Raw genomic sequence first — 127,872 nt, forward strand, 5'->3', positions numbered from 1 at the left:
TCATTATAGAATCATAGCCACCGGAAGGGCGCTGGAGGTGCTGCATCACCTCTGATGAATTGAAATACATTTGTCAAAGTTATAGAATCACTGCTGTCTGTTCAGAATGAAATGAAATATACTGAACAAAAATCTAAGCATGGCAATTGCACGCTCCCTTGAAACTTGAGACATCTGTGGCATCATGTTGTGTGACAAAACTGCACATTTTAGAGTGGCCTTTCCTTGTCCCCGGCACAAGGTGCACCTGTGTAATGATCATGCTGTGTAATCAGCTTCTTGATATGTCATACCTGTCAGGTGGATTATCTTGGCAAAGGAGAAAAGCTCACTAACAGGAATGTATGGGACCAGGACTTCACATCTTGCGTTTATATTTTTGTTCAGTACAATTCCGAATACTACACCAGGAGAAGGCCTATAATTTAGAGGATCAATAGCTTTTAACAAAAATAGCATATAGTTATGAACGCACTGCAAATCTGTCAGCAAACAGCATGTAGCCAAAACAGGCCTTTTGCTATATTTCAAATACAATCACGAGAAAACACAGGTTGGAAAACAAATAAACCCTGCTGACAATAGAAGACCAATCTGCCTATAGGCTAACAAGTTAATTAACTTCCAAATAGGCCTATTGACCGAACAGCATTGTTTTACAAGAGAGATAAGCTTTTGACACGAGCGCATCGGCCATCGCCAGTGAGTGAGTTGCTCGTCCTTGTCGGAGTCAGCGAAACTCATATTGTACAAAATGTGTCTCCACACACCTAGGCCTAAGCAATTGACCGATTCAACACAAGGCCATTTTCTGTTGATCTCAAGATTCTCAGTTTGTCAAAGTAGCCTATCATTTCCATAATTTATGAAATATCAAAACAACGACTCTGCTGAAGTCTCCAGTCATCTAAAATGATGTATAATTGTATGAAATGGGTTTATAAAGGCCACATTCTTCCCAGAAGATAGACTACAAAAATAATTATCCCTCGTGTGTAACGTCAACAAGTGCCTCTACTCTACTGCTCTACGCCAGAATGCAAAAGCGACGATAATGCACACAATGCTTTATTCTAAAGTTCCGGTATCTCAAGAGCCCCTCAGGTCACCCCTCTATCAGGCTCACTTTTTGTTCCGGCACCTCCCATTTACAAAGTAAGCACTGCACACACACCGACCAACTTCCATTAGCACAGCCTGTGGAGCTATTTGAAGTCTAAAGAGCCTCTCCCAGGAACTACAGTGGGAACAAATCTCAGCAGGATCCCATAGAGAATAGTCCATCCAGTCTTCACTTCCATGGTCTCAATGGGGTTCACACTTCAATAGCTTTCACAGCAGATAGAGAATTACCATAACTGTGGGCTAAGGGCTGGAGACTGGCAGCAAAAGTACAGTAATCCTCAGAGGCTCCATCCACTTATTATATAAGTAGATACGTAACGTAATTGGGCCAGAAGGAGCCATAATAGGTATATCAGTGGGCAATTCCAGTGTAAGAAATGGTGATGATGGGAGTTATTATATGAAATGGTACAGTTAGTCTTTTTGGGGTTCTAATCGATCTATATTATCAGCAGAGGAGTTTAGTCTGGAATATAATGGAGAAAAGTTGAGTGTGTATGTGCCTGCATATGTGTGTGTGTGCTCACCACTCCGGGTCAACCGGCGTAATGTCAATGCGGGGTGGGATGCAGAAGGGGAGGGAGGTGGGCCGGACCACCCAGTCATTGTCAGGGGTTCGCGACCTCTCGGACTGTCGCCACGACAACGGGGGCAGCTGCAGGTTGCCGGAGAAACGCCTGCATCCCCGGCGTAGGTCGACGCCCAGCGTGCAGGAATACTCACTGAAAACACAGTCTGTGGGCTTTTTATTGTCCTACAGAGAGAGAGGGGGGGGTAGAGGAGTGGAGAGAGGAATATGAGAGAAAGAAGGGGAGAAAGAGAGACGAGGTAGAGAGAAAGATGAAGGAGAGAGAGAAATAAATAAATAGCTGGATTATAAGAAAAACTAATACTTTTGATAAATACAAGATGAGCATGGAATGCCATCATATTGATGATACTGTCTGTCCTGCACACTCAGAGCATCTTTCAACCTGACTACTTTGGCCACTAAGTGGCACCAAAGTCGTTGTTTTCAATGGCAGCTGATTTCAGCTTAAACAACAGAGAGATGCAGCCTGATGTTATTGGACAGAATTACTCTCTTCTTTTTGAGTTCATGATGGATCAGACCACAGCAGCACCCCCCCCCTCATCACTTCACTTGCTCCAAGACAACATATTCTCCATCTGGCATGTACCACTGAGTGTGTCTAATGTAGAGATTCCACTGAGTCCCTTAGTCCCTCCAAGCAAATGGCCTTACAGTTTTTCTCAATTGGCTTGGCAAAATATGGGAAACAACGTTCCATACTCTCAAAACCATTAACACATCTGATAAGATACATAGCTCAAATCAACATTTATATAGTGTTAGGTACTGAAAATATGAAATATACTTATTCATGTCACTGAGGGAGAGAGGGGAATGTTAAACATTTACATTCTGTCTGGATATATTACTGTTAGCCATCAGGGATCCTATGGGAGGGAAAAAGACACAGTCTGGTATGAGTCAACATGACAGCCGTGAGTTGGGGAGGAGTGAACACTTTGGGGTGGAGGTCAGGTCAGATGAAGTGAGGAAGAACTTGGTTGGAGCTTTCATAGTGTCCGTCAATTTCTTACTCTGATATTTAGAACCTAACGCCGGGACCAGAAACAAGTTCCTACACATGTTATCCCTCATTCTGACATCTTGGGTAGATGAGTCATAGGCTGAACCAATAATAGGATACAGACCTAGAAAGCCTGAGCTTATTCAGTAGTCCCATTGTCTTACGACCGGTCATAGCTTTAAAGAGGGTAAGTCCCGAGCAGGATAGTTCCTGTGGAGGGTAAGTCTCGTAGCTTTAAAGAGGGTAAGTCCCGAGCAGGATAGTTCCTGTGGAGGGTAAGTCTCGTAGATTTAAAGAGGGTAAGTCCCGAGCAGGATAGTTCCTGTGGAGGGTAAGTCTCGTAGCTTTAAAGAGGGTAAGTCCCGAGCAGGATAGTTCCTGTGGAGGGTAAGTCTCGTAGATTTAAAGAGGGTAAGTCCCGAGCAGGATAGTTCCTGTGGAGGGTAAGTCTCGTAGCTTTAAAGAGGGTAAGTCCCGAGCAGGATAGTTCCTGTGGAGGGTAAGTCTTGGAGGTAAAGGGTAAGTCCCAAGCAGGATAGTTCCAGTTGGAGGGTAAATCTCTTAGAGAGAGGGTAAATCCTGAACAGGGTGGTCCTGTGGAGGGTAAATCCCTAGCGTATTGGTTTATCAGCCAGACTTGTAAGGAGGGTGAAAGTCTCAGCTGCATTGGCCATGAGGCAGCATAGTGTGTGTGTGGATGGATAAAGTGTCATGCTTGTGCACTAGGATAAATGGGTGCCTATAAATTCTGAAGGAGAGCCATATTCAGGGTTAAAAGAAAATCAATAAGATATTTGAACGCTGTTGGATTTGGGTGTATTAGCAGTAGCAATAAAGAGAGGTTGGTTTTATACCCTGTTGGGGCGGGGAACCATGACAGATTATGTGGAAATAGGAAAACAAGTGTGAATCATTTTGGTAATGTGTGTTATCAACAACTGTGATATTTCGAAGCATAACACTGGAATAAGACATTAGGTCCGTATTCTCCAGTAATACATTTGCAGACGCTATAATATTGGTTCTAAAACAAGGTATTAAGTGCCGTGACCAATTTAATAGGCACAAATACCACAAAACTATTCTCCGGGGAAGCGTGTAGCGCTCCCTTTAGGAAATAGTTCATAAAAGCTGTGTATTAGAGCCGGGAGTGAAGAAGATCTAAACACCCTGGACACCGACGGGAGAGGTTTCAGAATCATAACTATTGAAATGGCGACAGAAGGCCCAGATTCTCCCTGTAAAGCGGGGCTAGAGGAAGAGAAGATGAATAAAGCAATGGAGGCGCTGAAAGAGGCGCGCGCACAAGCGTTCTACCAATTCAGCTCGGAAATGGGAAAAATTGAGCAAACTGGATCAAATAGCGCAGCATTTCCCTGCTGACGGATAATTCCCATCAAATAAAGAACTCCGAGATGCTGTTGTGGTCTGGCACCATGACATCAATGAGAAATGGCAAGCTCAACATACACGCGTTTTGATGTCGGCAGTTTATCAACAGAAAAGTATAACCGACAAAAAAATGAAATGAGTAGATGTACTCAGCTGCAAAAAGACTGGGTATGTGAGCACATTGATAGAAGGTGTTGATGCGGTTAACACGGCCACAGTGAAAGTCACTAACAGTGGTTTCAATGGCCAAGGTAAGACAAAGAAATGTAGCAGGAAAAAACGTCAAAGAGTAGGGCGACCCCTGTTTAAGATGTGGGGCCGTTGGTCATTGGAAGAATGAGTGTAGGGTGGGAGCCTGCTGCATTCGGAGGAAATGCTACCATGCAAGCGATTGCAAGTTTTTCAGAAGAGCAGCAACAAAATCCTCTTGAATGCAGCGGGGCAGGAAAATGTTACATAGCAGTGTCTGGCCTTGGTCCGATCGTTAGTGGTTCATAGAGATTACAGTGTTTATGTGAAGTGAGACGTAGGAGCACACGTCTCAAACAACTTTTTAATACAGTAGATGACAGGGATCAAATATCGCAGGTTCCTTATGATGAGAGAGTGGCTGAATTTGCCACAGGAAAAAGTATTTTGGGTGGAAGAATCTAAGTGAAATGCCAGGGGGATGGATTCTAAATTGGTAAGAAATTAAAAATGATATGGCCATACATTCTTGGCAAACTCAGAAAGCCTTGGGGGGTTTTAATCTCGTGAGACATTTGATGTCGTGTTATTATGATATAGATTTATAGAATGGACAAAAGGGAGGAGGGGTCACGAGAAATTAGCATTAGGGGTTACCTAATGAACATAAAGGGAATTGGGAATTGTGGTGTGGTGGTTATGGAGAATCATGGGGAAAAGAGACCAGTGAATCGTTAGACTCGGTGGCGAGATAATGTTGCTGTGTCTAAGGGTAGTACATGCCAAATAAAGGACACATAAACGATGGTGTGGATTAAAACAAACGGTTAATGATTGGAGTGAGGACAGTGGATTTACCATTATCATGTTTGGTTTATAATTAAATCTTTTGGATTGCTGATTAAGATGTAGCATAGTTCATGCTAACGAAATGTATACTTTCTTTTCCAGAAGAGGAAGAGTTTCATTAACTCCCTTTAGAATGTTTCCCAAGACTGTGGTTTTGGGGAGAGCAGTTAGTGATAGGGTTGCAAAGGGTTGGAAACTTCCTGAATTTTTCCCAAAAGTTTCCATTGGATGTTAAGCCCGGGAATTTGGGGATTTTTACTTAAATTCATCAAAAACGTTAGCTTATAACAGTGAACCTTTTTTTGTGGGATACACTTAAGGCAATTCTAGGTCTTGTGGCATATTTTGGTTAAACTATCCCAAATTCAATGTAATTGCAACCCTCTGCATGCACAGTGCATTCTTCCATCACATGTACAGCTGATTCTCAAGATCTTGCACACTAATGCGATGCTATTGAGCCCACACTACAACACGGTCTGAGCCAAGGACTACAAGCTTTCTGGTAAGTTTTGATTACAATACGGAGTGGGGTGAATATATTCTATATGACATACATTATTTTTTTGTTAACTTGTTGAATCTTGCTGCCATTGTTTTGGGGGGGGGAATAACGTTCCCAAAGTAAACGGGCTATTTTTCAGGACCAGAAAATAGAATATGCATATAATTGACAGCTTAGGATAGAAAACACTCTAAAGTTTCCAAAACTGTAAAGATATTGTCTTTGACTATAACAGAACTGATATTGGAGGCAAAAGAATGAGAAAAATCCAATCAGGAACGCAGCAGTTTCTAAATAAGAGTCCCTTCCTATGCTTCCCTATTGAGCAGTGAATGGGATATCAACGAGATTCCTTTTTCTATGGCTTCCTTAATGTGTCTAGTATCACAAGACATAGTTTCAGGCTTTTATTTTGAAAAATGAGCGTGTACAACAACATTGCGTCAGTGTCCACCTGATGGCTCTTTGTTTATTTCTCGTGCAAAAGACAGAGGTAGCCATTTTTCCACCTGGTCTTACTTAAAAAAGCTCTGTCACGGTTGATATATTATCGAATAGATATTTGAAAAACACCTTGAGGATTGATTATAAACAACGTTTGCCATGTTTCTGTCGATATTATGGAGCTAATTTGGTATATTTTTAGGCGTTGTCGTGAAGAACTAACAGAGCTATTTTGGGCTACAAAAATACTTTTTCTGGAAAAAAGGAACATTTGCTATCTAACTGGGAGTCTCGTGAGTGAAAACATCCGAAGCTCATTAAAGGTAAACAATTTAAGTTGATTGCTTTTCTGATTTTCGTGACCAGATTGCCTGCTGCTAGCTAGGCATAATGCTATGCTAGGCTATCGATAAACTTACACAAATGCTGTGTTTGAATATATTTCACTTGTGATTTCATGAATATGAATACTTTCTAGTAAGATTTTTTGTCAGTTGCGTTATGCTACTTAGTGTCTTAGTGATGAATATTATCCCGGATCCGGGATGGGAATATCCAAGAGGTTTAACTAGTAAATAGTAGCCTAAAGCAAAGTGTGTTTAAATCATTTCTAACTTATGAAAAATTTCTACTAGTTAGTTTTTGCTACCATGTGGGTTATAGCTTGCTTGACCCTGCTAACTGAGGAGTGTTAATTCACCTGTTTCCATACATGTTTAATTTTAAAACATGTATCTTACAAAGGAGTTGTTAAATCTAACTGCTTAACTATTCATCTGTACATGGAATTGTATTTGTTGCTTTAAAAAAAAAAAATCCTCATCTTTACAGGAAAATGCCACGGGCCCTATCTGATGTGTGGAGACATTTCACTGCAGCTAATGTAGAAGGAAAAGCAGTGTACATTTGCAAATACTGTACCAAATCATATGTGAAGAATGCAACAAAGATGCAGAATTATCTGGCCAAGTGCATAAAGTTCCCTCAGCGCTCACAACAAGCAACCTCTGACAAAAATCCCTCTACTTATATTCAAGGTGAAAATTATGAATAAGACACTTTATCAATAGCAACAGCTCATGGTCCTCCTGGAATCAGATTTTTTTTGACTCAGTAGAGGAATGTAGTCAGAGAAATACTGATGAATGTCTTGCTTGAGCTGTGTATGCAACTTGTTCACCTCCGATGCTCACAGGCAATGTGTATTGGAAGAGATTTCTGAATGTTTTTCTCCCAGCATACACCCCTCCAACCAGACACGCTGTATCTACTAATTTGCTGGATGCAGAGTTAAACAGAGTTCAAGTGAAGTTCAAGCAAATCATAGAGAAAGCAGAATATTTCAATAATCTCTGATGGGTGGTCGAATGTTTGTGGGAAAGGAATAATTAACTACATAATCTCCACCCCTCAACCAGTAGTCTACAAGAGCACAGACACAAGGGACAACAGACACACCGGTCTCTACATTGCAGATGAGCTGAAGGCAGTCATCAATGACCTTGGACCACAGAAGGTATTTGCACTGGTGACAGACAATGCTGTGAAAATGAAGGCTGCTTGGTCTAAAGTGGAGGAGTCCTACCCTCACACCACACCCCTTGGCTGTGCTGCTCATGCATTGAATCTACTCCTCAAGGACATCATGGCACTGATGGGTCATCCAGGCAAATTTGAGGCTTTTTGAGCCTGACAACAAGCCATACTCAGCAAGGTTGGAAAGTGACAGTGAAAATGAGGCCTCAGAGTCTGATGTTCAAGAGGTGGACATTGAGGAAGTCTAGGGAGAAGACAACCAAAGCTTTAGTTTCTAGAATATCATTTTACAGATGTATGTTGAAAACATTTTTGGGAGATGCAATGGATCATTGGGGATCATTCAATATTCCCTTTCTTTTGTGGTTCAGTGTAATCATCCCATGTGAAGAGTCTTAAAACGTCTTCAGGATAGGGTCTATTTTTATCAATTTCCGCCTGCACAAAGTAAACTGCTGATTATGGATATGCATATAATGGGTACCATTGGAAAGAAAACACCCTGAAGTTTGTAGAACTGTTAAAGTAATGTAGGAGACTATAACACCATAGATATGGTACAAGGAAATCCAAAGAAAAAACAACCGGAATTGTTTTTTGAGAGAGCCCATGCTCGTACAATGGAACGTATAGGTAAAAAATTCAATCTAGCTCCCAGTATGCAATTCCTATGGCTTCCACTGGATGTCAGTAGTCTTTGTTCAAGGTTTAAGGCTTGTTTCCTCCCAAAAGAGGTAGAATAATGAGTTTTGATACAGGGACACAGACTTAGAAATCAGTGTAAGTGCGCAATGAAGAGGACACGCACCTGCTAATATCGTTTTCCTATTGAACATACTTCTTTCCGTATGAAATATTATAGTTTAATTTCATTTTAGGGTACCTGAGGATGGAATAAAAACATATTTTGACTTGTTTTAACAAAGTTTAGCGGTAGCTTTTTGGAATCCTTTCCTTGCATGTTGAACGAGTGGATTACTCAAATCGATGGCGCCAACTAAACTGACTTTTGGGGATATAAAGAAGGATTTTATCTAACAAAATGACACTACATGTTGTAGCTGGGACCCTTTGGATGACATATCAGAGGTAGATTTTTAAAAGTAAGTCAATACTTTGGGACATTATCAAGGGCTATCAAATGTGACAGGCAAGGGTTACATATGTGCCGTTGGGAAGATGAACTGTAACGCTATCTGAAGAAGAACCAATGAAGGCACGCTAGAAGGATAAGTGCCAGGATCAGGGGGGGGGGGTTGTCAGGTTTATTGACGAGGTTTGCACACTGAGAAATGTATAGTACTTAGACTAAGAATGCATTGAGATACCGATCTGTCACTACCATGCCACTCGCGACAGGAAAACAGGGACAAATGGGGGTTGTAATGATGAAGAGTTATTACCGGTAATACCTGGTACCGTTTATAAATGTACATTCTAACTATGAGGGGCTTAAATTGGAGTGATAGACTCAAAGTAAAGCGCAAAGAACCGTCCTTCTAAATTTGGGTAAGATCATTTATAAAAATGTTTTAATTATGATTTGGATAAAGCGAGAGAGAGCGCTACTCTCAAACTGTGAGGGTGGGTGCACTGTTCCAATTTATTGGGTCTAGGGAGAGTTTTTCTCCCATGAAACCTTATCTTGAAGTGTCCTCCGAGAGGGAGGTTATTAGAGAACTCACTAGATGATAGCTTGAGTCAACCATGAAGGTTTTTTTTTTGTGTTACCATGTCATCAGGATTTGTATGTTAAATCGCATCACTACATATAGATTGCTGGATTACACGGTACACTTAATTGCATTCAAGGCTCATAGTCTGTGACTTGCGTTAACACCCAAGGATGAAAATTAAGGAGACGGGCATGGAGACTAGCATCACATGGGCATAGAACGGAACGGATGGACTGTTCTTCCCCCAGTCTTAGTCGCATCAAGGGTGGTGTGAAATTATTAAACATGGTTTCTTTCTTCTCTTCCCTGTTCAAGTCAATCTGTTTTTAGGTGTAGTGGAACATAAGGGTGATCATTGTTCCAGAGGAGAGATTGATGTATATTGACTAATTGATTTGAATATGTTTTAGTAGGTTTATAACTGTAGAAGTGCATTAGGAGTAGTGACTATTGTGTTATGGGTTAGATGGAATGAAATATGTGTAAATGTATTTGTCGCAGGAGGCGAGGTTCCACACAAGGCCTGTGTTTGAGACAGAATGTTTACATAAGGGTGTAAGCAGAAGGCAATATGAATTGGGGGAGATCTGTGGGGCTCATAAATTAAGGTCGGGGTGATAGTCTCTGGGGATTATACCACTCTTTGTATATTGTGCACAGTTAGATGGCCTCCCTCTCCTATGAGCTAACTGTGCACAATATAGAGACTATTATGAAGTAAAACTGAACGTTACAAATACCCAGATCGTGGTGAGAGTAGCAGAGACAGTGTTAGCATTTCAGACACTATTGTCAAATTTCAAGGAACCCTTAACTCAGAGTTTTGTTAGGTTGGATATTTTTCCAACACCATTAATCTCTTCCCCATTTCTAACAGCCAGCAAACACTTGAAATGATTCCATGCAGTAGTTATTCTCACAGCAGTTGCTGTAGGGACAGTAACTGGAGGCTATAGTAACAGCATGGAATTGGACTACGGTGCAAATGGGGGATTTTGAGGTATGCGTCATGGGCAGTGTCAATAGTAGCAGGGGTTACTTTAGGACAGTGGTTCCCAAACGTTTTATTTTCCCGTAACCCTTCAAACATGGTCATCTTACGTTTCTAAAATGTCTGCGCAAGAGTGAAGGTTTCCGCGAGAGAGTAACGGTTAATGTGATTGGATGTTAATTACTTGACTAGGCTACCTGTATTTGACATTGTGTTGTTATTTCGCTGAACACTAGATGGTTTAATTTGATTTTTGGCAGTGAAATGAGGCTACTCAGGTGAGAGAGAAAAATCTCACCCAAAAGTATAGCCCCGTTGGAAAATATAAATGAACTGTTTGAAAATGTGAAGAATATTTATTTAATTTTTAAAAATGTGAATCACATTTTTATTTGGCATACCCCCAACGGCATTGCGCGTATGTACCCCAGTTTGGGAATACCTGCTTTAGTAGCATTGTTGGGATATCATTTTATGAGGACTCATGCCCCATGAAGTGGTGAGACTGATGGGAGTATCGGGTGCTGTTATTCACAGGTCACAAATGAGTGATCTGGCCATAATGGGAGAGTCTATGTTGTCCTGTTGTCAGGAAAGGACCCATGCGTTGCAGTGTGTATATTCCCAGGTGAAATGAGCAGAAGATAACCAAAAGCACAGGGTGAATCCTGGAGATTGAGTGTACATCAAGATACACCAGGCTCGGGTGTTGCGACAGCGTTGGTCTGGTCCACACACAGTACTCCTTGCAGCACCTGCAGTGGTAAAGGTCATGTCTCTCCTCGGTAGGTTCACAACTCTCACGTGAAGTGAGATCCAGCTGCACAATGGGTGAGCTTGAAGATGCCATGACAGAGGAAACGGAGCTAAAGAGAGAGAGAAAGACTAGATTCCACTGTAGACATGCAGATGGTTTGGGTCTGGGAGCTACTTTAGATGTCATAGTTGGATTGGGTTAGTTCCTTTATTGGTTAATGCATCATATAAAAGGATAGATGTTGGGGTAATTGCACTGTAGACTGGACAACATTCTGAAGGCATTGATGTGAAACGTGCATACAGTGCTGAGTTACCTCGAAGAGGATGTAGCGTTGATTAGGGCTACGCACTTGCCTATCAGGTGACGTGCCTATCAGGTGACGTGCCTATCAGGTGACGTGCCTATCAGGTGGCAATGGAAGAAGAAGGAGACGGGGAACAAAGTGAAAATGACATGGCTTGGGAATACCTCTTATAACCTGTGGCCTGATGGGGAACACAGGGTTAAAGCACGAGGAGGATTTCTAGGGCCTTCATTTTTGTGGAATCCAGTAGAAAAATATTCTGAAGGCATAGAGTCAGGCGAAGAGAGAGTGGGAATTGTCATGGTATCAAACGTTGGGTTTTCTTTGCATATATAATTGTGCATAGCTTACCACATTGTTAATACTGTTATGTTTTGTGTTTCTCGTTGCTTTTCAAGTCTTGTGCTATCACTCTCTTAGAAACCCGAAGGAGAAAGCTGAAAGGAAGAAGTCAACAGCTCCAGTGGACACGTTATCATCAGTGTTCTAGGAGAAATGGAAATAAGAGTGTGCATGGTGTGACTATAGAACAGAGGCCATAGGTCTCTGAGTTTGCAAACTTCACGGCGAATGTTAATCCTGTTTTATTTTTTGTTCATGTTTTGTTGTCATTGTTTGTTAATTGATAAGTAATTTCCAAGTTTATGTAAGTTGAACAGCAGGAAGCTAATGTTCAAGAGGAGGGACTGTTGGGTTCTGAAAATATGAAATATACTTCTTCATGTCACTGAGGGAGAGAGGGGAATGTATAACATTTACATTATGTCAGGATATGTTATTGTTAGCCATCAGGGATCCTGTGGGACGGAAAAAGACAGTCTGGTCCGAGTCAACATGACAGTCGTGAGTTGGGGAGGAGTGAGCACTTTGGGGTAGAGGTCAGGTCAGATGACGCGAGGAAGAACAGATATCACTAAGGTTCTGTCTAGCAACAGAGATGCATTGGCTGTTCAGATGTGTAGGAGGAGACTCAGCATAGGAGAAAGGGTTAAATATCAGTGCTTGTGCGAATATGTATTTTGTCTGTTCAGCTGTTAGATCTTTTGGGCGAATAAACTTGGTTGGAGCTTCCATAGTGACCGTCAATTTCTTACTGTAAAATTTAGAACCTAATAATAGATACAATGCCCTGATAGACATTAAAGGATCAATGACAATGTAAACGGTTACTAAACATTTGTTTGGTATTGATTTTTTGTGTATACTAGTTAAGTGATATATGTAAATCAACAGAGAAAAAAAAGATTCACGAACTTTACACATGTAAATGGACTTACTATACGCATAACATCAGCTATGATGTAGCATTAAGATTTCCTTTCACTGGAACTAAGGGGCCTAGCCCGAACCATTAAAAATAGCCCCAGACCATTATTCTTCCTACACCAAACTTTACAGTTGGCACTATGCACTGGGGCAGGTAGCGTTCTCCTGGCACCCAAATTAATCTGTTGGACTGACATATGGTAAAGTGTGATTCATGGCAGCCTTCTTCAGTGTGAAGGAATGAATTTGGTGGAGGAGGAATAATGGTACGGGGCTGTCGGGTGAGACGCATAAAGTTCAGACTATTTTAGTAAATATCTTCTTGGAAAAGATGGTGGTGGAACAATATTTTCAGCACCTGCTGACTTCTCTCTCCTGTCCAAACTGTCCCGTTGTGTTTCACCACCTCTGAACCCGCTTACCCAAATAGATTTGCCCCTGATAATTGATCTAGGATTGTCCCCAATCCCAATTTTAACTCCATCAAACCTGGTTGAGTATTTGCCATGTCCTTGGTCTTTTTTTGCCCAGTAGTCACTTCAAGTTTGGAAGCCTTTGAAGTGCAAGTGATATTAAAGACCAATGGTGTAAAGTACTTAAGTAAAAATACTTTAAAGTACTACTTAAGTAGTTTTGGGGGGATATTTGTACTTTACTATTTATATTTTTGGCCAACTTTTACTTTTACTCCCCTGCATTCCTAAAATAAATATGTAGTCTTTACTTCCATACATTTTCCCTGATACTCAAAAGTCCCCTGCATTCCTAAAATAAATATGTAGTCTTTACTTCCATACATTTTCCCTGATACTCAAAAGTTACATTTCAAATTACATTATGAATGCTCAGACAGGACAACAATAGGGTCCAATTCACGCACATAACAATATAACGCGTTGTCATCCCTACTGCCTCTGATCTGGCGGACTAACTAAACAAAAATACTGCATTTTTAAATTATTGCTGAGCGTGCCCCTGGCTGTTGATACATTTTTTTTATAATAAAAATGTGCCATCTGGTTTGCTTAATATAAATAATTGAATGTATAGCATTTACTTTTACTTTTTACATTCAAATGGAGCTCTTTGCCCATGCTAGGGTTGAATCTGAGTTTCCCGCCCAAACCCACATCCATTTCCCAGAATAAATAACTGCGAGAAACCGGTAAATAATAACAAATTAATGACAAATTAATAAAATGGAACAATTAAATGACATGCAATGTCTAAAGAGAGAGAGAGAGAGAGAGAGAGAGAGAGAGAGAGAGAGAGAGAGAGAGAGAGAGAGAGAGAGAGAGAGAGAGAGAAAGAACAGATTTTCTCTAGTTTTATCTCAGTAGATGTGAGGCTTATGCAGTGGCAGCAGGTAGGAGGGAGGGAAAGAAGCCACAGTACTGTATGTGGGCAGCTGTGCTCGTTCACCCACTCTGCCCATCACTCTGTCTACAGCAACCACAGGAAGCTGCTGAACGGCTCATAATAATGGCCGGAACATAGAAAATGGAATGGCATCAAACACATACAAACCATGTGTTTGATGTATTTGATACCATTCCACCTATTCCACTCCAGTAAAAAACGCACTCATTAAGATCAGCTGCACACACCTGCACACACTTAACAAGATAGAGGATGAGAGAGGCTGCATTCCAAACTCTTAAAAGACGCACTCTCTCCCCTTTGCTGTCAAAGTAAGTGGACACTTCAAATGACGTATCATGATGTCCGATGAGTTGACACTTGCAGGGCAAGGGAAGAATTAATACATTTGAAATGGACCGCTCATGGATGGAAATTTGTCACGCGTTCATCCCACGATTGTGTTTTCACTCATCATGGAATTGTTGTGTGTGAGCCTTATATGCGCTACAGTCAATTATGATTACATTTCATATCTTGGCTAGAAGACAACGCTAACAACGCTAGAGTGGCAAACAGATCTTCAGCGTTTGGTAGTGGATATTCCTCTGGTAGTATGCAGCGATTTACTGTGACCTTGTAGGCTCCGCACATTCTGACGGTCTTGTCTGTCTTTAGCACTATAATGATCTGAGTGCCCCAGTCGCTCCTCGCTACTTTTGTGATGTTATTCTTCTGTAGGCGGTCCAGTTCCTTCTCTACTGCTTCCTTAAGAGCAAGGTTTGTGAAAGATAGGCTTCTTGCACTCTGACTTTTGTTGTGAAGGCTACGGCGAAATACAAGACATCTTAGAAAAGTTATTTGTGCTTCTTCAGCATGTTAGTGTAGCCTGACTCACTGGTTTGTAATTTCTGACTGACGATTTCTCCCCAGTTCAACTACATTTTTTGTAGCCAGTTTCTTCCTAGCAAGGCTGATTTTTCTACTTTAACAATGACAAGCGGTAGCGTCCACTCCTTCCCCCTCATACCGGACTGGTAGCTGGATCTGCCCTAACACAGGAATAGTGTCACCAGTGTATGAAGAGAGGCGGATGGACGCTGGCTGAAGAGGGCACTCTTTCAGTTTTTCTTTGTAGAGTCTTTATGGAACAAGTGATACAGACGCTCCGTTGTCAGCTGCATTTTCACTCATTTTCCCGCTAACTCCATGCTGAGAGATTCCATCTTTTTGTTGTTGAGCTGTGTACACTGTGAACAGTTCCAATACTGTTTGAGTTGTACCTTCCTCTTCTTGTGCTGCGTCTGACACTTTGTGCACTCTTGCCGTGCGTTCTGGAGCTTTACACACTCTCTGTAGATGTCCAAACTTTCCACAATTGTGGCACTTTTAATTTCCGAATTGATATTCAACGTGCTGATTATCTCCCCCACATATGTAGCAACTTGTCTTAGACCTTTGATGTGAGCTGCTATATTCTTGTGTAACCTTGAGGACGGGACTGAGAAAAGTGTGACTTTTGAGCATTTTTCACCACGTGCATCACTGACCTTGTGATCACCTTTCTGACGTTCTGCATGTCCCGATAGCTCATTAGTATCTCTGTGGGCTCGAGTCCAAGTGCGATATCACAGGCTTTCATAAAGGTCAGGTCTTTCAATGACAGAAGCCTTCTGTTATCTGCTTCACCTGTGAGACCACATACAAACTTGTCTCGAAGAGCATCATCACAAAATCGTGCAAACTCACGTGTACTTGCCAGCCCTTTCAAAGCAAGGATGTAGTCAGCCACAGTTTCCCCTTGACTCTGATGTTGGTAAAATCTGAAACGTTCAGCTGTGAGTTGGCTTGGGCTTGAAATGCCTTGAAAGAGTTTCAGTTTCTGCATAGGTTAACTCCACTGCTTTTATTGGTTCAATGAGACCTTTCAGCAATCCATACTCAGTGGGCTTGCTACTTGGTAGCTCCTGAACACTGTACCTGCTAGCCATGCTTAGCCTTTTCTACTGGCAAAACTGACGATTTACATAACTATTTTGAGTTTCATTACTCACACAACATTCTTCCCTTCAAGCAATGTCCGTTTAAGAAGCTTAATCACCTCGTCACTACTAATATTTGTGTTGTGGAGAAATGACCAGGCAGGAGACTGGAGTACAGTTAGTTTCGTTTAGTTCAAACCTCTCGTGCTCTATAGCCCCCAGCACAATAGTGCGCATGTGCACTTCCTATTAGGTATAGTGCCGTAATACATTACTGCTTAGTAACAGCATGGTAACTAATATAAACAGATGTAGATCACAGATACTACATGAACAATTTCAGAACATGACTAAATAGAACCATAAGGAAACCTGTCGGTAACGTTATGCTGAAGTACTAAAACTCCCACAGAACAACGTTGTTTCTTAAAGTTCTCGGAACAATGTGAGAACATTCCTAATGTCAAAGCAGTTGGAGTTCCTAGAAATGTGCCTTTTAAATGTGGGTATGTTAGTAGGTTCCAGGTGCACCTGTATGAGTGTGGCAAGAACTGCAATGCTGCTGGGCTTTCGACACCTTTTAGAGTCCATGCCCCAACGAATTGAGGCTGTTCTGAATGTGAAAGGGGGTGCACCTCAATATTAGGAAGGTGTTCCTAATGTTTTATACAGTCGGTGTATAACAAAGGACTGGACAGGCACATGATAATAACCCTAAAGGCAATATGACCTACCCTTATGTATGTCAGACACACTGCACTCAAGGAAATTGACTTCCAGTTCATTTATATTTTTTACATATTAGGTGTAATTGTAAACGGCCATATCAGTACATCCAATTGGCAAAAACCACTGGTTCACTGCAGCTCAAGGACTCAATTCTTTACAAGGTCTGTCTAGGGACTGTGATTCTTAGTAAGGCTCTGCTAAACTTGTCTATAACAGGAGCAAGGGCAAACTAGCCTGTGAATCAACATGAAATTAAGCTCTTATTATTAATTAAATAATGACAGTTTGGCGTGAAAGGCAAAGTCCACCAAGCTGTGGGCCTTTATCTCCGCTTGAAAAGGGTAAATGAATGAGACTGAAGACTAAGTCATTGCAAAGTAGCTCAAAGTTGATGACTCATCAGGAAATGGAGTTCATTGGGTTCATTTTTTTGGTTTAATATAAACATTCAGCATTAATATATAGTTTTAAGGTTATCCCAAATCTAGGAAGGTCTTGCACCTGACTTCTAAGATGACACTAGTTTTAGTAAGATAACCTTTTAAAGTGTCTGTTTCCAAATGTCTATGAAATATAACTTCAATTACAATATGAGTGAAATAGTTTTCCTTCCCAAAAATTGAAATGAAGTGTTTAAAAAGCAGCTTTGTGTTGAATGGTGTGGGCATATAGTCAACAACATTTGGGTATGAGTTAACAGAATGTTAACTTCGAAAAGTGTGATTTTTCACTGGACAGTTATTTTAACCTTAAATTACTCTCTTTCTCTCTTGCGGGAGGAGAGCCATGTCAATACATGTCCTGTCTCCCTTCTCTCCTCCCTCCTGTCTCTGGCCTTAGATGACCAGAGGTCTCCCCAGCACAGTAGAGTCAATTAGTCTTTGTCCTCCAGAGAAAGAGAGCTTTGACAATGTAAACATATGTCTCCCATGCAAATAAAGAATTGAAATTGAGAGAGCGAGAGAGGAATGGTACTGAGACAGAGGGAAGAGCAGACCTACTGAGACACTCATTAGTCACACACACTGTCAGTCTGCACACAGCTGCTCTACCCTGCCAACACTCATCTGTCTTGGTAATTAACACACCAGTGGAGGCTGCGGAGGGGAGGACGGCTCATAATAATGGCTTGAATAGAGCAAATGAAATGGCATCAAACGCATGGAAACCATGTATTTGACACCATTCCTCCGATCCAGCACTTACAAATATCACAAAAACAAGCAACACCCAAACATGACAGAGTAAACAAGGAGAACCAAATCTCCAAAAAGAAAGCGTGACTCCTCGACGGACACAGACGACTTAAGCTTTTCACCACCGGGAATGGTATGAGTGGAAACCGAGCTGTTAAAATAGATGAATGACACACTGAGCATACTTGAATTAGTCCGTAAAGATTATAAAGGAGCTCAAGGCGAGTGATGGAAAAAGCTGCAACCAATAGAGAAACAAGCTAAAAGGGACAGTCAATAAGATTGAAACGGACGTTAATGAACTTAAAAAGGAGAACATCTTTCTGAGAGAAGCCTTGACATTCAGACTAGATCTATGAGAGAATCTGGTACTTCCTGGTTTCCAAGAAAGAAAGTTCCTGAAGGTTCCTCCTTACAGCGCGAAGCTGCCACCCAAATCCTACTCGAACGTGTACACCGTTTCCAACAGAGATGAGCGCACAATTGTTGCCAAATTTGCTTTCTTTAAAGATAAAATAATGGTTAAAAGCCTGGGTAAAAGACTACTCCATGGCTATTCTAAATATTAGTTACCATAGAGGAATCGAGTAATGGAACACCCAATACTAGCCATGGTAGGGATTGTAGTTTATTTCTTTAACAATTGTATTGTATTGCTTTTCAATTTTTTTTACTACACTATACCATTCTAGATTGGGAAAATCTGTTGGAAAATAATTGGTATTAGACTTTCCATTTATAGTATTAGAAGAGAGGATAATTGGCTAAATAATACATCAAATATAAGGAACTGGAACACACTCAAGTACTCAATCAACATGGTAGAGATAAAACACAGAACATAGAAAGCACAGTATGTGCAGATATATTGTGATGGCAGGTGGGGTATGTTTTTTGTGTTTGGAAAAGTGGGGATTTAAGTGAGTGAAAAACGATTAACGTTCTAAATTCCAGAGCCTGTTTGTGTTTAGGGGTTTTGAGAGCTTTCAATTTTGTGCAGATATTGGATATCATTTAAAGTAAATGATTTATTGTCCAATCATGATGGAATGGTCCCTAAACGTTAGACACTAAACTGAGCAACCCATACACTAAGGAGAAGTCCTTATCTGTTTTATGGGTCTACTGTAAGTAGCCTATATGCAGCCAAATCAGAAAGATGAATGTGGTCAGAGACCTACTAAAGCAGCACCGCCCACTCAAGATTCAAAGCCTGCCTGGCAGGGTTGGTCCTACACAGATAAAGCCCCTTGACAGAGGATAATAAACAAGGACATTCTCAAAGCTGCTAATGAGGACTTTGACGACCTTGTACCTAGCTGGTGGGGATGCCGGTGGGGTGCCCCCACCCAGGTAGTGGCAGTGCTGGCAACACTAGCTGCAGTAACCCATTGTGAGGGTCACACACCGACATTCAGCGAGGGGGCATATTATTGTGACCCTGGTGGCTCAAAATAATCAAAGGTGTGACTGCACGGAGATGCTTGGGAAAAATGGTAACAACGGGACTTGTGTGTGTATTTCAGGGGAAGGGGGTATATCTGAACTCCATCGCCTAGGACTTGACAATGGTTAATCAAAGCTCCATATTTTTGACAATTTTTGTGGATGAAAGGGGTTGAGTTTGTGTATGCATCCCACAACTGTTGCTAGGGAGCAAAGATATTAGGGACAATATAGGCTGAATAACAATTGTTAGCTAAAACAATTGCTTGCCAAAAATGTCATTTTGTAATGGTAATCCTGGTTAGAGGTATCAATCCTTTGCATGATCTGCCTACATCATTATGAATATTGTTTGTTAATTATGGAAATTAAGATAAGCAGGATTTTATTTAAATATATTTTTAATAGCTATATACAGTGCCTTGCGAAAGTATTCGGCCCCCTTGAACTTTGCGACCTTCTGCCACATTTCAGGCTTCAAACATAAAGATATAAAACTGTATTTTTTTGTGAAGAATCAACAACAAGTGGGACAAAATCATGAAGTGGAACGACATTTATTGGATATTTCAAACTTTTTTAACAAATCAAAAACTGAAAAATTGGGCGTGCAAAATTATTCAGCCCCTTTACTTTCAGTGCAGCAAACTCTCTCCAGAAGTTCAGTGAGGATCTCTGAATGATCCAATGTTGACCTAAATGACTAATGATGATAAATACAATCCACCTGTGTGTAATCAAGTCTCCGTATAAATGCACCTGCACTGTGATAGTCTCAGAGGTCCGTTAAAAGCGCAGAGAGCATCATGAAGAACAAGGAACACACCAGGCAGGTCCGAGATACTGTTGTGAAGAAGTTTAAAGCCGGATTTGGATACAAAAAGATTTCCCAAGCTTTAAACATCCCAAGGAGCACTGTGCAAGCCATAATATTGAAATGGAAGGAGTATCAGACCACTGCAAATCTACCAAGACCTGGCCGTCCCTCTAAACTTTCAGCTCATACAAGGAGAAGACTGATCAGAGATGCAGCCAAGAGGCCCATGATCACTCTGGATGAACTGCAGAGATCTACAGCTGAGGTGGGAGACTCTGTCCATAGGACAACAATCAGTCGTATATTGCACAAATCTGGCCTTTATGGAAGAGTGGCAAGAAGAAAGCCATTTCTTAAAGATATCCATAAAAAGTGTTGTTTAAAGTTTGCCACAAGCCACCTGGGAGACACACCAAACATGTGGAAGAAGGTGCTCTGGTCAGATGAATCCAAAATTGAACTTTTTGGCAACAATGCAAAACGTTATGTTTGGCGTAAAAGCAACACAGCTCATCACCCTGAATACACCATCCCCACTGTCAAACATGGTGGTGGCAGCATCATGGTTTGGGCTTGCTTTTCTCCAGCAGGGACAGGGAAGATGGTTAAAATTGATGGGAAGATGGATGTAGCCAAATAAGGGACCATTCTGGAAGAAAACCTGATGGAGTCTGCAAAAGACCTGAGACTGGGATGGAGATTTGTCTTCCAACAAGACAATGATCCAAAACATAAAGCAAAATCTACAATGGAATGGTTCAAAAATAAACATATCCAGGTGTTAGAATGGCCAAGTCAAAGTCCAGACCTGAATCCAATCGAGAATCTGTGGAAAGAACTGAAAACTGCTGTTCACAAATGCTCTCCATCCAACCTCACTGAGCTCGAGCTGTTTTGCAAGGAGGAATGGGAAAAATTTTCAGTCTCTCGATGTGCAAAACTGATAGAGACATACCCCAAGCGACTTACAGCTGTAATCGCAGCAAAAGGTGGCACTACAAAGTATTAACTTAAGGGGGCTGAATAATTTTGCACGCCCAATTTTTCAGTTTTTGATTTGTTAAAAAAGTTTGAAATATCCAATAAATTTCGTTCCACTTCATGATTGTGTCCCACTTGTTGTTGATTCTTCACGAAAAAAATACAGTTTTATATCTTTATGTTTGAAGCCTGAAATGTGGCAAAAGGTCGCAAAGTTCAAATACTTTCGCAAGGCACTGTATACAGTATATAAATGCAAATCGAGGTGAGGGCTTTGGAAATGCTTTTGGCGGTTGATCTGCTTCTGTTCTGCGGGTGGCACAGTGCTATTTTCGAAGGACGAGTCCCGGGCCATGGGAGGGATGGGGGTGGTCTGCCAGTCACTGGGATGACAACCCAACTTGGGATGGGGAGGGGTTTTAGGAGGTGGAATAGTGGGGAACAAATGGCAATTGCAAATATCATGGTACAGCTATATGGACACTCAATCACTATATTACTTTTAAATGGTGAGTTTACAAACGAATATTAAGACAAATAGATTTGAAACTTGTATCTCATTATGGTGAAATAAGTATAGCCAGTTATATTTAATGGCTTAGCAGAAAATAAGACAATCATATTACTCTTTTTAAAGAATTTCCATGTGCGCAAGGATATTGGAAATGTAATCAAAGACTATTGGATGATAACTTGTTTTTAACTAGGACAGAAGCATTTTACATTACATAACATGGGTAGAGCAGATGCCCGTTATTGTATAGGACAGTTTTAAATGTGCCTTTTAGAGGCCATGCAATTCAGCACCCATCTCTAAAACAAAAGCAATTTAGGTCAAACGAGTTCATATGGAAGGACTAACAGTACAGACAGCAATAACTGTGCCATAGAGGCTCAGAATAAGTCAGAGAAAAAATAAATGGGGGTACTGATTTAATGGAAGATCAAGTGTAATATGCAGTTGAAGTCGGAAGTTTACAAACTTTAGCCAAATACATTTTCACTCAGTTTTTCACAATTCCTGACATTTATTCCTAGTAAAAATTCCCTGTCTTAGGTCAGTTAGGATCACCACTTTATTTTAAGAATGTGAAATATCAGAATAATAGTAGTAGATTTACTTCAGCTTTTATTTATTTCATCACATTTCCAGTGGGTTAGTTTACAAACTCAATTAGTATTTGGTAGCATAGCCTTTAAAATGTTTAACTTGGGTAAAACATTTCAGGTAGCCTTCCACAAGCTTCCCACAAGTTGGGTGAATTTTGGCCCATTCCTCCTGACAGAGCTGGTGTAACTGAGTCAGGTTTGTAGGCCTCCTTGCTCGCACACGCCTTTTCAGTTCTGCCCACAAATTTCTATAGGTTTGAGGTCAAGGCTTTGTGATGGCCACTCCAATACCGTGACTTTGTTGTCCTTAAGCCATTTTGACACAAGTTTAGAGGTATGCTTGGGGTCATTGTCCATTTGGAAGACCCATTTGCCACCAAGCTTCAACTTCCTGACTGATGTCTTGAGATGTTGCTTCAATATATCCACATTCCTTTCCTCCATGATGCCATCTATTTTGTGAAGTGCACCAGTCCCTCCTGCAGCAAAGCACCCCCACCATATGGTCCTGTCACCCCCGTGATTTACGGTTGGGATGGTGTTCTTCGGCTTGCAAGCTTCCCCCTTTTTCCTCCAAACATAACGATGGTCATTATGGCCAAACCAGTTCTATTTTTGTTTCATCAGACCAGAGGACATTTCTCCAAAAATTTGAATTTGTCCCTATGTGCAGTTGCAAACCGTAGTCTGGCTTTTTTATGGCGGTCTTGGAGCAGTGTCTTCATTCTTGCTGAGCGGCCTTTCAGATTGTCAAAATAGGGTAGAGGAAGGACAGGAGTAAAAACAAAATATATTTAAAGTCTGTGTGTATACACAGTGCATTTGGAAATATTCAGACCACTTGACTTTTTCCACATTTTTGTTACTTTAAAGCCTTATTCTAAAATGGTTTAAATAGTTTTTTCCCCTCATCAGTCTACACACAATACGCCATAATGACAAAACAAACTGGTTTTTAGACAGTTTTGCAGGTGTGTGTGTGTGTATATATATATATATATATATATATACATATATATATATATATATATATATATAAGAATGACATATCACATTAACATAAGCCTTTAGACCCTTAACTCAGTACTGCGTTAACATCTTTGGCAGCGATAACAGCCTAGAGTCTTCTTCGGTATAACAGCCTAAAGCTTGTTTTTGAAGAGATTCTCCCATTGTTCTCTGCAGATCCTCTCAAGCTCTGTCATGTTGAATGGGGAGCGTCGCTGGACAGCTATTTTCAGGTCTATCCAGAGATATTCGATAGGGTTAAAGTCCGGGCTCTGGCTGGGCCACTCAAGGACATTGAGACTTGTCCCGAAGCCACTCCTGAGTGTTCTTGGCTGTGTGCTTAGGGTCATTGTTCTGTTGGAAGGTGAACCTTTGCCCAAGTATGAGGTCCAGAGCGCTCTTCATCAAAGATCTCTGTGTACTTTTCTACGTTCATCTTTCCCTCGATCTTGACATGTCTCCCAGTCTCTGCAGCTGAAAAACATCCCCACAGCATGATGCTGCCACCCCATACTTTACCTTAGGGATGGTGCCAGGTTTCCTCCAGATGTGACGCTTGGCTTTCAGGCGACGAGTTCAATCTTGGTTTCATCAGACCAGAGAATCTTGTATGTCATAGTTCTGAGTTTTTATGTGCCTTTTGGCAATCTCCAAGCAGGCTGCCATGTGCCTTTTTAACTGAGGACTGGCTTCCTTCTGCACACTCTACCATAAAGGCCTGATTGGTGGAGTGCTGCAGAGATGGTTGTCCTTCTGGACGTTTCTCCCATCTCCACAGAGGAACTCTGGAGCTCTGTCAGAGTGAGCAGTGGGTTCTTGGTCACCTCCCTGACCAAGGCCCTTCTCCCCAGATTGCTCAGTTTGGCCGGTCGGCCAGCTCTAAGAAGAGTCTTGTTGGTTCCAAACTTCTTCCATTTAAGAATGATGGAGGCCCCTGTGTTCTTGGGGACCTTCAATGCTGCTGAAATGTTTTGGTACCCTTCCCCAGATCTGTGCCTCGATACAATCCTGTCTCGGAGCTCTACTGGCAATTCCCTTGACCTCATGGTTTGGTTTTTGCTCCGACAATACACCGTCAACTGTGGAACCTTACATGGACAGGTGGACAGTCAAAAGTTTGGATTTACCTTCTCATTCCAGGGTTTCTTTATTTTTACTATTTTCTATATTATAGAATAATAGTGACGACAACACTATGAAATAACAACACATGGAATCATGTATTAACCAAAAAAAAGTGTTAAACAAATCATTGTATTTTAGATTCTTCAAAGTAGCCACATTTGCCTCGACAGATTTGCACACTCCTGCCATTCTCTCAGACAGGTTCACCTGGAATGCTTTTCCAACAGTCTTGAAAGAGTTCCCACATATGCTGAGCACTTTTTGGCTGCTTTTTCTTCACTCTGCGGTCCAACTCATCCCAAAACAACTCAATTGGGTTGAGGTCGGGTTATTGTGGAGGCCAGGTCATCTGATGCAGCACTCCATCACTTTCCATCTTGGTCAAATAACCCTTGTTGGGTCATTGTCCTGTTGAAAAACAAATGATATTTCATGCAGTCTCCTCTGAACAGTTGCTGTTAAGATGTGTCTGCTACTTATCCTCTGCAGCAGAGGTAACTGTGGGTCTTTCTTTCCTCTGGTGGTCCTCATGAGAGCCAGTTTCTTCAGCAGTGCTCGATAGTTCTTAATGTTCCGGATTGACTGACTGTCTTAAAGTAATGATGGACTTCTCTTTTGCTTTTTTGAGCTGTTCTTGCCATAATATGGACTTGGTCTTTTACCAAATAGGGCTATCTTCTGTTTACCAGCCATACCTTGTCACAACACAACTGATTAGCTCAAACACATTAAGAAGGAAATCAATTCCATAAATTTACTTTTTAACAAAGCACACCTGTTAATTGAAATGTATTCCGGGTGACTACCTCATGAAGCTGGTTGAGAATGCCAAGAGTGTGCAAAGCTTTGATCAGGGCAAAGGGTGGCTACTTTGAAGAATCTCAAATATAAAATATTTTTACTACATAATTCCATGTGTTATTTCATAGTTTTGATGTCTTCACTATTATTCTACAATGTAGAAAATAGTAAAAACAAAAACCCTGGAATGAGTAGGTGTGTCCAAACGTTTAACTGTGTGAACACACTGAGCTTCAGGGTCATTACTAAACACCGCATGATATCAGAGGGCATTGTTCTCAGCTGGCACCCTGCCCACCCTACCCCGTCCCTAACCCCCTGCTACTGTGTCTATGCCAACCACACCAGCAGAGGAAATTATGACCTGAGCTCTCCTCTCACCATAGAGGGAGTGATGGGCCAGAAGGAGGCAGAGAAAGAAATTGAGACTGATTAGGGCATTTCAATTGGGAGGCCAATACTTTATTTCAAAACGAATTCTATTATGCTGTTGTAGTTTTCAACTAGCCTATATACTATGTCAATATGAGAGTTAAGGAATCGCATACTGATATACATTGGTTTCTTATTTTACAGTCAATGTTAGTAATTATCTTATGTGCATAGACTAACGGTACAGTTAACATTGAGTTCCACAACAATCCTGTTAATGTGTTATGTATCTGTTTTGTTCTTCTAAATAGGCTAGTTGTCATTTTCCTTAAGACAAATATACAGCTTTAATTTGAAGGCGTACATTGATTGCAAGGAACAACACATTTACTGGGAACAAGCCCACTCAAGTTTAAAAACACCACACAGAGGCCTCCAATTCTTTTCAATACAGCTTTATTCTCCTGTTTATTCTTGCTGTGTCTTTTGGCAAACACATCCACAAAATCAAGATTTATGGCCCTAGCCCTTGACTCTACACTTAACACCCACAAATTGCTCAATCGCTCAATGTATTTCTCAAGACAGTCTTAACTTTAGCACAGAAACTGCGCTCACATGCTGCAGTGCTCACAGGTAATGCAAAGTGCAATTTTGCACATTTTAAACATCTCGTGGAACACCTCCCTATATGGCTCAAGGAAGACTGTGAGCTCTATTAAACTGGTTGGTGTTTCCAAGCCACTAGTTTGTTTCCTATCAAGAATTCGCTTCAGCTGATGGCTCTCATACTCTAGATCCTCAGCGCTGCAGTTGTATTGTGAGGCAAGATGGAAACACTACATTTTTCTCAAACTGTGGGACTGCAGGGTTTCAAGGCTTGTATCCTTTGCATTATGCCACACTTTTCTTTTAGAAAATCTTCTCTTCACCTCAGAAGCACATCAACAATTGGAATGAATAAATAAACCTGCCTGAAATGACTCCTTAGCTGTGTTGACCTGTCTTTGAACTATTGGGAGTGGAAATGTAATACCCTTCAAAGCCTAGAGCTTGGTGTGACCTGACGGCCTGGAGGTGCAACACCGATGTTGCATTGCTCAGCAAGGGTCACAGTATTGTCCCAAATATCATTAAAGAGAGCCCTCTCTAACTGTTGAATACATGAACGGTAACAGTCATGCCCAAATTGAGTTGTGGGGACTGTAAAATATCTGACCGAGGCCAACGAACTTTAGATCTATTTGGGCTAATAGACCTCTTGCCTCTACAGCTCTGTCACCATTTCTCTCTTCAGATATTTCTTTCAGTAGACATAGGATTTCCTGGCAGTCTGTCCCTCACTGTCTTGCAAGCATTGTACCTACATGCCCACCGTGTCTGTCAGCCTTTGTAACTCTCTCGGGGGCCCCTGAACCATCTCCCTCTGTACCTCTAGCCACCTTTGGTGCACATATGACCCTGACACAAAGACGTACAGTTTCTGCAAAAGCTAAAAGAAACAATGGGCTTCAGGGATGCATTTCATACTGTCAACTAATACTAAATGTAAGCAATGTGCATTGCAGTGAACATAAAAAGCTAATGGGGCATTTAATGCATGCTTGCACACCTGTGTTCTTTCCACTCATGAAAGAGGCACCATTTCTTGCCCTATACTACAGTGCCTTGCGAAAGTATTGAATAATTTTGCACGGCCAATTTTTCAGTTGTTGATTTGTTAAAAAAGTTTGAAATATCCAATAAATGTCGTTCCACTTCATGATTGTGTCCCACTTGTTGATTCTTCACAAAAAAATACAGTTTTATATCCTTATGTTTGAAGCCTGAAATGTGGCAAAAGGTCGCAAAGTTCAAGGGGGCCGAATACTTTCGCAAGGCACTGTAGGTGGTTTCTGTAGTCAAGGCCATACTTCGGCAATATTTGTACACTTGTCTGTGAAAGTGCTGCAGCATCCAGGCATATTGACCCATTGTGATAGTATCAAATTACAAAGGACATCTGTTCCTTCTCGCTAATGTCTTTTGTCTCGTAGACCATAAATGCTGGAAGCCTCACTTTGTGCAACTTCACTAATTATTGAGGTGCGGACCATTTCAGCCAGGCAATCAATCATTTTGTTTTGTGTACTATGCCCATGCATTTCTTTGACTTCTGACTGCTTGGCTAGCAGTTCCATAATAGAGAATTTCCTTTTATTCTGACCTTCCATTTCTTTGTGCTCTCTGTTGCAATGTTTTGCGTAGTTGTGAGGAGCAGGGTTTCTCCAACAGTTTTAAATGTACTCTCTATTTCCTCTCTCAAATATTTATATTCTGCATTTTAAGGAGGCTGAGAGGGAGCATTTCCGTGGAGAAGTGACAGTGGAGAACAAGGATATGACATGGAAAATGTATGACTTTTCCACCTTCAAGGAAAGTCACTTTGAATATGTCATAAGATAATATTTATCTTCTGCAATGTCTATAGCTCATTTCATTATGTTGTGGTTGGACTTTTTAAATGATCACATTACCCAAGTAAATCTTGTGGCCTGGCAGTTAAATCCCAAAATTTAGCTAATTGTTATTATCAACACTCATTATCACACTGAAATATGTTGGTAATGACGATTTCCAGGTTGTTACCATCAAAGTAGTGACCGTTGTATAACTTTTGCATAAAAGTAGCAAACCCCTGTTCAATACTGCTTATCAAATGATATTTTAATGTTTTTATAGCAATCAATGATATTGTAATTATCCCATTCTACCCACTTATTTTTAACAGCCAATGCAATTTACCATAAACCTGTCATCACCACCAAACCGTCATTACCACCATTACCATTACCATTCTTAAACATTTTTTACACATTAAATATCACACTTCGTCTTCAAGTGTAAAAGACCTGTGTCCAACCACTAATTTCAACAAGAAATTGCATTGTTGACGGTAGGCTCCATGCAGGTATACAAGGACAGCCAGTGCAGGCTCATATTTATTGAATTAAGGAATTCAAATAAAGATTGTTAAATGTGGTGGCACCAATCCTATAGACGGAGAAACCAAATAATCCAAAACCCCATTTTGTTTGTCATTCAGCTTTTTTTTATAGTTGAATGTTTAATATGATGGTGATGACATTGGAAGAAGGTGTTTTAGGAAAACTGAGTAAACTGGTATTGACTGACCGTACAGTATATTGGTCACAGTCAGTACCCGTTTATGGTTCCTGACAAAATTAGACTTTCTGTTACATTTTTTGTTATTGTAAAGAAACATACTTTTTTTTTTTTTTTAAGAAACACCCATTAAGTAAACATTTGTGATCAAATACTCAGAACAATGGTTTTATATTTATTATACTGTATATTGATCTTCACTCCACCACCATTCAAAGCAGGCTATGAGGGAATATAATACAGTTAAGGTAGATGTAACGGCTGGTTTAGGTGTAAAGTGGCTACTGTAGACATTCTGGAGTGGATAGCAGAATTTCATTACCTTCAGGCTGGGATCCATTCAATTATGCTTCACATTTGTGATTGAATTCCATTTTACCTTCCTGAAAGCGTTCTGAGCTCGCAATTTGTATAAATGGGAGAGGAGGTTGGCACTGAGGTGCGAGAACTAGATGTGAGAGCTAGATGTGTTTGTCTGTCTTTTATGCCTGTCTGCTAGCAAGAACTAGATCTACATGTCTGTCACTGTTAGCCCAGCCACAATCGATTATGGAGTGTCTTGATTTTTCACCATGCATGAATGTTTTCGAGAGCCAATGGGAGGAGACTGGCAGCAAAATATACTATGAAGTCACACTTGAGACTGTGATGACATGATACAGTCCTTTTTTTTAAAGAGTTGAACCGCAGTCACCAAGGTCTAAAACCAGACTAGATATCACAGATTGAAATATTTATTTGAAGACGTTACACACTCACTCACAGGATGCAGGTGGTCAGAGGGGAAATCAGGCTTCTCCAAATTTAAACTCATTTGATATCAGATTTAATGTGATCAAAGGAGAACTACTCCTGTAGCATATCCTGTTTTAAAGATCACTACACTATCCTCCTGTTATCCCATAACACCTCTGATGAATGCTAAGGATGAGAGGAGCCAGTCTGTAGTGCTACAGCAGGGCCTGAAGAGCTAGTATGTAATACTACAGCAGAGCCTAAAGAGCTGGGGCTGAATTCACAAAACCTTAAGACCGATCCTGTAGAGTTTAAGAAGAGATTTCTTAACTGCCATTTCTTTCCCTTAACTATAGACTTATGAAGAAAGTTAAGCAAAGTTGCTATTCCTCAAAGTTATTGGAAATGTTCTTAATTTAATTATGTTCTTAATTTCCCTATGTTTCGTCCAAAGAAAAATGGTAAGAAATGGGATTCTTGAAAAGTATGTGTTAAGTACATTTCCAAGAAGAAATCCTAACTTTAGGACAGCTAAACCCTTGTCTTGAGACGAACGAATACTTTTGTAACCATTAACGTTTTCTTGCGCCCCAGACACAGTTGGCTACCGACTATTTAAATGCAGGAAGAAAACAAATTAAACATGCATTATCTAGCTAGCTAGTATTTAACAATATTATAGAAGTGTTAAATAGCTAGTGATATCTCGTTAATTTGCAAAGAAGAACTTGGTTAACGTCTAGCTATGTTTGCTATAATGTCGTTACGCGTTAGCTAGCTAACGTAGCTACCTAACTTACCGGCCGCGCAGTCCCTCTACCACCGTCTCTCCTATCATGGACGACACCTTCTCCTTCAGCTGGTCCACATAAATGGTCTCTCAGCTCCCTAAGCAGCCAATTTATTTTTTATGGTGTCACTGTCCATTGTCATACCCCGACGGCAGAGACAGACTTGGCCATTCTCACCCATCCTCTCTTTTTGGTCTGCAGTGACCCTGCAGTAATCAAGTCTCCTCAATATTAACCTTTTCCTGGCTGCTATTTCCTCCATCACTTCAAGCTGTTCGCTGAAGTTTTTATTGCGCTTTCCTTGGTTATCCATGTTTGGTTTTGATATAGCTAGTCTGATGGCTATAATGTGTGAAAAATAACAAAATCCTATCATCCCAGTTACAGGCATTACTTATTGGTTTCAAGCACATCACTAATGTCAAGATTTACAAAGTTCTTAAAGAAGTTCTTAAAGATATTTATGAAGTTACTAAGAACATTTTGAGGAATTGTGAACTATCTTATGAACTTCATTTTTTTTTTCCTTAAGCAGTTTAAGTTTATTCGTAAGTAATGTTTTGTAAATCCGGCCCCTGGTCTGTAATACTACAGCAGAGCCTGACGAGCTGGTCTGTAATACTACAGCAGTGTCTGACAAGAGGAGAGGTGTTGTCAGGGAACAGTCATAATCCCCCTGTAATGGAACCCAAAGATGGAGCTGTTGGCTTTGATGCCAAGTCAAATGAAAAAGAGCAGAGCTGTAAATTGCCCTCGCTAGAAGCATGTGTTTCAGACATAAGGAAGTGGATGGCTGCAAACTTTCTACTATTAAACTCGGACAAAACAGAGATGCTTGTTCTAGGTCCCAAGAAACAAAGAGATCTTCTGTTGAATCTGACAATTAATCTTAATGGTTGTACAGTCGTCTCAAATAAAACTGTGAAGGACCTCGGCGTTACTCTGGACCCTGATCTCTCTTTTGAAGAACATATCAAGACCATTTCGAGGACAGCTTTTTTCCATCTACGTAACATTGCAAAAATCAGAAACTTTCTGTCCAAAAATGATGCAGAAAAATTTATCCATGCTTTTGTCACTTCTAGGTTAGACTACTGCAATGCTCTATTTTCCGGCTACCCGGATAAAGCACTAAATAAACTTCAGTTAGTGCTAAATACGGCTGCTAGAATCCTGACTAGAACCAAAAAAATTGATCATATTACTCCAGTGCTAGCCTCTCTACACTGGCTTCCTGTCAAAGCAAGGGCTGATTTCAAGGTTTTACTGCTAACCTACAAAGCATTACATGGGCTTGCTCCTACCTATCTCTCTGATTTGGTCCTGCCGTACATACCTACACGTACGCTACGGTCACAAGACGCAGGCCTCCTAATTGTCCCTAGAATTTCTAAGCAAACAGCTGGAGGCAGGGCTTTCTCCTATAGAGCTCCATTTTTATGGAACGGTCTGCCTACCCATGTCAGAGACGCAAACTCGGTCTCAACCTTTAAGTCTTTACTGAAGACTCATCTCTTCAGTGGGTCATATGATTGAGTGTAGTCTGGCCCAGGAGTGGGAGGGTGAACGGAAAGGCTCTGGAGCAACGAACCGCCCTTGCTGTCTCTGCCTGGCCGGTTCCCCTCTTTCCACTGGGATTCTCTGCCTCTAACCCTATTACAGGGGCTGAGTCACTGGCTTGCTGGGGCTCTCTCATGCCGTCCCTGGAGGGGGTGCGTCACCTGAGTGGGTTGATTCACTGTTGTGGTCATCCTGTCTGGGTTGGCGCCCCCCCCTTGGGTTGTGCCGTGGCGGAGATCTTTGTGGGCTATACTCAGCCTTGTCTCAGGATGGTAAGTTGGTGGTTGAAGATATCCCTCTAGTGGTGTGGGGGCTGTGCTTTGGCAAAGTGGGTGGGGTTATATCCTTCCTGTTTGGCCCTGTCCGGGGGTGTCCTCGGATGGGGCCACAGTGTCTCCTGACCCCTCCTGTCTCAGCCTCCAGTATTTATGCTGCAGTAGTTTATGTGTCGGGGGGCTGGGGTCAGTTTGTTATATCTGGAGTACTTCTCCTGTCCTATTCTGTGTCCTGTGTGAATCTAAGTGTGCGTTCTCTAATTCTCTCCTTCTCTCTTTCTTTCTCTCTCTCGGAGGACCTGAGCCCTAGGACCATGCCCCAGGACTACCTGACATGATGACTCCTTGCTGTCCCCAGTCCACCTGGCCATGCTGCTGTTCCAGTTTCAACTGACCTGAGCCCTAGGACCATGCCCCAGGACTACCTGACATGATGACTCCTTGCTGTCCCCAGTCCACCTGGCCATGCTGCTGCTCCAGTTTCAACTTCCACCTGACTGTGCTGCTGCTCCAGTTTCAACTGTTCTGCCTTCTTATTATTCGACCATGCTGGTCATTTATGAACATTTGAACATCTTGGCCATGTTCTGTTATAATCTCCACCCGGCACAGCCAGAAGAGGACTGGCCACCCCACATAGCCTGGTTCCTCTCTAGGTTTCTTCCTAGGTATTGGCCTTTCTAGGGAGTTTTTCCTAGCCACCGTGCTTCTACACCTGCATTGCTTGCTGTTTGGGGTTTTAGGCTGGGTTTCTGTACAGCACTTTGAGATATCAGCTGATGTACGAAGGGCTATATAAATAAATTTGATTTGATTTAACAGGGAATACAATTTAATAATGTCAAATGGCAGTCTCAAAAGCATGCAGTATGTGTTTCCATCATACCTCCAGACCAGGAACATTGCTGTCCAATATGATGGATATAGTTACAAGGTAACAGCAAGGAGTGAACCACTACATATCAGTTCAATTTAATACAGGACACCTGTTGCAATACCCTACAAAACATATCACATCCCCTATGTGATAAATGTCATGCTGCGCAGGGTACACTACTCCACTGCTTTGCACTATGCTCTAACTTGTATGGTTATTGGTGTGTAATTTTTATGTGTGACGTGACATCGTCCCTCCTTCTGTTTACTTGTTCTGTGTGTCTTAATTTGTATTATTTACTTTCTACCTAGAACTCTGGGTATTTTTGTTTCTGCCTGTTTTATGTTTAGATAAGAATTGCATACTTGTCTTTTCTACAAAATACCTATACACCATTATTGTGTGTGTGTGTGTGTGTGTGTGTGTGTGTGTGTGTGTGTGTGTGTGTGTGTGTGTGTGTGTGTGTGTGTGTGTGTGTGTGTGTGTGTGTGTGTGTGTGTGTGTGTGTGTGTGTGTGTGTATTCAATAAATGTATTTGAACAGAAAGAAAAGAAAAACCTATCCCAACATTGATCAGCACAGCACAAATGTTGGGGTTGCTATAGCAACGGACATCAGATCACATCCTCTGACCCTTTTACAGTGCATTCGAAAAGTATTCAGACCTCTTGACTTTTTCCACATTTTGTTACGTTACAGCTAGGGCTGTGGTGGTCACGAAATTTTGTCAGCTGGTGGTTGTCAAGCAAATAACTGTCTCACGGTACTTAACACATTTAGCATCTCTTGGCTTCCACACAGCCTACAAGCCACTGATGCAGACCTTTGGAACATCTACATTGTAAGGCTGCATGATGCGTCTCCAATGACTTGAAAAAAAAATAGCTTGAAAGGCATGAGCTCTGCTTTGTTTTTTTTGCGCAGGCAGTACACACTTCATCAGTCTTGCATTCACAATTTGACAAGCACTTAATAATGCCTTCATGGGATCCTAATGCACCCTAAAAAATCCAGGCCTTTTGTGGCCATTGTGCCCTTGAATAAGGTTGTAACATAACGCCCTGTGATGGCTGGCTGGTCTGGCACTGGGGAGTTTCTTTCTCTCTCGGCTTCCAAATCTGCTAATTGGAGATTGAACATCTGTGTTTGACCTGCTGCTCTAACAGACTACAGTTATATGGGTTATACAGCTGGGTGATGGGAGGGTGGAGGGACCTACAGAGACTTAAAACAGAAGCAGTAGCACACTTACTGCAAACTATAACCAGATAGCACCGGATAGGACAATAGGACATCCTTATTTCTCAAACAGGCTAGGGAGTCATTCAAGGACAGCGAGAGGCAGAGTGTATCTGGCTACAGAGAGCGTGATATTGCAACAATTGCGTATGCCTGGTCGGAATAGATGAGGTAGGTTAGTGCAGCTTGAAGGCTGTGTGCAGTGACCCACCTCACTGTTTTCCATCCTGACTATTAGATTGAAATGGATAGTGTTCCTTCCCAGTGACGCCTCTGACACACACAGAGCAATCTAAGCCCACTTCCACAACCATCGTCAGGCACACTCATGCCGACACACCCACACACATTACGCATGCAATCACTATATACTCACTTACATTGAAACACAGACACACTACTAAGCCCTGAGCTCACTGGCTGATGGGTCATCAGTGGGCCTGGCTGTAACAGTTTGTTATTTAATCAGGCCATCTCTCGCTAGCCTGCAGCTGTGGTTCTGCACTTCCATTCAATTCAAAGAGGCTTTATTTGGCATGGGAAACATGTCTACAGTGCCAAAGTAAGTGAAATAAACAAACAAAAGTGAGAAGACACAAAACATCAACAAAAACCTATTCGAATTTAAGAGTGAATATTGCACTCCGAGGACTCGTCTCTAGGTTCATCTCTCTGTAAGTGAGGGCTTCGTGGTGGAATTTGTGGGCATCACATCCTCGTGCCAAATTGAGTCCAGCTTTTTTTGAAATCAACAAAACAGGTTTTCTTTGTCAATACAGGTGTGCAGGGTGTATATGTGGTCTGTCATTCGGTATTTTGGTAGAAGCCAGTTTGATGTTTGCTCAGGACATTGTTTTCACTGCGGAAATGGAGTCTACTGTTGCTGCCACAACAAATGTCAGTTCTGCTTCCAGCTCCAAAGCAACTTTGCAGTATTTTAAAAATATATATACAGTGGGGAGAACAAGTATTTGATACACTGCCGATTTTGCAGGTTTTCCTACTTACAAAGCATGTAGAGGTCTGTCATTTTTATCATAGGTACACTTCAACTGTGAGATGGAATCTAAAACAAAAATCCAGAAAATCACATTGTATGATTTAAGTAATTAATTAGCATTTTATTGCATGACATAAGTATTTGGTCACCTACCAACCAGCAAGAATTCCGGCTCTCACAGACCTGTTAGTTTTTCTTTAAGAAGCCCTCCTGTTCTCCACTCGTTACCTGTATTAACTGCACCTGTTTGAACCTGTTACCTGTATAAAAGACCTGTCCACACACTCAATCAAACAGACTCCAACCTCTCCACAATGGCCAAGACCAGAGAGCTGTGTAAGGACATCAGGGATAAAATTGTAGACCTCCACAAGGCTGGGATGGGCTACAGGACAATAGGCAAGCAGCTTGGTGAGAAGGCAACAACTGTTGGCGCAATTATTTGAAAATGGAAGAAGTTCAAGATGATGGTCAATCACCCTCGGTCTGGGGCTCCATGCAAGATCTCACCTTGTGGGGCATCAATGATGAGGAAGGTGAGGGCTCAGCCCAGAACTACACGGCAGGACCTGGTCAATGACCTGAAGAGAGCTGGGACCACAGTCTCAAAGAGAACCATTAGTAACGCACTACGCCGTCATGGATTAAAATCCTGCAGCTCATTCTTTGGGGATGCTTTTCTGCAAAGGGGACAGGACGACTGCACCGCATTGAGGGGAGGATGGATGGGGCCATGTATCGCGAGATCTTGACCAACAACCTCCTTCCCTCAGTAAGAGCATTGAAGATGGGTCGTGGCTGGGTTTTCCAGCATGACAATGACCCGAAACACACAGCCAGGGCAACTAAGGAGTGACTCTGTAAGAAGCATCTCAAGGTCCTGGAGTGGCCTAGCCAGTCTCCAGACCTGAACCCAATAGAACATCTTTGGAGGGAGCTGAAAGTCCATATTGCCCAGAGACAGCCCTGAAACCTGAAGGATCTGGAGAAGGTCTGTATGGAGGAGTGGGCCAAAATCCCCGCTGCAGTGTGTGCAAACCTGGTCAAGAACTACAGGAAACGTATGATCTCTGTAATTGCAAACAAAGGTTTGCACACACAGTTATGCTTTTCTGATGTATAAAATACTTAAGTCATGCAATAAAATGCAAATTAATTACTTAAATCATACAATGTGATTTTCTGGATTTTTGTTTTAGATTCCGTCTCTCACAGTTGAAGTGTATCTATGATAAAAAATTACAGACCTCTACATGCATTGTAAGCAGGAAAACCTGCTAAATCGGCAGTGTATCAAATACTTGTTCTCACCACTGTATATATTTTACATTATTAGGTCAGAATTTTTGGGTGTTATTACATACAGCCGGAAATACCTTTGGGATATCAGGGCAGGGGTTACTGACCAATCACAAATTGGATCCTTTGTTCGTACCCCCCAGGGAATTGAACTTATTCCAGAGGCTGCTGCTAAACACAGCCGGTGGAGAACAGGAAATTCGGAGAGGACTTCTAATCCAACATGAGGCGTGCACACCATCCACTGCTTCTGAGTATATTACTCGCTAATGTTCAGTCTCTAGACAATAAAGTAGATGAGTTCAGGGTGAGGATCTCCTTCCAGAGAGACATACTCTGTTTCACGGAAACATGACTCTCGGGATATACTGTCCCCGTTCATACAGCCGGTTGGGTTCTCAGTACATCGCGCAGACAGGAATAAAGAACTCTCCGGGAAGAAGAAAGGTAGGGGTGTATGTTTCATGATTAACTACTCATGGTGTGATTATGATAACATGCAGAAACTCGTCCTTTTGTTCCCCTGACCTAGAATACCTCACAATCAAATGCTGAAAGTATTACCTCCCAAGAGAATTATATTAGGTTATAGTCACAGCCGTGTAAGGCAAATTTGAGGAAAACGGAAAACGCTAGTGAAGTTCTACCAACACATCGACTATAGTACCCGCTCTGGAAAAACATTGGACCACTGTTACTCAACTTTTCAAAATGCATACAAGGCCCCACCTCTGGCAAATCTGATCACGACCTTTCCTAAAGGCAGAATCTCAACCAGGAAGTACCCGTGCTGAGGTCTATTCAACGCTGGACTGACCAATCAGAAAGGTTGTTTTGATCACGTGGACTGGGATATGTTCCGGGTAGCCTCTGAGAATAACATAGATGAATACACAGATACGGTGACTGAGTTCATCAGGAAGTGAATAGGAGATGTTCTACCCAATGTGACTTTAAAACCTACCCAAACCAGAAACCGTGGATAAATGGCAGCAACCACCGCATTAAATCATGGCAAGGTTGGGGCGGCAGGTAGCCTAGTCCTCAGAGCACGCGCAGACCAGCTGTCTGGGGTGTTTATTGACATGTTCAATCTCTCTCTATCCCAGTCTGTTGTCTCCACTTGCTTCAAGATGTCCACCGTTGTTCCTGTACCCAAGAAGGCAAAGGTAACTGAACTAATGACTATCGCCCCATAGCACCCACTTCTGTCATGAAGTGCTTTGAGAAACTAGTTAAGGATCATAACACCCTTAACTGACACGCTAAACCAATTAATTTAGCTTACCTCCCCAATAGATCCACAGACGATGCAATCATTATCGCACTGCCCACTGCCCTATCCCATCTGGACAAGAGGAATACCAACGTCAGAACGCAGTTCATTGACTATAGCTCAGCATTCAACAACATAGTACCCTTGAAGCTCATCATTAAGCTCGGGCCCTGGGTCAAAACCCCGCCCTCTGCAAATAGGTCCTGGACTTAGGTAGGAAACAACACCTCCACTTCGCTGATCCTCAACACGGGCCCCACAAGTGTGCATACTCAGCCCCCTCCTGTACTCCCTGTTCACCCATGACTGCGTGGCCAAGCACGCCTCCAACTCAATCATCAAGTTTGCAGATGACACAACAGTAGTAGGCCTGATTACTAACAATCACGAGAGAGCCTACAGGGAGGCGGTGAGGGCCCTGGGAGAGCGGTGCCATGAAAATAACCTCTCATTCAACATCAACAAAACAAAGGTGCTGATCGTGGACTTCAGGAAACAGCAGAGGGAGCACGCCCCTATCCACATCGATGGGACCGCAGTGGAGAAGGTGGAAAGCTTCAAGTTCCTCGGCGTACACATCACTGACGATCTGAAATGGTCCACCCACATAGACAGGGTGGTGAAGAAGGCACAAAAGCGCCTGTTCAACCTCAGGAGGCTGAAGAAACTTGGCTAGGCCCCAAAAAATACAGTTTTACAGATGCATAATTGAGAGCATCCTGTCAGGCTGTATCACCACCTGGTACGGCAACTGCACCGCCTGCAACCGCAGGGCTTCAGAGGGTGGTGCGGTCTGCACAACGCATCACCGAGGGCAAACTACCTGCCCTCCAGGACACCTACAGCCCTTGATGTCACAGGAAGGCCAAAAAGATAAACAAGGACAACAACCACCTGAGCCACTGCCTGTTCACCACACTATCATCCAGAAGGCGAGGTCAGTACAGGTGCATCATAGCTGGGACCGAGAGACTGAAACCGGGAGACTGAAACAGCTATCTCAAGGCCATCAGACTTAAATAGCCATCACTAGCCGGCTTCCACCCTGTTACACAACCCTGCACCTTAGAGGATGCTGCTCTATATACATAGACTTGGAATCACTGGCCACGTTTAATAATGTAACACTAGTCACTTTAATAATGTTTACATCATTTTTTATTCATCTAATATGTATATACTGTATTCTATTATACTGTAGTCAATGCCACTCCGACATTGTTTGATCTAATATTTATATATATCTTAATGCTATTCTTTTACTTTAGATTTGTGTGTACTATTGTGAATTGTTAGATACTACTGCTCTGTTGGAGCCAGGAACCAACATTTCACTACACCCGTAATGACATCTGCTAAATATGTGTATGTGACCAATATAATTTGATTTGGGATTTGATACTGCAGATGATTTTACTGAGCTTGCTGTTGCTGCAGATTCCACAGTAATTATTGGGGTCAAATTTGTCTCCACTTTTGTGGATTGGGGGGGGGGGGGGGGGGGATCAGTCCTTGGTTCCAAATATTGAGTAAGATGTTTTTAAGTTAAGTATAGCCAATCGGAATTTGTGGTCTGTATGTTTGATTATTTCATTTAGGATACCAATCAACACCACAGGCCTTTTTGGGTTGGGATCCAATAACAGGCCACACACCCAAACATTGTTCTTTGCACCCCACTGTGTGTGTGTGTGTTTAAGTAATCTGACAGTGGAGAGGATCTATCCCTGCCAGCAAGCCTGAGTGGCCTAACATAACAGCCCTGATAAAGGCGTCAGCATGCTTCAGTTGGGCTGGTGCCTAGCGTGCCTGCATACTCCCCTAAAAGACATTTGCTTGAAAACAAAGAAAATAAAGCAACAATAGTACTTTTTGTCCATATTTAGACACCATAGCCAGTATACACTTCCTCAAAATAGAAAGAATTAACCTAAGAACTCAAATCTGTCATTAAGTTTGACGTTGTCACCTCTACTCCTGCACCATCCCTCCGGTGTTCGTCGGCGACGTTTTACTAACCACCGCACCTGGCATTCATTATTACGTGCACCTGCGCTTCATCATTCAACACACCTGGACTCCATGACCTCACTCATTACCTCCCCTTTATCTGGCACTCCCGTAGGTTCTTTCCCCAGGCACTATTGTTTCTGTTGTTCATGTCTAGATGCTACTCCTACGTTGTATTGTTCCATGTTATATGAAACTTACCACCTGCTTCTCGACTCCCAGCATCTACGTTACAGATGTTTTTTTTTGACGTAGAGATCTTAGTGCAATTTTACATCTAAGATGTTTGGTGCAGTATATTTCAATGAAAGAATGTGTATGAAAACAAGTTGTCTCTCGTTGAATGACGAGACTTTATCGAATCCCTACTGTTGACCAATCACTGACAAGTGTGTAGAACAAAAACATAAAACATATATGCACCAACTCCACCGAACTGTTTAGACTGAGAAGCATGTGGATGCCTTAACCCATAGAAATTGCCTTTACCCCCTATCAAGCCTCATGGTGACAGCTAATGTTTTAAGAAGTTTACACGTATTTCATATTACTGGCATATAACTTGTTCCAGTAAGTTTTCTCATCAGGAATGAAGCCGGTAAAGTACCTACCTTGCAAAATCGACAATTTTCATGAAGAATTTATGCATTGACAGTTTGGAGTGGATCACAGACCAACACTACCACCACGTTGGGTCTGGAATGCGAGGGACTACCGCTGATGACCCAATCTGCACTCACCACATCTATCATCCATAACAAACAGGGCAGGCAAGCTATGTGCAACTTTCTTTTTCTGTTAAATAAAATACATTTTTTAGCAAAGACTGGCCTACATTTGCATCTTTACAGAAAACATGTGCTTTGACTGGAGCTCTGAATTTGCTAGGCTGCATTAAAAAATGTTTTAGCAGAGGTGTGTTTTGTAAATAGCATCCTTAGTGATGTGGACACCAAGGAACTTGAAGCTCTTGACCCGCTTCACTGAGCTATTTGTAGCTATTTGTTTGATCAGAGGCCTGATTTTCAACCACTCACTCACTGGGGACTACTGAAGTTGTATTATTCTTCTCTAAAATGTTCCTTTCCCTTTCTCCCCCCACTGTCTCTTCTGTGCTTTAGATTTTTGAATTATGTGAGGAACTTATCCTTAGCTAATCTGGGAAGGGGGGGGGGGGGATCTTGGAACACTACTTCAACGCTGTATAAACCTTACTTACATCATTGGGAGACACTGTCAGCACACTTCTGCTTTTCCTCATCTTCCGTGGAGTATTCCTTGCTCAGTTCCACAGCAGCCAGCTTCACATGCACACCTGGAACAACACACACACACACACACGTGTTACTGTTGTAGATTGCAAAGAGGAACACGAGCATACATGCGACACGTAGGTGTTTAGTGTCCGATATAAAATATACAGTCAAATGAAAGACAAGACGGTTTCCATTATTGAGATGTTTTATTTACCATTTCATTTTGACGGAGTCATACTGAGAACAAGGTCTCTTTCTCAGATGAGATCTGCATACACATCAACACACCAATATACACATCCATAACACACATCCATACATTTTAAAAACAAAACCCAATCATAGAAAACAAACATTCACATTCTTCAGTAAAAAGGGTACCCAATCAGCCTTTTGAATTGCACCAGAGGTGCAAATTCATTCAATTTTAGAGGCTTGGAAATGTATTCCACAAATAAGGTGCAAAAAAAAACTAAAAACTAAAAGCAGATTTGACTAACTCTGTGGAGATCAAAGGGCTCTCGAGAGTTCGCCATTCTTGAGACCGGGTATTGGTACGTCTAAGTTAACTTCCGCCGTACTTTACTTCATTGTTAATGCAGGAGGGCTTTATAAACAGAGTGCAATGCATCAATCTATGGAATTGCAAAGGGGGCCAGCCTACTTTCTGATATAGAATGCAGTGACGTGTGCTGATCTTGTCGCCCATAATAAAGCACAGTGTGTTATGATGAACTGCATCTATTGGCTTCAATACAAAGACAACTGCATTCATATCTGTCACGTATACTCCCTCTCCGGCGCTCGAAGTCACCAGGCTGCTCCTTATTACGCACACGTCACCATCCATTACGTGCCTCATCAGACTCACCTGGACTCCATCACCTGCCTGATTACATTCCCTATATATGTCACTCCCTTTGGTTCTTTCCCTAGGCCTTGTTTCCCTAGGCCTTGTTTCCCTAGGCCTTATTGTTTGTTTTTTGACATGAGTACCACATGTTTGCCTTTCTCTGCTGATGAGCTAGTTACTGACTGTCTGGTCCTGGGGTTGGCTGCTGACGGGCTGGTCCTGGGGCTGGTTGAGGCTCAATCTCACCCTCCTTTCAAATCACTGTCAGGCTCTGAATTGACAGTGGCATGATTCTCATATTTGGAAAATTCTTTATCTTCCAAATTGGAAGATGCTCCTTCCATATTAGCTTCTCTCTCTGCAAAGATTATTACTAAGGCCCTCTGAGCAGATATTATTTTTGCCATACTGATTGATTGTGGTAAGAAGACACACATGCAAAGCTATTTGTGTCCCTCCCCCAATTTTCACCTGGCTGGGGTAGAGTGTGGGAAAATACAGATTTTTTTACAACGTATCGAAATAATGTATTGTAATAACATTGTGCAGGTTCTCGTAAGAAATTGTGTAGTTTCACACACTACAAAGGGTAAAGAGTGCGAGAAAAGCGGGAGAAAGGCAGATGGACAGTGGACCCGAACACCACATATAGTGTGCACTCAATGAAAAATGTGTTATTTTAGAAAATAATTGTGTCATTTTTCTTTTAGTAAATATTGAAAATGGGTCCCACAGACCCGAACACCACACAAGGGTTAACTAACTCATCAACATGCTTTTTTAAAGATAGCTTTTTGTAAATCCTGATACCCAGATATTTATAAGCGGGGACATCATCAATGAGGGCACCTTTCAAAGCACATATGCATAAATCATCAGATACATTTTTGCGTGATTTGGAGAGTAACATATACTTGGTTTTTACCTGCATTTAAGTACAATTTCAGTTCAACAAAGGCCTTCTGTAAAGCAATGAAGGCAGATTGAAGCTCAGAAAGAGCCTGGTCAACTGTGGGGGCAATAGCATACACAACAGTGTCTTCTGCATATAGGTGTATGTAAAAGTAATTTTCAAACCAATTACATGACGCCTGATCCATACCGATGGCAGACAATCTTTGAATCAATACATGGTGGTCAACAGTATCGAAAGCCTTCAAAAGTAAAACAGGTCAGCACAGTGCTTCTTCCTATCCATACCCTTAATCACATAATTGAACACCAAGGTTGCTACAGATGACCAGAGTGGTGAACACTTACATCTCATAGCTAGAAAGGATCTTAAGCATACAGTTGATTAATGATTCTAAAATGTTTGCTTGGCAAAGATACATTTGAGATATGGCAATAATTATTTAGGTTTAGGGGATACCGCCTTTGTGGAGAAGGGAGCACATGGGCTGCCTTTCCAGCCCTGGGGATAGCAACCGAGATAATAATCAGATAAAGAATGGGTCAATGACTCCGTAACCAGCAGAGCAGAAAGCTGCAGCAAGAAAGGGTCAAGCAAATCAGCCCCAGTGGATATATATGTTTTTTTTTACATCAATCTTAAGGCATCTAGCATATCACAAGAACAACATTGTAGAAATTAAACAAAAATTCACTAGAAGTTGACTGATCTTCTAATGAGCTAACTGGAGTCTGTGAGACGGAAGAGCAGTTGACTGACTGACCAGGGTCAATTAAACCACAATTTCTTTCAAATAAAAAGCCACCCAAGATAAAAGCATCACTTATCCCATTTTTCCTCAGTAATGATGCCAGAGTGCCTTCAGTGCCTTAACAAAGTAACGTGCAAAGACGTTAACAAAGAGTGGACCATCAGTTATATGAAAGATAAGACATGGATACTAGACAGCATACTGTAGTGATGCACGGGTTGACTCATAACCCGCAGTCTCCGCGGTTATATCCTCGGGGCAGATGGGTTTAGGGTCATTAAATATTGTGTAGCTGAAGGGCGGGCGGGTTGAATAAAGATACAAAAATACTTTAAAAACCCATATGTGGAATTATTGTGAAATTTATATAGGCTTAATTAAGGTTCTTTATTTTAGGCTGAATTAACTGAACATCGCTAAATGCATAAGTATAAGAAAATTGCACCTATTTGATGCAACCCTTGCTGTTAATAACTTCTTATGGCTGCAGGGGCAGTATTGAGTAGCTTGGATGAAAAGGTGCCCAGAGTAAACTGCCTGCTCCTCAGTCCCAGTTGCTAATATATGCATATTATTAGTAGATTTGGATAGAACACACTGAAGTTTCTAAAACTGTTTGAATGATGTCTGTGAGTATAACAGAACTCCATATGGCAGGCAAAAACCTGAAAGAAAATCCAAACAGGAAGTGGGAAATCTGAGGTTGGTCGATTTTCAACTCAGCTTCTATTGAAGTTACAGTGGGATAGTGGTCATCTTGCACTTTCTAAGGCTTCCACTAGATGTCAACCATATTTAGAAACTTGTTTGAGGCTTCTACTGTGAAGTGGGGCCGAATGACAGTGGATTGAGTCAGAGGTCTGGCAGCAGTCACGCGCTGATCATGCGCATTTCACATGAGAGGTATCTCCCGTTCCTTTGCTTTTCTGAAGACAAAGGAATTCTCCGGTTGGAATATTATTGAGGATTTATGTTAAAAACATCCTAAAGATTGATTCCATACATCGTTTGACAAGTTTATACGGTCTGTAACGGAACATTTTGACATTTCGTCGGCAACTAGTGAACGAACACGCCTCGTAAGATTTGATTTGTTTACCAAAATCATCAAAGGTAAGTGAATATTTATAATGTTATTTCTGACTTCTGTTGACTCCAACATGGGGATATATGTATTTGTTCTCTGAGCACTGTTCTCAGATTATAGCATGGTTTGCTTTTTCCATAAAGATTTTTTTTAATCTGACACCGCGGTTGCATTAAGGAGAAGTATATCTTTAATTCCATGTATAACACTTGTATTTCATCAACATTTATGATGAGTATTTCTGTAAATTGATGTGGCTCTCTGCAAATGTTTTTGGGACTACTGAACATAAAGCGCCCAATGTATACTGAGATTTTTTAAATATAAATATGAATTTTCCAGAACAAAACATACATGTATTATGTAACATGAAGTCCTATGAGTGTCATCTATGAAGATCATCAAAGGTTAGTGATTAATGTATCTCTACTTGTGCTTTTTGTGACTCCTCTCTTTGGCTGGAAAAATGGCTGTGTTTTTCTGTGGCTTGGCTCTGACCTAACATAATCGTTTGTGGTGCATTCGCTGTAAAGCCCATTTGAAATGACACTGGTGGGATTAACAACAAGATTACCTTTCAAATGGTATAAGATACTTGTATGCTTGAGGAATTTTAATTATGAGATTTCTGTTGTTTTGAATTTGGCGCCCTGCACTTTCACTGGCTGTTGTCATATCAATCCCGTTAACGGGATTTCAGCTGTAAGAATTTTAATAGATCGCAAAGCGGTATACAACTGAGCTAAACGTTTGGAACAAGTTCACTTTCTCATCCATAGCCTAAAAACGCACAAGTTAGCTGTTTAGCTTACATCTGAAGGGTAGGGGGCATTTAGGACGTCTTCTACTGCAGATCACTAAGTTATCCTAATGATTATGATCGCACTTCCTCAATTCAAATATTATGGCGACACTATACCAAAGTTAGTTTCATATGGTTTACAAATTTGGGAACCAAGCTCAAGTTATATCAGTGTAGCCTTAAAAAAAACTCCAGGCTTCAGTCATATCTGTCAATTTATAGAACAAAAAATCAAGAATTACAGGGGGCAGTTTTGAGAATTTATCCCGTCCAAATCGTCCTCTGTAATAAAGGACATTCTGGGGTAATACATAACCAACGTTCTCTAGTAATATTTGTTCAGTAGCCTTAATAATAACTCCTGCAGTAAAAGTATACACCAAATGTCGCCAAAATTTGGAATTAGGAACAGGTGTGGAGAAATTTCTTTCATCTTGAGAGAATGCAATGCTCAGTTACATACCATCTATAAAGGTGTTGTCTTCATCATAATAGCATCATAAAAACTGATAGTATTTCAACCACATAAAATATGCATCGAAGCCAAACTAAAATCTTATCAGAAACACGTTGGGTCATTTCCGCAACTCTATTTTCCTTACAACCGATTTAAAGTGGTGTCATTTGGACACTGCACAGAAAATCTTTCCTGTTTCGTTTTTTTGTCATCTTTGATGACAGAACTTTACCGATGTCAACTAGATTTGAAGCATTCATTCTATCGATTTATTACATTGTTCTGTTGAGCAAGGGTTTATTCAGTCTTCTAGGGCAAAATATAATGACAAAAGAGAAGCTACAGTATATGTATCTAATTTATAGACAAGTTGACTAACAAATAGCCTACCAAAGAGATGTAAATTATAAGCAGAAACATATCTAAATCAGGCCAAAAAATATCCTGCACCCCCTGTCAAAAAATCATTCTGCAGTCTTTGACTCAGCCTATAGTGCATTTTCTATATTTGCGGGTTAGGGTTGGGTGCGAGCCGTATATTTTCACTTTATCAAATATAATCGGGTTGCTGCAGATGGGCTATTAGCAATTGCGGGTAGGGGTGAACAAACAGCTGACCCATGCACCATTAGCATACGGAGCTCAACTGGACATGTTACGTGGTGCGCTGCTCCTGTGGTATGCTAGCTTGCATTTACCCACACATCCCTTGTTCCAGTGATAACTTCAGCAGATGTTCAGTTCCATAGTCATTAAAATGTGCAGACTGGCATTTAAGAATATCCTCTCTGGGCTAGGGGGCAGTATTCTGAATTTTGGCTGTCTGACGTGCCCCTAAGTAAACTGCATGTTACTCAGGCCCAGAAGCTAGGATATGCATAGAATTGGTAGAATTGGATAGAAAACACTCCATTTCTAAAATTGAAAAATAATGTCTGTGTGTATAACAGAACTGATATGGTAGGCGAAGACACGAGTAAAATCCATCCAGATTATTATTTTTTTAGGTCCCAGGCCATTCCTATGTTGGCCTATTGAATTTACAACCAGAAATCGACCAGATTGCAGTACCTATGGCTTCCGCTGGATGTCAACAGTCTTTAGAAAAGGTTTCAGGCTTGTTTTTTGAAAAATGAACAAGTAGTTGTACTTTTTCCTCATTAGGACTCTAGTCTTGTGGCAAGCGTGAATGAGGGTGCACACTTCGTTATTTATCTCCGGTATTGAACATACTACATTCCGTCTTAAAGTTTAGCATTTATTTACATATTAGGGTACCTGAGGATTGATTAGAAATGTTGTTTGACTTGTTTGGACGAAGTTCACCGGTAACTTTTGGGATTCCTTTGTCTGCATGTTGAACGGGTTGAACGGGTGTATTACTGAATCAAATGCGCCAACTAAACTGACTTTTTGGGGATATAAAGAAGGACTTTACCGAATGAAACACCCATTTGTTGTGTAGCTGGGACCCTTTGGATTGCAAACAGAGGAAGAGCTTCAAAGGTAAGTGATTTATTTTATCGCTATTTCTGAGTTTTGTGACGCCTCTGCTGGTTTGTAAAATATCTTTATGCTAGGTGTATGCGGGGCGCTGTCCTCAGACAATCAAATGCTATGCTTTCGCCGTAAAGCCTATTGTAAATCGGACAACGCGGTTCGATTACCAAGTTTCTAAGCTAAAGAATGATGTATGACACATGAATGTTTAATATTACGATATTTGTACTTTGAATTTCGTTCTCATCGATTTCACCGGATGTTGTCGTAGTGAAACGCTAGTGGGACACCTAGCCCAAAGAAGATATTGCCCTGAAGGCAGCTCTGCAGAGTGGTCACTAGCTGGCACAGCCAAAAAGTCATAAAATCTGATTTTAAACCTAACCCTAACCCTTACCTTAACCTTAACCACACTGCTAAACTTAATGCCTAACGCTTACCGTACATTTTTATTTTCATAAATTTTACTGATATAGCTCATTTTGACTTTGCAGCTGGTCCATCTGGCGGAAATCGCTCAGTTCTGCCTCTAGGACAAGATTCATGACAATAAATGTCAACCTACTAAAAAAGCATCACAAAAACACTGCTGCCACCAATGCAATGCTCCGTTTGGAGGATTCGAAGCTTGGACCATCAGCTATGTGAAAGAAGAGACTTAGACACGAGACAGCATATGGCGCCCAACAGGACGGGACTTTTTTCAAGGACATGTGACCACCGTCTCAATTAGTTCACGTGACACAGGTTAATTTATAGACACAAGTCAGGCATTAGTTATCAATGATGAACATCCAATTCTCATCCTTACAACTGTTTTCCAAAATTGTGACGGATCACCAGCAGAGTCTGATATAGATCTTAGAAAGTAGCTTGATTTAGCTTTCTTAAATTAAGGAAGTACTGTACATCTATTGTACAGTATACAGTAGGGGTTGTGTCTAGATTAGTAGTATGCAAATTGTGTTACACACAACCTCAAGGTGAACCCTGCCATGTAACATTGATAAGAATCTACAGGATGTAGAGGAAATTAATAACACTTACTTATGTGGTTTTTGAATTGAGCAAACAGTGATGTGAGATGCTAGAGACAAAAAAAAATATTTTCACTGTACAACGTCAATGCCATTCACATAGTGGTCTATTAAAAACTACTGCAGTGTCTGGGACAGAGTGCTCTTTGACTGGGCTAGATCTGACCTGGGCTAGAGGGGGAAAAAGAGAAAGAAGTAGAGAGGGTGTGTTCAAACCCAGGACTTCTCTCTCCCATGACACTCCTTTCCAACACTACATCAGATGGTGTGTGAATGAATAGAGTCAGGGTCAGAAAAAGCAAGCACACCAACAATAAGTAGACCCACAGTGAGTTAGACTGAGTGATCTAATCAACCTGGGAAAACCAGGTATTTGCACTGTGTTTTGGTATGGAGTAAATCTGCTCTCCTCAATGGCTCTGTGTTCGCTCTCTGTCTCCTTTCAGGCCTCATTGTACAAACACAATATTAGACTGTTGACTCACCTTCCAACCCCCATATCAGTTCCATAGTGCACTGCTACTCAAGGGAGGGATGTTTTCTGTCAAACCTGAGGTAACTGATCAGATTTGAGAGTTCCACAAAAACATGGCATCCACTTTCAAAAACAGTATCTACTAAAGCTGCAATATGTAACTTATTGTATTTATTTTAATGCTCAAAAGCTCCAACAGATCGCTAGTGGTCATCCAATGTGATGCAACAGTAACAATATTGCGCATCTAGCCTGTCTGAGAACCGTTGTATTCATAGGTTGTTGTTTTCCATCGGGTCAGATTTCCCTGCCAGATTTTGTGGGGCTCACAATGAGTAACGTGTTTTCCATCAGTGAGGAGGCGGTGTCATACTGTAGCTAGCTAGCTGAGCCTGTGGCTAACACTTGGCTAATGGCTAGCGTCGATAGCTAGCTTACAGACATGGGAGACGTGAGGCGCTAATGACCAGAACCAGCAGCAACTACTCCTCCATCTAAATTTGGAGAGCAGACAGGCAAAAAGGGAAAGCGATAGAGCCCAGATGAGAGTAAACCTCAGATTTGCGTTCACACAGTGGAGAGAACTGGGGGAGTTGAAGGGTTTCAAAACCAACCCTGTACATAGCTAAGCTGGCTTGCTGACATTTCTGACAAGTCAAAAACTGTACCCTGTTTCTGGTGAATGTATTTCACGACACTCGTTTGCTACAACAAGTAGAAACTTTGTTTAAAAGTTTAATCACAGAATTGTAAAGCTACACCGTTAGCGAGGAAATGTTCTCAACTGCACATCTCGTGTTCTTGATCTGAATGCCCCATCTTTAGTCAGCTGTTGTACAACACAACGTTCAAAAACTAGCTTGTTTTGATATCTAGGTCATGGATGGTTATCTCCATTCCTCTGGGGCTTGATTGGTGACACACTTTTTCCACAGCTAACACAAGACTCCAATAACCTGAGGTCAAACAGATTTGATTGGTTTTCAGATTAGAATGGAATTAGTTCAAAGTGTGATAATCAGGCCTGATAGTTCATTCTACAGACAAAATAATCACCAAATATTACTCTATTTTTCAGCTAAAGAAGACTGTAATAACAAGTCTCAAAGGTGAAGTGTCTACACATTGAAAACTGCAAAGGACTACACCGACGTCCCAGAACTTCAGAGAGCAGGGTTGTGAAGACTGAGCTCTCAACTGGGGCTACAAAGGAGAATGATCCTGAGACTCTCTGAAGTGCCACCACCAACAGCGTCTGAGCTGCTACAACTTTGAGGAGACATCGCCGCGCAACACAGGGTGCAGTCAGCACACCTCAGGTCAAACAGTTTTACTGGAGCGATAAACAAGAACGCAAGGTAATCTCCTCAAATTAACAAAAGCACAGTGTAAAGGGAAACATTCTGATAAAGTACTGAACTGATCACTCAGACCAAAAAGATTTACAAAGATATCTCGAAATTGAGTATTTTTCCTAATAGTGATCCAAATGAAGAATAAAGTATAATGTAGTCGTGGAAAGTGTAACCTCTTAAATAAATATAGTTGGTAATAAATACATTAAATATTGACGTGGTGAAATGGCAGCAGTTGTGTGTTGTAAAGTGCAGGAGTCTCCCTGCATTTGATCCATGTGCAACCGTGACGTTGTCCGGAGGTACTCCATGATGTCAAAAATCATGGATGGTCTGCGGCTCTTCAAAAATGTAATCCTACAGAACAAAATGTACACAACACTTATTAGGATTGTATTGTAATGTTCACCACATGGTCTTTTATGTATAACCAAATCAGGATGTTCATGCAGAAGAGTTGAGTATAGAGGTCGACCGATTTAATCGGAATGGCCGATTAATTAGGGCCGATTTCAAGTTTTCATAACGATTGGAAATCTGTATTTTTGGGTGCCGATTTGCCCCCAAAAATGTACACCTTTATTTAACTAGGCAAGTCAGTTAAGAACACAATGACGGCCTAGGAACGGTGGGTTAACTGCCTCGTTCAGGGGCAGAAAGACAGATTTTCACCTAGTCAGCTCGGGGGATCCAATCTTGCAACCTTACAGTTAACTAGCCCAACGCAATAACGACCTGCCTCTCTCTCGTTGCACTCCACAAGGAGACTGACTGCCTGTTACGCAAATGTAGTAAGCCAAGGTAAGTTGCTAGCTAGCATTAAACGTATCTAATAAAAAACCATCAATCATAATCATTAGTTAACTACAGATGGTTGATGATATTACTAGATATTATCTAGCGTGTCCTGCGTTGTATATCATCTGACTGAGCATACAAACATACAAGTATCTGACTGAGCGGTGGTAAGCAGAAGCAGGCGCGTTCATTCAAACAGCACTTTCGTGCGTTTTGCCAGCAGCTCTTTGTTGTGCAACAAACTGGCTGGTGTGACCGAAGTGAAATGGCTGGCTAGTTAGCGTTTCAGACTTCACTCGCTCTGAGCCTTGGGGTGGTTGTTTCCCTTGCTCTGCATGGGTAACGCTGCTTCGATGTGGTGGCTGTTGTCGTTGTGTTGCTGGGTCGAGCCCAGGGAGGAGCGAGGAGAGGGACGGGGGCTATACTGTTACACTGGCAATACTAAAGTGCCTATAAGAACATCCAATAGTCAAAGATTAATGAAATACAAATGGTATAGAGGGAAATAGTCCTATAATAACTACAACCTAAAACTTCTTACCTGGGAATATTGAAGACTCATGTTAAAAGGAACCACCAGCTTTCATATGTTCTCATGTTCTGAGCAAGGAACTGAAATGTTAGCTTTCTTACATAGCACATATTGCACTTTTACGTTCTTCTCCAACACTTTGTTTTTGCATTATTTAAACCAAATTGAACATGTTTCATTGTCTACTTGAGGCTAAATAGATTTTATTGATGTATTATATTAAGTTAAAATAAGTGTTAATTCAGTATTGTTGTAATTGTCATTATTACAAATAGATTTTCTTCTTCTTAATCGGCCGATTAATCGGTATTGTAACGGCGTTCTTCGTTTGTCGAAAGAGAGTCGGACCAAAATGCAGCGTGGTGGTTACTCATGACTTTAATGAAAAAAGTGACACATGAAATAACTAATAAATACAAAAACAACAAACGGAACGTGAAACTATTACAGCCTATCTGGTGAACACTACACAGAGACAGGAACAATCACCCACGAAAGACAAAGCGAAACTCAGGCTACCTAAATACGGTTCCCAATCAGAGGCAACGAGAATCACCTGACTGCTGATTGAGAACCGCCTCAGGCAGCCAAGCCTATACAACACCCCTAATCAGCCGCGATCCCAAATACTACAAACCCCAATACGAAATACAATAACATAAACCCCTGTCACACCCTGGCCTGACCAAATATATAACGAAAACACAAAACACAATGACCAAGGCGTGACAGAACCCCCCCCCCAAGGTGCGGACTCCCGGACGCACCTCAAAACCATAGGGAGGGTCCGGGTGGGCGTCTGTCCTTGGTGGCGGCTCCAGCTCGGGACGTGGACCCCACTTCATTAATGTCCTAGTTCCTCCCCTTCGCGTCCTGGGATAATCCACCCTCGCCGCCGACCATGGCCTAATAGTCCTCACCCAGAACCCCACAGAACTGAGGAGCAGCTCGTGACTGAGGGGCATCTCGGGACTGAGGGACAGCTCGGGACTGAGGGGCAGCTCGGGACTGAGGGGCAGCTCGGGACTGAGGGGCAGCTCGGGACTGAGGGGCAACTCGGGACTGAGGGGCAGCTCGGGACTGAGGGGCAGCTCGGGACTGAGGCAGCTCGGGACTGAGGGGCAACTCGGGACTGAGGGGCAGTCCGGAACAGAGGGGCAGCCCGGAACAGAGGGGAAGCCCAGTACTGAGAGGAAGCCCAGTACTGAGAGGAAGCCCAGTACTGAGATGAAGCTCAGGTAGGTAGTAGGCTCCGGTAGATCCTGGCTGGCTGGCGGATCTGGAAGATTCAGGTTGACTAGCAGATCTGGAAGATTCTGGTTGACTAGCAGATCTGGAAGATTCTGGTTGACTAGCAGATCTGGAAGATTCTGGTTGACAGGCTGATCTGGAAGAATCTGGTTGACTGGCAGATCTAGAAGATCATGGCTGACTGGCGGATCTAGCTGCTCTATGCAGACTGACAGCTCTGACTGCTCCATGCAGGCTGACAGCTCCTTGCAGACTGGCAGCTCTGGCTGCTTCATGCAGACTGACAGCTCTGACTGCTCCATGCAGGCTGACAGCACCCTGCAGACTGGCAGCTCCTTGCAGACTGACAGCTCTGACTGCTCCATGCAGGCTGACAGCTCCTTGCAGACTGACAGCTCCTTGCAGACTGGCAGCTCCTTGCAGACTGGCAGCTCCTTGCAGACTGACAGCTCCCTGCAGACTGGCAGCTCCTTGCAGACTGACAGCTCTGACTGCTCCATGCAGGCTGACAGCTCCTTGCAGACTGACAGCTCCTTGCAGACTGGCAGCTCCTTGCAGACTGGCAGCTCCTTGCAGACTGACAGCTCTGGCTGCTTCATGCAGACTGACAGCTCTGACTGCTCCATGCAGGCTGACAGCACCCTGCAGACTGGCAGCTCCTTGCAGACTGACAGCTCTGGCTGCTTCATGCAGACTGACAGCTCTGACTGCTCCATGCAGGCTGACAGCACCTTGCAGACTGGCAGCTCCTTGCAGACTGACAGCTCCCTGCAGACTGACAGCTCTGGCTGCTTCATGCAGACTGACAGCTCCCTGCAGACTGGCAGCTCAGGCTGCTTCATGCAGGCAGGAGGCTCCAGCAGCGCAGGAGAGGAGAAAGGCTCTGGCTGCGCTAAACAGGCGGGAGACTCCGACAGCGCAGGAGGGAAGGAAGGCTCTGGCTGTGCTGAACAGGCGGGAGACTCCGACAGCGCAGGAGGGAATGAAGGCTCTGGCTCTGCTGAACAGGCGGGAGACTCCGACAGAGCAGGAGAGGCGAGGCGCACTGTAGGCCTGATGCGTGGTGCGGGCACTGGTGATACTGGAGCGAGGACACGCGCAGGAAGCCTGGTGCGGGGAGCTGCTACCGGAGGACTGGTGTGTGGAGGTGGCACAGGATGTGCAAGGCTAGGGATGTGCACAGGAGGCCTGGTGCGTGAGGCTGGCACCAACTTCACCAGCCGACTAACACGCACCTCAGGACGAGTATGGAGCGCTAACTCAGGTGCCATCAAATCCCCGACACGATCCGTCGGGCGAATATGATATCTATAGCACCAAGCTAGCAACTCCCTCATTACTCTCCACTCCACTTTCCCCATTAACTCCTTCACAGTCTCTGCTTCGCTCACCTCTAACACCGGCTCTGGTTCTGGTCTCCTCCTTGGCTCCTCACGATAAACAAGGAGAGTTGGCTCAGGTCCATCTCCTGACTCAGCCACTCTCCCTCTGAGCCCCCCCCAATACATTTTTTGGGGTGACTCTCGGGTTTCGCTCTGCGCCGCCGTGTCTGTTTCTCCAACTCCATTCGCCTATAGCCTTCCTCGCACTGCTCTAGCGAATCCCATGCGGGCTCCTGCACTCTCTCTGGATCGGCCGTCCACCTGTCGATTTCTTCCCACGTCGTATACTCCATGCCATTGCTGTCCATAACGTCCTCCTTTCGCTTTTCCTGCCTGTTACCACGCCGCTCGGTCCGTATGTGGTGGGTGATTCTGTAACGGCGTTCTTTGTTTGTCGAAAGAGAGTCGGACCGAAATGCAGCGTGGTGGTTACTCATGACTTTAATTAAAAAAGTGACACATGAAATAACTAATAAATACAAAAACAACAAACGGAACGTGAAACTATTACAGCCTATCTGGTGAACACTACACAGAGACAGGAACAATCACCCACGAAAGACAAAGCGAAACTCAGGCTACCTAAATACGGTTCCCAATCAGAGGCAACGAGAATCACCTGACTGCTGATTGAGAACCGCCTCAGGCAGCCAAGCCTATACACCTCCCCTAATCAGCCGCGATCCCAAATACTACAAACCCCAATACGAAATACAATAACATAAACCCCTGTCACACCCTGGCCTGACCAAATATATAACGAAAACACAAAACACAATGACCAAGGTGTGACAGGTATCGGCTTTTATGGCCCTCCAATAATCGGTATCGGCATTGAAAAATCATAATCGGTCGACCTCTAGTTGAGTATAACACTTCTACAATCCATAGACAACATCTTCATAGCTATAGCTCTCAGGAATCAAGGGGCCATCCCAGTAATGTTATTAGCTAGCTAAAGTAGTGTAGCTACGGGCACTAAGACCACACTCAATGAGCTGTATATTACCTTAAGCAAACAAGAAAACGCTCATCCGGAGACGGTGCTCCTAGTGGCTGGAAAATTTAATGCAGGGAATCTTAAATCAGTTTTACCAAATTTCCACCAGCATGTTAAATGTGCTATTAGAGGGGGGAAAAAACTCTAGACAACCTTTCCTCCACACACTGAGATGTGTACCAAGCTCTCCTTCACCCTCCATTTGGCAAATCTGACCATAATTCTACCCTCCTGATTCCTGCTTACAAGCGAAAATTAAAGCAGGAAGCACCAGTGACTCGGTTTATAAAAAAGTGGTTAGATGAAGCAGATGCTAAACTACAGGACTGTTTTGCTATCACAGACTGGAATATGCTCCGGGATTCTTCCGATGGCATTGAGGAATACACCACATCAGTCACTGGTTTCATCAATAAGTGCATTGATGACGTCGTGCACACAGTGACTGTATGTAAATACCCCAACCAGAAGCTATGGATTACAGGAAACATCCGCACTGAGCTAAAGGGTAGAGCTGACACTTTCAAGGAGCGGGACTCTAAACATGGAAGTTTATAAGAAATTCCTCTATGCCCGCCAACGAACCATCAAACAGGCAAAGCGTCAATTCAGGACTAAGATCGAATCCTACTACACCGGCTCCGATGCTCGTTGGATGTGGCAGGGCTTGCAAACTATTACAGACTACAAAGGGAAGCACAGCCGAGAGCTGCCCAGTGATACGAGCCTACCAGACGAGCTAAATTACTTCAACGCTCGCTTCGAGGCAAGTAACACTGAAACATGCATGAGAGCATCAGCTGTTCCGGACGACTGTGCGATCACGCTCTCCGCAGCCAATGTGAGTTAGACCTTTAAACAGGTCAACATTCACAAGGCCGCAGGGCCAGACGGATTATCTGTCTACTCAGAGCATGTGCTGACAAACTGGCAAGTGTCTTCACTGACATTTTCAACCTCTCCCTGTCTGAATCTGTAATACCAACATGTTTCAAACAGACCACCAATGTCCTTGTGCCCAAGAACACTAAAGTAACCTGCCTAAATGACTACCAGTCCGTAGCACTCACGTCTGTAGCCATGAAGTGCTTTGAAAGGCTGGTCATGGCTCACATCAACACCATTATCCCAGAAACCCTAGACCCACTCCAATTTGCATACCAACCTAACAGATCCACAAATTATGCAATCTCTATTGCACTCCACAGTGCCCTTTCCCACCTGGACAAAAGGAACACTTATGTGAGGTTGCATCACTGCCTGGAATGGCAACTGCTCGGCCTCCGACCGCAAGGAACTACAAAGGGTACGGCCCAGTACATCACTGGGGCCAAGCGTCCAGCCATCCAGGACCTCTATACTAGGTGGTGTCAGAGGAAGGCCCTCACCCTCACCCTAGTCATAGACTGTTCTCTCTGCTACCGCATGGCAAGCGGTACAGGAGCACCAAGTCTAGGTCCAAGAGACTTCTAAACAGCTTCTTCCCCCAAGCCATAAGACTCCTGAACATCTAATCAAATGGCTACCCAGACTATTTGTATTGCCCCCCCCCCACCCCATTTTACACTGCTGCTACTCTATTATCTATGCATAGTCACTTTAATAACTCTACCTACATGTACATATTACCTCAATTACCTCAACTAACCGGTGCCACGGCACATTGACTCTGTACCGGTACCCCCTGTATATAGCCTCGCTATTGATATTTTAATGCTGCTCTTTAATTATTTGTTACTTTTATTTATTATTCATATTTTTTTAAGGTATTTTTTTTAACTGCATTGTTGGTTAGGGCTTGTAAATAAGCATTTCACTGTAACGTTGTATTGTATTGTTGTATTCAGCGTATGTGACAAATAACATTTGATTTGATACTGTAGGAGTCAAAAGGGCAAAGGATTTAATGCATGCCAAAGCCAAGGTTATTTGCCACTTGGCAGAGCTATGATAGTCAAAATTACACTTCTACAATCAATACACATCTTCATAGCATAGCTCTCAAGAATCAAGGGGCCATCCGGGTAATGTTATTAGCTAGCTAGAAAGCTAGTATAGGAGTCAGAGAATGGCAAAGGACTTTTTATTTATTTATTTCACCTTTACAAGTTCTCATTTGCACCTGCAACCTGGCCAAGATAAAGCCAAGACTTGCAAAAGCCAAGGTTATTTTTCATGTATGCTGAGCTATGATAGTCCCCAATTTTTTTTTACCCAAGTATGATAACTACTATACTAAAGCTATCCTTATATTGCTATCTTGTACCAGTCAGGGAAATTCACAGTAACTATTATCAATGATGTAGCTTGCAAAGTTAGCTAGCTAGCTACCTTGACATTGCTAATGTTAGCTAACAATGTGAATATTATAATATGTATAACATTTATAGTACCTGTTCTGAAGACATTGTTGCTCAAATGGAATCTTCAATGTTGTCTGTAACTGTTATCACATTGACATACACAGTTAGGGTTGCCAACTATCCCGTATTAGCTGGGATGTCTCTTATATTGGGCTAAATTGTTTTGTCCCATATGGGGCCTCCCATGTCCCGTATATTCATCCAATCACAGTATAGCGCCAATTCCTGCAAAGTCATTTCTGTTGTTTGGTCGGTTTAGCATATCAAGAATATATGGATGAACCTGCAAAAAAGAAAAGACTGTGCAGATACAACAAACAATGGGAAGCAAAAAAGATGTGGGATAAGCCCCGTCAGTGGTGACTGGATGAAAGCTTTCTGTACTTTATGCCGTCGGGAATTCTCAATTGGCCATTGGAGGGGAGAATGACCTAACTCGGCATCCATCCACAGAAATGCACAAGAAGGCCACGCTAGCTAAAGTTGCTAGCAATATCGGTGCATTCTTCGTGACATCTACTGCGGAAAATGACAAAATTGCGTCAAGTGAAGCCTCGTATGTGTACCATACGGTTAAACACGGACTCAGCTACAACAGCACCGACTGCCTTGTTAAGCTCAACGGTGCTTTGTTCCATGACTCAAATGTTGTTTAGAAGATGCACTTGGCAAGAACGAAAGCTGAGGTGATTACAATGAATGTTTTAGGACCAAAGACTATGCCGGGATATTTTGGATGAGCCCGTGTATTTCTGTTGCCAGTGATGTCTCAAACAAGGGAAATAGAAAAATGTTTCCAGTGTGCATGAGATTTCAGTGTCTGATGTCTGGAGTTATATTTCTGTGTCTGGAGTGCAGTGCAAGTTACTTGACTTTCATGAAGACAGTGGTGAAACTGCAAATGGCATACATCAAGCTCTGATGAGCTGTCTGGAAAAGCATGAACTGGATATTAGACACATCACAGCCTATGCAGCAGATAATGCCAATGTCGGAAAACACCACTCCGTTTACCAGTTATTGAGCAGTGCTAACAATCACATTCTGAAAGCTAATTGCCCAGCTCACATAGCTCATAATGCCAGCAAGCACGCCTGCTGTCAGTGGATATTGAGACAATTGTTTTAAAGCTCTACGGCCACTTCTCAGTATCTGCTTCACGAAGAGAGGAACTGCGCAATTTTTTTTGCCTTTGTTGACTTTGAGTGACGTGAAATTCTGCAATATGTTTGCACACGATGGCTCTCTCTTCATCCAGCTGTTGATCATCTCCTGCAAAGCTGGTCAGCTCTTACTTCATACTTCAGGTCCCTTGGGCAGACCTGTCCAGTGGTACTGAAGAGTATTTGTATGAAGAAAAAAACAGAAGCTGCTGAGATTTATCTGTGCTTTTTTCCACAACGTTGGGGTGTGTTTTTGACCAACTTGTAAAAAAGCTGGAGGAAACAGCGCTCTGCATCAGATGTTTATGTAACAGTATAGCTTCCGTCCCTCTCTTCGCCCCAACCTGGGCTCGAACCAGAGACCCTCTGCACACATCGACAACAGCCACCCTCGAAGCATTGTTACCCATCGCGCCACAAAAGCCACGGCCCTTGCAGAGCAAGGGGAAACAACTACTTCAAGGTCTCAGAGCGAGTGACGTCACTGATTGAAACGCTATTAGCGCGCACCCCGTAAACTAGCTTGCCATTTCACATCGGTTACATTTACGAGGAAATCTAAAAGTTCAAAATGAAGATGCTTCAGCGGAAACAGGAACGATTGTTTTTGGATACCAGACCAAGCAGCTGATGGACAAACAATTGTCAGCACAAAGGTCCAAGCAGCAACAGCACTTAAGTTCTATGACACTGTCATTACAGACAAGTGGTTTGATTTCTCACCAGAAAATGTCATGGAAAACTGAAACTGACCGGCCTCTACGAGGAGCTCTCCTTCACTGACCTGGAGCAGGTGGTGGTTGCCCTCAAAATGACAGAGACAGCCAGTATGGACCAACTCTACGTAGAGTTTTGTGCTAGCCGGGAGGAAATACAGAAAGCCTGACAGGATACCACAAAATCCACCTGTGAAAAGTGGGTGGCAGTTTTCCAAAACCTAGGGAAAGCCAACTTGATCAACATGTTCAGGATTGTCAAATTGTCTCATTATTTGTCCTCAGTGTGCCAGGCTCAAATGTCTTTGTAGAGAGGAGTTTCTCTCTGATGACGATTAAATGGCCAGACTCAAGAAACAGATGCAGCACAGAGCTGATCAAAAATGTGAACTGTGACTTGTCATGTGAGGACTTCTCTCTGGCTATGCAAAAGGACAAAGGACTGCTTGAATCAGTCAAGAGCAGCAAAAAATATAATTGGAAAAAGTAGACTTGGTGAGTGACTCATGAACCTCTTTTCCTCTTTTGCATTTGAACTGTTTTTTTGTGTTGTTTTTTTGCTATAAAAGGTCCAAATTGTGATTTCATTTATTTTGAGGTTTATTCACATAAGTTTACATAATACAGTTTTAGTAAAGCTATAGACTAAATGGAATTTAAAAATGTTTTTCCTTTCCAATTGAATAAGAATATGACACATCACCATACCCGTGGCACTGCCACGCCACCTTTTGTACCTTATTTGGTAGTGAGAAAGTTGGCAACCCTATCCACAGTCCAAAATTTCCCAACTCTGTTCGGTTTCCACTAGATAACACAGCCACAAAATCTCAGCACAGACATTGATTCGTCATCCCAGCGGCTACTAAAATAAGAGTTGGGGTTTCAGGGATGTTGTGTTCAAATCTAGAAAGAAATCAAGCATTTTTGCCAAAGGGGTCTCTAAAAACACCTGTACACACATAGTTCCACAGTACAGGTTTAACTGTCACCTTAATAAATAAATAAAATATATATATATATATATATAACATAAATCATGAAGAGGAAAAGTAAACTACATAGTCAATTGTAAAAAGACAAACAACACATTTTTCACCGTTCTCCACACATTTTATACTTCTTCTAATGTGGTGCTGTGGCCACTGAGACGCATTAGTTCCGCATGGTTACAGAGTTCATTCTGTGTGGTTACAGGGATAAAATAGAAACAACCCAAATGTTAACCGTTTAGGTATTAATTCAGAGTGGTTAAGGTTAGGACTGGTTTGGGGAAATGCTTAAAACAAAATAATTAAAAACAACACACTGTCTTCCTCAACTATCATCAATAGCATTGTGAACTGTGCCGGCGCAGTGATCTAACCAGCGCGCTCTGACTCTGAGCATCACGAGTTCGCACCCAGAGCTGGGAAGTTTAAACAAATATTTTTATGTGAATGCCTTTGTATGTATGTGTGTGTGTTCAGGCTGTCAATATCAGCCAGCCACACCAGATTAGAGCTAACTGGGGACCACTGGGACAGGCCTAATTACTAAATAACTGCCTAAATGACTATCACCCCGTAGCCCTCACTTCTATAGCCATGAAATGCTTTGAAAGGCTGATCATGGCTCACATCAACACTATCTTCCCAGACACCCTGGACCCACTCCAATTCGCATATTGACCAACAGAGCCGCAGATAATGCAATCTCTATTTTACTCCACACTGCCCTCACCCACCTGGACAAAGAGAATACCTATGTAAGAATGCTGTTCATTGACTACAGCTCAGCATTCATCACCGTAGTCCCCTCCAAGCTCATCACCAAGCTATGGACACTGAGACTGAGCACCTCCCTCTGCACCTTGATCCTGGATTTCCTGACGGGCTGCTCCCAGGTGGTGACGGTAGGCAACAAAAGTTTATTTTTTTTACGTTACACATTTTTTCTTGTGGTTTTCTATGGAACGTTTTCTTAAAGTTCTGAGAACATGACTTTAAATACTGTACAACCATGAGGAAATCTGCAGAAAACGTTATGCTGAAGTACTGAAATGTCCACAGAAGAATGTTGTTTCACAACGTTTTCTGAAATATTTGACAACATTCCCAATGTCAAACTAGTTGGAGAACATTCCTAGAACATTACCAAAAATGTAATTAAATGTAAACATGTTTCAACTTTTAGGAAACTTTCTGTTAATGTATACCAAGAAAACAACTTTATTTTTGTGAAAGTTCCTACAATATGTTGAAAATGTTCCAAAGCCAAGCAACTATTGTGCACCATTCCCGGAACAATGTGGTGAGGTTATATGTGAAATAACATAGCTCTCACCAAGCTCTAAGTAACATATGGTTCTCAGAACGTTATGTGCTAGCTGGGTAAGCATTTCCCTGTTAGTCTGCACATTTTGTTTACAAAGCATGTGACATACCGTTTTGATTTGATTTAGACCAGACTAATGAACTACTGTCTGGACCTACAACCCGTTATGACGTTGAATCATATTGAATTACCCATAATCATAGGAATGAAGAACTGTGTGCATTTTCGATAGCTCCATTGATCACGCTGTGTTTGATCAATGCTTGTCATCTGGTCTGTCTGTGTAGTGTAGCCAGATCCATTCAAATTACTGTGTTTGTTTGAACAACCTTGGTGTTTCACAAAAGAGCTGCTCATGTTCTCCATGTAGCTTAAGTAGGATGTTTGTGTGTGAATGTGCATCCATGCATGCATGTGTGTACAATAAATACCACAGTAGAGCTGAAGAGTAGACAACCTTATCATAACCTTATAATGGCTACGGTCAGGCTGTGATGGGAGTGCTAACTACAGGCCAGAGCCTCACTAAACCACATGGGTGACTAGAAGGATGGACACTTAAATAAATGTCAGATTTCTGTGGGGATTATAGTATGATTTTGGTGGGGATGGGTAAATGTTGACGTACTGGGGAGGCAGAGGTGGTGGGTGGTGAACAGAGATGATCAATGAGGTATAGGACCGGGAGGTTACCCAAATCACCTGCGATAATGGAGACATTGGTGAGAATTTTGAGAAACAGATGACAAAATCAAGTGTTGAATGCTAATGTAATTTGTTTTATCTAGCTTTGCAGAGTAGACACCAGCACATCAACAGGGATCTGTGAAATTGTGTTTGAGGAAAAATAGAAAGCCTTTATGGTTCATATAAAATATGAAGTCATCCTCCCTGAACCAAGAGGGAAATATCTCTCTGTGATGAGTATTGAATTACATACATTGGTTGGAGGACATTTATTGGCAATAGGACCAATTCTCTCATTACTTTGCCCGTCCCGGAGATTAAATGGTATTTGAAGTGTAACTCTTCAAATGCGTCATTTAAATGACATATGTCTCTGTCTTCCAATAGTGCTGTTAGAACAGAAGGCGACAGAGCAGAGACTGGACTTAGTGAGCTAATACATACAAACACACATTATTAAATGTGTAGAAGAGGGACTCTATTGCTGGATCAGAGAGGAAGACAAAGAAGACTAATAAATGCTGTATTTTTTTGCTGCTTTGGGACATACTGTACAAGTCAGGAGCTCTCAGATTCCATACAATAATCATAATAATCTTATGGAGCCTAAGGATGTACAATGAAGACATATGGATACTGACATTAGCCAAGGCAAATGGGGGACAAGACGCTAGCAGAAGTTAGCCCAACAGCCAATCATTGATCAAGAGCGTGGGTGTTTGATTGGCTGAGGAGTGGCCTGTGGGAGAGGAACAGCAGCCAACCTCTCAAACACACTGAATGTAATGATTGGGTATGTGACATTAGTGTTACTGTATAATATGCTAGCCTGTGTGTTCGTTTTTGGTTTTTAATACATGATACTATGTGAGAAGTTCCCATTGGTCTGAAACGGAAAAGGGAAATTCACATGAGCATCACAATGCCTATTCCACCCATGCTCGACCAAGGTTTTCCAGCACACAGCGTTTACCTACAACAGTCGCTATATTGGTATTGTACTTCAAACTATGTGTAGGCAGGTTGCTTAGAATTCAAACCTTCTCAAACAAAATAATATGTAGCTTAAAGTTATGTTTGTACTTGTATTTATTTTTGCAATAAAGATGGTGACAATACACATTTGCGATAGGCCTATATCTAAAAGTGCATACAGCCAAACAATATACAGTACTTGTCAAAAGTTTTTATTTTTACTATATTGTAGAATATTAGTGAAGACATCAAAACTATGAAATAACACATATGGAATCATGTAGTAACCAAAAAAAGTGTTAAACAAATCAATACATATTTTATATTTGAGATTCTTCAAAGTAGCCACCCATTGCCTTGATGACAGCTTTGTACACTCTTGGCATTCTCTCAACTAGCTTCATGAGGTAGTCACCTGGAATACATTTCAATTAACAGGTGTGTCTTGTTAAAAGTTAATTTGTGGAATTTCGACAGTCCATTTTTATTTTAAGACTCTCTTTTTAATATGGGCTGTGCTAGAGAATTTAAAACCTTTTTTGTAAGAACATAGTATATGGGATTGAGTTTAAGAAATGTAGCTTAATTAATTTGATTAATATTATGGTATTTCTCTTCCAAGAAAAACAAAAAACAAAACCCTCAGGGTTTCTGTCAGGAAAATATGGCACTGTACAACGTAACCATTTCCACACCCTAATTGTAGGCTAACCAATACTCAAACGGGGATTCAGTGAAAATGAAAATAGATTTATCAAGACCAGTCACCATGCTTGTCTCAGAGCAGTGTGAAACAGTGCTCTGCTTCAAATCCTATTATAACAATTGGATAACTGTGGGTGTTCCAGTAAGTATTCTTAAAAGAATTCCAGCACAGAGAAGAAAAAGAAGCCTTGAATAATTAAACATGTCGGTAAAATACTGTTCGACTTGGAGATTATGGTCACAGAAAGTGTTATTCGCCTGTGTTAAGCCAAACGCGAAAGCCCAGGAAAATGAACAGGTACAGAAGTCTACAACACTGTTAAGTAGGCCTAATAGTACTAAAAACAAAGCTTAATTAAATTGACTGCTGGTCTTCACTGTATGCTGTACATTTTTACATTGTATTCCATTTCCAGCGAGACTATTCAAGCCATCGATTCACTGATGGTTGTGCTGGCGTCACCTCACAATAACGCTATCATCACAGAAGGCAGTTGAAGAAACTTGAGTGGACTTACGGAAAGGCTCTGTAAGACATATTATATATATTTGATTTAACTATGCAAGTCAGTTAAGAACATATTCTTATTTACAATGACGGTTTACCCCGGCCAAACCCAGATGATTGTGCGCCGCCTTATGGGACTCCCAATTACGGCCAGATGTGATACAGCTTCCAAACGCATAATCAGTGCTCTAACTCCCCCTTGTGGTGGTCTGGAGCAATGACGCAGTGACGCAGGGTAACATACTAAACCACAAATTACCTCTAAATCTCGCAGCATAATCTCCAAACTTTTCAATGAGGAACCACTGTATGTTGAAGTTTGAACAGGTCAGATTAAACCTACTCAATTACGGTCTCCACATCAAACGACTGAGGCTGCCATCTGGCAAAAGCATCTCCAGTCCATCTGAAGAAATACGTAGTGGAGGCAGAGTTCATCAGTGACATTACTGGACATTTGTGCGGTACTATATTATTAGTAATCACCTCATTGTGGACGTGTTGAATGCCAGGTCTGCATGCATCTGTAAACACACACACAGGTCATTATTCTATTACCAATGGTAGTTAGGGATAGGTAATATCTGAGACACAAACATATACTATGTTGAAGGTCAGACTAAAAAGGTCAGACTAAGCCTACCTTGATCTGTTCTCCCCATCAATGACTGTTGGAGAGCAGGCAAGAGGCTGGAGGTGAGTTCTTTGCCAGAGCCCCGTTGATGGGCATAGCCCTGTAGAGTTCCTGGCTCCTCATCAAAGATACTGGTCGTTCACACACAAACTCACACTGATTTTTAAAATATATATATATTTTACCAGGCAAGTCAGTTAAGAACACATTCTTATTTTCAATGACGGCCTGGGAACAGTGGGTTAACGACAGATTTGTACCTTGTCAGCTCGGGGGTTTGAACTCGCAACCTTCCGGTTACTAGTCCAACACTCTAACCACTAGGCTACGCTGCGCGGGCCATCTTGCTGGTGTTCTTTATGGTGCTAATGCACTTCACAACCAAAATGACACTACTAGTATCGGGTTGGCTGTGGAATTAGCCTACTAGTTTAAGAAGCCGTGTATTTCTTTTTAAATATACATAACCAGATAAATAAATAACCAACCATTTTTCAACAATAAAACTGCCCATATAAAATAGTAGTAAACCCAAAATGGCTTTGTAAATAAAAGTAAGCGAGCCTACAATTTACTAGGGAAGGCCAGCCAACCCTGGTATATAAAGTGCAGTGGTGCATAAGGTTTAAACATTGTTTTACCTTTATTTAACTGGGCAAGTTAGTTAAGAACAAATTCTTATTTACAATGACAGCCTACCCCAGCCAAACCCGGACCAATTGTGCACTACCCTATGGGACTCCCAATCACAGCCAGATGTGATACAGCCTGGATTCAAACCAGGCACTGTAGTGATGCCTCTTGCACTGAGATGCAGTGCCTTAGACTGCTACGCCACACTCGAGTTTTGCAGTTGAAAATACATCTCAATGCTCCATGGTAAAGGGTGTCAATTGATTTCAAACACTGAGCAGAAGCATTCATATATAAAATATCCCCATAGTCTAGTATAGGCATTAATGTAGCTGAACTAGCCTCATTTTGGCTTCAAAAGAAAAACAGGCCATATTCCTAAAATAAAATCCCAACTCCTGCTTAATTTTTTTTGTAAATTGTTGATTATGCAATTTAAAAGAAAGGCGGTCATCAATTAAAATTCCAAGATATGAGGTTACAGTCTCAATGTCATTGCCCTGACAGGTAGTAATAGGTGAAAGGTTCAGAGGTCTATTTCTTGCTTTAGAAAACACCATTAGTTTAGTTTTGTCAGTATTGAGGATAAGCTTCAATTGACACAAGGTATGTTGAACAGTATAAAAAGCAGTGTGCAAGTTCTGGAAAGCTTTTGTGAGAGATGAGGCACAACAATAAATAACAGTATCATCAGCATAAAAGTGAAGTTGCACATTTAGCAAATTTGTCTAAATTATTTATATAAATAGTGAATAATAGGGGACCAAGTACAGAGCCCTGGAGCATACCATTAAAGACAAACAATTTAACATATATGACCCCATCAAATTTAGTTCTATCAGACAGATAGTTAGCAAACCATGCAACTGCATGCTCCGAAAGACCTACACTCTACTATCTCTGACTCAGTATAGCATGATCAAGTGTATCAAAAGTCTTAGAGCGATCAATAAAAGTGAGATACTGTGCTGTTTTATGTCAAGGGCTTCAGTGATATCATTTAAAACCTTCATGACTGCTGTAATTATGCTATGCTTCTTCCTGAAGCCCGATTGATACATTGAAAAAAATAGAGTTAGTATATAAAAACTCATTTTTAGCTGTTCACTAACAAGGGTTTCAAGTATTTTCACCAGGGGTGACAGCTTTGAGATTGGCCTATAATTATATAAGAGTTGGGTCTCTGCCTTTTAAAAGTGATAGGACAAGTGCTGATTTCCAGATCTTTGCAATTTCATTACATTCCAGGGTTAAACTGATCAGATATGTAAGTGATTCAGCTAAGAAATCAGCTGCCAGTTTTAAAATGCAGGGATTAAGAAGATCAGGACCTGCAGGCTTTCTCTGATCTAATGATTTTGGGGATTTACTTACATCCTAGACTAAGAATGGCAAAAAGCTAAATATTTGACCAGCTCTCACTGGTTCATTCACACAGGGCTGTACAGAGACAAAGGATACTGAATCATAGCCTACCAGATGATACAAAGTGCACATTAAAACAATTCAGCATTTCAGTTGTCATTTCAGCAACAGAGTAATTCAATACACATGACGGTAATTCATGAACATTACTGTTACCAGACATAGACATAATTGCCTTCCAAAACCTTCTAAGGTAACAGACATAAAATATTGGCCTTCCTGAGAAGAAAAAACACATGTTTGGTAGCTGCCTAAAAAGAAGCCAAATCAGCATCAGAACATGATTTCCTTGCTTAAGCCCAGGCTAGATTACCTGTGTGAATAACGCAAGACAGCTCAGAAAACCATGGATTATCCTGCCCTTTAACCCTGAACCTGTGGGATGTTTGTTTACTATTTGGAAAATACTTTCCAGGCAGTTTCCACATCAGGAATAAGCTTCATCTTGCTCCAGTCAAAATAAAACAAATCATAAAAGAAAGCCTGCTCATTAAAACTCTTAAAATGTCTCCTACGAATAAAGCGTGGGTTTGTTATAGGAATCTTAGTATTTCTAACAGCACAATAGTCACTTAAATCATTACAAAAAACACCAACCACAGAATATTTATGTGGAACATTTGTCAATATCAAATCAATCAGGGTAGATTTCTCTGGACATTTGAGATTTGGGCGAGTGGGTGAGTTAATCAACTGGGTAAAATTAATATAATTACAATACATTTTAAAATCAGGCACCGGCTTTAACCAACACCAGTAGTGATCACCAATCAAGATCATTACACTGTATAGAAGTTTAGACATAAGGTGCATCAGAGAATAAAACGCATCACTGAGAGCAGAGGGGGGTCTATAACAGCCAATCACAGTTATAGAGAGGCCCTTTGAAACCTCAAGATTCAAAGCAAGAAATTCCAACTGTTTACAAATAGTTTCAGACTTTGCCACACTTACAAGAAATGTAGTCATTTACTTTGTGCATGACACAAGTAATTTTTCCAACAATTGTTTACAGACAGATTATTTAACTTATAATTCACTGTTTCACAATTCCAGTGGGTCAGAAGTTTACATAAACTAAGTTGACTGTATCTTTAAACAGCTTGGAAAATTCCAGAAAATGATGTCATTGCTTTAGAAGCTTCTGATAGGCTATTGACATAATTTGGAGGTGTACGTGTGGATGTATTTCAAAGCCTACCTTCAAACTCAGTGCCTCTTTACTTTACATCATGGGAAAATCAAAAGAAATCAGCCAAGACCTCAGAAAAAAAAATTGTAGACCTCCACAAGTCTGGTTCTGACTCGTTCTGTCTCCAAGAGATGAACGTACTTTGTTGCAAAAAGTGCAAATCATTCCCAGAACAACAGCAAAGGACCTTGTGAAGATACTAGAGGAAACAGGTACAAAAGTATCTATATCCACAGTAGAACGAGTCCTATAATGGACATAACCTGAAAGGCCGCTCAGCAAGGAAGAAGCCACTGCTCCACAACAGCCCAAAAAAATTAAAATAAAGTGGTGATCCTAACTGACCTAAGACAGGGATATTTTACTAGGATTAAATGTTAGGAATTGTGAAAAACTGAGTTGAAATTTATTTGGCTACGGTGTGTGTAAACTTCCGTCTTCAACTGTATGTATGTATGTGTGTATGTGTGTAGCCACACTCCCACCTTTCCTAACTAGATCAGTACGATACACAATTGTAACAATTTATTTAAATATCCTTATCAAGAACAGACTTGCTGAGCCAGGTTTCAGAAAACACAACAGGCTGCGTACATTTAAATGAAAAATACCAAAACTAGATCTAGATTTAAAATCACAGGGGGGTTGGATACATTGCATATCAGGGCCAAGTTTAGGTTGCATGTTACCTGATATCAACAAAAGAATAATAACTAGGCACCTCTGTTTAATAACCTTGCACTGCTTCTCTTTTTTACAAGTGAGTTCTGGGGGCGAATTCTACAATTGAGTTTCCAGACAAAAAAACTGTAATTTAAAAACTTTGGCAGTGACACAAGTTCGTACTGTTCACGTCATGCCACAAATGCATTGGCACTTGGACGAGAGGACCGAGTGAAAAATAACGAGTTCCCGCAGACAACATGTCTAATGGACGGGAGAGCACATTGTCAGATGTACTCACCCAGCGACAATGTGTTTTCTCCAGAGTTCAGTAAAGTCAGTCACAGACAAATGACTTGACATGCTGCCATCTTGGATTGACATTGTAGTCTCTCTACCTTGAGTATGACATTGACTGACCAGGTGAAAGCTACTGTATGATCCCTTATTGATGTCACTTAAATCCACTTAATTTGTTGTAGATGAAGGGGAAAAGACAGGTTAAAGTAGGATTTTGAAGCCATACACTTGGATAGTGTATGTATGACATTCAGAGGGTGAATGGGCAAGACAAAATACTGAAGTGCCTTTGAAAGGAGCACGTTATTAGGTACCAGGCGCACCGGCTTGTGTCAAGAACTGCAACACTGCTGGGTTTTTCACACTCTACAGATTCCCGTGTGTAGCAAGAACGGTCCACCACCCAAAGGACATCCAGCTAACTTGACACAACTGTGGGAAGAATTGGAGTCAACATTGCCCCGATGAATTGAGATTGTTCAGAGGGAAAAGGGGGGGGCTTCAACTCAATATTTGGAATGTGTTCCTAAAGTAATGTTTGGTATACTCACTGTATGTTCAGGGGTGGCAAGTAGCCTAGTGGTTAGTGTTAGACTAGTAACCGAAAGGTTGCCAAATCGAATCCCCGAGCTGACAAGTAAAAAATCTGTTGTTCTGCTCCTGAACAAGGCAGTTAAACCACTGTTCCTAGGCCATCATTGAAAATAAGAATTTGTTCTTAACTGACTTGCCAATCCTAAAGTACAGTATATTACATCCATAGTGTGATTACAACATATTTGTATTGTCTTTTGTTTAATTTATATAACATCCTGACCTGTTTAGTATTATCTAGTCCAAATATGGCATGATTCCACTATTTTTATCAGTTTGAATCACTTTCAATGGGGGACTTTTATTTTTGAAGGCGAACCTCAAATTGTGGCTAATCCTTATTGTGGCTAGCTTCAAAGGTGTGAACGGCAGCGTTGTTGTCAAATCTAACACATGTTGATCAGTACACATTTGAATTAAAATGTCACAGGAGAAAGAACATACTGGAATGTAATATGGATGTTAAACTGGTGAGTTTTTCTGATGCTAGCAAGCATGCATTTGCACACGTATGTCAGTGGACAACAGAGCCAGAAGCGCTGTTAATGTTAACGTGAACTCACCCCAAATGTACGCAACCGCAACATTCAAACAAGGCTACAAAGAAAACTAATGGGACTGTAGCGACTGTGTTGACGTCAAAATCAGGGGTGTGAACTAGGTTTCTATTCAATCGACATGTTAATGGCTCTATAGTATTGGAGAAAAGTTGAAAAAACTGACCCTCCGTTACATCTAGACGTGTCATGTCGTAACGTACAGCACGCATAAAGCAACTATTTCTGTCTTACAATCTCTCTCCACCAGGTGTAGCACTTCTCTCATCGTTTAAAAACAAGAAATGGACAGTGACGGGGGTAAGGGGGATACCTAGTCATTTTTTGCGTCATCATTGCATGCGATCATCATTCTCAAAGCCGCTGTTTACTTCTAAGATCACTTTAGCACCGCCCTAAAAACCCGATTCAAATTTGACACAAACCTTCAAATAGGTATGTAATGACACATTATATAAACTCTTTATTGTGTTTTATTTACATTTTAGAGGCAATAAGGTGATAAGTTGGACAGATCGAGTGAAAAAAAGCCATTTTCCCACACGACATCTGTCCTTCTCACTATCACGCATTAGTTTCGCTTCCCCACCCGCCATTTTTAAAAACACTCGACGGGGCTCACTGCCTGCTTGTATTATGCAGAAACGGGCAGCGTTTAGGTCATGTCATTTATTTTGTTGGAAAGGGGAGAAATTGTGCTTTACAGGCTAACGTAGGCTAACAGCATGCTGATATGCTGTTGCCGAGCAACCGAGTTACTGACCTGGTTAAATAGAACTCTGAGATTGTCAGAAATGCTACAAAAAGGTGCTACGAAAAATGCTACATCGCTGTTCCTTAAAAAACGAAAATGTGCACATGAGAGCGATTAAATTATATTTAAACATAACTGTTGCCCCTACAAACATCAGTCCAAAAGGTGGCAAGTCTAATGGTCACTTTATGGATGCTGTAGTCTCGTTCTTATCTGACGCATAGATATTGAGCTAGTTCTGGGCAAGACGTTTTATTTTTTTCCTAATGCTAACAAAATGCAGTATGTAGTTCTCGGTAACGGATGGACGGCTCATGACGAGAGGCGGGGTGTTGTATAACTCCAAACAAGGTGATTTGCGAATTTTTATCGATATTGGTGTCATATTGGCTTAGATATGATGGTAGGGAGATTGATTGAGCTTCAATCAATGCCTGTATTATCGCCCCCAGAATAATAGTGTTAACCTACCTAACCTCCCATCTTCATATAAATTCTCCCCTGCCTCCCCCTTCAGAAATTACATTCCGAATGCCTTCATGACAGCTATTATATTGCAACCCATTTAGCATATCTGGCTAATGAAAAAAAAACAGCGTGTGGCCTTAATGGCCCTGCACAGATTAATTTATCTCATACTAATCATTCAAAGCTATAGAGGGGCGTCTGTGTGTAAGAATGAATGGCTCAACAGTGATCAAGCGGTTCCCTGATGAGACAATTAAACCTTCCTTTATAACTTCAAATTAAAGGTCCAATGCAGCAGTTTATATCTTAATAACAAATCATTTCCGGCTAACAATTAAGTACCTTACTGTGATTTAAATTAAAATGGTAAAAAAAGGAAACAAAAACAGCTTCTGAGAAGGTTTGGAACTCTTTCTTATTGGTCTATTACCTATACTGAACAAAACTATAAACACAACATGTAAAGTGTTGGTTCCATGTTTCATGAGCTGAAATAAAAGATCCCAGAAATGTTCCATACACACAGAAAGCTTATTTCTCAGAGATGTTGTACACACATTTGTTAGTGAGCATTTCTCCTTTGCCAAGAGTATCCTTCCACCTGACAGGTGTAGCATATCAATAAGATAATTAAACAGCATGATCATTACACAGGTGCACCTTGTGCTGGGGACAATAAAAGGCCACTGTACAGTTGTCACACAACACAATGCCACAGATGGAGTGTGCAAGTTGAGGGTGCGACTGCAGGAATATCCACCAGAGCTGTTGACAGATCATTTAATGTTAATTTCTCTCCCATAAACTGTCTCCAATGTCGTTTTAGAGAATTTGGCAGTATGTCCAATCCAACCAGCCTCACAACCGCAGACCAAGTGTAACCACGCCAGCCCAGGACCTCCTCATCGGCTGAGACCAACCACTCAGACAGTGATGAACTGGAGGAGTATTTCTGTCTGTAATAAAGCCCTTTTGTAGGGAAAAACGTATTCTGATTGGCTGTGCATGGCTCCCCAGTCGGTGGGCCTATGTCCTCCCAGGCCCAGCCATGGCAGCGCCCCTGCCCAGTCATGTGAAATCCATAGATTAGGACCTAATGCATTTATTTCAATTTACAGTTCATATAAGGAAATCAGTCACTCAGTAAAATCGTTGAAATTGTTGCATGCTGCATTTATATTTTTGCTCAGTATAATTTACCGCATGGTGATGTCACCATGTTAGGCCAAAACTCCATCCCACCAAAATATATTTTCAAACACCTCTTATACCAAAAAGGGAATTATCAGCATGTTCACAATTTCACAGTGTTATTCCAACCTCATAGTGTGTAAATAAACTCAGCAAAAAAGAAATGTCCCTTTTTCAGGACCCTGTCTTTCGAAGATAATTCATAAAAATCCAAATAACTTCACAGAACTTCCTTCATCTTCCGGCGCAGACAGATATGGCCGCCTCTCTTCCCGTTCCTAGGAAACTATGCAGTATTTTGTTTTTTAGGTGTTATTTCTTACATTGGTACCCCAGGTAATCTTACATTTTATTACATACAGTCGGGAGGAACTACCGGATATAAGAGCAACGCCAACTCACCATCATTAAGACCAGGAATATGACTTTCCCGAAGCGGATCCTCTGTTTTGCCCACCACCCAGGACAATGGATCGGATCCCAGTCGGCGAACCAAAACAACATCGCCATAAAAGGGGCAAACGAAGCGGTCTTCTGGTCAGGCTCCGGAGACGGGCACATCGCACACCGCTCCCGAGCATACTACTCGCCAATGTCCAGTCTCTTGACAACAAAGTTGATGAAATCCGAGCAAGGGTAGCATTCCAGAGAGACATCAGAGACTGTAACGTTCTTTGCTTCACGGAAACATGGCTCACAGGAGACACGCTATCGGAGTCGGTACAGCCAGCTGGTTTCTTCACGCATCGCGCTGACAGAAACAAGCATCTTTCTGGTGAGAAGAGGGGCGGGGGGTATGCCTTATGATTAACGAGACGTGGTGTGATCATAACAACATACAGGACCTCAAGTCCTTCTGTTCACCTGGCTTAGAATTCCTCACAATCAAATGTCGACCGCATTATCTACCAAGAGACTTCGCTTCGATTATAATCACAGCCGCATATATTCCCCCCCAAGCAGACACATCGACGGCCCTGAACAAACTTTATTTGACTCTAGGTAAACTGAGGCTGCATTCATTGTAGCTGGGGATTTTAACAAGGCTAATCTGAAAACAAGACACCCTAAATTCTATCAGCATATCGATTGTTTAACCAGGGCTGGTAAAACCCTGGATCATTGTTATTCTAACTTCCGCAATGCATATAAGGCCCTCCCCAGCCCTCCTTTTGGAAAAGCTGACCACGACTCCATTTTGTTGCTCCCTGCCTATAGACAGAGACTAAAACAGGAAGCTCCCTCACTCAGGTCTGTTCAACGCTGGTCCGACCAATCTGATTCCACGCTTCAAGATTGCTTCGATCACGTGGATTGGGATATTTTCCGAATTGCATCAAACAACAACATTGATGAATACGCTAATTCGGTGAGCAAGTTTATTAGCAAGTACATCGGCGATGTTGTACCCACAGCAACTATTAAAACATTCCCAAACCAGAAACCATGGATTGATGGCAGCATTCGCGCAAAACTGAAACCACGAACCACTGCTTTTAACCAGGGCAAGGTGACCGGAAACATGACCGAATACAAACAGTGTAGCTATTCCCTCCACAAGGCAATCAAACAAGCTAAGTGTCAGTATAGAGACAAAGTAGAGTCACAATTCAACGGCTCAGACACAAGAGGTATGTGGCAGGGTCTACAGTCAATCACGGATTACAAAAAGAAAACCAGCCCCGTCACGGACCAGGATGTCTTGCTCCCAGACAGACTAAACAACTTCTTTGCTTGCTTTGAGGACAATACAGTGCCACTGACACGGCCTGCTACCAAAACCTGTGGACTCTCCTTCACTGCAGCCGACATGAGTAAAACATTTAAACGTGTTAACCCTCGCAAGGCTGCAGGCCCAAGAGGGCCACCATTGTTCCTGTTCCCAAGAAAGCTAAGGTAACTGAGCTAAACGACTAGCACTCACTTCCGTCATCATGAAGTGCTTTGAGAGACTAGTCAAGGACCATATCACCTCCACCCTACCTGACACCCTAGACCCACTCCAATTTGCTTACCGCCCCAATCGGTCCACACTGCACACTGCTCTAACCCATCTGGACAAGAGGAATACCTATGTCAGATTCCTGCTCATCTACTACAGCTCAGCATTTAACACCATAGTACCCTCCAAACTTGTCATCAAGCTTGAGACCCTAGGTCTCGACCCCGCCCTGTGCAACTGGGTACTGGACCTCTTACGGGCCGCCCCCAGGTGGTGAGTGAGGGTAGGTAACAACATCTCCACCCCGCTGATCCTCAACACTGGGGCCCCATAAGGGTGCGTTCTGAGCCCTCTCCTGTACTCCCTGTTCACCCACGACTGTGTGGCCATGCACGCCTCCAACTCAATCATCAAGTTTGCAGACGACACTACAGTGGTAGGCTTGATTACCAACAACGAAGAGACGGCCTACAGGGAGGAGGTGAGGGCCCTGGGAGTGTGGTGTCAGGAAAATAACCTCACACTCAACGTCAACAAAACAAAGGAGATGATTGTGGACTTCAGGAAACAGCAGAGGGAGCACCCCCTTATCCACATCGACGGGACAGTAGTGGAGAGGGTAGTAAGTTTTAAGTTCCTCGGTGTACACATCACGGACAAACTGAATTGGTCCACCCACACAGACAGAGTGGTGAAGAAGGTGCAGCAACGCCTCTTCAACATCAGGTGGCAGAAGAAATTCGGCTTGTCACCAAAAGTACTCATAAACTTTTACAGATGCACAATCGAGAGCATCCTGTCGGGTTCTATCACCGCTTGTTACGGCAACTGCTCCGTAAGGCTCTGCAGAGGGTAGTGAGGTCTGCACAACGCATCACCGGGGGCAAACTACCTGCCCTCCAGGACACCTACACCACCCGATGTCACAGGAAGGCCATAAAGATCATCAAGGACAACAACCACCCGAGCCACTGCCTGTTTACCCCGCTATCATCCAGAAGGCGAGGTCAGTACAGGTGCATTAAAGCAGGGACAGAGAGACTGAAAAACAGCTTCTATCTCAAGGCAATCAGACTGTTAAACAGCCACCACTAACATTGAGTGGCTGCTGCCAACATACTGTCTCAACTCCAGCCACTTGCTGCTCAGACTGTCCGCAATAGGCTGAGAGAGGCTGGACTGAGGGCTTGTAGGCCTGTTGTTGTTTGGTCCTCACCAGACACCACCGGCAACAAGGTCGCCTATGGGCACAAACCCACCGTCGCTGGACCAGACAGGACTTGCAAAAAGTGCTCTTCACTGACGAGTTGTGGTTTTGTCTCATCTGGGGTGATGGTCAGATTCACATTTATCATCGAAGGAATGAGCGTTACACCGAGGCCTGTACTCTGGAGCGGGATCGATTTGGTGGAGGGTCCGTCATGGTCTGTGGCGGTGTGTCACAGCATCATCGGACTGAACTTGTTGTCATTACAGGCAATCTCAACACTGTGCGTTACAGGGAAGACATCCTCTTTCCTCATGTGATATCCTTCCTGCAGGCTCATCCTGACATGACCCTCCAGCAAGACAATGCCACCAGCCATACTGCTCTGCTCGTTCTGTGTGAGATTTCCTGCAAGTGTTCTGCGAAGAGCCCGGATCTCAATCCCATTGAGCACATCTGGGACCTGTTGGATCGGAGGGTGAGGGCTAGGGCCATTCCCCCCAGAAATGTCCAGGAACTTGCAGGTGCCTTGGTGGAAGAGTGGGGTAAGGAGGAGATGCACTGCAGTACTTAATGCAGCTGGTGGCCACACCAGAAACTTGACTGTTACTTTGATTTGTACCCCCCCCCTTTTTTCAGGGACACATTATTCTATTTCTGTTAGTCACATGTCTGTGGAACTTGTTCAGTTTATGTCTCAGTTGTTGAATCTTGTTATGTTCATACAAATATTTACACATTTTAAGTTTACTGAAAATAAACGCAGTTGACAGTGAGGCCGTTTCTTTTTTGCTGAGTTTACATATAAAACAAATGAAAATTGTGTTTTTGACTGAACAGGGCCTTTAAAATGGAAGGATTTTCATTTTCTCTACTATGCTACAGCATAGACTGGAACAAACTACAAAAATCTCTGAAACTGGAAACACTTATCTCCCTCACTAGCGTTAAGCACCAACTGTCAGAGCAGCTCACAGATTACTGCACCTATACATATCCCACCTATAATTTAGCCCAAACAACTACCTCTTTCCCTACTGTATTTATTTTATTTATTTTGCCCCTTTGCACCCCATTATTTTTATTTCTACTTTGCACATTCTTCCACTGCAAATCTACCATTCCAGTGTTTTACTTGCTATATTGTATTTACTTTGCCACCATGGCCTTTTTTTGCCTTTACCTCCCTTATCTCACCTCATTTGCTCACATCGTATATAGACTTGTTTATACTGTATTATTGACTGTATGTTTGTTTTACTCCATGTGTAACTCTGTGTCGTTGTATGTGTCGAACTGCTTTGCTTTATCTTGGCCAGGTCGCAATTGTAAATGAGAACTTGTTCTCAACTTGCCTACCTGGCTAAATAAAGGTGAAATAAATCAAATAAATAAATAAATATACCTTGAGGACTTAGTCTAATCATGCATATGGCTATGCTTGATATTGTGCTCCCATACATACTATGGCAAAAGGTTAAATGGATAACAATGACTTCATTTGCGATTCATCGATCTTTGAAATGTATATAAAAAATGACTGTTTGTTACCAGGTTGTTTTCAGTATATACCAAAAAAAATACGTTACAGTTTGGACTGTAGCGTAAAGTGCTACCATGAAACGCCTACATCGATATTTCATAACAGCTGCCGGCAGACACCCCAACTTCACATGACCCCCAGAAAGGTTGTCTATTTGGTTAGGTCATGACAGCAGGTACATCGATCTAATAATTGTCAGAAATTCTGTGCACACTGTACTGTAATGTCCTCAGCACCGCTGGGTAGAGTACAGCCCATCTGGAGGGTAGACCAAAGCCCAAACTAAAGAATTACGGAGCCGCTGTTTTCAGAGCCGATTTAGACTGGGTTTTATATGTGTACTTTTCAAACAAGGTTAACGTCACCGCTGTAATCCAATCTATAAAGGAATCTGTTAGAATACATCAACAAAGACATTATCATGGACCATCAACAGTAATGCCATCAGAAGCACCTCCTACTAGACGAGAAGAGGCCAGCAAGCCTACAGTTGCTCGAGCTGGCTGGGTGTAATATCCAACTGTAATCCAATCTCTGAAGGGATCTGTTATAATACATAATCCAGTAGTCATTAGTCAACCAACTATCATTATCATGGACCATCAACCGCTACACCAACAAAAGCCTCCTAAGAACAGAAGAAGCTGGCTATACCAGCTCTAGCTGGTTGTTTGTGTAATATTACGGTTTCCATGTAACATAATACAATATTAGATTACGCTTTTGTCTATATTGGTTTGCAGCAGAAGCAACACATGTTCAATAAAAAAAGAATGATATTGACATTGCAAAACAATCGTTTCACCAAAGAAATCCGAATTAGAGGCAGTGCAGTGCGTATGAAAGGCATAACATGCACCGATTGATCACCACAAATTATAGAGCACACAGACACAATGATTTTCTCCTTTCAGGAATGGATGAGGAAAAAAAACATGATTTCATTTATTTTTTATACATGATTTCATGCTATGAATTAATCCTACAGTACTTCTGCGTCAGAGTCCATACATGGCTAATCTACTTTTAACCACACAGATGTCTGAAGCACATAGGTGCTTTAAAAAACCTACATGATGGATGACGGCACATTTATATAACCCTGTGTGACAGTTTAAGACTAAATAAACATCTTTTCTGGGTGTTGCCTGCCAAACCTCCAAATCGGTTTACATAAGACACACACCCACACCAGTGGGTGACACACACACAGGAAATGACCATTTCTGAATGAATGTTGTTGTTTTTTTGCATTGAAAGTGACGATCCCTGATTGGATTGAGATTGGATATATTTCCTGTTGGAATATGAAGTGAGCTCGGATGTGAGATGAAATATCCCTGTGACATCAAAACTCTATTTGATTGGTCCAGAATATTGCTTTTAAAATCTGCAATTTGTATTGTCAACTACTGTATTATTGTGGAGTGACACTTGAATTCTAAACCTAACTCTAAATAGTGTGCAGACAGAGAAGAGAATGATCTATTACTACATGTGACATTTCATAAAGAGATCAAGTCGATATGGATCCAAAACATACTAATGCAATTCAAAACTGTACATTTGTGTATAGACACTAAGGATGTAAAAAACTTCTGCACCACAGGAAATGCAGATGAGCTTTTTTATTTATAGAAATTCACTGAAAAGCCACACTAACACATGGTTATATTAACAGTATTTCACTTTTCATGTAGCCTGCTTTTGGCCAGCTAATAGACTAACCACCGATCAAGCAAGATTATGGCCTAAACATTCAAATCCTATTGCTGCAGGATTATTTTGCTGTGACAATATAGGTCAAGTTAAGATCCTACATCTGTAGCCTAAATGTCATGGTAAGCATTCATTTACTTTGAGCTAGCATGTAAATGTCACTTTGCAGGGTGATGTGACGTCAGTTTGGTGCATTGGCTGTTGATGTGGGAACCACAGAGCTGTGCAGTGTCAATATTTGACCCTTCCCTCTGGGCGTAAGTGGCAGAGATGTCTGGGGCTGCGATTGCAATACCTTGTCTCTGACATGTTGACAAATACTACACCTAGCAGGACACATCAGGGGCCAGGTAGCCTAGTGGTTAGGAGCATTAGGCCACTAACTGAAAGGGCGCTGGTTCAAATCTTTGAGCATACTAGGTGACAAATGTGTTGAAGTGCCATTGAGCACTTAAACCTAATTGCTCCTGTAAGTCACTCTGGATCTGCTGGTTACACAGTCTGTCACAGCAGACGTGGTGTGCCTGTGTCCCAAATGGCACCCCTTTGAAGTGCACTATCTTTGACAAGGTCCCACTCATTTGGGATGCACCCTGTGAGTGACACCTAGCAGGTGAAAGGGACAGAATGAGTGCCTAGTCTGGTATGGATGAGGCTTGAGAGAGAGTTTCTGAGATAACTACATCTGCTTCCATTTGGAGTGCCAATTTATCTTACCATTTCTACTGATCTGCATGCCAGTTATGATTAACATATGCAAATGTTTGTGGAACAGTTTAATTTATTTTAAAACAAAGACTTCGTATCTCAAAATCATTGTTGTGTGGTTAATAACAATTCCATCTAAATCTAAATGAAAATGATACAAATCTAAAAGTAGCTTATTTCCATTGCCAACTATGTAAAAATAGCCTACATAAAGCCAACAAATAAAAACATTGCAGCCTGAAGGTAGAAAATATCCTGATTAAAAATAAATCACATTGGGTACACATGGCCTGTCTACAAGGAACTTGAAACATTGTATCAACTATCAACTTGGTCCAGCCTGGAAGCTTTCTCTAACAAACTTGCAACATTGTATTTAAATATCCTCTACCCTCAGAGTTTCCCTAGCCCTGAGCTCCAGATAGACACAGCTGTAGGCTGAGTAATCAGGTAGGCCTATTTCATGATGTTTCCACCAAATCAGCGCATTACATTTTTTACCCGAACACACAGAGTGGTTATCAAAACTGAGAGAACTGGAAAGATCTTTCAAATAGGCTACATTGAGGAACTATTGTCATTCTCAATGGATGTAAAAAACGTCTTTGTTTACTTGCTATTTGAGGTGAAGAAAAACTTTGAGAAACTCATTAGTGGTGGTGTGTTAAGACAATCAGAAATAGTATCAGATCCCCAAATGGGCACATTAAAAAGCCTACATTTGCGCACAGGCTAGGTAGCCTAGGCCTACTTCTATGCGTAAACAGGTGCGGGTCCTTACTCAACATTGACAGGGGCGCTCCGAAAAACAACATAATGAAAGAATTGACAACTTGTAAATGGAATGAAATAAACAAAAACCTGTTTCTCACAAGTGTAGCCTAGGTTGTACCCTCTTCAAACATGTCCACTCCGACAATTAGAACAGTAAAAGACTGTAATAATAATATATTGAATGCATTAACGGAAATTATGGTAACCAAACAAACATTGTAGATGAGAAATTACGGGAATTCATGGTAAATGTACTACTGGTGATACTGGTGTGCCGTCTCCGCTGCCTCCGCAATGGATTAGTCCACTGAGACAGATCAATCAAGATCTGCCGAAACAATTATATATTTTTACAACTGCTCGACTAAATGGGGTCAGCCCTAATCTCAATGTCCCTGTCCTTGGCTCGCTCTTAGTCTCTCCTTCTCTTTGTTGTTCTCTACCGCTTTTATGTTTCTCTTTCTCTGACACCCTGTTACTTTCTGTCAGACAGGCAGGAAGGAAGGCAGGCAGACAAGAGTCAGACAGGGCTAGGAGTAAGGTGCTCAGGGGAGCTTCACTAATGTGGTGGAAAACATAGTGAGAAAATTGCAGCGATTAAGTAGCTCGGAGTTAAAAACAGGAACAGTAGGAGGGCTAAAGAAAACAGATGTATTATTTTTCTCTGAATTTCCCAGAGGAAAGAAAGTTGCACCTGTTCTGTAAGACACCATGTACCCTATAAAATCACACACTTACTAAATGGCTTTTCATTTCCACCTTCCCTCCCTCTTTTCTCTCTCTCATCTCTCCCCTTGACAACCACAGACATTGATGTGCTGTTGATTTGCTGCAGCAATTCCTCTAGGTGTATCAGTGTGGATTTCTGATAACCTTGATTCGTGGTGCATTTTCCCCATGCATTCTCCTCTAAATGTGCAGGTGAGAATGACCAGACAAATCTGAGTAAAAGCTGAAACATAACACATTGATGAAGATTTTCTCCCGCAAGAGAAAAGAAGAAGAAAAACATGTCCAATGCTGCTTCAATATCTGGAAATTATTTATGGTTCACAGTAGTGTACTTTGTAATGTGTTCAATAAAAACCAAAAAAGACACTGTACTTGTGTACAGACACTATTTGCTGTGTACATCCAAACTTATAAAACACATCCAGACTCATAAACAAACAAAAGACTTTAAAAACACAATGGGGCCATTAGAACAGTTAAAGTTTTAGACTAAGTTTAAAGATCGCACAATTAAATTAACTGCTGTAGTTGCATGTGATAAAATGCTACATCTTAGCTGTGCCCATTAGCCCTATGCTAACCTCAACCAAGTAGCAGGGATTATTCCTCATCAGCCTATCAACAATTTTAAACATTTTCTCCACAAACCAATGGCATTTCTTAAAATAAGTCAACTCGGCCACCAGAGGGATATATTTAAACCTCCAAATCCAAGGTTTATCTTTGTTCCCCTTCACTTGGTCTGTGTTAAGTTTATAATTAAAAAAAAAACATTTATTTCATTGATTACTGTCTCAAGTGTAGAGTGCCAATATTGCATGATCACATCCTTTACTAGACTACTTGACTGCCTGGCTGCACAGGTGGATGTGTTAAGAGTGTGTTTCTTTTGACAATGAAGCACCGGACTACAGCCATAGAGTTTTGAACCTAGAAGGAGACCAAGAGACGGAACCAGGCAAAAAGGAGTCCACTGAGATTGGCAAGAGGAATGTCGAGTTGGTCATAAAGGCATGGTAAGCTATTGAGTGAGAGAATCTAGCTAGCTAGGCTTGATAAATGCTGAGCTAGTTGGTTAGCTAGCCCATTCGCAGGCTAATTACAGTGCCTTCAGAAAGTACTCACACCCCTTGATTTTTGTACACATTTTGTTGGGTTACCATTTGCAATTAAAAACGATTAAATTGACATTTTGTTTCACTGGCCTACACGCAATACCACATAGTGTTTAAGTGGAATTATGTTTATAGAACGAAAAGCTGAAATGTCTTGAGTCAACAAGTACTCAAACCCTTTGTTATGGCAAGCCTAAATACAGTCCATTTGGAAAGTATTAAGACCCCTTGAGTTTTTCCACATTGTTACATTACAGCCTTATTCTAAAATGGATAAACACTTTCCTCATCAATCTACACACAGTACCCCATAATGAAAAAGCAAAAACAGGTTTTTAGAAATGTTTGTTTAAAAATAAAAACTGATTTTACATTAGTATTCAGACCCTTTACTCAGTACTTTGTTGAAGCAACTTTGGCAGCAATTACAGCCTCAAGTCTTCATGGGTATGACGCTACAAGCTTGGCACACTTGTATTTGGGGAGTTTCTCACATTCTTCTCTGCAGATCCTCTCAAGCTCTGTCAGGTTGGATTGGGAGCGTCGATGCACAGCTATTTTCAGGTCTCTCCAGAGATGTTCGATGGGGTTCAAGTCTGGGCTCTGGCTGGGCCACTCAAGGACATTCAGAAACTTGTCGGGAAGTCACTCCTGCATTATCTTGGCTGTTTGCTTGGGGTTGTTGTCCTGTTGGAAGGTAAACGTTCACCCCAGTCTGAGGTCCTGAGCACTCTGGAGTAGGTTTTCATCAAGGATCTCTCTGTACTTTGCTCCGTTCAGCTTTCCCTCCATCCTGACTAGTCTCCCAGTCTCTGCCGCTGAAAAACATCCCAAAAGCATGATGCTGCCGCCCCCATGCTTCACCATAGGGATGGTGGCAGGTTTCCTCCAGAAGTGACACTTAGTATTCAGGCCAAAGAGTTAAATCTTCGTTTCATCAGACCAGAGAATATTGTTTAGGTGATATGCATTTGAGTCCTTTAGGTGGCTTTTGGCAAACTCCAAGCAGGCTGTCATGTGCCTTTTACTGAGGAGTGGATTCGATCTGGCCACTTTACCATAAAGGCCTAATTGGTGGAGTGCTGCTGAGATGGTTGTCTTTCTGGAAGTTTCTCCCATCTCCCCAGAGGAACTCTGGAGCTCTGTCAGAGTGACCATCAGGTTCTTGCTCACCTCCCTGACCAAGGCCCTTCTCCCCCGATTGCTCAGTTTGGCCGCATGGCCAGCTCTAGGAAGAGTCTTAGTGGTTCCAAACTTCTTCCATTTAAGAATGATTGAGGCCACTGTGTTCTTGGGGACCTTCAATGCTGCAGACATTTTTTGGTACCCTTCCCCAGACACAATCCTGTCTCGGAGCTCTACGGACAATTCCTTTAACCTCATGGCTTGGTTTTTGCTCTGACAATACACTGTCCACTGTGGGACCATATATAGATAGGTGCGTGCCTTTCCAAAATCATGTCCCATCATGTTCAATTTACCACAGGTGGACTCCAATCAAGTTTTAGAAACATCTCAAGGATGATCAATGGAAACAGGATGCACCGGAGCTCAATTTAGATTCTTATAGCAAAGGGTCTGAATACATATGTAAATAAGGTTTATTTTATTTTTCAGAAATGTGCAAACATGTCTAGACCTGTTTTCGCTTTGACATTATTTGGTATTGTGTGCAGATTATTGTCATGTGGTTAAATCATAAAAATCGGAATCAAAATTATACAAATCTAAAAGTTAAAATTCAACTAATGGAAGAGCACCAGCCTTTGCCATATGGAGACATTGGCACGTTCTGAGTCTCCCGTCTGTCCTGAGCTGCCAGAGTCTCCCGGCTGTCCTGAGCTGCCAGAGCCGCCCGTCAGCCAGGAGCTGCCAGAGCCGCCCGTAAGTCAGGAGCTGCCAGAGCCGCACGTCAGTCTCGAGCTGCCAGAGCCGCCCATCAGTCAGGAGCTGCCAGAGCCGTCCGTCAGCCAAAAGCTGCCAGAATCGCCCGTCACTCCAGCGCTATCAGAGTCTCCCTCCTGTCCAGAGCTGCCAGAGTCTCCCATCTGTCCTGAGCTGCCAGAGTCTCCAGTCTGTCTTGAGCTGCCAGAGTCTCCCGTCTGTCCTGAGCTGCCAGAGTCTCCCGTCTGTCCTGAGCTGCCAGAGTCACCCATCTGTCCTGAGCTGCCAGAGTCTCCCGTCTGTCCTGCGCTGCCAGAGTCACCCATCTGTCCTGAGCTGCCAGAGTCTCCCGTCTGTCCTGAGCTGCCAGTCTCCCGTCTGTCCTGAGCTGCCAGAGTCACCCATCTGTCCTGAGCTGCCAGAGTCTCCTGTCTGTACTGAGCTGCCAGAGCCGCCCGTCAGTCAGGAGCTGCCAGAGGCGCTCGTCAGTCAGGAGCTGCCAGAGCAGCCCGTCAGTCAGGAGCTGCCAGAGCCGTCCGTCAGCCAAGAGCTGCCAGAGTCTCTCATCTGTCCTGAGCTGCCAGAGCCTCCCGTCTGTCCTGAGCTGCCAGATCCGCCCGTCTGTCAGGAGCTGCCAGAGCAGCCCGTCAGTCAGGAGCTGCCAGAGCCGTCCGTCAGCCAAGAGCTGCCAGAGTCTCTCATCTGTCCTGAGCTGCCAGAGCCTCCCGTCTGTCCTGAGCTGCCAGATCCGCCCGTCTGTCAGGAGCTGCCAGAGCAGCCCGTCAGTCAGGAGCTGCCAGAGCCGTCCGTCTGCCAAGAGCTGCCAGAGTCTCCCGTCTGTCCTGAGCTGCCAGAGCCTCCCATCTGTCCTGAGCTGCCAGATCCGCCCGTCTGTCAGGAGCTGCCAGATTCGCCCGTCTGTCAGGAGCTGCCAGATTCGCCCGTCTGTCAGGAGCTGCCAGAGCCGCCCGTCTGTCCTGAGCTGCCAGAGTCTCCCGTCTGTCCTGAGCTGCCAGAGTCTCCCGACTGTCCTGAGCTGCCAGAGTCTCCCGTCTGTCCTGAGCTGCCAGAGCCTCCAGTCTGTCCTGAGCTGCCAGATCCGCCCGTTAGTCAGGAGCTGCCAGAGCCGCCCGTCAATCAGGAGCTGCCAGAGCAGCCCGTCAGTCAGGAGCTGCCAGAGCAGCCCGTCAGTCAGGAGCTGCCAGAGCAGCCCGTCAGTCAGGAGCTGCCAGAATCGACCGTCATTCCGGCGCTGTCGGAGTCGCCCTTCAGGTCAGAGCTGCCAGAGTCTCCCGCCTGTCCGGTGCTGCCGGAATCTCCCGTTTATTCGGGACCCGTTGCGAGGGTCCCCAGTCCGAGGTCGGCAGCGAGGGTCGCCGCTCTAAAGAGACCACGGAGGCGGGTAAAGACTATGGTGGAGTGGGGTCCACGTCCCGCGCCAGAGACGCCACCGTGGACAGACACTCACCCAGATCCTCCCCTATAGGTTCAGGTTTTACGGCCGGAGTCCGCACCTTTGGGAGGGGGGTACTGTCACGTTCTGACCTTATGTCTTTGTTTTAGTATGGTCAGGGCATGAGTTGGGTGGGCAGTCTATGTTCTTTTTTCAATGATTTGGTATTTCTGTGTTTGGCCTGGCATGGTCTGGCAATCAGAGGCAGCTGTCAATCGTTGTCCCTGATTGAGAACCATACTTAGGCAGCCTGTTTTTACCCTTGTTTTGTGGGTGATTATTTTCTGTTTCGTATCTGTACCAGGCAGAATTGTTTTGGTTTCATTTCGTTCTCTTGTTGGTTTTGTATTTTAGTGTTCTGAGTTCTATTAAAGAATATGAACACTTACAGTTACACGCTGCGCCTTCTTCCACTACAGACAACCGTTACACACATTGATACACGATCCATTGGCGGCTAAAGAAATTAGCACATGGAACTCAGAGAGCCGATTGGCCTATAACTTCCATCGTCAACTAAGTAAAATACTGTACATAGGCCTAAAGCCGACAAATAAAAACAGTACAAAATATCCTGAAGAAAATTCAGGTTCTTTCAGTCACATGAATCTCTCTAAGCCCTTTTCTATCTGTCTTGACCTATCGCTAGTGAAATGCAACATTGTATCAACTCAGGAGGTTGGCGTGCAAGCACGCACTCCCTCAACATTATCAGGACAGAGAAACCACACACATGCCAAACAAAAGACAATGAAAAAATGGACAAACACCTAAATGGTGGTTATGAAATAAACCTAAACTTGTTTCTCACAAGTGTAGCCGGTTGTGAACTCTGCAAACAATGTTTCCACTCCGAGAATGAGAACGGTAAATGACTAACACATGCATTAACAGTAATTAATGTAACCAAATGATGGGGAGAGTACATTTAATAGGCCTACTGGTTACATATGTAATGGTGAATTGAAATACTGAATCTTAACAGTCAATTCCTAGCGCAGGATGTGTTTTCTTTCTAATAAATGTCTTGGTAAGTCACGGTATTTGACTAACTTTAAAGCACTTTTTTTAGGAGACAGTGGTCTGCACACAGGTAGCTCGAGAATACTTGATTGACAGTTCTGGTCGCCTAGTGATGGACGTTAGTCCCGATTCAGAAGAGGCATTCCTTTACAGACAAGCAAAATGCCCATTCAGTGGCACTTCGTGTTGGAATTTAAAAAGCCGTAGTGTACCCTGACAGACAAACAAACATGCTGTAGCCGATGCGCTTTCAAGGGTATATGACTGCTGTAAAACATTATTCAGCATTGTAAATGTACATGGATTTTGCGGGGGTGCTTGTTGTTTTAACAGTTAAAACATTAAGCAACATCCCTACACAATACACAGACATAGTCCACCAGAAGATTTCACATCTGCCATCGAAAAACAGAAGTGGTTTGATGCTCAGATTTTTGTCATAGTAGACACCTATGTCATGAACGACGACACAGAGATGTCCACCGCCAGACGAGTGGAGAAAAGCCAAACACAGGAGAAACAACCACAGACGCTGACCTGTCACTATCCTAGCCATCCGTCCTTCCAAAGTCTGAAACAATTGAGTCACCATGAGCAAAAAGAACACAAGATATAATTTGTCAATAATTAAGATACAATTTAAGCCAGATCTAAAAGGAAAAAGTACTCCAGGAAAGGAACTTTCTAGTTTCTATACATGTGGGTGACGGAGAGAACCTGCGGGCTGTGGAAATTAAAAATGCTGAAACTGCAGTTTGATCTAGCCATACAAAGCTCCAGTGTGTCTCATAGGACTCAGGTGAAACAGCACAGTGAATACAGGTGGTGGATCAGGAAACATAGCATTGGACTTGAACTGCGAACACCATGTGCACCTCACAACAAACCTCAACCAACATCAAGTGGCCAATGTCCAGTTTGACATTGCACAGAAAGTCAGCAGGACCATATGAGAGCAGACAGACAATATGCAGTGATATGATAAAGATTGTGAGCTGAAGCCAAATGTAGACTTACTTTTATACCGTTACGTTCTTTGTTTCATTTGTCATTATTTTAACTTAAAATATTCTGTTAACCTTTTTTTAACCATTTATTTGTGCATTTTCTTTTACGTACAATGTTATGGCATAAGATGGAGTGCGCACCACCCACCGCTTACGAGTATATGACTTGCTAATGTTCAGTCTTTGGATAACAACGTTCATGAGCTGAGAGCAAGGATTTATTTGCAGAGAGACATCGGGGCCTGTAACATACTTTGTTTCATGGAAACATGGCTCTCTCGGGATACTCTGTCAGAGTCGGTAAAGCCAGCAGGATTCTCAGTACATCGCGCAGACAGGAAAAAATATCTCTCCGGGAAGCAGAAGGGCGGAGGGGTGTGTTTCATGATTAACGACTCATGGTGTAATTCTAGGAAAAAATTGTTCACCTGATCTAGAATACCTCACAATTAAATGTCAACCTTATTATCCTCCAAGAGAATTCTCCTCCGTCATCGCCACGGCCATTTACATCCCACCTCAAGCCGATACCTCGACGGCGCTCCAAGAACTTCACTGGGTTTTATGCAAACTGGAAAGCACATATCCTGAGGCTGCATTTATTGTAGTTGGGGACAAAACAAATCTGAGAACTAGGCTGCCATAGTTCTATCAACATATCGACTGTACCACTCACGCTGGTAAGACTCTCGACAATTGCTATTCAAACTTCCGGAATGCTTACCAGGCACTCCCCCGCCCTCCTTTCGGCAAATCTGACCACGACTCCATCTTGCTCCTCCCGTCCTATAGGCAGAACCTCAAAACAGGAAGTACCTGTGCTTCGGACCATTCAACACTGGTCTGACCAATTGGAATCCACGCTTCAGCATCACTTTGATCACGTGGATTGGGATATGTTCCAGGTAGCTTGCAAAAATAATCTAGACGCATTCACGGATACGGTGACTGAGTTTATAAGGAAGTGTATAGGAGATGTAATACCCACTGTGACTATTAAAACCTACCCTAACCAGAAACCATGGATAGATGGTAGCATTCGCGTGAAACTAAGAACAGGAACCACCACATTTAACCATGACAAGGTGACTGATAATATGGCAGAAAATAAACAGTGGAGTTCTTCACTCCGCAAGGAAATCAAACAAGCTAAACATCAGTATAGGGATAAAGTATAGAGGTGTATGTGGCAGGGAGTACAGACAATCACGGACTATTAAAGGAAAACCAGTCACGTTGCCGAGACCGACGTCTTGCTTCCGGACAGGCTAAACACATTTTTCACACGATTTGAGGATAACACAGTTCCACCAACGCGGCCCGTTACCAAGGACTGGTGGCTATCCTTCTCCGTGGCTGACGTGAGTAAAACATTTGAATGGGTTAACCTTCACAAGGCTGCCGGTCCAGACGGAATCCCTAGCCGCGTCCTCAGAGCATGCGCAGACCAGCTGGCTGGTGTGTCTACATGCATATTCAATCGCTCCCTATCTCAGTCTGCTGTCCCTACATACTTCAAGATGGCTACCATTGTTCCTGTACCCAAGAAGGTAAAGGTAACTGAACTTAATGACTATCGCCCCGCCCCGTACCACTCACCTCTGTCATCATGAAGTGCTTTGAGAGACTAGTCAAGTATCATATCACCTCTAACTTACAGTGGGGCAAAAGGGTATTTAGTCAGCCACCAATTGTGCAAGTTCTCCCACTTAAAAAGATGAGAGAGGCCTGTAATTTTCATCATAGGTACACTTCAACTAAGACAAAATGCGAGGAAAAAAATCCTACAATGTGATTTTCTGGAGAAAATAAATCTAATTTTGTCTGTCATAGTTGAAGTGTACCTATGATGAAAACTACAGGCCTCTCTCGTCTTTTTAAGTGGGAGAACTTGCACAATTGGTGGCTGACTAAATACTTTTTTGCCCCACTGTGCTAGGTAAAGCTCCGCCTTATCTCAGTTCACTGGTCAAGATAACAACACCCACCCGTAGCACACGTTCCAGCAGGTATATCTCACTGATCATCCCCAAAGCCAACACCTCATTTGGCCGCCTTTCCTTCCAGTTCTCTGCTGCCAGTGACTGGAATGAATTGTAAAATTCGCTGAAGTTGGAGACTTTTATTTCTCTCACCAACTTTAAACATCAACTATCTGAGCAGCTAACCAATCGCTGCAGCTGTACATAGTCCATCTGTAAATAGCCCACCCAATCTGCCTACCTCATCCCCATACTGTTTTTATTTTATTTACTTCCCTGCTCTTTTGAACACCAGTATCTCTACTTGCACATCATCATCTGCTCATTTATCACTCCAGTGTTAATCTGCTAAATTGTAATTATTCGCTCCTATGGCCTATTTATTGCCTACCTCCTCATGCCTTTTGCACACACTGTATATAGACTTTCTTTTTTCTACTATGTCATTGACTTGTTTATTTAATTTTTAAAATTTTAATTTCACCTTTATTTAACCAGGTAGGCTAGTTGAGAACAAGTTCTCATTTGCAACTGCGACCTGGCCAAGATAAAGCATAGCAGTGTGAACAGACAACACAGAGTTACACATGGAGTAAACAATTAACAAGTCAATAACACAGTAGAAAAAATGGGGAGTATATATACATTGTGTGCAAAAGGCATGAGGAGGTAGGCGAATAATTACAATTTTGCAGATTAACACTGGAGTGATAAATGATCAGATGGTCATGTACAGGTAGAGATATTGGTGTGCAAAAGAGCAGAAAAGTAAATAAATAAAAACAGTATGGGGATGAGGTAGGTGAAAATGGGTGGCTATTTACCAATAGACAGCTGCAGCGATCGGTTAGCTGCTCAGATAGCAGATGTTTGAAGTTGGTGAGGGAGGTAAAAGTCTCCAACTTCAGCGATTTTTGCAATTCGTTCCAGTCACAGGCAGCAGAGAACTGGAACGAAAGGCGGCCAAATGAGGTGTTGGCTTTAGGGATGATCAGTGAGATACACCTGCTGGAGCGCGTGCTACGGATGGGTGTTGCCATCGTGACCAGTGAAATGAGATAAGGCGGAGCTTTACCTAGCATGGACTTGTAGATGACCTGGAGCCAGTGGGTCTGGCGTACGAATATGTAGCGAGGGCCAGCCGACTAGAGCATACAAGTCGCAGTGGTGGGTGGTATAAGGTGCTTTAGTGACAAAACGGATGGCACTGTGATAAACTGCATCCAGTTTGCTGAATAGAGTGTTGGAAGCAATTTTGTAGATGCCGAAGTCGAGGATCGGTAGGATAGTCAGTTTTACTAGGGTAAGTTTGGCGGCGTGAGTGAAGGAGGCTTTGTTGCGGAATAGAAAGCCGACTCTTGATTTGATTTTCGATTGGAGATGTTTGATATGAGTCTGGAAGGAGAGTTTACAGTCTAGCCAGACACCTAGGTACTTATAGATGTCCACATATTCAAGGTCGGAACCATCCAAGGTGGTGATGCTAGTCGGGCATGCGGGTGCAGGCAGCGAACGGTTGAAAAGCATGCATTTGGTTTTACTAGCGTTTAAGAGCAGTTGGAGGCCACGGAAGGAGTGTTGTATGGCATTGAAGCTCGTTTGGAGGTTAGATAGCACAGTGTCCAAGGACGGGCCGGAAGTATATAGAATGGTGTCGTCTGCGTAGAGGTGGATCAGGGAATCGCCCGCAGCAAGAGCAACATCATTGATATATACAAAGAAAAGAGTCAACACCATAGTACCCTCCAAGCTCATCATTAAGCTCGAGGCCCTGGGTCTAAACCCCACCCTGTGCAACTGGGTCCTGGACTTCCTGACGAGCCGCCCCCTGGTGGTGAAGGTAGGAAACATCACCTCCACTCCGCTGATCCTCAACATTGGGGCCCCACAAGGGTGCATGCTCAGCCCCCTCCTGTTCTCCCTGTTCACCCATGACTGTGTGGCCAAGCACGCCTCCAACTCAATGATCAAGTTTGCAGACGACACAAAAGTAGGAGGCTTGATTACCAACGAGAGCCTACAACGAGGGGGTGAGAGCTCTGGAAGTGTGGAGCTTGGAAAACAACCTCTCACTCAACAATACATAGGAGATGATTGTGGACTTCAGGAAACAGCAAAGGTTGCACCCCCCCATCTACTTCGACAGGACCGCAGTGGAGAAGGTGGAAAGCTTCAAGTTCCTTAGCGTACACATTACTGAAAAACTGAAATGGACCCCCCACACAGACAGTGTGGTGAAGAAAGCACAACAGAGCCTCTTCAACCTCAGGAGGCTAAAGAAATGTGTCTGTCACATAAAACCCTCAAACTTTAACAGATGCACAATTGAAAGCATCCTGTCAGGCTGTATCACCACCTGGTACGGCAACTGCACTGGCCGCAACCGCAAGGCTCTCCAGAGGGTGGTGCGGTCTGCCCAACGCATTACCGGGGGCAAACTACCCGCCCCCCAGGACACCTACAGCACCCGATGTCACAGGAAGGCCAAAAAGATCATCAACCACCTGAGCCACTGCCTGTTCACACCACTATCATCCAGAAGGTGAGGTCACTACAGGTGTATCAAAGCTGGGACCGAGAGATTGAAAAGCAGCTTCTATCTCAAGGCCATCAGACTGGTAAACAGCCATCACTAGCACATTAGAGGCTGCTGCCTATAGACATAGACTAGAAATCACTGGCCACTTTAAGGAATGGAACACTAGTCACTAATAATCTTTACATATCTAGCATTACTCATCGCATATGTACAGTGTATATACTGTATTCTATACTACTGTATCTTAGTCCATTCCGCTCTGACATCGCTTGTCCATATGTATATAACTTAATTCATTCCTACTTAGATTTGTGTGTATATGTTGTGTAATGTGTTAGATATGACTTGTTAGATATTACTGCACCGTCGGAGCTAGAAGTACAAGCATTTCGCTACACCCACAATAACATCTGCTAATCACGTGTATGTGACCAATAAAATTTGATGTACTATTAACATGCTTCCTGTTGTTGCTGTCTGAAACTTTATATAGGAAGACGTGAAATGTACACAGTGATGTGTACACCATACAAGCACCGTATGAGCAGTAACAACTGCTATAGCCAATTCTCTGGGTCAACACTGGGGGAAAAGCCCACACTTTACCACTTTAAAAATTGTGTAAAGTTTATAGTAGTACACTTGATTGTTGCTTATTTCATCCCAAAAAAAGGCAACTACAAGTTCATTTACAATAAAGTCTTACAATCCACTAAACTTTGATGTTTCCAAATCTTGATTATTTATTGAAGTCCAGTGAAGGAGAAAAGGGAGATATTCAAAATGCTCATTAGGAACTAATAACTATGGGTGACAGGTCACATTTTGGCCTACTCTATACTTTATATAACTGAAAATGAGTGTTAGAACAAATCTTTAAGCCAAATGATTAATTTACACTATGTGTGCGGCATACATTCTACTATTCCATACAGCTACAGCTCAATGGTAAGATGGCCTGTATCCACAACAATAATATCCTTGACTACATAAGTCTTTTGAAGTGTTAAGCAGAGGAGATAATACCTACAGTATTAATTTGTCAACACAGAATGTAAAAGTCCTCATGTATACACTGTCATGTTTGCAAAAGCCTCAAGTTGTCCCAACACTGAATCATCATCATCATCACTCAAGTCTTCCTCATCCCCCAAAAGTTCAGTGATGATGGATAGTAGGGCTATTGCATGTCTCATGTCAGTAATGGGCAGAGCAGAAAAAATGTCCTCAATTGAGAAAAGGGAATTGCGCTCAGAATGTTGTCCATCATTTTGTCAGGGTTACCCACATTGGATGATGTGCAATAAACAGACACTTCCATGAACACCTGTGTGCGCCATCTCAAGGGCAAGGTCATGTCATTCCTTTCTCAGGTATTGCCTACGCTCTTCACTGACCAGCCTGCAACGGTTGCAATTGTTGTCCTGCATGCCTCTCCAAAGGACTATAATTACCCTGCAGTTGCATGAGGTAGAGTGATTTTCACAGCAGTCATGTTTGGGTGATATTGGTTGCGTGACATCTTTAAAAAGATGTAACACTTTCACCCTACTGCAGCTCGTACTGTTTGACACATACATTCTCATCTTATCCGAAACTCCAACAAGCTGCCTTCCATTGTACACGATAAGTGAACGTGAGCTTGTGCCGTCCCTCCCCGCTCTTCCATATGCCAGCATGTGGGCCTCAATGTCTTGAAGTGGTCCATAGTTGACGAAATGATGGACACCCTAAAGGTCCACCCCCATTCCCTGTGCTGAAGAAGCCATCACAACTCGAAGATTAGATTTACTTATCTTCCAAGACCGGAGATGATGTGCAGTTGTATGTGCTCGGGTGTCTCTGAGTGGTACATGTCAAAAAGACTGTTTTCCCGTGTGTCCTCTACTCCTGCTCGATGCACAGAATTCTCCCCAAAGAAACGCTGAGAAATCTTGTTGTACAGCAAAGAACAGTCTTTACTTCTCTTACAGTATATGACAGTCCTTGGGGTCTCAGGCCCCTTTCAGGCCAACTCTTTGACTCTTTGACTCAACTCTTTCTCTACAGGGTCAGATAACACCTTCTTCATTGCCAGTCTGATGTTGTCCCTGTCAGGACTTTTCACCACCTCGCCGAATGCCCAGGTGCTTCATTATGCTCTTCCTTGTAGCCTTGAAAGCTGTAGATATGACTGTCAGGTCTGAAAATGGTAAGAGCGACCACAGGTCGCCAACCATTCCACACCACTTCCGAAAAGCTGCCTTACCATTTTATAGGAAATGTGATAAAAAAACAGAAAATATGCATTAGTTGTCATAATAAAGGACAAAATAATACTGGTTCAATGACAAATGTGTCATGTCGAATGTAGCTCATGGCCTTTGTGTTCATTTAAAGGAGTGTAATTTTAAGAGAAGGTCCAACAATTTAGTGATATATATTCAAACATACAGAAACACAACTGATCAAAGAATTAGCATGTTTCAACCATCAGACACTTGTTTTACTTGTCAAATAATACCAGGGCAACATACACACATGGCAACAATCACATGCAATGCCCCCCACCTTCCCCCTCTCTCCCCACATAGCCACACCCCAACCCAATTTGATTTGATTTGAATATCTCTCAGACAGTTTTAGTCGTCTTAGCCCCAAAAATATGCTTTTACACACAAATAACTCACCATTGAACCACAGTAGGGATCTCATTGACAGCCATTTCAATGAGACGCTCGCGGAACAATGACGTTTGCAGTAGGCATCGCCATTTCTCTGAGCCAACCAAAGTTTCAGGAGTCTTGGCAATTTTCTCGTCCTCCAACTCATTTTGACCCACGTGAGCTTGTGCCATCCCTCCCTGCTCTTCCATATGCCTGCATGTGGGGCTCAATGTCTTGAAGTGGTCCATAGTTGACAACATGATGGACACCTTAAAAGTCCATGATGGAGATTCCTTGAGAGTTCAGAACATGAACCTGATCCTCGATCATTGACATCAGAGGGGAAACTACAATTAAAATCGATTGCTCCACTTTCAATTTCAATAAATATGTCGGCCACACTTAATACACTCAACTTTTACCATAGCCTGTAGGTAGACATGCCGAAATTGAAAAAAAAAATACAAAATTTTGTAGAGAGTTCAAGCAGAGGAGTTGTAATGCCTTCATTGACTTGATTTTGTGTTTGGACCACACTTCTGGCAAAACCTGAATTCAGTTTTTCCTCCAAGTCTTCTTCCATTTTTCTACAATGTTGCAAACTAGCATACGGAACAACTCTCTACAAAATCTGTCCTACCTGGTCCGAATACAGTGACGGACATAACACGTACCATGCCACAGGGAGCCTGCGGACCATTCAAACCATTTTGACGAATACAATATTTTGGCTAATAAAGAATGAGCAAATGTTGATTTAATATTTGTAAATACTATGATTGCAGGACTATTGAGATTAATTGATTTCTCGAGCTTAGGTATTGAATATTAAACCTGTGCTCTCAGAGTCCACTTACAACACTGCTTATTGATCAATGTGTTTGTACTATACTTCACACATACACACAGAGAGAGAGAGCGAGAGAGAGAGAGAAAGAGAGCGACTGAGTTGTCTGATCGATGGACACACTCTAAAAGGGTTTGATTTTGGGATGAAATGAAAGGAAGACAAAGTGATGTGTTCTCAGAGAGGGATGGAAGAAAGAAGGGAGTGACAATGATGAAAAGACGCAGAGGTATTTGAAGGTGAGGGGTGATAGAATGGATGTACTGTGATGGAAAGAGGGTGACGGAGAGGGCTGGGGGAATCAGGGAGAGAGATGAGTGAGATGAAAGTGAAGAAGAGGAGGCACCAGAGATATAGCTGTCAAATGGCATCAGGACAGACAGGCTTGTTTGCCCAGGGAGGGTTCATTCACAAGCCTATGCCCCCTAATCATTCAGACCAGACCCACTCTCTCACTAACACTGTCAGCTCAACACAAGGGTAAGGGAGATGCAAAACATGTCTTGCAACCTCTAATGGACATAGGAAGCTTCAGATCCCTGTATGACATGTAGTTGCTCTGGAAATATAGACATTAATCATTCATTCATAAAATATCAGTTTAATGGAAGGAAATTCAACAAATTCTGTGTTTAATTATTTACTAGTATATTACCACTTAACAAAACATTTCATAAAGAAATGTACATTATATTTGGCTATATGGTATCTGTGCAACTTCATGTAAAGTGTGACTGTTTTTTTTTCTTCAGTTTAGGAGGTTGGCCCTGGATTTAAAACTAATCTGGCTTCAGAAAGAAACAGAGAGAGACTCTTCTTATCTAGGCTGAATATGCAGGCTACTGCAGGCTATTTCATATCAGTGTCACTCTCATTCTTGTCCTTATCCAGACAGACCTAGGAGAATATCAAAGTGTGTCAGAGGGACCCCTAAAATGAAAATACCCAGTCACTGATCGAGAGAGCGCACCTATACAACTATTGTGATTTAATTATCACGTCAGTGGTGTCAGTTATCTGTCAGTTGTCTGCTTTGAAGGGATTACTTTATTCAGTTATTAACCCATTGGAAGTCAAATTGGTTAGTTACCCTGCCATGTATCCTGCCTAAATCAAGTTGGTTAACATTAACTAAGATAGAAAAAAATGTAACGTCTTGAAATGTAGCCTGCACAATGTAGCCTATAATTTAGTCTGGGTCACTAGTTACAAATGATGATTGTTTATTTCAAAATAAACAATGATGTATTTTTTGTTGTTGTTTTTTATCAATCGAATTGTCACATACTTGAAAAATGATACACGTAGCCAACCATACGTGTTACTCAATCCAAGTGCCTATCAGTAGGCTATAGCCTAGCCATTATAAATAACACATCAATTGGATTTTCGCTACAGGGAAATCCCACAACTCCCAGAAATATCAGAACCTAATGCATGTTGGTGTTGTTTAACATTATTATTAGTCTTATCCATCAATAGCATAACAACACAACAGAATTAGACAAACTACAGCCTGCGCTCAGGTGCACCTTACCTAAAAAGCGAATCCACTATTTTCTCATGGGTTGACAAAGGGGTCTTGCTGAATACTTGAATTTCTGTAAACCGCGAAAGTGTCAAAAACCAGGGCTGTTTTCTTTTGTTAGCCACGCGGTTAATTTCGCGGCGCGCTATTGTATGTCCTCCTCCTTGAGCCAACCTCGTTCGGTTAGAATTGTCCAGCTAAAAACCGTTTTTAGGGAATCTCTTTCAGGGACAACCGTTACAGCACCTCCTTGATGGAGTGACTTGTCTGTCACCAGACAATCACGCGGGCGTAATTCTAAGGTTCGAACTATTTCAAGAATTGTACAATTTACGACGTTCTTATTAAAAAATGGAGGAAGATAGTTTCCGATGAGCTTCTCAAAAAATATCTCTCAAGTCGGCATTCACTCCCTCACCGTACAGTAGAGTATTCTGGACCAATCGAGCGCGCAGAATAAACGAATGAATAGGCTACTCTAGCGAGCGTTGTCATCATCTCATCTGGCTCTTCCTCATCTATGTCGCTCTCCAGCGTGACATGTTAACGACTTGGTCTGTATCAGTCTTTCCTTGAATTCGAGCAGGAATGTATTTGAAAAGCCCATAGTCTTTGTCACATGGAAATGGCAAGGGATGTATAGATGGGCACTTTATGTATGCTGCCAGTGGCGAAATTTTAACTGGGGATGAGAGTCATGTCCCCACCACATTCTGAAATGTAAAAAATATATATATAATTGCATTATGATACAACGGATTGATTTAGGACCAGGAAGACACCACAGAGAGGGGCTGACATGCTGTGTGGAGGCAAAGCTTCTGGAAGGCTGGCTGAACCAGCAAAGGAGAGTTGAGCTTAGTTCAGTGTGTATGTGTTGCACTCTGTCACAGAGTTTTAATAGTAAGTAGAGCAGATACTAGCTACTCTTTAGTTGACTGATGTAGCTGGCAAAGTAACTTCTGTTTAACTTACCAGAAAAAAATTAACTAGTGTTTATTCGCAGTGCTGAGCTAGTATTGTGAGTGACATGTACAGTAATGTTAGCTAATGTTTCATCCCCTCTCGACTGGGGTGAATGAATAAGCTATGGTAGCTAGTAGTAGCTACCACAGACAGGTCAGCTCAAGTTATCTGTCAGATAGCGATATGAGGCCGTTAGTATTACTATCTAACAGCTGTTGTTTGTATGGAAATGGTTTGTAGCCTTTGTTTTGTCCCATTTCAGAAGTAAATTAACTTGGCTAGCTTCCGCCAGTTGATGTACCGTTAGAGAGAGAGCTTGCCAAAAGTTGGCTAATGTTAGCTATTGTTTTTTCCTCAATCACACTAGACCTGAATCAAACGATGAAACGATCGGTTTGCCTAGCTAATTTCCTACTTTTCACACAGACACACTAATTAACAACTCTAACGTTATAGGCTTCACAGTCACATGCGCCAAATAGAACAGGTAAAGACACCGTGAAATGCTTACTTTCAAGCCCTTAACCAACAATGCAGTTCAAGTGGAACTGGAGTTAAGAAAATATTTCATAAATAAAATAAAGTAAAAAATAAATAAAAAGGAGTTGTCATGCCCTCTTCACGACTGTCTTGGTGTGTTTGGACCATGATAGTTTCTTGGTGATGTGGACACCAAGGAACTTCAAACTCTCGACCCGCTCCACTACCTCCCCGTCGATGTTAATGGGGGCCTGTTCGGCCCTCCTTTTCCTGTAGTCCACGATCAGCTCCTTTGTCTTGCTCACATTTAGGGAGAGGTTGTTGTCCTGGCACCACACTGCCAGGTCTCTGACCTCCTCCTTATAGGCTGTCTCATCGCTGTCAGTGATCAGGCCTACCACTGTTGTGTCGTCAGCAATTTAATGATGGTGTTGGAGTCGTGCTTGGCCACACAGTCGTGGGTGAACAGGGAGTACAGGAGGGGACTAAGCACGCACCCCTGAAGGGCCCCAGTGTTGAGGATCAGCGTGGCAGATGTGTTGTTGCCAACCCTTACCACCTGGGAGCAGCCTGTCAGGAAGTCCAGGATCCAGTTGCAGAGGGAAGTGTTTAGTCACAGGGTCCTTAGTTTAGTGGTGAGCTTTGTGGGTACTATGGTGTTGAACGCTGTGCTGTAGTCAATGAAAAGTATAGGTGTTCCTTTTGTCCAGGTAGAAAGGGAAGCATGGAGTGCAATTGAGATTGCGTCATCTGTGGATCTGTTGGGGCGGTCTGCGAATTGGAGTGGGTCTAGGGTTTCCGGCATGATGGTGTTGATGTGAGTCATGACAAGCCTTTCAAAGCACTTCATGGCTACCGACGTGAGTACTATGGGGCAGTAGTCATTTAGACAGGTTACCTTCGCTTTCTTGGGCACAGGGACTATGGTGGTCTGGTTGAAACATGTATGTATTACAGACTCGGTCAGGGAGAGGTTGAAAATATCAGTGAAGATTCTTGCCATGCTCTGAGTACACGTCCTGGTAATCCGTTTGCGGCCTTGTGAATGTTGACCTGTTTAAAGGTCTTGCTCACATCGGCTATGGAGAGTGTGATCACACAGTCGTCTGGAACAGCTGGTGCTCTCATGCATGCTTCATTGTTGCTTGCCTCAAAGTGAGCATAAAAGGCATTTAGTTCATCTCGTAGGCTCGCGTCATTGGCAGCTCGCGGCTGGGTTTCCCTTTGTAGTCCAAAATAGTTTGCAAGCCCTGCCACATCCAACGAGCATCATATTCAATCTTAGTCCTGTATTGAAGCTTTGCCTGTTTGATGGTTCTTCTGCCGATCATAACGGGATTTCTTATAAGTATCCGGATTAGTGTCCTCCTCCTTGAAAGTTGCAGCTCTAGATCGGTGCGGATGTTGACTGTAATTAATGGCTTCTGGTTGTGATATACGTACGGTCACTGTGGGGACGATGTCGTCGATGCACTTATTGATGAAGCAGATATATCTCACAGATATGGCTACAGAACTGGAAACAGCAAGAATTATGGCAGTGACACTTGCTACGTTTTGCATAGGCCTATAGGATATAGAAAAAAGAAATAGGAGGATGATTTGCAGTCAGAGACAAATAAATGGCTAATCAATAATTATTGTAAATTAATAGATGCAACACTCGCTCACCATAGGAGCCTAACCTATGTGCACATTGTGACTTTTCCTTTTCCATGATGATTACATCTTTTGATTGCACTTCGACTCATGTTGGTTGAGCGCCCTCCACTTCTTTCCATTATACAATATTTATTTACAGACACTGTTAATTTCATATTCAAGCTAACTACCATGTGATTCTCCGCCCATGTAGGCAGCCTACTCTATTTCAGTGAGACCACACACACTAGGCGCACTTGAGCTCTCACGCCCATCTAGGAGAGGTAGGCTACTGAAGTTGAAGCAGCGAATTCTAAATGTGTGAATAATGCGAAAAACATGTCATTTTAATACAATAAATAAGCTAACGCGTACAAAGCAGAAAGAGGACCGTTTACAAATAATATGTGGGACAACTAAAATATTTTCATCCCAAAGTCGTCTGTCTGATTGCCCGCTACTGCACACAGCAGAAAAAATTCCTGCAGGAAATAAAATCAAATGCAATTTTATTTGTCACATACACATGGTTAGCAGATGTTAATGCGAGTGTAGCAAAATGCTTGTGCTTCTAGTTCCAACAGTGCAGTAATATCTAATAAGTAATCTAACAATTCCCCAACAACTACCTAATACACACAAATCTAAAGGGGTGAATGAGAGTATGTACATGTTAGTATATGGATGAGCGATGGCCGAGCGGCATAGGCGAGGTGCAATAGATGGTATAGAATGATGTATATACATGTGATATGAATAATGTAAGATATGTAAACATTATTAGAGTGGCATTGTATAAAATGACTAGTGATGAATTTATTAAAGTGGCCAGTGATTGGGTCTCAATGTAGTCAGCAGCCTCGCTGAGTTTGTGATTGCTGGTTAGCAGTCTGATGGCCTTGAGATAGAAGCTGTTTTTCAGTCTCTCGGTCCCAGCTTTGATGCACCTGTACTGACCTCACGTTTTGGATGGTAGCGGTGTGAACAGGCAGTGGCTCGGGTGGTTGATGTCCTTTATGATCTTTTTGGCGTTCCTGTGACATCGGGTGGTGTAGGTGTCATGGAGGGAAGGTAGTTCGCCCCTGGTGATGCATTATGCAGACAGCACCACCCTCTGGAGAGCCTTGCGGTTGATGGCGGTGCAGTTGCCGCACCAGGCTGTGATACAGCCCGACAGGATGCTCTCGATTGTGCATCTTTTTCACCACACTGTCTGTGTGGGTGGACCATTTTAGTTTGTCTGTGATGTGTACGCCGAGGAACTTTCACATTCTCCACTGCTGTCCCTTCGATGTAGATAGGGGGCTGCTCCCTCTGCTGTTTCCTGAAGTCCACGATCATCTCCTTAGTATTGTTGACATTGAGTGTGAGATTATTTTCCTGACACCACACTCCGAGAGCCCTCACCTCCTCCCTGTAGGCCGTCTCGTCGTTGTTGGTAATCAAGCCTACCACTGTAGTGTCGTCTGCAAACTTGATGATTGAGTTGGAGGCGTGCATGGCCACTATGGTGTTGAATGCTGAGCTGTAGTCAATGAGCAGCATTCTTACATAGGTATTCCTTTTGTCCAGATGGGATTGTGCACTGTGATGGTGATTGCGTTGTCTGTGGACCTGTTGGGGTGGTATGCAAACTGAAGTGAGTCTAGGGTAGCCAGTAAGTTGGTGACAAAAGTGAGTGGTGGTCATTTAGTTCAGTTACCGTTGCCTTCTTGGGAACAGAAACAATGGTAGCCATCTTGAAGCATGTGGGGACAACAGACCGGGATACGGAGCGATTGAATATGTCCATAAACACACCAGCCAGGTGGTCTGCGCATGCTCTGAGGATGTGGCTAGGGATGCCGTCTGGGCCAGCAGCCTTGCAAGGTTTAACACGGTTAAATGTTGTACTCACATCAGCCACGGAGAAGGAGAGAGAGGGGAGTGCAGTCCTTGTTAGAGGGCCATGACGGTGGCACTGTATTATCCTCAAAGTGGTTAAAGGTGTTTAGTTTGTCTGGAAGCGTGACATCGGTGTCCGTGACGTCGCGGGTTTTCTTTCTGGAGTCCGGGATTTCCTGTAGACCCTGCCACATACAGTATATCTCGTGTCTGAGCCGTTGAATTGCGACTCCAGCTTGGCCCTGTACTGGCATTGCGCTTGTTTGATTGCCTTGCGGAGGGAATAACTACACTGTTTATATTCAGTCATATTCCCAGACCATGGTTAAATGCAGTGGCTCGCGCTTTCTGGAATTTGCTGGAATGAATGTGCCAAAATTTGCAACTGGAAAAAAAGCAGCGACAGCAAAGGCCATGGCAACATAACCAAAGATGAGGGAAAAAAACGCATAATTATTTATTTTTTTGCACATCATTTACAATTCTTTTTTTTTCTCGCATTTCTGAGTAATTTCCTTACAATATTTTGTTTAGCTTTCGATACTTTTGGGTTTATGTTTTGTTTTCAATATCATAATTTTTGTTTACAATACTAATAATTTGGTTCTCGACTTTTCTCGACTCGGATGTTTTGCTTGATTTTAATGGCACAAAAATAACTCACTCACTAGAGCAGGGGTATTCCGCTCTTACACTACAATGTCTGGAGTCTGCTGGTTTTCTGTTCTACTGTACCTGATAATACATTGCACAGACCTGGTGTCCCAGGTCTAAGTCAGTCACTGATTAGAGAGGAACAACAACAAAAAATGCATTGGAACTGGCTTCGAGGTCCAGAGTTTAGTTTGAAGGCACAAGAGGATTTCACCAGATTAAACACTATTACTCCAGTACACTATTACTCCAGTACACTATTACTCCCTGCCACAGTTTAATTAAGATAAAAATTAAACATTGCTACTGCAACCTGTTAACACCATCTTTTCACAAGTGAGGAGAATAATATTATTTCAACCACACATGTGAATCTGCAATTCCACATGTAAAAGTGAGATTTTGTTTTCACTGCAAGTAAGCTCAACGTGTGAAAAAAATCACCTTAAATTCAATTTCTGGGAAATGTCATGAATCCATATATATTTTGATTTTGGATTTAGTGAATAATGTTACAGAACATGAATCGAGAATGAGCTAGATAATCAAAAAAAAAAAAACATTTAACCAGGTAGGCAAGTTGAGAACAAGTTCTCATTTACAATTGCAACCTGGCCAAGATAAAGCAAAGCAGTTCGACACATACAACGACACAGAGTTACACATGGAGTAAAACAAACATACATTCAATAATACAGTATAAACAAGTCTATATACTAGTGAGGGAGATAAGTGTTTCCAGTTTCAGAGACTTTTGTAGTTTGTTCCAGTCTATGCTGTAGCATAGTAGAGAAAATGAAAATCCTTCCATTTTAAAGGCCCTGTTCAAAAATTACTTGTGTCATGCACAAAGTAGATGACTACATTTCTTGTAAGTGTGGCAAAGTCTGAAACTATTTGTAAACAGTTGGAATTTCTTGCTTTGAATCTTGAGGTTTCAAAGGGCCTCTCTATAACTGTGATTGGCTGTTATAGACCCCCCTCTGCTCTCAGTGATGCGTTTTATTCTCTGATGCACCTTATGTCTAAACTTCTTTACAGTGTAATGATCTTGATTGGTGATCACTACTGGTGTTGGTTAAAGCCGGTGCCTGATTTTAAAATGTATTGTAATTATAAGAATTTTACCCAGTTGATTAACTCACCCACTCGCCCAAATCTCAAATGTCCAGAGAAATCTACCCTGATTGATTTGATATTGACAAATGTTCCACATAAATATTCTGTGGTTGGTGTTTTTTGTAATGATTTAAGTGACTATTGTGCTGTTAGAAATACTAAGATTCCTAAAACAAACCCACGCTTTATTCGTAGGAGACATTTTAAGAGTTTTAATGAGCAGGCTTTCTTTTATGATTTGTTTTATTTTGACTGGAGCAAGATGAAGCTTATTCCTGATGTGGAAACTGCCTGGAAAGTATTTTCCAAATAGTAAACAAACATCCCACAGGTTCAGAGTTAAAGGGCAGGATAATCCATGGTTTTCTGAGCTGTCTTGCGTGATTCACACAGGTAATCTAGCCTGGGCTTAAGCAAGGAAATCATGTTCTGATGCTGATTTGGCTTCTTTTTAGGCAGTTACCAAACACGTGTTTTTTCTTAGAAGTTACCTTAGAAGGTTTTGGAAGGCAATTATGTCTATGTCTGGTAACAGTAATGTTCATGAATTACCGTCATGTGTATTGAATTACTCTGTTGCTGTATATGACAACTGAAATGCTGAATTGTTTTAATGTGCACTTTGTATCATCTGGTAGGCTTTGATTCAGTATCCTTTGTCTCTGTACAACCCTGTGTGAATGAACCAGTGAGAGCTGGTCAAATATTTAGCTTTTTGCCATTCTTAGTCTAGGATGTAAGTAAATCCCCAAAATCCTTAGATCAGAGAAAGCCTGTAGGTCCTGATCTTCTTAATCCCTGCATTTTAAAACTGGCAGCTGATTTCTTAGCTGAATCACTTACATATCTGATCAGTTTAACCCTGGAATGTAATGAAATCAGGAAATCTGGAAATCAGCACTTGTCCTATCACTTTTAAAAGGCAGAGACCCAACTCTTATATAATTATAGGCCTGAGGGTTGTTAACACAGTGTCCAAAGAAGGGCCAGAAGTATACAGATTGGTGTTGTCTGCGTAGAGGTGGATCAGAGACTCACCAGCAGCAAGAGCGACATCATTGATGTATACAGAGAAGAGAGTCGGTCCAAGAATTGAACCCTGTGGCACCCCCATAGAGACTGCCAGAGGTCCGGGCAGCAGAACCTCCGATTTGACACACTGAACTCTATCAGAGAAGTAGTTGGTGAACCAGGCGAGGCAATCATTTTAGAAACCAAGGCTGTCGAGTCTGCCGATGAGGATGTGGTGATTGACAGAGACGAAAGCCTTGGCCAGATCAATGAATACGGCTGCACAGTAATGTTTCTTATCGATGGCGGTTAAGATATCGTTTAGGACCTTGAGCGTGGCTGAGGTGCAGCCATGACCAGTTCTGAAACCAGATTGCATAGCAGAGAAGGTATCGTGAGATTCGAAATGGTCGGTAATCTGTTTGTTGACTTGGCTTTCGAAGACCTTAGAAAGGCAGGGTAGGATAGATATAGGTCTGTTGCAGTTTGGGTCAAGAGTGTGTCCCCCTGTAAAGAGGGGGATGACCGCAGCTGCTTTCCAATCTTTGGGAATCTCAGACGACACGAAAGAGAGGTTGAACAGGCTAGTAATAGGGGTGGCAACAATTTTGGCAGATAATTTTAGAAAGAAAAGGTCCAGATTGTCTAGCCCGGCTGATTTGTAGGGGTCCAGATTTTGCAGCTTTCTTTTTTTTCATATTGATGTCGTTGTTTTATGGTTGGACATATTGTTTGGTCCGAGCAAGGTGCTGTCACATTTCACACGCACACACACACACTCTGCTCACATGACCGCTGACAGCCTTGTGAGAAGATAGAGACAGAGACAGCCGGACCACTGTGGCGCAGCCGGACAGAGGGCCTCTGTGTGTGTGTGTGATTGTCCTCAGGCCCAGTTAAGACACTACACACATCTGCTTGGAACAGCAGATGACAGCCATGGAATGAGAGAAGCAGAGAGAAGGAAGATGGACAGAAAGAGAGGAAGACTTGGTAGAGGGAGGAAGGGGGATGGGTATCAAGTTTGTAACATCTCCTAAGATGAACAGGAAAGAGATGTCAGTGTTCGTGCGTGTGACTGAGTGTCACAAGGGCATGTTGCAGTGATTACTCCTCATGACTCTGTTCCCATGATCACTAACCCATTTAAGACTTGTGTACTGTGAGCTTTCACTGGATTGGAGCAGAAGAGAACAGGGAAGGTTGTACTAGCCCGTGCACACACACATACACGCACACAGTCTTGTACAGCTAACCTTATGGGGACACACAATTCAGTCCCATTCAAAATCCTATTTTCCCTAACCCTAAACCTAACCCGTAATCTTACCCTAAACCTAATCTTAACCTTAGCTCCTAACCTTAAAACGAACCCTAGCTCCTAACCCTTAACATAATTCTAATCTTTTCGGACTTTTCACATTTTTGGACTTAACCCTAAACCCCCTAGAAATAGCTTTTGACCTCGTGGGGACTAGCAAAATGTCCCTAGTTAGTCAAATTTTTGTTTGTTTACTATTCTTCTATACACACACACAGAATGGGAGAAATAGCACTAGTACACTGTAGCAGTGTGTGGTAGCCTGGTCTGAATGCAGATATTAATCTTAGTTCCATCACTAGAAATCCTCTGTAGTCTGTACTACAGGCTTTATTGATTAATATAAATAAAAATATATTATATATATATATATATTATAAATTAATATAAATAAAAATATATTATATATATATATATTATAAATTAATATAAATAAAAATATATTATATATATATATATATTATAAATTAATATAAATAAAAATATATTATATATATATATATATTATAAATTAATATAAATAAAAATATATTATATATATATATATATTATAAATTAATATAAATAAAAATATATTATATATATATATATATTATAAATTAATATAAATAAAAATATATTATATATATATATATATTATAAATTAATATAAATAAAAATATATTATATATATATATATATTATAAATTAATATAAATAAAAATATATTATATATATATATATATTATAAATTAATATAAATAAAAATAATACTTTTTACTCCATACATTTTCCCTGACACTCAAAAGTACTCGTTGCATTTCGAATGCTTAGCAGGACAGGAAAATTGTCAAATTCAAGCTCTTATCAAGATTACATCCCTGGTCATCCCTACTGCTTCTGATCTGGCGGACTCACAAAACATAAATGCTTCATTTGTAAATGATGTCTGAGTGTTGGAGTATGCCCCTGGCTATCCGTAAAAAATAAGAAAAACAAGAAAATTGTGCCGTCTGGTTTGCTTAATATAAGGACTCTTACTTTTACTTTTGATACGTAAGTATATTTAAGACCAAATACTTTTAGACTTTTACTCAAATAGTATTTTACTGGGTGACTTTTACTTGAGTCATTTTCTATTTAGGTAACTTTACTTTTACTCAAGTATGACAATTCTGTACTTTTTCCACCACTGGACAGGACGGACATGCATCTTAATTCTTATACCAACACAACACACAACACAGCAACACAACTTACCCCTCATTAGGCCAGCCGATTAGCCCTTGATGCTATGTCCTGGCATTGTGCACATGGGAATTCCCTCTAGCATCCGCTAGCATTGTTGCAGAGTCATGCACTTAAAGCATTAAAGGCTTAAAGTTTTCTGAATGTGATGGCAAGATGTTAACGGAAGGGCTGGGAGACCCTTTCAAATCCCCTCTGTCTGTTGAGATGGTAGAAAGGACTCACCTCAGGCAATTACAACAGGGCTCTGTGTCTGTGTGTGTGTGTGTGTGTGTGTGTGTGTGTGTGTGTGTGTGTGTGTGTGTGTGTGTGTGTGTGTGTGTGTGTGTGCGTGTGCGCTCATGTATCTAAATGTACAGTCTGTGTGTCTATACATAGGGCAGAAATCATATTATCCTTGCCAATCTCTCTGCTTTCTTTGTTAAACTGGCACACACTGGGAAGGAAGGTGAGAACTCTAACATTTGTTTTTTTTTCACCTTTATTTAATTAGGCAAATCATATAGGGATTTGCAGGCCCTTTTGGACTTGAAAACTGCCAAAGGCAGCATCCGTGCAAGCTCTGTCATACGCCCGCCCTGCAAGAAGTGACAGTCTTCTTCATCGGACATCACCGTTGAAGGACAGTCTTTCAGCATGGAGGCTGTGGACGGTGCTAGGGACGTGCTGGAGTCTGTCGAAAAAGCTGGCGAAACTGGAGATGCTAGAGACAATCCTACAGAGTATCGCAGACAGCCAGCTTGGAGTTCAGCCAAAAGGAAATAGACAAACAGAACAAGAACAAATCTTTGAAAGGTGTCAGTAAACGGTGTCAGTAAATAGAGTCAGTAAACGTAGACAAAAAAGCGTAATTACATTTTTTCCAGCGGCACAGTTACAGTAACCAACGATCTGGATAATATGAAAACAGCCTAACCAGCTCTGCTAGGGTGAGTATAATGATCAGAGTTTGGGTGGGGGCTAAAGCTTAAGAGCTTTCTGAATGGCTGTAAACAAAGAAAAGCTCTCCAGTAGGTACCAAAACATTAAAAGGCAATTTTCACAAAAAGTGACGTTACAAGTTTATCAACGTTCAAAGCAGAATTACTATCCCATTGTTCCTCAAATGCAGTGTATGATATACCATTTAGTAGCACTGTGTCTCTTTTATCCAATGTAAAAAAAACACCCTTTCAAATGTTCCTGCATGAGACAGAATCAAGGCGGTCGGTCACATATAGGGAGTCAGGCAGTCAGTATATTGAGGGAAGTGCAAGGAAATAATTAACAGCATATGATGAATGGGCTGTTTCCGTTTGGCCTCTATCTACTGGGACAAGTGTCTAGAAACAATCCAAAATCAGTCTGGAATACTGTAAAAGGCCTCCTGGGCACATCCAGCACATCTTATCCATCTAGTGTGAAAGTAAATGGGTAAATAAAAACTAAACCTATTGACATGGCTAGTCATTTTGCAGATTATTTAGAAAATAAGGTAAAAAATATCATACAGAATATGAGTCATCCTGTCAATGAAAGGGGCATTATTTATTCTACTGAACAAATCGTGTCATCAAAATCCTGCAGTTTCACATTACCACAGGTATCAAGTGATCAAGTGATCAAATCACAAATGTGCTTACCTGAGGACACGTCACCTGGGCTCGATCTAATTGACAACAAACAACTTTGACTAGCTGCACCCTACCCCATTCATAGATGTTGACTTCTTCAGTGCCTAATGACAATAGTATCTTCTGACCGCGGGAGTTTTGTTTAGAGCCCCGGCGCTTGCTGTACTGTTTTGGAAAAATAAGGAACGCATATTTCATATCAGCAAGATATGAAGATATATTATTTTCAAAAAACAAAAGGTAAATTACTCCACACCGTTATAGGTTAGGATTAGTCTTCCCCACACGGCAATATCTCCATGTTAGAGAGCTTGTTTACGGAAGACAGAAGTAACCACTTGTGCTAATTAGCAATATGGCATGCTCTGAACACCTGTGTGTGTGTAAGCTAACTGGTGAGGAAGTGTAGTTTGTCAACTGGAAGCACACGCAGTCTGTGCAAACCTGCTTCAGTAAGTGTAATATTTTTTAATTGAAAGATTATTTCTTGCTGACATGAAAGAAAAGGGGCATATCACATATGTTATGAAAACCATTTAGAAAGTGATGATTATTGACATTTCTAAGCATTAAAACACAGTGTTGGAATTGTAGTTTACACTTAGCCAAATGTGGGCAAATGTAATGGCTAAAAACCCTACATACGGAGAAGGGGTTTCGAGAGCTAGCAGCACCCTATATTGTAGTTACAAATCTTTTTTTTTGTTACCTGTCATTACTCCAAGGAAAGTTTCCTAATGAATGGAAGCATGTAAAATTGTGTCCAATTCCAAAAGACAGAACATGACCTTTTATGGTATCAAACAGTTGACCAATTAGCCCACTGTCATCATTGAGTACAATTTTGAATCAATTAACCATATATGGGAGTATATAGAGCAAAATACAATTATCACAGCCTCCCAGAATGCATACAGTAAGGATCACTCAACTGCAACAACTCTGGTTGATTTAACAGTTCAATGGCTCAGGTCACATGACCAAGGTTAACTTGTGGGTGTGCTGCTTCTTGATTTTAGTGCTGCTTTTGCCATTGTTGATCATTATATACTGTTGATGAAATTGTGTCACTATGGATTTGATCACACCTCATTTTTGATGGTTACAGTCCTATCTTGTCAGCATGAAGCAGTTTGCGTTCATAAAGGGTTTCTATTCTGAACTTCATTCTGTAGACTGTGGTGTACCACAAGGCAGCCTCATAAGACCTCGTATGAACTTGCTGTAGACAACTGATCTCCCTCTGGTGCTCTCCAATTCTATGGCAACCATGTTTGCTGACGATACCACTGTCTATGTAACAGGCAACTCTGTAAGGCAGCTGAAAGAGGTTCTTGTAGTTGACATGACATGATTCATATTTCAAATTGGATAACCCAAAACAAATCCAAAGTGATGCTAAGATATATCAAAAGGAGAAGGAAGAAACAGCTGACAGTTGGCGGGACACCCTTAGGGCTTCAGAGGCTGGTGGCTACTAAACAACAGTCTCTCTTGGTTATCACACATTACACAACTCACATGACACAAAATCATCGGCACCTCCTCTATGCTCAGAAGGATTAGGATTTATACGGTGCATTCGGAAAGTATTCAGACCCCTTGTATTATTCCAGATGATGTTACGTTACAGCCTTATTCTAAAATGGATTCAGTTGTTTCTCATCATTCTACACACAATAGCCCATAATGACAAACCAAAAACAAGTTTTTAGAAAGTTTAGCAAATTTATAAAAAATACAAAACTGAAATATGATATTTACATAAGTATTCAGACCCTTTAATCAGTACTTTGTTGAAGCACATTTTGCAGGGATTACAGCCTCAAGTCTTCTTGGGTATGACACTACAAGCATGGAATACCTGTATTTGGGGAGTTTCTCACATTCTTATCTGTAGATCTTCTCAAGCTCTGTCAGGTTGGATGGGGAGCATCACTGCACATATATTTTCAGGTCTCTCCAGAGATGTTCGATCGGGTTCAAGCCCGGGCTCTAGCTGGGCCACTCAAGGACATTCAGAGACTTGTCACGAAGCCACTCATGCGTTGTCTTAGCTGTGTGCTTAAGGTTGTTGTCCTGTTGGAAGGTGATCCATCTCCCCCAGTCTGAGGTCCTGAGCGGTCTGGAGCAGGTTTTCATCAAGGATCTCTCTGTACTTTGCTCCGTTCATCTTTCCCTCGATCTTGACTAGTCTCCCAGTCTTGGCCACTGAAAAATGTCCCCCCAGCATGATGCTGCCACCACCATGCTTCACCGTAGGGATGGTGGCAAGTTTCCTCCAGACGTGACATTTGGCATTTAGCCCAAAGAGTTCAATATTGTTTTCATCAGGCCAGAGAATCTTGTTTCTCATGGTCTGAGTCCTTTAGGTGCCTTTTGGCAAACTACAAGTGGGCTGCCATGTGCCTTTTACAGAGGAGTGGCTTCTGTCTAGTCACTCTACCATAAAGGCCTTATTGGTGGAGTGTTGCAGAGATGGTTGTCCTTCTGGAAGGTTCTCCCATCTCCACAGAGGAACTCTGGAGCTCTGTCAGAGTGACCATCAGGTTCTTGGTCACCTCCCTGACTAAGGTCCTTCGCCTCCGATTGCTCAGTTTGGCCGGGCGGCAAGCTCTAGGAAGAGTCTTGGTGTTTCCATACTCCTTCCATTTAAGAATGATGGAGGCCACTGTGTTCTTCAATGCTGCAGAAATGTTTTGGTAACCTTCCCCAGATCTGTGCCTCAACATAATCCTGTTTCGGAGCTCTATGGACAATTCCTTAGACCTCATTGCTTGATTTTTGCTCTGTCATGCACTGTCAACTGTGGGACCTTATATAGACAGGTGTGGGCCTATCCAAATCATTGAATTTGCCACCGGTGGAATCCAATGAAGTTGTAGAAACATCTCAAGGATGATTAATGGAAACAGGATGCATCTGAGCTCAATTTCGAGTCTCATAGCAAAGGGTCTGAATACTTATGTAAAAAAGTATTTTGTATTTCTGTAATAATCTTTTTAATAAATTTGCAAACATTTCTACAAACCTGTTTTCGCTTTGTCACTATGGCGTTTGGTGTGTAGATTGAGGACATTTTTTGATTTAATCCATTTTAGAATAAGGCTGTAACGTAACAAAATGTGGAAAAGGGAAGGGGTCTGAATACTTTCCGAATGCACTGTCTGCCTGAGTAAATTCTAAAACAAATCTCACAAGCTCTCATAGTTGACTACTGCTCTGTTGTCTGGAGTAATGCAAGTGTTGGTGACCTAAAGAGACTACAGATAGCAAAAAATAAGGCAACCAGAATGGTTCTACAATATGGCTACGAGTGGTCCTCCATAGAATTACATAATGCACTCAAATGTAGAAGGAAATGTAGAAAATAATCATCCCTTTTCATAAAAATCACCACTCTGAAAGACCAACCGCTATATATCGTATGAATCATTGGATATGATCAAAGACAAAGACTCTCGTAACATACGGAGCAGAATCAAGGCCACGTACTGTATAGATCACCAAAACCCAAATTAGAGCTGGGAAAAACAGCTCCAGGGCAGTGAAGTCCTGGAACCCCTTCCAGAAAGTTACAAAAAAAACTTCCCCAATAGTTATTTATAGAAATGAATTCATAGAATGTATTGAACGACTAAGAATTGACTGTAATATCTTATTTTGTATTTCAGTTCACATGGGGTATGTGGGTGGTAAACTTGTTATATGTATATGTAGTAGGAATGTGGATCTTTGTTTGTGTTTTTGTGCTTTTACTTTGCTTTCGTTCTATTTTAACCCCCTAGAGTCGATGTCAAACCAGTAGCCTAACTATATACAGGAAGGGTGGAAAAATACATGGAAATTGTGTTTAAGATCAAAGCAGAGCTTTTGTTTGGTTTAAGATCGGATAATTAAACCAAAATATGGATGCCAGCGTGTGTTTATTCTCCAGTATTCACTTGCATTTGTAGAGCGCTTTTCCTTTACAGAAATAAAACACAGAGCTCGAATATTATCTAGTGTGTGTTTATTGGGGCAAGGGATTGCGGAAGGGTAGCGCCCTGCACTGTGCACTGTGTAATGTTTCTAATGTTTACTCTTTCTTTTTGATTGTCTATTTCACTTTTGTTTATTATCTATTTCACTTGCTTTGGCAATGTAAACATATGTTTCCTATGCCAATAAACCCCTTTGAATTGAATTGAGAGGGGAGAAATGGAGAGAGCAAGAACCATGTACTGTAGGTAGAGGACCTGGTCAGAAGTGGGAGAGAGAGAGCGTGAAAGCAAAGGTGTTATATCACACTGGCTAACTGTCAGGTTAAATGCACGGCATCCCTTGGGTCATAATTAAATGCCATGAGGCAATAGAGCTCTAATCAGCAGGCTGCAGCCATTGGGCTTGTCTCTGCCTGTGTCTGGCTCTCTCAGTATGGCAGTCTGATTCTGAGACGCTCTACTTTCCTTAAGCTAATACGTCTCAATACATACTCACACTCTTGTCGGTAACACACACTTGTAGGCACAGGGATTCAAATACACACACGGTCAGCCTGCATATGGTTCTTAGCACACAAACCACATAAATGCATACTTTCACAGGCACAAACACACACACCGTCAGATCTGATATTACTCATCTTTGTGTTAGCGAGGCGTGCTGAGAGGCTACACGATCCAGCCGCTATCATTCCAGGGAGAACGTTCAAGATAGATGTCGAAATCCATGTCCTGAGGGGAAATGTGTTCAAAAACCATGGCAACATTGAGCGCTATTACCATCAAGTACCCGTGGGTTTACTAGGGCATTGTGGACAGGGTCTTGGATGGGCATAATCCCTTGACAAGGTTATGTGTTCGACCCCAATCATAGACATTGGTTTCTTTTTAAAAATTTGTATCATATCCCAAACCTTAAACCTTACCGTAACCATTTGGAATGAGTACCTAAACTTAACCCTACACTTAGAAAGTTGACGTTTGGAGATTGTGGATGAACGTCTAATTCTGCATGTTGATCATTCGCCGTAACAACCAGCCCAAGCAGCATGACCTCCAGACATGACTCATCAAGCTCACATTTTTCCCACTCTCTCTTATTTATACAAAGGTTGTGTCTAATCCTGGATGCTGATTGGTTAAAACCGCACACCAACTGGTGTCAATTCAACAAGTTACCACCGGTTATAGCTATGAAGTTGAAATGCTTATTTACTCTGTTCCATCTCACTGCGCAATCCACTGTCTCACCAACCCAGCCAGATCTCCACTATAAAAAGCATCTAGACATTATCTCCAATTTCTTTTAGAGTAGCATTTGGTTTTCAACAACGGAAATTTGTATAAACCTTGCTGTCTGTCTCTCCGTCATTTTCAACATTGTTTCAATATTTAAATTCTATCTCCAGCTTTCCCGTAGTATTGAATGTGTCGGGACGAGATAGACAGGCAGACAGCTTTTCTCAGCCAGTCAAAATCATTAATCAGTTGGCATCATTTTATGGATATATAAAGAAATATCAATAGAAAACAGGTAAAAATATCAGGACTCAGACTAAAACCCAGATGCAGACACAGGAGGCGGAGGGTACGAGTCTCAGAGTTTATTATAGTACAAAGGGCAGGCAAAAGGTAAGTTGAGGCAGGCAAAGAGTCGTAATCCAAATCAGAGAAAAACCAAAACTAGAGCACAGGAAACACCGGAACACACTGGTATGGCTTGACGGGACAAGGTGAACTGGCAACAGACAAACAGAAAACGCAGGTATAAATGCACAGGGGATTAATGGGGAAGATGGGAGACACCTGGGGGTGGAGACAAGCACAAGACAGGTGAAACAGATCAGGGTGTGACAAAAACAAAACAAAATGCAGCTAGTTTGCAGTCTTTCCAGCTTCAGTTTGAAGTGATTGTGTTAGCTGTGTTGTTGGCTAGCTCCTCTGAACAACAGTGTCCTGACGAGGGAGCACATGTTATTGATGTATCCAAATAAATGTCAGTAGAAATCATCATTTGAATACGTTGGTAGCCTGTTGTATAAAATGACAATGCCCTTGACGCTGGTGTTTGGAGGATCTATTGGCACTGTTTGCGGGCCCTCAACTTCATCTCAGGCCTAACAACACCCATGCCAATACATCCTCCAAACACCGGCTTCTCGGGCATTATCACTTAAATAATACAGGAAATTACACAATACACACACACACAAACACTTCAGCTCTCTATGGGAGATTTCCCCTCAGCTTTTCAGGAATCTGGATGTTTGGACTACCATTCTGGTCCCCATTGCATCAATATTACGATAGCATGCAGCGCAGTGTAGTGCACTAACACAACAGGTGTGCCTCATTCCCATTCTAGCAATCTTACTCTTGCTGAGCATTTGGAAGGATTCCTCTGCATCTCCTTCTCATCTCCGTCTCCATGTCTAAATATAGGGATGGAAATCAAGTGTCATACGTATCCCTGCTCGGCTGCCAAAGCACCATAGCAGATCCACCATCACAAACAGAGGAATGCATTTATTTGAACACAAACACATACAAAAACACATTTATATGATAAGGACTCAGATGAGCTTTCCTTCAAGTCTCTCCACTGAATCCCCAGTCTTCTTCACCAAAAAACACTAAAGCTCCTGCATTCTACAAAGGTACATACCTTGCAGGCACGAATAAATCCGCCAAAAGAAATGCAAAATATGTAGCTTACATGAAGATGTCTGAAACAAACACACCTGCTGCTACTGGCTTTTCCATCCCATTTCAATCTGTATGACTATCCCTCTGAGCAGTAGGGACTGACCCTAGGTCAGAGTTTAGTCTGTGAGACAACCAAAACCTTACATGCATTAACCCTACAGGCTCTATTCAATCAGATCCGCTTTAGCCGACATTCGCATAGAGGTTGGTTGGGCAGTGTTTGCGTTAGAGCTACCAAATTCACAAGCACCTCCTGGCATTATATCTAAAGCAGATATTGACATTGCCTGCACGCATTAGGAGAAATCCCATACAGCCTTTTTATACAAGTTCGAACACTAGAATGTGAGATGTAATTTATACCTCAATTAGGCTGGTAGAAATCCTCATTTTGTTTGAATGATTTTTCCATTTGAGTGTAATTACTTCTATATAGCCTACACTTTCTTGTTCTGGACTTCTAACTCGAGTGGGGCAGGTGTTGATTTGTTACAATGATCGCAAGAGCAGCTGCTCACCGAGTTGACGGCTCCAATGCAATTCCACCTCCAACACCGCCAGAACAGACACTATGCTGCTGTCTGCTATCTGTGAGGACAGACGCTGGGAGACGAGAAGCAAGTACAAGGAGTGAATATTTAATAAATAACGGACATGAAACAAAACAAGGACAAGGTCTGGACAAGGGGAATTAAACAAGTGACAGATATAGGGGAGGCAATCAAAGACGTGATGGAGTCCCAGTGAGTCCCATGAAGCGCTGACTCGCGTAACGATGGTGACAGGCGTGCGTAATGATGGGCCGCCTGATTCACTAACCCTACAGGCCAGAGAGCGCCAGAGAGGGGGAGCGGGAGTACCTCCCCCCTCTAAGGGTCGCTACCCGGCGTCCCGCCTTGGCGAACCTGACGGGCCGGCCGAGGCGTGGGAGCCAGAAGAGCCGGCTGAGGCGTGGGAGCCCGACAAGCCTGCCGAAGCGGGGAAGCCCGAAAAGCCTGCCGAGACGCGGGAGCCCAACGCGCCAGCTGAGGCATGACGTGAGATTGGAGTCTGATGAGCCGGCAGAGGGGTGGAAGCCTGAAGAGCCGACTGGGGCATGACGTGGGTTGAGAGCCTGCCGAGCCAACCGAGGTAAGAAAACCTCTCGAGCCAGCTGAGGCACCACCAGTTCCTTTGGCAGCGGCAACCGGACACGGCATCACCAACCCCCCCCCCAACAAAAAAAACCTCCCTGATGCTTCCAATATTGGTGTCTGCAGTCTGAGGGCAGATGCTGGGAGACGAGAAGCAAGTACCTGGAGTGAATATTTAATAAATAACAGACGTGAAACAAAACAAGGACAGCGTCTGAACAGGGGGAACAAAACAACATAAATTCAGACACGGGGAAGAAAATGAGGAAGTGACAGATATAGGGGAGGCAATCAAAGATGTGATGGAGTCCAGGTGTATCGCATGAAGCTCTGATACATGTAACGATGGTGAAAGGTGTGCGATATGATGGGCCGACTGGCGCCCTTGAGCGCCAGGGAGGGGTAGCGGGAGCAGGCGTGACACTATCTCAGGTTAATGCTTGATCTGATTGAATCTAGAACTAAGAGTCAACTGATTCCTGGGTCTATCTATACAGGGCGGCTGAGAGGCTGCTTTGATGCCTGGGTCCCTGGGTCTGTCTGAGTGACAGAGAGAGTGCTGGAGACACGGGGTGCATATCAATCCACTACTTTAACATTCTGCCAGAGAAAGTCAAGAACTAGGAAGAGGATAGGACAGAAGTCTCACTGGAATGTTGACACTTTACCTCACCCATCACATTTCTGAGCATTAACACACACACATAAACATATCAACCAGATTGGAGTGTATGAGGGGTGTGTATGAGGGGTGTGTGTGTGTGTGTATGTGAGTGGAGTGGAGGGGGCGGGGGCGAGGGGGTCTTCACTCATCAACAGGCAATCTTGACACATCTCCATGGTGATGGGGGCATTCCCTCTGTGTGATGAGGTAGTTAGTCATGGTCACTCTGACCCGCTAGAGCAGGAACACAGCCCTACTCATTTACTTACACACAGACAGCCTGTGTGTGTGTATGTGTGTGTGTGTGTGTGTGTGTGTGTGTGTGTGTATATGTGTATGTGTATGTGTGTGTGTGTGTGTGCGTGCGTGCGTGCACTCGGTGGACCGTGACAACAGGACAGGGACTATGAGTCTAGGGTCACTGAGCCACAGGTAATCACAAAAGTCGTTCTAAAGCATTTCTGACCTCTCTTCATCACTTCCTGTTGTTCTACTTCATTCTATCACTTTCTCTCCCTATCACTCCCTTACTCTCTCCCTCTCTCTCTTTCCCATCACCCACACCCCCCTCCCAACATCCCACCCACACACACACACACACAGCATCACCTCCTCTCTATTTTTCTCTCTATGTCCATTTCCTCTTCTCCCATTCCCTCCTTTTCTCACTCACCTTCTCCTGTCACTTTATCAATCAATCAATCAATCAAGCAATCAATCAAATGCATTCATGAAGCCTTTTGTACATCAGCAGTTGTCACAAAGTGCTTATACAGAAACCGAGCCTAAAACCCCAGAGAGGAAGCAATGCAGATGTAGAAGGACGGTGGCCAGGAAAAATCCTTAGAAAAGTCAGGAACCTAGGAAGAAACCTTAAAGAAGAACCATGCTCTTTCTCCATCCTTCTCTCTCTCCCCCCTCTTTCCCCTCTTACCTCTATGCCTGTCCTATCTCCATCGCTCCTCTCCCTATCTCCCTTTCCCTCTCAGCCCTACAGCCAGGTAATCGCCATCTCTGTGGGTGTCATTGCTGAGCCGTTTAGCTGTCCCTGCCTGTTCATTCACTCTCACCCACTGCTGTTCAATATATATTAACTGCATCCAGCTCGACAGGGTCAGTCTTAATGAATGAACAGGTGATCCGCTTTAATGAAGCTAACCGTTAGCCAAGCACGACCTGTCTTGCATTCGATCATCCCTCATGTATGTGAAGTACATACACACAGACATACACATAAGCATGTATGCGCAAACATGTAAATTGGTCTTATTAAGTGAATTGTAGAGTTATACCACCCATGATTGTATTTGTTAGTGACAGGGAATTCGTATATGTTTTGTCCTTTGGCCTTCCCCAAGTGAGTTCCTAGGTGAATATTATCATTATAATTCAACTCTTTATGACAATACATTACACCATAAGGCCTTATTTCGAGGTCTAGCGTGATCCTAATACAGTGGCCTGAAACTCATGGTGTACAGGCCACATCAGGCCTGCAAGTAGGGCTGCAAAATTCCAGCAACTGTCCCCCCCAAAAAAATATCCTGGTTGGAGGTTATTCAGGAATCTTCCAACTGAGATTACTGGAAAACCTTGGAAATTTACCAGAATTTTGTAACCCTACCTTCAAGTCACATTGTACTGGCTTGCAAAGTGAAGTGTAATTCCTATTGGAATCCAGCCAGCGTTAGGATATCCAACAGTTGGAATTGTTATTCACCCGCAGCCTGCCTTCATAATGACTGCCAGGGTTAGTTAGGAACAGGGTGAGGAGATTACATAAGCCATTTAAACTGGAACAATCATTTCAGTAACGGATGCAAACAAAATAGAAATTAATAATTGGATTTGTTTAGAAAAATGTATGTTATTTATCTTTGTGTAGCATAATATTAATCAACCAATCACGCAATGCACATAAACCCACAGATATTAAAAACAATTTTTAAAAATGGACCTGCGGTAGAGCATGCTGGCTAAAATGTTCATTTGTTATAATAAATGTAAAAGATTTAGTTGATGTGTCTTCTCGTTTAGTTGAGCCAGTACCACCTAAACATTTGAAGTAAAAATGACTTTTCATTGACTGAGTTCAACTTGCTAGAAGTATTTGAGTAAAAAAATGCCTTGGGGTTCACAATTCAAACTTAGTTTCTAAAGCTAAATCAATGTGGCCCAAAAACGAGTTTATTCACTGTTTCTGCAAGTTCCCAGAATCAGATACGTCACGAAATCTGTTTTAAAACTCTGGTCCAAACAGCAAAGATGGTTAATACTTCGATAGGAGTTGGATGGAGAGGAGAGGACGATGAAGAAGATTAAGTCGCCATCTGTTCCAGAGAGGTGAAGTTAGCACAACACACACACGCTGCATACACACAAATGCCACATACACACAAACATACACACACAAAGTATGGCAGGTTGATAAACTAAGACGTAGGGTGTCCAATCAAAAATACATATTTTGACCAATAGGTAAAAAATAATATGTTAATTGTGTAGATAACCCTCTACAAAAACCAATGGTCCAAACCTCATCCCAATGGGCAAAAACTGGTTGAATCAACGTCGTTTCCAAATCATTTCAACAAAATAAATTCATTGTGATCAGATTGAATAAACGTGGAAAAATTATTCGATTTGCAAAAAGTCATCAACGTAAATGTTGTCTTTTTTTGTATCCAACTTTGAACCTAAATCCAATGACATGGTGAAATGTTTTGGTGATTTCACATTGAATTCACGTTAGTTGACCACTCAACCAAATGGAAATAAAAAAATACACGTTGAACTGATGTCTGTGCCCAGTGTGATGTCTCTATCATTATCCGTTCAAAAACCTTTTCCCACAGTCCCGTTAGGGGGAGTTCTCCCCTTCTCAGGTGTCTATCACAGCCTCCATGTTTTCCTCCAATCAGAGTGCCTGCATGCACATTTGGCCTTTGACCCCTCCCACTCTAGGTCAGAGTGGCTATCATTGTTGGCAGATGAAGACACATGTTTGGCTGCCAGTGTGTTTAATCGGAAGATTGTGCGTGCATCCAAAAAGTGAGTTGTGGGTTTACTGTTGTGGGGTTTTTTTTGTTAGCAATGCACAGTCACTTATATTTACTTTCTAACATTTGGAACTGCGCGTACAGTACTGTTTGTAACATGCAGCTAATGTTTGCGTATATTTCAGATACAACATCTGCATGTTGTTTATAATGTCTGTGCCAGCATTGCCTAAATTGCATGAGTATTTATGCATAGTATGTTAGTTTAGAGATGGTTATTGTAGCCTGTAATTCTTGCACATGCTACCACTGCACATTCATAGTTCACACTTGTGCTATGCCATGGCTAGTTTCTGGAACCTAATAGAAAGTTCACAGATGGTTCTTGGAGCTTGTGCATGCGCAGAGTAGTTTATGACCCTGTGGTACCAGGGCAGAACGGATAAGATCTCCGACAGTCATATGTTTTGTTGATGTGTACAGTGCATTCGGAAAGTATTCAGAACCCTTGACTTTTTCCACATTTTGTTACGTCACAGCCATATTCAGCAACGAAAAAATCCTCATCAATCTATACACAAAACCCCATAATAACAAAGCAAGAACAGGTTTTTATACATTTTAGAAAATGTATTAAAAACAAAAAACTGAAATATCAAATTTACATAATTATTCAGTCCCTTTACTCAGTACTTTGTTGAAGCACCTTTGGCAGTGATTACAGCCTTGAGTCTTCTTGGGTATGACGTTACAAGCTTGGCACACCAGTATTTTGGGAGGTTCCCCCATTCTTCTCGGGCAAATCCTCTCAAGCTGTCAGGTTGGACGGGGAGCGTCGATGTACAGCTCTTTTCAGGTCTCTCCAGAGATGTTCGATAGGGTTCAAGTCCGGGCTCTGTTTGGGCCACTCAAGGACTTTCAGAGACTTGTCCCGAAGCCACTCCTGCACTCCTGGCTGTGTGCTTAGGGTCGTTGTCCTGTGCTCTGGAGCAGGTTCTCATCAAGGATTTCTCTGTACTTTGCTCCATTCATCTTTCCCTCGATCCTGACCAGTCTCCCAATTCCTGTCGCTGAAAAACATCCCCACAGCATGATTCTGCCACCACCATGTTTCACCGTAGGGCTGGTACCAGGTTTCCTCCAGACGTGACGCTTGGCATTCAGGCCAAGGAGTTCAATCTTGGTTTCATCAGACCAGAGAATCTTGTTTCTTATGGTCTAAAAGTCTTTTAGGTGCCTTTTGGCAAATGCCAAGCGAGCTGCTATGTGTCTTTTACAGAGGAGTGGCTTCCATCTGACCACTCTACCATACAGGACTGATTGGTGGAGTGCTGCAGAGATGGTTGTCCTTCTGGAAGGTTCTCCCATCTCCACAGAGAAACTCTGAGTACTGGCAGAGTGACAATCGGGTTCTTGGTCAACTCCCTGACCAAGGCCCTTCCCTATTGCTCAGTTTGGCTGGGTGCCCAGCACTATGAAGAGTCTTGGTGGTTCCAAACTTCTTCCACTATGTTCTTGGGCACCTTCAATGCTGCAGAAATGTTTTGGTACCCTTCCCCAGATCTGTGCCTCAACACAACCCTGTCTCTGAGCTCTAGGGACAATTCCTTTGACCTCATGGCTTGGTTTTTGCTCTGACATGCATTGTTCACTGTGGGACCTTATCTAGACAGGCGTGTGCCTTTCCAAATCATGTCCAATCAATTGAATTTACCACAGGTGGACTCCAATCAAGTTGTAGAAACATCTCAAGGATGATCAATGGAAACAGGATGCACCTGAGCTCAATTTCAAGTCTCATAGCAAAGGGTCTGAATACTTATTTAAATAATGTATCTGTTTTTTATTTGTAAAACATTTGCAAAAATATCTAAAAACCTGTTTTCACTTTGTGTGAGGTATTGTGTGTAGATTGATGAGGATTGATATATAATTAATCCATTTTAGAATAAGGAATAAATGTGGAAAAGGTGAAGGGATCTGAATACTTTCTGAATGCACTCTATGCCATTTAGCAGACACTTTTATCCAAAGCAACTCAGTCATGTATTCATACATTTTTACGTATGGGTGGTCCCAATGGGAATTGAACTCACAGCCTGTGGTGTTGCAAGCGCCATGCTCTACCGACTGAGCTACACAGAGAAGGGAGATGCCCTTTCTTTTTTGGAATACGACTGCACCCCATTCCATAGAAACCTTTTTAGTCGTGCTAGCATTTCTAAAACTACTTCCCCAGCTCAGCCTGCCTTACTTACTTCACCCAGAGAGACTACCCCTGTCTTCCCTACTACCCCACTCTCCTCATCATCAGGAAGATCCTAAAGCACTTTACAACATTTAACCTGTGAAGCGGCTCCATTGGATTTTAGGGGAGTTGCGGGACACTGTACAGAGTTTCTGTAAGCTACATAGGCCAAACTGACTTCACCGTTTCTCTTCCCTCTCAGCGATGATCTGTTCTTGTTCTGTGTGAAAGAGATTTAATGTGAGCATCTCATCCATCCATGGTCGCTGTGTTACTAAAAGAGAAAGATGTTATGTTCTCATCTATGTTGATTGTTGATCACTGCATGAATGGATAATAACATGATAGTTGTGTGGTCGCTTGATTGCTTAGTTTTTTTGCGCCAAACCATTTGCGTGCAGCTCCACTAGATATATTGTAGGGTTGTGTTCCCCTGCTCAGACGTTGCATGCCTCAACCAATGGTTGCGTGCCACGTCATTGACTGTGCCATCGGGCCATGCATGACCCCAATGCATTTACAAACTACACTATGTCCAGGCCAGTATATATTTTTACCTGACCAGGTCATGAGATCAGTAAAAACTCCAGGCCCCAGAAAAGACACACATTTTGCCACACCAATGTTGAACATGTGATGCCACCTCTACGAAGACCTGTTAACATTCAGACATAGCGTCAGGGATCTTATTCTCTTCCGCATGCATGGTAAGACGAGGGATAAGACGAGGGGTGGTGTTCTGTGTCTATTTGTCAATAACAGCTGGTGCGCAAAATCTAATATTAAAGAAGTCTCAAGGTTTTGCTCGCCTGAGGTAGAGTACCTCATGATAAGCTGTAGACCACCCTATTTACCAAGACAGTTTTCATCCTTATTTTTTGTAGCTGACTATTTACCACCACAAACCGATTCTGGCACTAAGACCGCACTCAATGAGCTGAATTCCGCCATAAGCGAACAAGAAAATGCTCATCCAGAGGCGGCGTTCCTAGTGGCCGGTGAATTTAATGCAGGAAAACTTAAATCCGTTTTACATAATATTTACCAGAATGTAACGTGCAAATCTGACCATAAAACTATCTTCCTGACTCCTACTTACAAGCAAAAACTAAAGCAGGAAGCACCAATGACTCGCTCAATACGGAAGTGGTCAGATGACGCAGATGCTAAGCTACAGGACTGTTTTGCTAGCACAGACTAGAATATGCTAGCACAGACTAGAATATGTTCAGGGATTCATCCAATGTCATTGAGAAGAGTACCACACCAGTCACCGTCTTATCAATAACTTCGTCCCCACAGTGACCATACGTACATACCCCAACCAGAAGCCATGGATTACAGGCAACATCCACACTGAGCTAAAGGGTAGAGCTGCTGCTTTCAAGGAGCGGGACTCTAACCCGGACGCTTATAAGAAATCCCGCTATGCCCTCAGACGAGCTATCAAACAGGCAATATAGGATTAAGATTGAATCCTACTACACTGGCTCTAACGCTCGTCAGATATTGTAGGGCTTGCAAACTATTACGAACTACAAAGGGAAACCCAGCCGCGAGCTGCCCAGTGACACGGACCTACCAGATGAGCTAAATTACTTCTATGCGTGCTTCAAGGTAAGCAAAACTGAAGCGTGCATGAGAGAACTAGCTGTTGCGGATGACTGTGTGATCATGCTCTCTGTAACCGATTGTGAGTAAGACCTTTAAACAGATAAATATTCACAAGGCCGCAGGGCCAGACGGATTACCAGGACGTGTACTCAGAGCATGCACTGACCAACTGGCAAGTGTTTTCACTGATATTTTCAACCTATCCCTGACCGAGTCTGTAATACCAACATGTTTCAAGCAGACCACCATAGTCCCTCTGTCCAAGAATGGCAAGGTAACCTGCCTAAATGACTACCGACCCGTAGTACTCAAGTCTGTAGCCATGAAGTGCTTTGAAAGGCTGGTCATGACTCACATCAACACCATCATCCCAGAAACACTAGACCCACTCCAATTCGCAAACCGCCCCAACAGATTCACAGATGACGCAATCTCTATTGTACTCCACACTGCCCTTTCCCACCTGGACAAAAGAGACACCTACGTGAGAATGCTGTTCACTGACTACAGCTCAGCGTTTAACACCATAGTGAGTGCCTTCAAAGCTCATCAGTAAGCATTTCAAGGTTGTATTCAGTGTATGTTACAAATACAATTTGATTTGAGATAGCTTTGTGAATGGACAGTAAGGAGCTAGCTACTCTACATGAATGGGCAATTCTGCCCCATGCTGTCCTTTTCAGCCTCTCTCACAGTCAATCAAGAAGGCTCATGGTTCCATCACAAGCTCACCGTCCGTTTTATACATTTTTCTATTCAGGGCCACAACTTTCTCTGTCTACATGCACCCCCACATTCAGAAATTGCTTTTTGCCCCCCCCCCCCCAGTTTTATCATCGGCATGTGATACAAAACAAGGCAAATGGATAAAATAAAATTTAAAAAACAACATTGGCTCCCCCACTTCTAAAACCAAAGTTTTATTTATCCTTTATCTAAGGTAGTGGTTCCCAAACTTTTTATAGTCCTGTACCCCTTCAAACATTCAACCTCCAGCTGCGTACCCCCTCTAACACCAGGGTCTCAAATGATGTTTTATTGCCATACATTTATTCAACATAAGAATGAGTGTGAGTTGTCGTCACAACCCGACTCGTGGGAAGTGACAAAGAGCTCTTTTAGGACCAGGGCACAAATAATAATATAATAATAATCAATAATTTTGCTCTTTATTTAGCCATCTTACATATAAAACCTTATTTGTTCATCAAAACTTGTGGATAACTCACCACAGGTTAATGAGAAGAGTGTGCTTGAAAGGGTGCACGTAACTCTGCAATGTTGGGTTGTATTGGAGAGTCTCAGTCTTAAATCATTTTCCACACAGTCTGTGCCTGTATTTCATTTGCATGCTAGTGAGGACCGAGAATCCACTCTCACGTAGGTACAGTGGTTGCAAAAGGCATCAGTGTCACATCACCCAGGTGGGCCAGTCGTGTGAGAAACTCGTCATCATGCAAGCGGTTAGACAAGTGAATATTATGGTCCATAAATAAAACTTTAAGCTCGTCTCTCAATTTAAAAAAAAAACGTGTCAATACTTTGCCCCTTGATAACCAGCGTATGTTGTAAAAGCGTTACATGGTCGCTGAGAGTTCAGGTGCCTTGCTTGGGCCTTGCTTTAACAAAGTTAACCATTTTCACTGTAGTGTCCAAAACATCTTTCAAGCTGTCAGGCATTCCCTTGGCAGCAAGAGCCTCTCGGTGGTTGCTGCAGTGTACCCAAGTGGCGTTGGGAGCAACTGCTTGCACACGCATTACCACTCCACTATGTCTCCCTGTCATGGCTTTTGCTCCAACAGTACAGATACCAACACATCTTGACCACCAAAGTCCATTTGATGTCACAAAGCTGCCCAGTACTTTAACAAGATCCTCTCCTGTTGTCCTGGTTTCCAGTGGTTTGCAGAAGAGGATGTCTTCCATAATGGACCCCCCATAAAAGGTAATGGACATATACCAGGAACTGTGCCAGGCCCGCCACGTCTGTTGACTCATCCAGCTGTAAGGCATATAATTCACTGGCTTGTATGCGAAGCAGTAATTATTTAAAAACATCTCCTGCCATGTCACTGATGCATCGTAAAACAGTGTTTGATGAAGACATTGTCTGTATATTTTTTGGGGGGGCCTTTTCCCCCAGCCATATCCGCAGCAGCAGGAAGAATCAAGTCCACCACAATAGAATGAGGCTTGCCTGTCCTAGCCACTCGGTAGCTCACCATATAAGACACTTATAGCCCTTTCTTATTAATGGTACCTGTTGCTTTTATACACGTCTTACTACTCGAAAGTCGTCTTTATTCTCGCTCCAAAATCTCCTGTGGCTTATTTTTCAAATTGTCATGTTTCATTTCTAAATGTCTGCATGTGAATCACATTTGAATTTGGCGTTCCCCCGACGGCATTGCGCGTACCTTGGGAATAACTGATCCAAGGCAAGTGTTATTGAGATAGTAATCTGAAATGTTTCCATCTTCCCTCAAACAGAGCCCTAGCTAGTAGAACCCAATAACAATATGGCGACAACATGGCCGCTTCCCCGGTTATAAAAAGGTGGTGAGGGAATGATAGAAATAATAAGGTGCGAAGGTGTCAACAGAGAAGTAGTGTCCTCACAACCCTCTGGGCCTGGCAGACTCCGGAAAAGGGAGCACATTATGCATCCCAAATGGCACCCTATTCCCTACATATTGAAATACAAAACTAGTGCACGGTGTAGGAAATAATGTGTCATTTAGGGATGAAGCCCCCCCCGATTCAATCCAATCCAATCGGTTTCATCTTAGCAAACTCAATCAGGAATGCTTCCCGGTTTATTGTATTACAGGTGCCAGGGCCTTCACTTCCACTTGAACTCTGACTTTCTAAACACAAGAG

The 127,872-nt window shown here is 42.3% G+C and overlaps 1 protein-coding gene across 1 annotated transcript; it reads right to left on the reverse strand.

Annotated features, from left to right (window-relative positions):
• Positions 1-1,605: 1,605 nt before the first annotated feature.
• LOC116375826 (cAMP-specific 3',5'-cyclic phosphodiesterase 4B-like) lies at positions 1,606-98,095 on the reverse strand. The gene is made up of 3 exons (XM_031833640.1): positions 97,739-98,095; positions 41,008-41,103; positions 1,606-1,879 (listed from the first exon to the last, which is right to left on the reverse strand). Exons 2-3 carry the CDS (start codon positions 41,047-41,049, stop codon positions 1,649-1,651), a joined length of 273 nt encoding a protein of 90 aa, XP_031689500.1. The 5' UTR covers positions 41,050-41,103; positions 97,739-98,095; the 3' UTR covers positions 1,606-1,648.
• Between the last annotated feature and the right edge of the window lie 29,777 nt (positions 98,096-127,872).

Source organism: Oncorhynchus kisutch, linkage group LG10 (assembly GCF_002021735.2).
Source record: "Oncorhynchus kisutch isolate 150728-3 linkage group LG10, Okis_V2, whole genome shotgun sequence".
In the NCBI taxonomy this organism is placed as follows: Eukaryota; Metazoa; Chordata; class Actinopteri; order Salmoniformes; family Salmonidae; genus Oncorhynchus; species Oncorhynchus kisutch.

Excerpts from the sequence above, each read along its gene's own strand:
- LOC116375826 (XM_031833640.1), bottom strand. The coding sequence starts at position 41,049 with ATGAGGAAAAGCAGAAGTGTGCTGACAGTGTCTCCCAATGAT. Across the intron at positions 1,880-41,007 it reads TGACAGTGTCTCCCAATGAT|GACAATAAAAAGCCCACAGA; the intron begins GTAAGTAAGGTT and ends CTCTCTCTGTAG.